Here is a 144,179-nt window from a genome sequence, read left to right on the forward strand (position 1 = left end):
AGTACTTGACTTGGTGCTGCATGTCCTAGTCCCACTGCATGCTGGACTCTTAGTCCAGATGCAATGAATTCCAGATGGGCATCAGAATCATGGCAGTTGCCACAGTGAACCTCAGTGGTTTAGTCATTATTCTTATATAAATCCCTTGTTGGAATTGTGGTGTCTGTCATTGCCTCTGGCTGTCCTGAGGTGAAACCCACTGAAAAAATGGGATGAGCAGAAAGAAAAGAAAGGTTGCAAAAAATTCAATAGGACAGTGTTATTGTCCCTCTATTCTGCCTGCTCTGTCTCCATTTGATATTGGATTCTGTAGGAAACCACCAATAGGACAGACATATGAGAGCTACTGGACCCTTCATTCATGCTGTATCACTTTCCCACATTTATATTTGATCAACAGTGGCATCTCTTTGCTGTGGTTTGCAGGACAATCTCTGTTATTCACCTAGAGGTAAGAGGCCAATTGGGCACTAAGGCTTGACAAGGTACAATCCCAGCTAAGCGCCGCAGAATACAAGACATATTATATAACCTAGTAGTCCCAAATAAAGCCACAGAGAAAGTGAGGGGGAAGTTATCATCAATTCTTAACATTTTATTTCTTTACTGGGTTAAACAAGGAGCAGAGAAAACCTCTGCCCCAAAATACAACAGAACTGAAAGCATTACAGGTACAGAGACTATTGAACACAGAGAGTAGTAGGATAATATTTTTAATACAACTGAATTATAGCATGGTTTTGTTTTTTATTTTTTTTTGTTTGTTTTTTGTCAAACCATCTTGGAAAATAAATGTAATAGGACCTAGTGCAAAAAAGTTCTAAACATGAAGCACAGTGTATAAAATGGCATAAGAAAACTGTCCCCTCAAAGGACACAGTCACTTTCTTACGACAGATGGGAGAAGAGAGAGAAATAGAAAAAGGGGAAAACAGGGTTTAGAGAAAGCAAGGGGAAGGAGAAGGCAGAGAGAAAAGAAAGCTGGAAAGAAAGAGAAACTGGGCAGAGGGGAGTAGAAAGAATATTTTTACTTCAGCAGTATGTTTTTTTTTTTTTCACCTCGCCACCATGTACTGTAAAAGGACCTATTGCAGGTCTGCACTCAGTAACCACCAATATTTCACAAGCACTTGAGAAGGGTTTGGTCACAACCAACCTTTTTCACATACACACAAGTTCATCCCACTGGGGCTTACTCGATTCCCACTGACATTCTCTTGCCCCACTTCATGTGATTCTCCCAGAGCTATGCTCTCCAGTGCTTGGCCCCAGTTGTCAGCAAAGGGTTGGAGAGGACATGTGTGGTGCATGAGCTGTAGCTGCAGAAACAGCATCTCCTGTGCTTGAGATGGAAGAGTCAGGATGATTGTATAAGAAATGTCTTCCTCAGGATCCATATTAGATTTTCACCATCCCACCCCTTAAAAAAATTTATTGAAAAACATGATGCCTGCTCTTCCCACTTCCAAGACACCAGCTTTGTGGTTTATCCACTGGAACAGTGTGTTTAGTTTCTCTCCCCTTTTAAACTCCTCTGAGTGTGTGAGGGAATCTCTGGTTTTTAAAAGGCTGCCCCTCTCTGTAGTATGTGAGTGGATGGAGTTAGAAGGTGTTGGATTGATTTTAATTTGGAAAACAAAATCAGAGATTGTTTAGTAGAGTGGTTGGGGGCAGTCAGCATGATGTCAGGTTTTGGGAGCGTAAGTGATGCCTCCTTGAAGGTGAAAGCATCACAGTTACACACTTCTCAGTCAAGAATGCACAGAAGCAATTCCCCAAGTAGGTTATCTTGGATTAAATGAACATAATCACTGTAAAACAGAAAACTCAGACTCAGTTTTGCTGCTGACCTGCTGTACTTGGAACTTCAAAGAATTGGGATAGATGATGTTTTAATTAAATATTTAATAACTCAGACATACAGAACATGTACTCTAGCAGGAGAAAATCTTATTCAGTCATCCAGTCTGTCTCTAGCCAATGGACTAGGAGCCCAGTGAGTAGTGCCACCATTGCCCTGCATTGAGATTTGGGTGAAGGTCACGAGAACTGATGGCTGCATATTGAATGAAACTCAGAAGTTCTTTACAGGTTGGGTTCCATCAGGTGCTTGAAGAAGATACCTGGTTAGGTGTTTGTGCCCTATGGGAGGGATTTGGAGTCTAGATATTTGGTTCCTTAGGATGGGTTGTGCCACATCAGGTTAGCCGATAAGTCTAGCAAAAAAAGCAGCAACACCTAAAAGTCTCAGAATAGGAGGGAAATGTATCTACAAAGTTCTGGAAAACACCATCGTGTGACAGGTTTCAGAATTTGCCCATAAGCAGTTGCTGCTGCCTTGTTCACTGAGAGATGAGGAGAGTTTCACTTACGCTTGCTGGGAATCAGATCATTAGGCTGTACCCATTGGGTTCCTCTCTGGGAAGCATATGGAATACTTTCTTTATTTTATATGAGGAGAACTTTAAAACATACCAAAGAAATGTATACCAAAATGTGTCAACTTTCTTCTGAGGGAGACTACTGGTGGGTGTCCTTGGTCAGTGAGTTCTGCACGTGGCTTATAAATCATGTCCATGTGCTCGGGGCATGTCTGCTGGGGATAGGTTAGAAATCTAAAACTGAAGAAATTAAAATTCCAGCAACATTTAAAAGGAATCAAAGATATTTTAAAATGTCCCTATTTGAAAATGATTTATACATTGTACATGACCCCAATGTTTACCTCCCTTCATCATAGAAGGGAGACCTGAAAGGCTGGAGGAAGTGCTGTCTCCTTAAGAATTACACCAGGGATAGCTTGACAGTCTAGGGGCAGCACAGAGGATCTGAGTTCAGGTTCCACACTAACCAGGCCAATGGGTTATTATGAGACCCCCTCATTCACTTTTGTCCAGCCTTCCCCAGCTAGAAGGATGGTGTATGGCTGTGATGTGAAACCTACCTAAGGGGGAAACTGGCTAGAGAGCCTGGAGGACTGCTCGCCAAAAGAGGTCCAAGCAGGTGCTGGTAAATACACTTGAGACTCATCTAATTGCAAGTCCTCAGAGTGCAAAGTAAGTCCAGTTTTTATAATGCTTCTCCAGTCAGTCCTCGGAAAGAAGGGTCAGTGGTGGGCTTCCTCAGCTTTACACTGCTACTTCTTGGCTAGGGATGACAGAACTCTTGGGTTGGAGCTATAAGAATGGTGAAAATATTCAAGGATTTCAGGGTTCTTGTAAGAACTCTGGAGACAAACTATATAGCCCATGGACCTTATTCTCTACCTGCTCACACCAGTGTAAATCAGGAGTAGCTCCAGTACTGTCCATGCAGATACACCAGGGTAAAAGCGGTATGAGTGAATGGAGAGTCAGGCCCCAAGTGTACCACAGCATTATCGCTCCTGTCTGACAGCCACACAATTTGTATCAGGTTCTTCCAATGAAAGATTAAATAAAATCAGAAAGATGGTGTCTACAATTATCCATACAACTGAGGAGATACCATTTATCCCACTTCTCCTGTGTCAAGTGACTTCTGTCTTTCTGCTCCAATCCCTCCTTAAAATATACTTTCCACAAAACCTTTCAATTTTAATCCACCAAAATAAAAACTCCTAAATGAACAAACAATTTACATTTTTGAGATGGGCCCTGCTCATACAGAGTTGTGTATCTGAGCTCTCCTGTCTTTTTAATTGAGCCAGTATACAAGGCCTGTACTGTCCTCTACATTCCCCTACCATACTGTAAGTAAATGGCAATAGTCACCCAACCAAAGCACTATCTAAGGAGTAACACAGGTCTGAGAAAAACCTTAATGAGCTGCCAATAAGCTACTGCACCTCTGAAATGTAGAGCAAAGCAACACTGACATGGAAAGGAAGGATCTGCACAATCCTTACACACATATGCCAATATCTGAAGGCTGTAAATAGGGACCATTTGAAAGGAAAAATAGAGATCCTTACCTTCCCATTGCTAGACAACTCTATCATCCCACTGAAATGCATTAGAATTAATTTGTTGGAAAGATCAGCATGAAAAGATTGTAACATTTTGGCTAAATATTGGAGACTGTCCTTCCTAACCCAACTGGAAAATAATTTAATAGAGAATTCTGTCCCTGTTATTAGAATTCTTTAGGATGGTTCCAACAGTCTATAGAAAGGATTCGATCTTCTATTAAATTATATCATTTTTTACAGTGAGTTCCATAAAATCCTACTAAATTTCTGTAGAACTCTACTGCTATCACCCATAATTAAATTTCTTTACGGTAAATATACAGATGTGGTGGCTAGGCATAATATTTTCCTTTGTTACAAGCCACTGTAAGGTGTTCTGGGCAGAGACTATTCTAAAAAGCATAGCAATAAAGTCTGAACACAAACTAGCAACCCTCCCTAACAGAAGTCATCATGGAATGTTCCACAATCATCACCCTTAATTTCAAGTGCCGCACAAGAAAACCATGATGGTGAGAAAAAGTGAGGGAATGTTTAGAAATGGAAGGTGCCACTGTACTGCTAATCAGGTGTCATGTTTGTAAACTAGCAGTAACCGAAGTGGTAGCTACCATGAGTGAAGTTTTGTTTAAGATGGGGCAAAGGGAACTGCCTCCTTCCAAATATTATCTGGGGTGCTGCTGGGCAGTGACTGAGCTGCCCTAACATCTTCCACCAAAGCAGAGCAAAAATATGTTCAATAAACCACTTCAAGGTGTTTTCTGAGTGTTACCAAGTTACTTGATGTGTTCTGCTTTAGTTATCAGACTCTTTCAAAAAGAAAAGGAGTACTTGTGGCACCTTAGAGACTAACCAATTTATTTGAGCATAAGCTTTCGTGAGCTACACCTCACTTCATCAGATGCTCACGAAAGCTTATGCTCAAATAAATTGGTTAGTCTCTAAGGTGCCACAAGTACTCCTTTTCTTTTTGCGAATACAGACTAACACGGCTGTTCCTCTGAACTCTTTCAAAATATTTTCTCTAATCCAGTGCCTGGATGAAGAAGAGACTGCCTGGGAATCCTTCATGTGGGGCTGCAGGGTATCCATATTTTCACAGGAAAGAGGTTCAGCTAATGAGTCATATCTGTCAGAGGAAACAAAGCCTTTTTTCAGATTTTTCTTTGATTATTTTTAAATAATTTTATAGAATTTGCACTTTATTTTAAGTGCAAAGCCCCAAACAAATACCCCAGCTAGATCCAGATAGAAAATGGGCAGCTGTTTCACTAGCTTTCCTTTCACAATTTTACCAGTGCACCTGAGTCCTGATCTGCTGCTCTCCCTAATTCAGGCCGTGGGCTTCTCCTGAGTAGAACTTGTCAATAATGTCAAATGATATGGTGGCAAAGTGTGTGAATAAATATTCACGAGGTTTATGTGTCCTGTGGGAAAGTAAGAGAATCCTGGCTAACTCTGCCCCATCAGATCCACACATTGACTCAGACAGACAGACAGACCCTATAGGGGAAGGGTAACACTTTGCATGCATCACAATGTCTATAAGGAGCTACTGCTGTGGGAACAGGTTCTTTCTCTCAATGGAGCAGAACTCAGTTTGCATTGTGGGGAACATTTGATTTTACGTGTCCACACCAATGCATGGAGTCTCTCTCAGGAACAGTATCCCCGATAATGTCACAGCAAACCTGGTGGCTGAACTTTGTGAGTTTGTCCTCACCCATAACTATTTCACATTTGGGGACAACGTATACCTTCAAATCAGCGGCACTGGTATGGGTACCCACATGGCCCCACAGTATGCCAACATTTTTATGGCTGACTTAGAACAACGCTTCCTCAGCTCTCGTCCCCTAATGCCCCTACTCTACTTGCGCTACACTGATGACATCTTCATCATCTGGACCCATGGAAAAGAAGCCCTTGAGGAATTCCACCATGATTTCAACAATTTCCATCCCACCATCAACCTCAGCCTGGACCAGTGCACACAAGAGAGCCACTTCCTCGACACTACAGTGCTAATAAGTGATGGTCACATAAACACCACCCAAAACCAGAAACCTACTGACTGCTATACTTACCTGCATACCTCCAGCTTTCATCCAGACCACACCACACGATCCATTGTCTACAGCCAAGCTCTACGATACAACCGCATTTGCTCCAACCCCTCAGACAGAGACAAACACCTACAAGATCTCTATCAAGTGTTCTTACAACTACAATACCCACCTGCTGAAGTGAAGAAGCAGATTGACAGAACCAGAAGAGTACCCAGAAGTTACCTACTACAGGACAGGCCCAACAAAGAAAATAACAGAAGGCCACTAGCCATCACCTTCAGCCCCCAACTAAAATCTCTCCAGCGCATCATCAAGGATCTACAACTTATCCTGAAGGACGACCCATCACTCTCACAGATCTTGGGAGACAGTCCAGTCCTTGCCTACAGACAGCCCCCCAACCTGAAGCAAATACTCACCAGCAACCACACACCACACAACAAAAACACTAACCCAGGAACCTATCCTTGCAACAAAGCCCGTTGCCAACCATGTCCACATATCTATTCAGGGGACACCATCACAGGGCCTAATCACATCAGCCACACTATCAGAGGCTCGTTCACCTGCACATCCACCAATGTGATATATGCCATCATGTGCCAGCAATGCCCCTCTGTCATGTACATTGGACAAACTGGACAGTCTCTATGTAAAAGAATAAATGGACACAAATCAGACGTCAAGAACTATAACATTCAAAAACGAGTCGGAGAACACTTCAATCTCTCTGGTCGCTTGATTACAGACCTAAAAGTGGCAATTCTTCAACAAAAAACCCTTCAAAAACAGACTCCAATGAGAGACTGTTGAATTGGAATTAATTTGCAAACTGGACACCATTAACTTCGGCTTGAATAAAGACTGGGAGTGGATGGGTCATTACACAAAGTAAAACTATTTCCCCAAGTTTATTTCCCCCCCCGCCCCCCCCCGCCCCCCACCGTTCCTCACACATTCTTGTCAACTGCTGGAAATGGCCCATCTTGATTATCACTACAAAAGGTTTTTTTTTTTTTCTCTCTCCTGCTGGTAATAGCTCACCTTACCTGATCACTCTCTTTACAGTGTGTATGGTAACACCCCTTGTTTCATGTTCTCTGTGTATATAAAATCTCCCCACTGTATTTTCCACTGCATGAATCCAATGAAGTGAGCTATAGCTCACGAAAGCTTATGCTCAAATAAATTTGTTAGTCTCTAAGGTGCCACAAGTACTCCTTTTCTCTCCAGAGAGGAGAATCCAAGTCACTGAACTGGAAGGGAAAGTAAGTAGCACCTTGATTTTGAATTCATAGTAAGATAAGTTCATTTGGGATCAGTGTTTTCTAAACACACATCTGGCTGTGCTGAAATCTGCTCCAGAGAGGTATCTCAGCCTTGGAGCCCCTATTCAGTTGTGTGTGGCATATATGTTTGTGCATGCATTCTGCAGAGAGGCTCATACTCTCTCCTCTTTCCTTATCTCACATGCTAAATAGTACCAGGACTAGTGAGAAACACTGTTATAATGTAAGCAATGTAAATAGGCTTTATTGAGGCAGGGTTACAGTCTAAGTAAAGGGGAGCATCCCACTGTGTATCAGAGAGAGGGCTAGCATAGACAGAGGTTTATTATGAGTATAATGTCACAGTCAGACCAGAAAGAGGATTTTATCAGACACCCTTATAATGATGAAGCGTAATAAACATGGCTTCCAGCTGCTCAGTCCTGTTCTGAGAACAGCACAGCCTGGATTCATTTCACTAGACTGGCAAAGTGTTGAATACAGCATATGGTGCACTAAAACCACAGAACTTACTGACAACAGCCTGGACTTGTTAGAGAAAATAACTCTTTTCAAAAGCTTGTTTCTGTGAAGATACAGCTCTTTCCCCCCAATCACTCTTGATACCAAGCATGTTCAGGGGCAGAGAGAAAGCACTAGCACAAAACAGCATAATCAGGGGACAGTCCTGAACCTGCCAGGCCAATGGAAACCCAGCACCAGGCTTCCCTGAATTTCCCTCATGCCGGGCAGATGGGATGGCCTTACTGTTGGTGCAACAGCAGACTTTTATTTGTGAATCTTATGGGAGACTGTAACCTGAAACGTCATTTGGATCTCATTTTAATTCCATGGCATAACTATGCTGCGAGGCCTCTTTAATTACTGTGTAACTGCCTAGCATTCACTTGATTGAAATAGTGCAATTACATGGTAGTTACATGCTCCTGTAGGTTTCTTACTAATTACACTTATGGCGAGGTTTGTTGAAAGCCTCAACACCTACAATTGGACCTAGATTTTGAAAATGGCTTAGCACCCTTCCGTTCCCACTGTTCTTAAATCACTTGCTGGGATTTAGTAAGTGACCTGCCCAATCCAGGCAAGCAAACTATCAGCACTTACCAAGTAAATAAGGAGCATTTGGAGCATATTTTGTGTACTAAAGGTGAAAGAATGAGAGGGTTGAACTCTATTTGCTCACATTGCTATGTGGTCACCCCTCTCTCCTTAAGAAGGGGGTATTTTTGCCAAACTCTGCTCTGATTTAGCATTGGTCATCAAGGACCAAACAGGAATGCATCTGCATTCTATGCCAACAAGATGTTATTACAATCAAGGGGCGCAGTGGCATTTCTCACAGTAACTATGTTATCTGGAAACTAGAAAGTGGTCTCAGGCCAATTACAGTGGATGGTGGATAGAAGGCATAAATCAAATGGAGACAGGACAGTGGCTTGATCTAGGTCACAAACCATGACAATCCTGAAACAGGTGCCAAGGTACTTTGTAAAAGAGGTGCAGCTCATCAATTCATATTGTATTGATTAAGGTCAGAAAATGTCTTGAGGCACATAGTATATTCCAACAAAACCCTACTCAACCTTCTCTAGCCCCATTCCATGTCCACAAAACCCTATCTATTCTATTTTAGTTCAGTCAGACAGCATTTCTACATTTGGCCCTGAGCGGTGAACTGGTGGATAAAGGCCTGTCCTGAAAATGTAGGCAACTTCCGTGGCAGATTCTCTCTTTTCTTCAGATTCAGGCTCTGACAGGTTGTGTACCCCCAGATTTGGGGGACTGTAAACAAGTCACATAATACAGACCTACACAAAATGTCCTTATATCAGTATGTGGCTTCCCGTTATCATATGGCACATGTAGGGCCTGATTCTCATTTACCGTAAGGACTCTTTACACTGTCCTGGCAGTATAAAAGGCCCTGGCAAAGTAAAGGGGCCTTAAAGTAGGCATAATTACATTTACACCCATTTTATGGTCCCTTTAGATTGCCTTCATGTAAATGAGATTCAGGCCCACAATCTTTATGGGATTACCTAGCATTCACAGAAAGCAGAAATGACATGAAAAAAAAAATTAGAAACAGGCCACTATGCCCACCTCTGGCTGAGCAGTACTTGGAGTTTTCCGCTTGGTGTCTGACCTAAACAGAATCAGACCAGACATTGAACAAGTCTGGTGACACAGGATCATGTGCTGATGTGCAAACTGGTCTGCTCTTCTCCATCCTATTGTATTGTTTAAAGCAGAGGTAAGCAAACTACAGCCCACAGGCTGCATCCAGCCCACCAGCCGTTTTAATCCACCCTCGAGCTCCCACTGGGGAGCAGGTTCTGGGGCTTGTCCTGCTCTGGTATTCTAGCCAGGGAGCAGGGTCGGGGACCGCTCCACACGGCTCCCAGAAGCAGTGGCATGGCTCCTCTCCGGCTCCTAAGCATAGGGGCAGCCAGGGGGCTCTGCTCTGCATGCTGCCCCCACCCCAAGCACCACCCCCACAGCTCCCATTGTCTGGGAACCACAGCCAATGGGAGCTGCAGGGGCGGTGCCTGTGGACAGGGCAGCATGCAGAGCCACCTGGCTGCGCCTCCACATAGGAGCCAGAGAAGGGACATGCTGCTGCTTCCGGGAGCCGCTTGAGGTAAGCGTCACCTGGAGCCTGCACCCTTGAGCCTCTCCTTGTGCCCCAACCCTCTGCCCCAGCCTTGATCCCCCTCCCGCCCTCCGAACCCCTTGGTCCCAGTCCAGAGCACCCTCCTGCACCCCAAACCCCTCATCCCCAGCCTCACCTCAGAGCCTGCACCCCTAACCAGAGCCCTCACCACCTCCCAATTATGTGAGCTTTCATGGCCCACCATACAATTTCTATTCCCAAATATGGCCCTTGGGCCAATAAGTTTGCCCACCCCTGGTTTAAAGACTGTACTCATCCTATCTCTGAAGTAGACACTTCGAATTAGGTGACCACTCAAACCTTAACAATACTAGTGAAGTTTAGTTTCCTTAAAAAATGAGTCAGAGTCTGTTGTCTTGATACAGAAACATGCTTGTGCATGTTCCTTTGGCCTCGTCATCTGGTCAAGTCATCATAGCTATCACAAAGGCTGGTTTTAAAGGCTGGTTTCAAGGCAAAAAACTCCCAAGATCAAAAAAGTCTGATTCATGTTTGCTAAACTGTTGCACATACCTGTTCTTAGATCAGAGTGAACCAAACTGCAAATACATGGTAGCTGTTGTGAATGTTCACACAAGGTCTGTCCTAGCCACAGTGGGTGCAAACAGCAACAGGATTTGTCTTAAGAAGTGTCCCCAGGATCTGCTCTGGAAACTAGTTGTATTAACATTATTACACAGTGTTAGCCTGATAGCCAATGGGTCGGTTTGGCGCTATGAGAATGGTGTTCACAGGCTTTATGCGTTCGTGACTTTGGTAGTGCATGGGAAATAACAACATGTAAACATCATCCAAAAATTCTGAGGTTCAAGTCAAATAAGAATCCAAACATTCAGCTGCTTTTCCGATCCTCTTTGGTCTGGAAATGGGCTGGAAATGTCCCAGCTTTCCCATGAGATTTCTGGTACTTCCTTCTTCCAGCCAGGCAGGAAGTAGCTTTTCTCATGGTGTTTTGGTTATTTCTGCTTCAATTCAACAGAAGCCAGGAAATACAAAAGTATTATAAATCCTGAACTTAAAGAAATTTCTTTGCCCTTCAGACAGGTCTGGGTTTGGTTTGAGATTTGACAGAATAACCAGTCTAATTCTGATTTCAGTTGGTTTGCCTGACCCCTAGTTACAACCACTCGGCCACTGAACATGCTGTCTCAGGTGGTGGGATCTAAATCTTAATTTTTCCCTAAATGAGCCATTCAAGATGAATAATAAATGCTCCCGGACACTGTGACCTGGAGAGAGGGAGAGCATCTAACTGTACACAACATGCTTTTCTGTCTCCTTGTGCTTCACTTCATACTGATGTTGGGCAACAAGTTCATCTTGCCTTACCCCTCCAAAGTGAAATTTGTCCTCACTAATATTTGATCCTCAACTCTTCTCTCATTCCTGATTCTTTTGTCTTTGTTTCCAGCCAGGCCCCCAAGCATTCCTTCCTAAAATGTCATTTGCTCCTCCTAGTGATCTCATCAGCCCAGTACAGTAACATCACTGTGAGTATGAGAGAAATCACCCTGAATGTGGGCTCTGCAGGAGGAAATATCAGCTATAAAGGGACATGGGGGGGGGGGGGAAGAAAAGAGTGCTACATACCTCAAATTGCAACATTGCCTACGAGTATAAATCTCAGTCCTTGGGATGGAGAATTTGAAATGTCAGAGTTAGAGGTGGGATCCTATGTCTGGATGGGGCTGAATTCCAGTGTATGACTGTGTTTGGACAATCTAAGCGTTGCCAATCAATGTCTTGCCAGGCTAAGTGTGGCTGTTCCAGCAGGACTTCCAGGAGCTGTATGATCAGTAATGGACATAGTGCACATGAAACCTCTCTTCCACACCTGTGCTTTGTTAGCTGGTGGCATTTTATTTGGGAAACTATTTCCCTATGGGCTGGATTTCTCCAGTCCTCTTCCCACATGCTGTAAGAGTTTGTAACGTGGCAACTTTAAAGGGTGCAATTTGGGGCTTTTTATCCATTTGTTACCATCCTTGGCCCCACTGCAAACTAGTGCAGTCAGCTCTGCCCCTGCAGATTCTTGTTGCCCTAAGTGCTGCCCTCTCCAAACTCAAACATGCTGTTGGAGAAAACAAAGTACAGGAGTTTAAGGAAATTCTGAGGACACATTGAAGAGTGAAGTGTTAAGAACTCTGGGAATATAATTTCCTGTTCCATCCTGTACTACAGCCATCTCTCTACTCACTGCCAACACCCACAGGGGATGTTCTTTATGTTCAGTGTATCGAAGGACAAGAGTGGCACAGATAAGGAAGGGCTGACTGAGGTAAGAAACACAACCCCAAATGGCACACACAATGCCAGGTAATACATCTTCCACCCCAACAACTTAGCCTTAGAAATGGATCTTGTCTGTTGGCAAGAGAGTGAGCCTAACACCAGGGCTACCCAGACTGAGGGGTCACCAGGTCACACTAAGGACCCAAGACTGTCCCTCAGCAGGGAGAGGTTTGCTGAGAAGTTAGCTCGGGGTGTTTGAGTTGCTGTATATGCCACCTAGCAGCTTTGGCGATATACATGGGTGAAGTTTAAAGACTGAGGGGAAAAAAGGAATAATGGATAAACCAGTTTCTTGAACCCATTGCACTGAATTATCCAGTTGGTAGAAAAAATAGGGGCACCACATGAGATACCTCATAGGTGGCAGGGAGAGCAGTGGCATTTCCATGGGGAGAACTGTTTCAAAGGGACCCTCTCCCATCCCAGCCCCCCTCCCTTTTTCTATACCTCTTTGCGCTAGCTCCCAGAGCCTCTACCAGGCAGGATGCACACAGCTGAAAGGCTGTTGATAACTGAACCCTTCTCAAAGCTGAGTCCTGCAGCCCTGTGCGCATTAAAGACTCTTCATCACGGGGATGCCCCGTGGCGAGCAGCTCTTGGGGTGTAGGTAGGGGTGTGTGTGTGCGCATCACCCCCAATCCTGTGCCTCCCATTGGAGGAATAGCGTGTGCCCCCCTTGGCAGGAAAAGAGCCGGCATTCTGCTTGGACGTTTCCTTCCCCCTCTGGGTCACTCATCTCTTGTTATGCTCTCATCCATAGCAGGTAGGGCCTCCAAGCTCAGGCCCCTGCTGGCAGTCCCCTCACTGCTGTGCACGCTTGAGAAGGACACCATGGTGTGGAGAAGCATAAGGACCAGGACGCACAGTCTGATTTTGCTGTTGCTGAGGCGAGACCCTGCGGAGACAGGCAGCAAAGATGGTGGGTGGGGTTGGTGGTACTGGTGGTGGTGGTAGAGGTGATAGTGATGCTGCTGGTGGTGATGAAGGTGGGGGTCATGACGGTGGTAATGGAATGACTCCGACTCTGTGGATTTGGGGGACGCATTGTAGTTGCTGTCTGGTGGGTGGTCACAAGAGTCCCATTGCACATCGCAGCACTTTGCTTCCTCATTGGATAATTGGTTCTCTAGCAACCCTGGCAAAACATAACAACAGATGGTGAGAATCAGTGAACGTGCAGGGGAAGTGCAATAGAGAGTAAAGCCATAGGGCCTGCCAGAAAATCCACTTGCAGTAGGAAAAAAGGGTTTCCATTCTGGTTGGCTGCCTGCTCCTGGACAACTTTCAGCCTAAGGACTGGGACCCTGAGCACCTTCATCTGGCAGATTTTCTCTGGGACTAAGACCCTAGGCCACATTCCCCCAGAGAAAAAGCAACCATGATCCAGGTCCACTTTATTGCAAGATCCAAGGACCAAGTGTAATGATAATTTGTGACAAAGCTGTGAACATCTCAGGCTGAGTATTTATCAGATCTTACAAACTATAGGATCAGGCCAGGTTCAGTCATGGATGGGAGAACTGCCAGGAAAATCTAGTGCTATGGTAGGTGGCAGGATGGAAAGTTTGTACCGCCCATACCTATGCTTTACCTGTTGTATGGATGGATAAATAGAGGACTTCAGTCTCTGAGCACCTGCCATGAATACTAAACACACTTTAAAAAAGGAAATCCTCTGACATCTTTTGTATCAGTTAGCGTCAATGAGCTGGTCAAACTTTAACGCAGTCACATATTGCCTCACCAAATAGACCCTTGAAGTTTCAGTTAGCGGTGGGACTGCTTTTCACGTCCTGCCCTAAATTGTCAGGTAGTGTTGCTGTGAGGCTGCTAAACAGCTATATTCCATCTCAGAGATGGAAATATTTCAATAATTGATAATGTACTTCCTATATATATTTATTTTATATATATGACCAAATCCTGAAGTCCTTACACACATGCAAAAAGACTTCAAGATTTGGCCCATGATTTGTACAGTGCTATAGGAGTCTTCAGGGTGAAAGGCTCTAGAGAAATGGAACTTATTACTTGAACATGAGTTGAAAATTCTCCCCATCCACCCCACACATTTGTCTGCCTGTCTTTTTGTATTTCCTCCATTTCCTGAAATGTACAATGGGCAGGAGATAAGAAGTCATTACAGGGACACCTATCCTACTTCCATGACCTTCTTACCCGTACAGATGAAACCAGGTAACCCTCCATAGATCAGCTCGTCATTGTCAGGTAACACAAAGGGGCACCTGGTCTGCACCTCCAGACAGTATTGCTTGCATGGAATCCGGTGTCGGCACTGTTGTTGTGTCACATTGAAATACTCGGAGCACAGCCAGGCCTTGTAGACAGCCTAAGGGAGAAAACAAGACACCGCAAGACACAACGTCACATCAGCAAAAATATGTATATTAAAACCATTTAATAATCTTGTGGCTTAGTGCAAGTTAAAGGCAGATGAATGGTGAGCTTTTACCCCACTGTTTAATCTCAATAAATATTTGTTAATACATCAGGGTTACTTATTGAATTAACTGTTTCCTTTTAAGCAAACTGAAAGATGTGAGACAGTGTGAAATTCAATTCACAACCTAAAACATCTATAAGAGTAAAGCAAATGAACATATAGGCTACTGTCCTCTATTTGTAGGTCCTTAGACATCGTTCATTAGAGGCTTTAGTGACACTGTCAAGGTTGGTAGACTCAAAATTTCACCTGTTTGCAAAATTCATGAAATTATTTGTTTCCTCTTTAAAAATAAGTATGGAAATGCTTTTTCCTCTTATGACCATGAGTCATAAGCAACCCTACAAATAACAAAATAACACTGGTAGCTTGGTTCCTGATAAGTAGTCCTACAATATAACAAACTATATTGTGCAGCCCAACACTAATGAGAAACTCTGCAACAGCAAACCAGCATCGGCAGCCAGTATAACAAACCAGGATATGAAATCTCGCCCTTATGAACAGCCCCACAACAAGTAACAGTTGATAGAGGCATTAAAGATACATGTACACTTATATGAAACAGAATAGCATCTGCAGTGACACTAGGTAAGATAAAATTACCCAGGCTCTTGATCCTTACACTTCAGGATGTAAAGTGCTTACCAGCTGGAGTCCGGAAGGAATTTACCTCTGGGACACTACTGCACAATAATAATCATTATAGGGATTTTACACCTTCCTGTGAAGTGTCCAGCATTGATCACTGCTAGAGACTGGAAACTTGGCTTGATGGACCTTTGGAGTGGTCCAGTCTGAAAATACCCATATGCATATGACTGCTGGAAAATCTACACTAGCTCCAGCCACTGGGGAGATTCCTGGATATTACCAATCCTGCCTCACACTTTATTCTGAATGATGTTAATAAGAGGTAGCTCATTGTTAGTTAGAATTGCCTCTTCCTCTTCTGCTTCACCGTTAAATCTATTTAATCTTCTACATCCATTTACCTGTTGCTTAGGTGGAATCTTTTATTCATGGAAAACATGCCATTTCTCTTGGTTCAGATGGGCATATCTCATGGGCAACATTGCATTTTATAGATGTATTTTAATTGCCAGTATGTACCAAACAATGCTTAATCACGCTAGAAATGTTCCTGTATGCCCCTAAACAAGGATTTTATGTTCATCTTTTAGCTGGTTAGAGCTGAACTTTGCAAAACTCTCAGAATCAAAGGCTAGCTTGTGTGTAGCTTGTAACTTAGGCTCTGCTTGTGCCTGCCTCAACATTCATACTCCACATGTGCCATAAACTCTGGCTTTGAAGTCTATCAGGCTTATCAACAGCAGCAACTCCTCTAGTGCAAACAGCATAGGCAAGGCCTGCCCGCCCCAAAGGAGACAAAACCATGCAGTAGTGGGGGAGAGCAAATACCCCTCAAGAACTGGCTAGTGGAGAGGCCCCTCCCCGCCAGAAACCAAATCATGCAAATCAAAGTAATACTGAGTTAGTGATACATGCACTGTCTGGAATTACCCAGTCCCGGAAGTATCCCACTTACAAGAGCCCATTCCCAAGCTCTTCACTACTCCTTTCCTCTCTTCTGAGTGTCCTAATACCCAGCCAGAGTCTTAAGGAAACAGCTAATGTATTCCAGTACAAAACAGAACAGGTGCCTGCAGATAGCTCCACTGGTAACCCAGCCAGGGTGTATCAGGGTGAAACACCCTGTCTTGCCCTGCAGCATGGGGGGCATCTTCCTTTTCATTGCTCAGCTGCTGTCAGAGCCCAGGAAAGTGAGGCTTTGCAGAATGGAGCGGAGCAGTTAACATCAGGTGGGCATGGTTAGACCTGGCTGGGACCCATAGTGAGAAATCATGGCCCTAACAAGCTAGCTCAGATGGACATTTCCTGCCTTTGCTAGTATGAAGTATTTTAGGGACTGGCTGTTGTGAGCCCCTAGGGTCAGGTTTTGGAGGGTCAGATTTTGGGGAAAGACTGAGAATAAGCTCCTACCAGCCTTCCGAATTAGCACAGACTCCCATAGCACTGAGAGCTCCCACTGTATGATCCAATGGCACAGAAACTCTATTAGCTTGGAGCCCTGTGCTGTGCTGGAGGCTGTATCATCACTTTTGCAGTGAATGACCAAGATGCAGCAAGAGAATATATGACACAGAATTGCGCAAACCTCCCATGTATACCAGGGCGAGGTGAAGACATGGCAGCATTCCCACCTCCTTGGAGCTGCAGAACTTTGCAGCTGAAGTGATTAATTCTGGCCCAAATGCTTCACTTCAGTAGGACATACCTAATTCACCAGGAAAAACATAATCTGTAGTGTTACTTAAAGCAGCACCCAATAGATGTTAGACCCCGGTCTTCAACCCTGTGCTATCAGGTGCAACCTGTAGGTCCACTAGCTGCACATTGCTGGTTCTCTCTCTGCTACCAAACACAGGCAGATATCATTTGGCATTTGTAATTTAATTTTCCTTTGAAAGGGAAAACAGTGCAGGTGAGATTGAGGTGCTGGATCGACAGCTCTAGAGACATGTCTCTGTCTATCCCCACAACAAGCACAACACAGGCTGCAGTAGCGTAAGATTTGACACACACATCTCCCTGACCGTGTCCATTGCTAGGAGGGAACAGGAGGAGGCAGGGCGCTGCGGCTTGAAGCAGGACCATTCAGGGGATGGCTGTGGAGGCAGGCCTGTGACAACGGTAGACTTTAGAAAGGGTGATTAGTTTTCCAAGTTACTCAAAACCCCAGTTAAATAAATGAGGTGTGACAGAGTCACTGCCTACAGAGAGCCCTCCTTATGAGGGGCCTGCACAACCCTGCCTTTGTTTTCCTTTCTCACACCTTCACAATAAACTCCTCACAATCCAAGGTATTCAAAAAAAGTTTCCCCTTATGGCTGGGGTCTAATTTATTTAATCCTACACATGATATCCAGTGGCCCAAACCCTTTCCTCCTAACTAAGGGAATTCCACAACCCTCCTTCTGATGCTTGTGTTGTGTTTCTACCCGGTCCCGTTGACACCACCATCCAGACTGGTTCCACCCAGGCTGGCGATCAAGTCTTTCCAGAACAGAAATCAATAGTGTTCCTCCCCTAGTGGGCCAAAAGAAAAAGTCTTCACTCCAGTCTCCAGCTGGGCCCAATCCTTTCTCCCTGCGGGTAGGGTGACCAGATAGCGAGTGTGAAAAATCGGGACAGGGAGTGGGGCGTAATAGGTCCCTATATAAGAAAAAGCCCTGAATATCGGGACTGTCCCTATAAAATCGGGACATCTGGTCACCCTACCTGTGGGGTCTCTCTTCCTCTCTATATCCAGCTCCCGCTCCTAGTCCTTCTTGCCAAGTCTGGCCTCCCCCTGGTGCCCCAGTGTCCCCTGCATGAGCTTTCTTGCTCTCTGCAGCCTGCAGGAGCCTTTAACTCCTTCCAGCTCTTCCGTAGGCCTCTACTCTTATCTTTTCCCCAGAAGGACTGGTTGGTGATATTATCCACCAATCACAGGACCATTATTTTCAGGAGGTGAGCTAATTGTGTCACAGGTGGGATTGGGCCTATATCCCCTTAAAGGGGCTGGCCATCTGGGACATGAGGCCTTTATCATTGCTATTAGAAATCACTGGGACCAAGACCTTAGCAGGATTCCAGCAAGGTTTCCATGAACAGTGAGAACATAAACCATTATACTAGACAGAATAAAAAAAAAGTGATGAGAGGTAAAACCTCATGGTTCAGGGCCATCAACTAAGTAACAAAGGAAATGAAGAAAATTCCTATAGCAGCAGTTTATCCCATAGTTGTCCACTGTGGAGATATCTGTGTCTATTTCTGAACTATTTGGCACTGGTCACTGCTAGATACAGAATCCCAGATTCGATGCACTGCTGCTCTGGTCCAGTGTGGCAATCTCTATGTGCCCATCAGTGCAATATTATTACTTACACAACACTATAGCTATGCATGGCACTTTAGAGAACAAATGAGTAACAGGTCTCTGCCCCAAGCAGCTTGCTGTCGAAATTACACAGCATGCAATGGTAATAAGTGAAGGAAGGGGGTGTGGGAAGGCAAGGGTTACAGTGGTGGAAGAACAACCATGAGATAAACTGCTAGTGACATGTGCTTGTAGTTAGCTGCTCTCTCTCTCGCTCTCTCTTTAAAATGTAGTGTAATAACATTTGGGAACAGTATCTGGAATGACTTCAGGGTGAGGCCTAGCATTGGGAAATGATAACCAAATGGGGAATACATTTAAGAAGTGGGCATTTTGGCAGGGAATGGGATAGCAACAAACTCTAGAAATGGGTCAGTTGCAAAGTCATCTGACAACGAAGGGTCCTCCCCAAGGAGCTTACTTGAAATAAAATATCTTGCACTATGAGGAATTCAAAATACAATTTCTCTAATCTGATGCCTAGGAAAGGTTTATTCCCATCTTCTCCATTAGAGGGTGCATTCATCCCATTACATCTTGTGTTAGCAGAAATCTGCAGGGCCTTTTAGTTCTATTATCAAAGCAGTGGGATGAGAAAAGTAACATTCATACAAATGAAAGCAGACAGGGAGGATGAAGGGCACAATGTGTTACTACTTTAAAATCTGGGTTCAGAGCCTGACTAGGTCACAGGAGAAATAACTTCACCCTCATAGTAAAAACCTATAAAAGTTAATAGGAAATGATAACTTTTCTAGAGAAATTTTCTGCCATTCTATAGGATTTAATATTTAAGACTGCATCTCTTGAAGTCTTTACATCAAGACTGGATGGTTTTCTAAAAATATGCTCTAATTCAATTACATGTTGTTGGGTTAGGTGCAGGAGTCACTAGGTGAAATTCTATGGCCTATGTTATGCCATAGGAATTGTGACTGGAGTCCCAGGGGAGCCAACTGAGGTCACTTAAATTAGGGTGAACTGCAAAGAATGGGGCAGACAATCCCTAAAGTTGGTGAATATTCCAATACTTAGATTTACCAAACCAGCACAAAACAGCTTCTGTAATACCTCACTGGTTACCCAGAAGCCAACAACACAGTTCCCTTGAAGTAACCCAGCCTTAAGCCTCCACCCAGACACCCAAGTCAACTACGATGAGAATTACTGAAAATCTTATTCATCATATAAAAAAGTTCTACCAATCCCAAAGGATCTGACACATTACCTCCTAGGTTAATGAATATTCCAAATCTTACCCAAATACATGCTTACAGATAAATTTTAGTTTAGTTAATAAGAATTATTAAAAAAGAAAAGAGAGAGAGTATGGTTAAAAGATCAGTATACATACAGACATGAGTACAATTCTTGAGATTCAGATTCATAGCAGAGATAGTGACCTTTGTAGTTGCAAAGAGTTCTTTCAAAAACAGTTCATAGGTTATAGTCCAATGTTTATATTCAGGGTGGTCCAGCCAGGAGTGGGATCTCAGTCCTTATGGCTTAGGCTTCCCCTGCATGAAGCCTCAAGCAGATCTGAGATGACAGGATCTTTTAAACTGGTTTCTAGCAGCCATTTGACCATACAATCCTGGGTGAACAATAGGCTTTTGATGTAACCTTCTGTTTCCTAAACCTCACCGGTAATTAACTACATGGATTAACATAAGATAACTTATCAATCAGGCAGTCTATCACAAACTTTAAAGAGACATATAGACAATGACATTATTGCATTCAAGATTCATCTAAATGTTAATATTCCCTTTAGATCTCTGAATCAATAGCTATAGTGACAGACAGGAACTGTCTGTTTACATGGCTAATTATTAAACAACATATAAGTAAACACGCACAATTAGTATAATTTCTAATTCTCTAACAATACAGGTTTGCACTTCAAAGTTCTAGCCTATCTAGCAGGGAATAGCCCTAATTACCATTCACATACTTTCTAACATGTCTTTAATGGTTGGCTTTGGGTCATTTAGCCTGCAGGATGCTTAACCCTTTCTGGCCATATGTTACACTTTGTATAAGATTCATTGCAATTATATAACAGTGGTAGCAACAATGGTTTGCATGGTTATATTTTAATTAGACAATGTCACAGGAAGTGAGATTAGAAGATCATGATGGTCCCTTCTGGATTTAAAATCTATGAAACAGAATTATCTCCCTGGTATATAGCTCCATAAAATAATTAAAAAATATAAAGAAAGGATTTTATTCTCTGTAGTATTCTTTAAATTTTTACAGTAATTTGTATATGACCTGATTGGCTTTACTCCTATTAAATTCAGTGGGATTTTTTCATAAAGGCAGTGGTTTCATTCTATTCTCTGTTGGCTGATATTAGATAACCACTGGGCAGGTTGACATGAATCACTATTAATGTTCTCCCTTCACTAACCCATTCATTGTGATCAGGAGCTTCCCTAAACCTGCAGAGGAGGTGTGGACAATGGAGAGAGTATGGTCAGCTCCAGACTTGATCTCATAGTTGGAACAGATTCAACTTTCTAGCCTTGAATATGTCTTGAAGCAGCAACTGGAAATAACAGACAGTTTTAGACACTGATGAAAGCCCCAACTGAACTAGTATAATAGCAACTTATTGGGAAGCTCCCATGCTTTTCTCATCCTGCACCCGTGTGTGTTCACAGGAATCCATTGTTTCCCTGTGCACAGAGCAGAATATGGTTAAATAAAATAGGAAGTGATTCCTAAATATTTAGGTGACTGAAAGTGTTGAGTTCAGTTTGCGGTTATTGGGGTCATACTATTTGTTGTTTGTGAGGGCTTAAATAGCCACCAAGTATTCATTAAAATGTTCATGGGGTCTCCAAAGTTTGTGAATTTTAGCCTAAATTACTCTTTGTGCTAGGTAGGAATTATTTACTATTCTCTTTATTGGTCATTCATTTTTCTCCTGTTCAAAAGTCATCCAGTTAGGGAGCAGAAGCAATACCATGTGGCTTAGGGGACTCCTCCCAATCCATGGGTAATTAATAGAGAATGCGTGAACAGTTTGCACATAGCTCATAGGATGAAATTTGTTCATAAAAATTTTGGTGTGAATACTAATCAATAGCGTTCACATTCACAAAAATCAAGATCTGTCCATGAGTGATTCATGAAGAGGAAAAAGGCATCAAATTTCCAGGGAAGATCATTCATTATTTGACCAACTCCAGAACAGGTGTCTCTCATCATAGCATGAACAGCAGCTGGATGGCTAAATGTGACATGCTGAAGGCAAAGAACTCCTTGATGCAATCCCTCACAAGAGGATGCAAAGATGCCACAAATAGCTGATCTGCAAGTCAAGTCTCCATTGTATTCTGTTTACTTTCTGGGCTGCACTATAGCCTTGTGCCAAAGGGAGACAGAATTGCTGCACATGTATAAAAATGAAACTATATCTGTAAAATAAATATTCTGTGAGGATTGAAGCCACCCAAATGGCATTATCTGCAGCACCAAAGGCAACAGCAAGACCTTCCCTAAGGTCTTTAAGAGGGAGATGGACACAATGGTGGCCAAATGACCCAAAGTGGACATACAGCACTTGAAATCTTGAATGCCTATAGCAGCCATACATGGCCTGTGCAAGGTCTGTTCTTTTCTATCATGCCAAGGGTTTCAGTTAGACAGCAGGGATGGGAAGGACCATTTAGGATGTAGTCAGTTCATGGCCAGTGCCAGATTGTTTCCCATAGTCTCCTATCCTCCATGACTTTATCTAGCAATAGAACTTCAATACCTACCCTCAGAAGACTATTTCACAGCTGAGAACAGTATATCCTACCTCGGATTTGGTACATCATGCCAGTATATGGATTTGTTAAGAACAAATCACATCAAAAGAACTAATATCCTTTTTTTTGAAAGGGTAACAGAACTTGTGTTGGGGGAAAGCAGATGATGTGATGTATCTCAACTTTGATAAGGCTTTTGATACTGTCTCACATGACCTTCTCATAAGCAAACCTCAGAAATATAGTCTAGATGAACCTACTCTAAGGTGGGTGCACAACTGGTTGGAAAACCGTATTCATAGAGTAGTTATCAATTGTCAAGCTGGAAGGGCATATTGAGTGATCCTGCAGGGATCTATCCTGGGTCTGGTTCCATTCAATATTCTCATAGATCATTTGGATAATGGCATAGACCCATGGAAAATACACTTATAAAGTTTGCAGATGATATCAATGTGGGAGAGGTTGCAAGTGCTTTGGAGGACAGGATTAGAATTAAAAATGATCTTGACAAACTGGAGAAATGGACTGAAATAAATAGGATGAAATTCAATAAGGACAAATGCAAAGTACTTAGGAAGGAATAATGAATTGCACAAACAGAAAATGGTAAATGACTGCTTAGGAAGGAGTACTGCAGAAAAGGATAAGGGGTTATAGTGGATCACAAATTAAATTTGAGCCAACATTGTAATACCGTTGCAAAAAAGCAAACAACATTCTGGGATGTATTAGCAGGAGTGCTGTGATCAAGACACAAGAAGTCATTTTTTCACTCTACTCAGCATTGATAAGGGCTCAGCTAGAGTATTGTGTCCAGTTCTGGGCATCGCACTTTGGGAAAGACGTGGACAAATAGGAGAAAGTCCAGAGGAGAGCAATAAAAATGATGAAAGGTCTAGAAAACATGACCTACAAGGAAAAACTGAAAAAACTGGATTTGTTTTGCACTATGCCTTTGTTGCCAAGAAGGCTAACGGCATATTGGGCTGCATCAGTAGGAGCATTGCCAGCAGATCGAGGGAAGTGATTATTCCCTTCTATTCGGCACTGGTGAGGCCACATCTGGAGTATTGCATCCAGTTTAGGGCCCCCCACTACAGAAAGGATGTGGACAAATTGGAGAGAGTCCAGCGGAGGACAGTGAAAATGATCAGGGGGCTGGAGCACGTGACTTACAAGGAGAGGCTGAGGGAACTGGGCTTGTTTAGTCTGCAGAAGAGAAGAGTGAGGGGGGATTTGATAGCAGTCTTCAACTACCTGAAGAGGGGTTCCAAAGAGTATGGAACTCGGTTGTTCTCAGTGGTGGTAGATGACAGAACAAGGAGCAATAGTCTCAAGTTGCAGTGGGGGAGGTCTAAGTTGGATATTAGGAAACACTATTTCACTAGGAGGGTGGTGAAGCCCTGGAATGGGTTACCATCCTTTGAGGTTTTTAATGCTTAGTTTGACAAAGCCCTGGATGAGATGATTTAGTTGGTGTTGGTCCTGCTTTGAGCAGGGGGTTAGACTAGATGACCTCCTGAGGTCTCTTCAAGCTGTCAAGCGATTAAAAAAAATTAATCGCGATTAATCGCACGATTAAAAACATTTATCCCGATTAATCGCACAGATAAAGAAGAATAGAATACCATTTATTTAAATATATTTGGAGGTTTTCTACATTTTCCAATATAGTGATTTCAATTATAACACAGAATACAAAGTATACAGTGCTCACTTTATTTTTTATTACAAGTATTTGCACTGTAAAAAAAAATAGTATTTTTTCAATTCACCTAATACAAGTACTGTAGTGCAATCTCTTTACCATGAAAGTTGAACTTGCAAATGTAGAATTATGTACCAAAAAAATACATTCAAAAATAAAACAATGTAAAATTTTGGAGCTGGCAAGTCCTCTCAGTCCTACTTCTTGTTCAACCAATCGCTCAGACAAACAAGTTTGTTTACATTTGCAGGAGATAATGCTGCCCGCTTCTTGTTTACAATGTCACCTGAAAGTGAGAACAGGCATTTGCATGGCACTGTTGTAGCCAGCATCGCAAGATATTTATGTGCCAGATGTGCTAAAGATTCATGTCCCTTCATGCTTCAACCACCATTCCAGGGGACATGTGTCCATGCTGATGACGGGTTCTGCTTGATAACAATCCAAAGCACTGTGGACCGACGCATGTTCATTTTCATTATCTGAGTCAGATGCCACCAGCAGAAAGTTGATTTTCTTTTTTGGTGGTTCAGGTTCTATAGTTTCTGCATCCCAGTGTTGTTCTTTTAAGACTTCTGAAAGCATTCTCCACACCTCGTCCCTCTCAGATTTTGGAATGCACTTCAGATTCTTAAACCTTGGGTCAAGAGCTGTAGCTATCTTTAAAAATCTTACATTGGTATCCAAAGGCGTCAACTTCTCCTGGCGCCGGTGGGTGCTCACGCCCCCCCCACCCCTGGCCCCGACTCCACCCCTGCCCGCCGCCTCCCACCCCTGCTCTGCCCCCATTCCAACCCCTTCCCCAAGGTTCCCGCCGCCCCAACTCCGCCCCCTCACTGTCCCTATTGGACTCCTTCCCCAAATCCCCACCACGGCCCCGCCTTTTCCCCTGAGTGCACTGCATTCCCACTCCCGGAGCTGTTTCGCAGTGGCAAGCACTGGGAAGAGAAGCAGGGATGCAGTGTGCTCAGGGGAGGAAGCGGAGGAGGAGGAGGAGGTGAGTTGGGGTCGGGGGGGCAGGGAGGGGAACTTGGCTGCCAGTGGGTGCAGAGCACCCACCAATTTTCCCCCATGGGCGCTCCAGCCACGGAGCACCCACGGAGTTGGCGCCTATGTTGGTACCTTCTTTGCGTTTTGTCATGTGTTGGGTCATCATCCAAGACTGCTATAACATGAAATATATGGCAGAATGCAGGTAAAACGGAGCAGGAGACATACAATTCTCCCCCAAGGAGTTCAGTCACTAAGTAATTAATGCATTATTTTTTTAACTAGCATCATCATCATGGAAGCATGTCCTCTAGAATAGTGGCTTAAGCATGAAGGGGCATACAAATGTTTAGCATATTTGGCACGTAAATACTGTACCTTGCAATGCTGGTTAAAAAAGTGCCATGGGAATGCCTGTTCTCACTTTCAGGTGACATTTTAATAAGAAGCAGGCAGCATTATCTCCCGTAAACGTAAACAAACTTGTCTGTCTTAGAGATTGGCTGAACAAGAAGTAGGACTGAGTGGACTTGTAGGCTCTGAAGTTTTACATTGTTTTGTTTTTGAGTTCAGTTATGTAACAAAAAAATTCTAAATTTGTAAGTTGCACTTTCACGATAAAGAGATGGCACTACAGTACTTGTATGAGGTAAATTCAAAAATACTATTTCTTTTATCATTTTTACAGTAGAAATATTTGTAATAAAATATAATATACACTTTGATTTCAATTACAACACAGAATACAATATATATGAAAATGTAGAAAAGCATCCAAAATATTTAAATAAATTTCAATTGGTATTCTATTGTTTAACAGTGCTATTAAAACTGCGATTAATCTCAATTAATTTTTTAAAATGGCGATTAATTTTTTTGAGTTAATCGTGTGAATTAACTGTGATTAATCAACAGCCCTACTACAAATACATAAAAGATTGTTATAAGGAGGAGAGTGGTAAATTAATCTCCTTATCCACAGAGGACAGGACAAGAAGTAATGGGCTTAAATTGCAGCAAAGGAGATTTAGGTTAAATATTAGGAAAAACTTCCTAACTGTCAGGGTAGTTAAATACTTGAACAAATTACTTAGGGAGGTTGTGACATCTCCATCTTTGGAGCTTTTTAAGAACAGGGATGGTCTAGGGACTGTCAGGGATGGTCTAGATAATACTTCGTTCTGCCTCAGTGCAAAGAACTGGACTCGATGACCTATCAATGTCCCTACCAATCCTACATTTCTACGATCTCACTGTCTAGAGGGTCTCTCTGATATTTAACCTACATTTTCTCTTCCATAAGGGAAAGGGAAATCGCATCCCCTTGTATTGCTATAAATCATTCCTAACGTCCTTGGTGTTTACACGTTTCTAATATTTGTAGATGTATTGTACTGTCCATTTAAATAATTGCTTAGACAAACTAGGCTGATTTAACTCTTTTCACCTTTCCCTATAGGTCAGTCTCTGGTCTCTTTAATCTTTCTGAACTCCCTTCAGTTTGTCACAATCCTTCTGTTATTAAGGTTCCCAGAACAAATGCAATATCCTATAGGATGTGCTGTCTACTCTAATTGGTCAACATAGGCTGGCAAGGACCGGATTCTGTTAGTTGAAGTTTGCCTCTTCTGCACTATGTGACCACTCCAAGATTCTTTGCCAGACTCCTTGTCACTACAACTGTCTCTTGCACCATGCACTGATTGGAAGTGGATGTGTCCACATACGTAGTTTATGAACAACCAGTTCCTTCCTACTGAGCATGCATTTCCTACCATAAAAGGACATCACCTACTTTTGCCCCCAGGATCAAAGGGGCCTCATCAATATTACTGCCCCATCTGGTATAGGTAGATCATGGGCTATTTCTGTGCCACTAAAATGCATTAATAAAGATTCTCCTGGGTTCACCTGCACTAGAAGACAAAGGAAAAATATTAGTTTAAAACCAAGTTAACATTTATCATATAGATTTTCAACTGGGGTATCCTGGGATGGTGGGGCCAAACTAACCTCCCTTATGGATCTCACAGTCTGTGTTTCTTGTCTAAGCTGCAGCTGAAGCCTGCTTATGACTAACACCTGCTCCTGCGACTCTCAGAAAACACAGCACCTGAAGTGGCACAGCTTGGGGATAATAGTTCATGGGGGGTTTCTATCAGGAACAGGAGTCAATTCCTGGCTGAAGTAGCAGGTGAAGGGCTCGTTGAAACAACCCTTATGTTTAGGGCCCTACCAAATTCGCAGCCACGAAAAATGTGTCACAGACTATGAAATCTGGTCTCCCCATGTGAAATCTAGTCTTTCATATGCTTTTACCCTAAACTATACAGATTTCATAGGGGAGACCAGCGTTTCTCAAATTGGGGGTCCTGACTCAAAAGGGAGTTGCAGGGGGGGGAGTCACAAGGTTATTTTAGGGAGGTCACGGTATTGCCACCCTTACTTCTGTGCTGCCTTCGGAGCTGGGTGGCTGGAGAGGGGTGGCTGTTGGCCGGGCACCCAGCTCTGAAAATTCAGCACCCTGCCAGCAGCAGAGTAGAAGGGTGGCAATACCATACCATGCCACCCTTACTCCTGCACTGTGGCCTTCAGAGCTGGGTTGCCAGAGAATGGCGCATGCTGACTGAGGGCCCAGCTCTGCAGGCAGCAGCGCAGAAGTAAAAGTGGCAATACCATACCATGCCATCCTTACTTCTGTGCTGCTGCTGGCAGCGGCTCTGCCTTCAGAGCTGGGCTCCCAGCCAGCAGCCACCGCTCTCCAGCTGCCCAGCTCTGAAGGCAGCGCCGCCGCCAGCAGCAGCACAGAAGTAAGGGTAGCAGTACCACACCCCCCCGACAATAACTTTGCAAACCTGCCCCCCCCACAACTCCTTTTTGGGTCAGGACCCCTACAATTACTACACCTGAAATTTCAGGTTTCAATGGCTGAAATCATGAAATTTATGATTTTTAAAATCCTATGACTGTGAAATTGACAAAAATGGACCATGAATTTGGTAGGGCCCTACTTATGTTACAGGAAGTAGACCCATATAGGCGAGGGGAGCTGGGGCTCCCTCAGGCATTGGTGGAAGAGACATTATCTTAAACGTACAGGAAAAAACAAAAGAGAGCAGCTCTTTTCATGTCTCCAAAAGGCCTAAATAGCATGTGGAATGCTCCTGTATCACAAACACAAGAAGAGCCACTCACAAATCACAGAGAAAGCATGAACAGAACTTGTTTTGCATGGTCTTTTTTGTTTATTCTTTCTTCCAAGTGCACCTGCTGCTTGAGACACTGCTTTGGGATTGGGGTTCTCCTAGGCTTCTCATTTCTCTCCTATGTCTCACTTCAAAGGCTACACCTCATGTTGCTCCTTCATTGATTTGACCAGAGGGAGGGGCAAAGAAGCCTCCCACAAGACCCAAACACAGCAGTACATTTTGTTGCCTCTGGAACCTTAGGCCTGGCCTTCTGGGGCACTTCATGCTAATGATCCACCTTGGTGACACAGAATCAGGTTTCTCCTTTCTGCCTTGCAGTTTGCTGGTGGCATTGTCTGGTAGATTGGCAGCACTTACTATGTAAATTCTGCTGCCCCATCTCTATTGGGCACCAAGACCCTCTTTGTCTGGAGAATTCATGGGCACTGTTCTCCCATGAGCCCCATGGCACAGTTCCAAGTCTGATACTTTCTCTTTAGCACATGTTGAATAAGGAAAAACCTACTTGTGATTTCTGTGGGTGTTTAGTTAGGAAATCCTTGCGCCATGCACAATAGAAATCTCCTGTTCTTGGTCAAAAAAAAAGATGGCAAAGGGCCACTGGCTAAATACAGCTTGCAGCTGCTCCACACCAAAGCCAACCAGACTATCACAAAGCCAGCTTTCTAGGACTAGAACAAAGTGCTGACTTCAAACAGAAACTGGCATTTTCCTATCAAATACTGAACAGACTGAGAAATATTCCAACAACATTATATCAAAGGTATAAAAATAACAAAGATTACTGAAGCAGGAATTCTTATGGCTTCTCTTGCTGTGGACGTTTCTGAGGTTATTCCATTCTTTTCCTATCAGCAGGAAGTGAGAGATGTTAGGACAGAAAGAAACTTATTCTCCATTAAAATCGAACGGAAAAGCACAGCTATGAACCCTAATTTTACATCATTGTTTTACATTTTGTTCAAAAAAGTGAAGCTTGGTTTTAAACTTTACTGGTGTTTCTTTATTTTATTGTCAGCTTCAAGTGAAGATAAATAGCTGGCACCCCCGAGAAGTGGTGCACCTCTGCACCTCTGATATCTGCTGCATTCCCTGCTTTTTCAACTCACAAGTCTGACCAGAGGACTACTACTTCAAGGAGGAGATGGTACAAAGATGCACCATTCCCTGAGAGGAGGAAGGATGGGTTATATATCTGCACTTGAATTTCCTAAGACACCATCTGGCAATCAAATAAATTAATGTTTAAATAGATTAGATATAAAAATATGATAGCTAGATAAACTAAATGTATCTGCCCTCCTAGTCATTGACACCTAATATCAACATTCAAAGTCCAGGCTTTCCCCCACTGATTTCAGTGCAGAAAGAATTTCATCCTGTTCATATTTCTCTTACTGCCTCTTACTGCCTTCCTGTTAACAGAAAAACAGCAGATTCCATGAGGAAAGTTTTACCCTTTTGTTTACATTGTTTCATATTAATTTATTTTTAAAGCAATTTAACTGCAGTTCTAGTTGATATTGAGTTTTGCAGACATTGGCATTTTCCTATAAACTTCATTAGCCAAATTCAGAGTGCTGCAGGGGTCTGGGTTTCAGGTGGAAATAAATCTTTGGGATTCACCCAACAAGCCCCTCAGCACTTTTCAAAAGGATTCTGTGCCTGGGATAAACCGGGGGCCCAGAGGGAGGATCATCTGTAATTAACTTAACAAGCTGCTGTTTTCCTATTAAAACAGGAAGTAAGGCTTGGGGAAATCTCCCCTGGGAAATCCTGCTTGTGGCTAATCATCAGGGGGGTTGGCCCAGCTGGAACAAAACTCTTCTCTTTAATTAGAGACGGGGGGCTCTGGTAATGGCTGCCATGGCAACTGCATCTGTTTATTGAGGAAACAGGATTTGCAAATTGAATGGAAAGAATACAAGGGCTGTGGGTGTAACAGAGGGAACAACAGGTAGCCAAGGACAAGAGTGAAAGATAATGAGAGGAGAGAAGGAAGCAGGGAAACTTTCAGATATGATTTAATATGATTCAGCTCAGAAAGGTAAGATCTTGTGGCTGCTTCCTCTTCTGCTAAAATTACATCTGGATGAAGAGCAATTATTTCATCCCATCTAACTGTAGAATAGGAGCATCAGGGTGGCAAGAGCATGACCACCAGCAGCAATGCAACAGGACCTTTCTAGCCCTGGGGCTGGAGCCAGGCAGCTGGCTGCACTCCCTTCCTCACTAGAAGCATTTCACACAACAGAGCATCTGGCTTGAGTTCCTTCAGTCAGGGTCTAGACCCATGCAGGAGCACTCCCTATAGATCAGCAGTAGCTCTCGAGTCACCTAACCAGTGGTGCCCACTCTCTGAGGCATTTCAAATCATACACACAAGGTCAGGATCACTCAAGAAACCATCTTCTTCAGGGCTAGTTTTATTTACTCATAACAAATTATCACAGTTCCTTTCTCCCCTTTCACAGGGACAAACTCAGTTCTCTCCTAGCCTCTCTTGCTTGAGGTCTTCATCAAGCCTTTTCACTGCGTATTTAACAAATACAAAGCTCAACTGTCTTGACCCTTAAATCTAATCCCTACAAAGTCCAGCTGTTTTGGCTCATAGTCCCAGGTCAATTTTCATAAAACTTACCAGCCTGCTCCCCTTCTATAGGATTCCTCAAGACTTCTTTCTAGGGCTCCCTACTCAATTACTCCTAGTGGGTCCCTCTCCAGCCTTTCCTGGCTCCCATGCCTCTGTGCCTCAGGATTCTTCCCTAAGTGACCTTGGTTTGCTTCCTATGGGTCCTGTTTTAAGCTGAACAGTCCTATTTAAAGTTTGTATCCTGTCCCATATTGGTACAAAACCAGCCATATCACCCACTATCGGGCATGGCTGGTTTTGTACCAATTTTAAAGAGTGCACTGCTCCACCTCTGGTGGCATGGCCTTGCACACACCATATATGTGAGGTCAGACTGCTCAGGGTGGAGCGTTGTGCTTTTTAAAACAGTGTCCTCTGTGTGGCCTGGCATCACACTAATGAGGGCAGGGTTATACCAATGGGGGCAGGCCCACGCTGTTCCCAGAAGTACCAGAATGTCTAGTGTTGTGAGGATGTGCAAATGACCACCCTCTTTCTACAGGAGAGTCCTTCCTTGCCCACTCTCCCTTACTAGACTCCTGGCTCTTTCTATTCCTTTAGCTCTTTCCTCCCCACACCTGGGACTAATCACCACAATTAAGCTCCCATCCAAGGAAGGTATGCAGATCAGATGCCCTGGCTCTAGGGCCTAATTAATTAAATTTGAGGAGTGTTCTGATTAGGCACAGGTGGACTGGCCTTAGCTTACCCTCAAGAGCCCTTACTCTGTGACAACTTCCTAAGAAAAGCCTTCCAAGGCAACTGAGACCACTGAGGGGCAGCGATAAGTGGTTACACAAGGTAACCACCTAACCCCACTGACTGCTTGGGAATTTGGCTGAACTGTTCCTCAGTATTTGTTCAGCCTTAAATTTTGATTTCGCCTACATGCTTAGAGATTTTGTTTACATTTTGCACACCATGTGGATAAGGGTGCTGATCTGGAAGTTTGCAGGTGCCCAGCTATTGAGAAACAGAGCTCGTAAATCTGTCCTCAAGTACATCCTTTCCAACACAAAAACTTCCTGTCTCTCTCTATCACCTTCTCCCTGGTTCTTTGAAGAAATAGTTGCCAGGTCTTGCATTTCCATCGTGACTTGAGATGAGCATCTGGAGTGGCCGCGCCTCATTAATCTTGGACGCAAGGAAATGAATACTGCTAATGAGATTCTTGGGCATCTCTCCAAGCCCTGGCACATCAGGATAGAGTGCAGGAGGAAGGAGCTCTAACAAGGGGGAGAGAAGAGCCCCCCTTTAACAGTGAATACAAGGGAATAGCTAAACAGTCCACTACTCTCCAGAAGGAATCACAGACTAACAAAAGCACCAAAGCCCAATTAGCATTGTACACAATGACAGCCACCTGGAATTTTGACATTTACAACGCTGAACTTTTTCACAGTTCCCCTCACTTCTCCCCCAGATTGGTCTTGCTGAAAGCTGTTCTAGTGTTACATCTGTAGCAGCTGCATTTTTGGTGACTCTTTTCCTGTTTAGGTCCTGACTTGCATCTTGGCTGTATTATTCCAGTCTTGGCTGAGTGTTTGCACGTTCTGATTCTTTGGCTTGGGAAAAACACTTTGATTTTTTTTTTTTTTTAAATAACATTAAATTTTGTTTTCCAATTCAATGAGTTTAGCCCAGGCAGCAGCAATGTAAATTTTGTCCCACTGCCCATAGAATGGATACTATTCAAGATGGGAAAGGTCCTAATGGCGAACAGCCCCTTAATTTAAGACATTGTGGGGGATTCATTGCTCCTGATTTTCCAGATAGGGACCCAGATTCAGATCTCGGGTGAGGCTGGCATAGTTATCCTAGTGATTTCAGTGGAAGTACTCTGGATTTACCCTGATGTACTAAGATCAGAATCTAGCTCAATAAGAGGCACATGACAGCATCTTTGTCAACTCTTGTAATTTCATTTTGAACCTCATGATATTTAGTGTTTTTTCTAAAATCCTCAGCTCCTGCAGTCAAGTGATTACATGAAAATCTCAACTTTTATAAAAAAATAAAATTTTCTAGCCCTCACAATTGCAGAGAAAAGCTCAAAACCATGACCCAAGAGCACCCTAAAGGTTTAGAAACCAGATGGCAAAGGAAAAGAACCCAGAATAAAAGTGTATTAAATCTTGTAATTTTTGAATGCTTGGGGTTGGCAATCCTGCACAAGGGAGAGGAAGATAGAGACCTCGGGCTCTCATCCATAAATATAGATGTATATGGGGAAACAGATTTGAGACGCATTTAAAGTGGCCACTTTACCTCAGAACAAGTGGGTGTGAAGATAAGAATCTATTGAGCCATAGAGGGTTTGCACCAGCTATGGACGAGGCCCTGATCCAGGGCATCTTAGGCATATTTAGGATCTATGGCTGGCACTAGCTGTGAGAAGGCCTGGAACAGGAAACACTATTTATCAGAATTTACAGCCTATAATAATCAATTTCAGGGGAAAAGCAAAGAACAATTTTAAACCACATCTTCTGTAAACTCATCAGAGGGTCCAATTGCTGAGTTATGGAGCACTCTGTAGGCTGCCAGGCCCAGGGAGTTGGAACTGCACGCACACACTGGGTCAGACTCTGGTGACTGGCTGTGCCGTAACTGGTGCAGCACCAGAGTGTCAGGGCACCTAGCTAGCTGTAAATTTCCTTTGCATTGACCTGATTCTGGAGCTCCTGAGCTCTGCTCCAGTCATTGATGCAAAATAGAACAGTCAAGGATGCTCTCTTTTACTTCCAGCTGCACGTGCCCCCACGGGCTGGTCTAGCAGGCAGGGATTGGCTGGAGTTTGTGACACTCTGGTACCACTCCCCAGGACATGCACCCAACGGATAGGGGGCTGTAACTGCGGGTGGCAGAGAGTTAACTACAGTCACCCTACACCATCCAGGAATTCCTTGTCTGCCAGGGAAATCCCCAGGAACTCAGTTAAGCTGGCTTTGAAGCTACATTATACTGTTGGAGCAGCACAAAGCTGCCTTAGTGGGAGTCCAAATCTTGCTTTCTCATTATAAGGCTATTCAGATGCTTATTAATGGTGAGAATTTTCAGTGGTGAGTTGGTAGTGATGTGCAAGCATCAGGAACCCCTTGGAGCCAATATCCCTTTGCTAACCCATTCAGCATGAGCAGGAGCTAAGCCTTCACTAAGGATGAGGCAATGACAAGACTTGGACATGTAATCAGAGGAAATTCAACTTTATAGCTTTGAATGTGTCTTGAAGTAACAACTGGAAATGAGACATTCTGGATCCTAAATTCAGTGTGTAAGGTGGTATCCCTTTAAAGAGCTTGTGCCCTCACAGTATTTCCAACATCACCAGATCCATGTCAGAGCAGCAACACGTAGGCCTTAGATATTGCATATAGTTAGGTAACATGGTTATTTAAACCACACTCTGTCCACATAGTTCCTTCATATTACATTTGTTGTGTAAAGAGGAAAAGATCCAACACTAATAAAAGCCACAGCTGCCATGGTCAGTAAGTTATTGGGAAACTCCAGTGCTTTCCTTGGCCTGTACCTGTGTGTGGGCATATGCAGGTTCATTGGAACCCCATGTCTCCCTCTGCACAGAGTGTCTCTTCATGCAATCAGCATGCAAAACAAACAGCTGCAAGGCCCAAGTGTGACTTTCAGACCCACACAGCTGGCAAAGAGCCCTCTGATAGTTAGGAGGTGCAGAGGGTGCTGCAGGTGAGGACTGAGGTGCACTGGCATAACTGTGTAAGAGGCTAAGATTGGAATAGCGGGCTGTGCTGCAGGGCCATAGGGAGAGGCATTGGCAGATCATGTGTGGAGTGTGAGCAGCATTCACAGACACACAGGGGTGCACACTGCTCTATAGTAGTGATGGGAGGAGGCCCATAGCTCTAGTGATCCATGAACCTTATTGTATCCGACTATATTCTAGGCCCCAGAGCTTCCTGGGCTCTGAGAGGCCCCTTTAATCTTCCCTCCACCAATGTCACTCACACCATACATAATCTCTGATTTAGTCCAATGCAACATTTGCCATTGCAGCCTGGTTGCCATAGAAACCTGTGAATGTTGGTTTCTAGGGGTGGAGAGAAGGGGCTGGGAGCAGAGAGGAAGGAGGAAGCAACAATTAGACCAGAATCAACAAGGCAAAGCTCTGAATGTTTTATCCAGGCAGACAGTGTGTGCTGTGAGAAGAGGGACATTTAAGAGGCAGCCCAAAGGCCTTTGTGTTACTGCAGCTGCTGAGCTCACTATGCTCCATGGCTTTGCTAAGAGAGTGGCTGCTTGAAAGAACAAACAGCTTCCCCCAAATTCATGACACACACAAAAAGCAAATGAAGACAAAAGCCTCAGTAACCTCGATGAGTTACATGAGCCAGCCAGAGAACAAGATAAAACTCATGTCAGGGAAACTGCTGCAGGGCTTTCCAGGGGAAACAAACAGGGCAGATGGGAAGAAAAACAAAAACTCTCTCAGCCTGGTAGGATGAAGGGCAAGCTGTAGTGTAGGAAGCTATTTCTAGCTAATATCCAGACACTTTCCTAACTCAGCAAAAGAGAGGGGGTTGATATGGGGGCGTGGAATGCATGACTATAGCCAGGCCTGGTGTCAGGGAAGGAGCAAGGATTTGCTAAAGCAAATCCGACTTGGTCCATGAAGTCCCGTCTCCTGTCCATAAGAGTTGTCAGTACCTGATGCTTCAAGGGAAGGCAAACAAATCCCATACCACACTTGACTTACTGATGGTTCAGTGCCACAGATAGCTGAGTGGCAGACTTATTTCCAGATGCCTGAGGTGATCATCTTTCCATTTCTTCTAACATGATTTCACCTGCAGGTCTGAGACAGTAGCATACACTGGATTCGCTACAGAAGTTTCTTGGTAACAAATCTACATTTCAAATGTCGTTTTCCAGGTTGCAGGAAAGAGATTAGTTTAACAATTAAACTTGGTCTTGCAGGCAATCTCCTTGCTCCTGCAACCAGTTGCTTGCTCACTCAAACTTGAAAAGGGTGGTTTCTCTCACTACGGCAAAGGGCTCTCACCTTGAGCAGATTCCATGACCACTGTCTCAACAGGCATAACTACAAATATTATTGTTCATAGAATTACCCAGGCATTCATCAAATCCAGCTCCAGCATTTGTCTTACTGATCACCTACAGGTTTAACAGTAGATGCAGGGGGAAGAAGAAATTCAATATTTTTTTCCCTACAATGAACAGCCATTAATAATTTGCATGATGACTTTTCTTAATTATGTGACAGGTTAACTTTGACGTCTCTGCCCACTGTAATTTCTCAGATGTTGCTGGGCTGATGGAACACAAAGAACCTAATTTTCACATTTGTGCCCTAACTTTGGCACATACATTTTTCAGTAGTATATATGGGATATATATCCCTTATCCCCACGCTGTGTTTAACTGGTTTATTCCGATTGTAAGCTCCTTAGGCTAGGGAGGACTCTGCTTATACAGCTCCTAGCCCAATGTGGCTCCAAGCTTGGTTGGGGCCTCTGGTTGCTACTGTAATACAAGTTAATAATTGTCACCCCCTTCCTGTTATTTGTTGGTTTATAACAGTACTGCCTAAGGACCAACCACGACTGGGGCCTAATTGTGCCAGATGCCATATGAAAACAGAGTAGCAGACAATTCCTGCCCTAAAGAACATTAGACAGTATAGACAAGCGGGACCCAGGAAGGTGTATGAACACACTAGGAGAGGTTTCAGAGTAGTAGCCATGTTAGTCTGTATTCACAAAAAGAAAAGGAGTACTAGTGGCACCTTAGAGACTAAACAATTTATTTGAGCATAAGCTTTCATGAGCTACAGCTCACTTCATCGGATGCATTCAGTGGAAAATACAGTGAGGAGGTTTATATACACACAGAACATGAAAAAATGGGTGTTATCATACACATTGTAAGGAGAGTGATCACTTAGGATGAGCTATTACAGGGGGCGGGGGGAGGAAAACCTTTTGTAGTGGTAATCAAGGTGGGCCATTGCCAGCAGTTAACAGGAACGTCTAGCGACCACTAGGATAGCAGCAACTGTCAAGGTTGCTTTTTATTTTTTGAGTGGGGTTGAGTGAGGAGGGCATTAGCTAAATGAAAGGGAAGGGATGGGGCTGAAGAGGGAAGGGGAAAAAAATATGTGGGGTGAGGCTGAGGTAGAGGGTGAGAGAAGGTTGAAGTGAACAGCCAATCAGCAGAGGGCAGCGAATATCCAGTCAAAATTGTAAAATATACTTTCATGACACTTTTCAGAGTAGCAGCCGTGTTAGTCTGTATTCGCAAAAAGAAAAGGAGTACTAGTGGCACCTTAGAGACTAACCAATTTATCTGAACATAAGCTTTCGTGAGCTACAGCTCACTTCATCTGCTGTGAGCTGTAGCTCACGAAAGCTTATGCTCAAATAAATTGGTTAGTCTCTAAGGTGCCACTAGTACTCCTTTTCTTTTTTCATGACACTGTGTCCCATAGGTGCTGCTTAAATTGTTTCTCCAGCTGTTTTGCTGGCTTCAGTGTGCCTGGCTGCTCTCTGCAGTTTCTTTTCTCAAGGCCACATGGCTGGAGGGTGGGTAGGGCACCATGCCCGATACCTCTTGTGGTACAGAGGACAAATTCTAAAAATGGCAACTGCAGAAGTCTCTGGAAGGACCAGAGATAAGGGAAGCTTGCCCTGCTGGTGCCTGTCCTTCACTTCCGGTGTGGGACGCAGAGGATTCAGCATTGCTAAATGTTAGCAGTCGGATGACTCCACAATAGGGGATCAACTTTGTCCATGAACTCAAACAAATTCTAACATGCGGATCTGCTAATTTATGATGCCCCAAAAATACAGACATTGGATTAAAAAAAGTGTGCATTACTACCTCAGATTCCAGTGTGAAACAATGGGTAAGTTCCTACAGCAAAACTATAGGCATTGCACTGTGATGTGAAATCAGACAATAGAAAACCCACAGAAAATGAAGGCAGTGCCAAATGTGGCAGTTATTTGTGGAGAGGCCCCTTTATTTCATCCCCTGAACCAGGCTTGGGCGCTAGCTAGCTGATAAGATGGTTGCCAAAGTGGTATTGCTGGAATGAGGCTGCTGTGGATCTCACTGCACCAATCCTATTTTGGGGATTGGAAACGGCCACATTCTCCCTCTGGAAAGGAAATCCACTGAAATCCAGCTTGGGCACCACAAAATCTGGGATGGGCACACCTGGTAAGAGCTCTGGGTGCAGCTCCTCATGCCCTCGCCTTGCTGATGCCTTCTCCAGGCCAGATGGTTGTTGGCCACCTTTTATCATCTCAACAACTCTGCAGACCTTGTGGTGGGACAAGTGTGGCAGTTTCCGCTGTGGGACTTGCATTTACACACATTCTCCCACACTATCCATGTGTCTTCCCCCACTCTCTAAGCTCCCTCAGGACCTGAATGCTCTGGCACTGCCCTTAGCACACACTTACCACAGTGAACGAAAGCTTGCATTGTGGTTGTAATGTTCAGTGCAGAGAGAGAGAGAGAGAGAGTTTTGCCTCCTTTGCTCTGGTTAGTGGAGCTTTGACTTTGTTATATCCTTGGGGGCAACAGTTTTAGGAAGAAATCACTGGAGACACAGAGAGCTGTAAACCCTGAAAACAGCCATGACAACCAAATTCACAACAGACTTGCTCTGTGTTTGAGCCCAAGTTGCATCCCATGCTCTGGTACCCCTATTTATAGCTGGAAGCCAACCTCGTGGTCTGTGTGAGGCACTGTGTTAGCCCAGGCTGTTCCCAGCGGCTCTGCCTGCAGTCCAGAGGGGAAACCAGCACTGACTGTTACTTGCCAATTCCCAAAGAAAGGAAGATGTCACTGTTACAAGTATATTCATCTCAATAAGTGTTGTGACCAGTCAGCTGGTATTTTAGGTAACACACAATAAACGTCTGATTGAAATTAATTCACAAAGTGTATGTGGGAGCCTTTGTTTAACATGTTCTGGGATTGTCTGTCACTCACTCCCTTCTGGACTGAATTTCAGCACAGTTCACACTCCTGCTCTTCCCCCAGCACCTGGAGCTGCTGTAATCTATGCATTCATTCCCTTCCTCCCAAGAGGGCCTGCTATTTGGCACTAGGGGACAGGAATCAGGAACAGGGGCAGACCCCTGAGGCATTGCACCTGTTCTTTATTTTCACTCCCCTCACCTACAAGCCTTGTGTCTAGGAGTTGACTTCATTCTGCACAACCACAGTCCTCTCACACTTTGTGCCTGTTCCAATGGACCACGGTCAGATGGGAATGGAGCACAGAAAGCCAACTTGCACAAACCTGTGGCAAAACTATCTATTGTAGTTAGGCTTTTTGATTAAGCCACAGCGGGACTGTAAAGTCACTCGCTGGCCCCAGAGCTGTGCTGCAAAGGGCTGTAGGACTATGCACTGCTAACCATGCTGCAGGTTTTTGCACCTCACTTGCTTCCCATCACACAGCTCTGGATTAATTTGCTTTCACAAATCAAAATTTAACAAACACAGACAGATTGGGGAACAGGGCAACCCCTCACAAACTGGTGATGTTTTTTCTGCTTGTCAAAAAGGATTCATGTACCAGACATTGGTTCTGGGTCTGCAAATAAAAAATAAACCTATTTGAGTATTTACAATAAATTCAATTTTCCCTGATTTTTACAGAAGAATAGTAACTGAGCTTTTGCTTTTAAGGAAGGAAGAGCCCCCAGTTTGCCTCAGAGCCATGATAGTTTTCCTGAATTCTTACCGCTACCCTAAAGCCCTGGATTGTGGCCATTCTCCTTCCAGATGAGAAGGATGGGAGAGTATCTCCTTCACAACAGGGGTGTCAAATGCCTCCTCGGCTGAGGTCCAAAGGAGGATTTCAAGTGTGGTTACAAATTGGGGTAGTAGCAACACTTTAGTTGGCCAAGTTAGCAGTTATCACCACTCACATGGATTTCTGAGCACCCCAGCTTCTGCCAGCTTTTGGAATGCAATGCAAGTAGGATATCTTTGCTGCCTCTACAGCTCTCTCAGCATCTGCTGGCACAGGGGGCCAGTGAGTAGGCAGGGCAGATTAGGTCACTGTGGTATCTTTTAGGTATAGTGCTACCTCTATCTAATGAGATAGCATTCTGAGTGGGGAGCATGACAACAGGGGAATCTGAATGGATACAAATCTGAGGTCATAAGAATGCAAATACTAGCAGGGTTATACCACTAATCTCTGAGCAGGAAAGGGATACTGAATGCCCAATGTTTAGGGATATCAGAGAGGCAATAAAAACGTAATAATGGATGAATGACCTTAGGTAACTGCACATAAACTGGTCAAATGGCTCAGCAGGACATGGTTTAGAGATGAAATTTTCCAATACCTTACACGATTGCCTCTCAGAATAGCCACTGCTAGCCACATGGTTGCTTGCTTTAGCCCTAAGTAATGTGCAGGAGTTGGTTCAAGAGGTAACTAGTTAATTAAACAGCCCTACAAATAAATAAGTTAGCCATCCTTGGGAAAGGGATCACACTAAAAACAAGCATTAGGATGCCAAACTTTAGAGAAGGGGATTTAAAAAATTAATAATAATAAAAAAAATGGAGGGCACTAGGCAGAAAGACTCTGAAGTCAGAGGTAAGGCAATGAAAATATTTGGTCTCAGCATAGAAGCTACAAAAGCAACCATAACAGAATCACAAAAGGCATACAGACCCCTAAACAAAACAAAAAAAAAAAACACAACAAAAAACCAAAGAAACAGAACAGCAAGGGGACAATCACTATGGTTAAACGGAAGTATGGTTATTAGAACCAAACAAGTGTCCAAATGGAAATCTAGCTCCACTTCAACATCTGAAAGGAAGATAAACTATGACAGATAATACGCAAGATGGAGATTACAAAGGATCTGGGGGAATTTGAAGAGCAATTTGCCAACATCATGAAAGTAATATTTTAAGTACATCAGAAGCAAAAAGCCTGTGAAGAGAATCAGTGAGCCTATTTGATACCAGGGGGCGAGAAAGGAGAAGAACGCTCATGAGAAACTAAATTACTTCTTTGCATCAATTTAAACCACAGAGGATGTTGGGAAGTCACCACCTCTCTTCAGCTACTAAAGACACTGTCAGACTGAGGCGACAATGGAATAGTGCAGAACCAGAGGGTGTACATCCAAGAGTTCTGAAGAAACTTAAGAATGCATAGTTTTGTTAGCAGCTCAGCCACTTGAATCTCTCACACTGTATCAGAGGATTGGAGAGTAGCAAATGTGTAACTATCATTCTTGTTTTTTTTTATTGAAACAACCACCTTGTGCCCCACACACTAGGGTGATCCTGGAAACTACCCGTGAGCCTTATTTCAGTACCAGGTAAAACAGCTGAAACAATTAAAGACAGTTACGAAACATCTAGATGAACATGATAGGGTCAAACCAGCAAGACTTCGGTAAGGGAAAAAATCAAGTTTCTCAAATCTATTAGAATTGTTTGAAGAACTCACTTCCATTAGATAAAATTGCAGCCAAAAGCTTAGCAGGATTCAAAAGTGGGTCAAGAATTTATATGGATGAGAATATCCAGTTACATTAGGTAATAAAAACAAATAAAAACAGTCTCTTGTGACACATGGCATAAGTCAGCCACTAGCAAATAGGGTTTAGGACAGGGGTGGACAAACTTTTTGGCCTGAGGGCCGCATCGGGTTTCAGAAATTGTATGGAGACCCAGTTAGGGGAGGTACTGCCTCCCCAAACAGCCAGGCATGGCCCAGCCCCTGACCCCCCACTGCTTCTCACCCCCTGACAGCCCCCCCGGGATGATGACCCCATCCACCCCCCTGTCCCCTGACCGCCCCCAGACCCCCCGCTCCTAACTGCCCCCGCAACCCCATCCAACCCCCCCTCCTTCCTGACTTCCCCAGAACCCCTGTTCCCATTCAACCACTTGTTCCCCAGCCTCTGACTGCCCCGACCCCTAACCACACCCCCAGCCCCTGACCTCTATCCAACCCCCCTCCCTGACCCCTTACTGCGCTGCCTGGAGCACTGGTGGTGCGGCTGAACCAGGACAGGCAGCCGCACCACCTGGCTGGAGCCAGCCACGCACCGTGCAGCACAGAGCACCGGGTCAGGCTGGGCTCTGCAGCTGCGCTGCCCCAGGGGCTTGCAGCCCCGCCGTCCAGAGCATTGTGCTGGCGGTGCAGTGAGCTGAGACTGCGGGGGAGGGGCTGGGGACTAGCCTCCCAGGCCAGGACTCAGGGACCAGGCAGAACAGTCCCACGGGCCGTAGTTTTCCCACCTCTGGTTTAAGAGGACAGTCCTTCTGGACGGGGAAGTCTTCCATCTTTCTCTGAAGCAACTGCTATTGGCCACCTTACACAAAGGACATTTGACAAGACCAACTACTGGCCCAATCCACTACGGCAATTCCTATGTTCTACAGGGTTTACTGCAGAGCAATATGAGGAGCTGCTTTCAGAGTACTCATGGTCCTGGTGATGGGAAGGTAGGGCCTGATTCTCTGAGCTGCCGAAAACACCTAACTGGCACTATAGCTAATATAGTAAGGGTACATTACACCTTGCTCAGTCAGGTCCTTTATGAATATGGAAATAACTTGAAGCTATTTGTCAATTTTTAATCACACTCCACAGCCCCTCGGAGCAGATTCTGAGCTGCCTTTTGTCTCAAGGATGCTGGATTTTAGCTGAATATAGATGAAGGAAGCAGCTTCTGACATTCTTCCAGTTCCTTAATACAGCATATCAGGGAGAGGAGAGCATCCCTTCTTGCTAGTACAGTCCTTGGATACTATGATGATTGGTGCTATATAGACGATAACAAGGCCAAGCCAACCCTGATTACAGAATGAGCCCCACATGAGGGGAATTGGGCAGTTTCTGATAAAGAGCAGAAGGTGGCTGCAGTAAGGGGGAAGTTTGGGAGAGGAACACACACACACACACACACACACACACACACACACACACACACACACACACACACACACACACACACACACACACACACACACACACACACACACACACACACACACACACACACACACACACACACACACACACACACTCTCCCTCTCCCTCTCCCTCTCCCTCTCCCTCTCCCCTGTAGAAGAGATCCTGAGACCAAGAAGGGCTAGGAGTAGCCTGCTTGGCAGGAGGGACTCTGACCAGACTGGGGGAATTTGGGCTGTACCCAGCTGAAGGCAAGACTGGTGTTTAGTTCTGAATTTTTATTTAATAAATCAGACCTTAAGGAGGGCTGTTGTGACTGGACTTGTAAAGCCCTGTGTGGGAGTTTATTTGCGGAGCCAAGAAAGGAAACTGAGATGAGAGGTTGTGTTCAGGGCTGCCCTGAGGCCACGATGGGGGCGCTGTGAGGTGGCCACTCAGATGCCCACCCCCCCAGAAAAAGAAAAAAAATAAAGACAAACTGAAAGATAGACAGATTTCCCTCCTCCCCAGCTATGCGGGTGTGGGGTGGCAGCTGGGTGTTCAGCTGTCTGGAGATACCAGTTGTCATACATGATGTGTGTGGAGGTTGCTCAAACTAACACTGAATGCAGGGGAAGTGGTAATGTGCTAAGCATTTGTGAAACGGGCAGAAGTTGTAGCCCCTGCTGGGAGAAGTAACTAGCTCAGATTTGGCCCCCTGTCAGAACCAGAACTGGTTTGGGAGTCTCATTTTTACCCCTTGTTGAACACAGCTTGGGAACATCCCTTCCACGTGGGCCCTTAAGGGCTGCTGGCTGAGAGAAAATGAAAGGTTAGGAAGAATCCAGGATTGCTCCGTTTCCATGGTGACCAGCAGGAAGTGAGAGACTCCCAGGCCAGCATCTCCCGACCAGAGACTTCAGACAAACATGTAGGAGAGAGAGACTCCTACGCAGACACTAAAGGGGAAGCCTTTTCTGTGCGGGGAGCTCAGGGAAGGGCTGAGGCTGGAGCTGGTGCTCCCTGTCCCCAGGTAGATGGGGAAAGTGGATCAATAAAAGCAGGGAAGAGAACAGAAATGAATCAGATCCCTCTAGCTGCAGAAAATTCTAGCTTCTGGCAGACACCCCCCCAGAAATACCATGGCACAGGGAGGTCTCCCCAGAGAGATCCTCTCCCCTGCGGAGGGGAAGAACATAAGAGCTGCCATACTGTGTCAGACCATGGTCCACCTTGCACAGTTTCCTGTCTCTGACCAGAGCCCTTACTAGAGCTTCAGGGTGAGTGTGCAGAACAGGGAAATTATGCAATGATCTGCCCTCACTTTCTGGTAGTCGGAGGTTTAGGGTTATTCTGAGTATGGAGTTGTGTCCCTGGCCAACTTGGCTAATAGCCATTGATAGACCTATGTTCCATGAACTTACCCACTTCTTTTCTGAACCCAGTTATACTTTTGGCCATTGCAACATCCCATGGCAATGAGTTCCACAGGTTAGGTAGTGCAAAAAAGTACTTCTTGTTTGCATTGAAACTGCTGCCTATTAATTTCATTGGGTGACCCCTGGTTTTTGTACTGTGGGGAAAAAGTAAACACTTCCTTATTCACTTTGTCCACACTGTTCATGATTTAATAGACATATACCATATTCTGTTAGTAATTTTTTTTTCTAATATGAACAGCCCTAATCTTTTTAGCCTACTCATATGGAATAGTTTCAATACCTTCAATCATTTTTGTTGCCCTTTTCTGAACATTTTTCCACTTACACTATATCCTTTTTGAGATGGCATGACCAGGACTGGATACAGTATTCAAAGTGTGGGCACAGCATGGATTTATATAGTGGCATTAGGATATTCCTGTCTATTTTCTAGCCTTTTCTTAATAGTTGTTAGTGTACTGCTAGCCTTTTTGACCACTGCTGCACATTGAAGAATTCAAAGAATTGTCCACGGTGACTCCAAGATTTCTTTCTTGGGTGGTAACAGCTAATTTAGAACCCATCCTTGGGTATGTATAGTTGCAATTTTTTCCTCATGTGCATTACTTTGCAATAATCAGCATTGCATTTTGTCTGCCATTTTGTGAGATCCTCCTGCAAACTTCTCAGTTTGCTTTGGACTTACAAAATTATTCAAGATTATCTACGAACTTTGCTACTTTACTGTTCACCCCCTTTTCCAGATTAATGATTATGTTGAACAGCACAGCTCCCAGTATATATTTCCCTGGGGGACTCCTCAGTTCACCTCTCCATTGTGAAAATGGACCCTTTATTCCTACCGTTTCCTTTCTTTCAACCAGTTACGGATCCATGAGAGGACCTTCCTTCTTATCCCATGACTATTTTACTTTGACAAGGTCACTCACCAAAGGCTTTTAAGCAAAGGCTTTCTGAAAGTCCAAGTATACTATATCCATTGGATCACCCTTATCCACCTGCTTGTTGACTCCCTCAGAGAATTCTAACAGATTTCCCCTTACAAAAGTGGTGTTGACTCTTCTCCAACAAATCACATCGTTCTGTTCTTTACTGTAGTTTTAACCAATTTGGCCAGTACTAGAGTTAGACTCACCAGTCTGTAATTACCAGGATCTCCTCCCTAAAGCCCTTTTTGAAAGTCAGCTGCACATTAGCTACCTTGCAGTCATCTAGTAGTACAGGGGCTGATTTAAACAATAGATTACATACCACAGTTAGTAGTTCTGCAATTTCATATCTGAGTTCCTTCAAAACTCTGGGGTGAATGCCATCTGGTCCTGTTGACTTAATAAACTAAACAGTAATAATTTGTGTAAATAGAAGAGGTTTTAGATCATCAGTTTGGGACAGTACTTAAGATTGGTTACCCAAAAAGAATAGCTCTGATGCTAGTATCTCCCCTACAGTCTCTGTAGTGAAGACATACAAAGAATTCACTTAGCTTCTTTGCAATGGTCTCGTCTTCCTTGAGTGCTCCTTTGTCATCTAGTGGCCCCATCACCTGTTTGTCAGGTTTCATACTTAAACAAGTACTTACATTCTATGGCACAGACAGGGCAGCCCCAGAGGCACAACCTTGGCTCCCAATGGAAACACCCCTAGCTGTGGAATGAACTTAACACAGAAACACCCCAGGCCATGGGACAGCATAGGTCAGGCACCCGCACAGACAAGTTTTCAGAAGCTTTGGGCAGGGCACCCCATAGCCCTCTCCACCAACATCTTTGCTCTTGACATGGCACTCCACAATTCACCCCCGTGAAGATGGCCCATGGGCAGAGTATCATACTGACCTTGCCCCATGACCCAGGGGTGTGACACCTCAGACATTATGGGTCTAAGTGGGATTGCCAACTGGGGCCAAAGCTCACAAGCATTAAGCAGATCCAAGCAGGTAACAGAGGTTTAAAGATCAGGAAAATAACCAGAATCTGCCCTGTTAACCTTGTGATTGGGGATAAATCTCAATCACTGCAAATCCAGTATTAGAGCTGGGAAGATCCTCCAGGAGAGTATGGGAAGAGAGGATTTCATAGTAATTAACCAACAATTGTGGAGTATCCACAACTGGCATAAAAATGGCTAAATGGAGCAGAAAGTGGAGTACCTCACACATTACCTCAGGCACAGACAGTCCTGCGCCAGAGCTCAGCCCAAGGAGAGTAGTTTCAGAACACATTAGGGTAGAATTAGTTTGCTACTACTTCCCGCACTGGTACCAAGGATCGGTGAAACGGAAGGCATTCTGAACATCAACCTTTTACTATTGGACAGTTTAAAGAGGGACTCTCGGGGCAATTTGAATGACAGTTTATATCCTTTGCTCCTCGCAAGATCCAAGGCCTGACTTGCACACTTAGCTGCTTCCGTTGTTATTCTACAATGATATATGTATAGAGTATGAGTATCCAAAGCCTTCCATACCATATGACAAACAGTAGGATACACCTGTGCAAATGGCTGCTCTAATAGAATCTCATAAGGTGTTACACAGACTTGCTTTACATCTGTTGCAAGTCTGCATGCTGATTTAAATGCCGTAACAACCCCAATTTGGGGTAGCCAGGAGAATGCACAAGCAATAGCGTCACTTTTATTCCTTAGAACTACCCCCTCCCCACCACCATCTGAGCAAACCAAGGAATGTAAGAGTTGGTCAATCAGTAACAGGTAGAATGCATATGCATATAAATTAAAATACACAAGCCTTTAGTTTGTCATCTTAGCAGCAAAAATGTTTAAAAAAAGCGGGGGGGGGGGAATTGATTTAGAAGGATGGAATCTTTGAAGGGTCACGGCATATTGTTCTACAGAAGTAACTGGACATGCAGGAATATCACTTCCTTCTGGACCTCACAGCAATGAGGACGCAGCTTTCAGTATCTTTTTCAGGCAGAAGAATTCCTGGGGAGCTCAGAGGGAGAGAATTTAGTGTGGCTAGTTTCCAACAAGAGGAGAGCAGCAGTGGGGAGGAAGGACACAGAGTGGTTACCAAAGAGAGCCCAGGCATTATAATAGGGAACCAGGTCAGATGGGGAGAGAGAACTGGATATAAATTGATTCAAACTGGACAAACACTGAAAACTGGCTAATGGAGCTTAACTACGTAGTAACAGTGCGAACACACTATGATTCTACAACACAGAGGCTGTTGGAGGGCGGGGGGAGGAGAAGGGGTAAAAACCTTGGGACATTTTAAAAAAAACTAGACTAGACAGAACATGAGTAAAACATACATTGGGGAACAATCCTGGTCTGCCTCTGGGAGATGGGCTGGATGAACTCACGGGTCTTTTCGATCTCTCATAATACTAGCATTTATACAGAGGTTTACAGTTCCAAAGCACTGTGCAATCATTAATTATTCTGATTAATGATAAATGGGAATAGATCCCGTTGTGGGAAAGAAATCTGGTGAGATACCAGAGATTGATACCTGGTCTAATTTTAAACACCTTTAATTATTTAAAAGAGGAAGTAAACAGCACGTTAATTACATTTGTTAATGATACCGAACGGTAAGGTGTTGTGAACACCAGCAGGGACAGAGAAATGATAAAGATACACAGGGAGGTTAAGATATACGGGCAGGAAATAAATGAGATTCATTTTGAAAAATGCAGTTAATCAAACTGGTAAAATTCATTTCTAAGAGCCTACCATCACAGAATATAGCCACAGTAAAACCATTTTCAATGAGAGCCAGGACTCTCCAAAGAGAGCCAATTCTTCAGGCTGTTCTTGGGTTAATCATTGGCTTCTGCTTTGGAGTAGACAGATTTTTCTTCTGCTCTGGTTCTTTGGGAATGGCATGGTGAAAGTGGGCGTGGGGCACAACCTCAGGATGTAGAAGGTTGGACATGAAATACAGATATTCAGAAGGAAGGAGGCAGCTGGAAAGCAGTTGTGTCAAAAGGGAATTAAGAGTGATAGTGGATATCAGACTGAATAGGTTTCAGAGTAACAGCCATGTTAGTCTGTATTCGCAAAAAGAAAAGGAGTACTTGTGGCACCTTAGAGACTAACCAATTTATTTCCACAGTTTCCACAGTATGCATCCGATGAAGTGAGCTGTAGCTCACGAAAGCTCATGCTCAAATAAATTGGTTAGTCTCTAAGGTGCCACAAGTACTCCTTTTCTTTTTGCAAACTGAATAGGGAATTCCTAATTGGAAACTACAGTGCTATATGGCAAGGGAACATTAGCCAGTGCTGTGTACATGGAGGCATCAGATCATGGCCTGGGATCCTCCTTCTCTGTACACCACTGGGGAGACAGCACTGTGAATTCTGCATTCATTTCTGGAGTAGGGTTGTCAGGTGTCCAGTTTTTGACCGAAATCCCTGGTCGAAAAGGGACCTTGGCATCTCTGGTCAGCAGTGCTGACTGGGCCATTAAAAGTCTGGTCAGTAGTGTAGTGGGGCTAAGGCAGGCTCCCTGCTTGTCTTGACTCTGCACGGCTCCCAGAACCAGAGGCATATTCCCCCCCGGCTCCTACGTGTAGGGGCAGCCAGGGGACACTGCATGTTGCCTCCGCTCCAAGCGCCAGCTCCGTGGTTCCCATTGGCCAGGAACCATGACCAATGGGAGCTGTGGGGGCAGCACCTGTGGACAGGGCAGCACGCAGAGCTGCCTGGCTTTGCCTCCGCATAGGAGCTGGAGGAGGGACATGCTGCTGCTTCTGGGAGCTGCTTGAGGTAAGTGCCGCACAAAGCCTGTGCCCCTCACCTCTCCCCCACACCCCAACCCCAGTCCTGATTCCCCTCCTGCCCTCCAAACAGCTTGGTCCCAGCCTGGAGCACCCTCCTACACCCCAAACCTCTCATCTCCAGCCCCACCCCAGAGCCTGCAACCCCCAGCTGGAGCCCTCATGTCACCTCCCCCCAACCCCATCCCAGAGCCTCCTCCTGCACTCTGAACCCCTCAGTCCCAGCCTGAAGCCCCCTCCTGTACCCCAAATCCCTCATCCATAGCGCTACCCCAGACCCCACGCCCCCAGCCAGAGCCCCCCCCACACACACCTGCCCGGAGCCCCCTGGCTCAGCCCAGAGTCAGTACCCCCTCCCAGACCCCAACCCCCTGGCTCAGCCCAGAGTCCCCTCCCATACTCCAAACCCCTCAGCTCCAATCCCCAGCCTGTAGCCCCCTCATGCACCCAAACCCCTCATCCCTGGCCCCACCAGAGCCTACATCCCCAGCCAGAGCCCTCACCTCCTCCACACCCCAACCCCCTGAGCGAGCCCAATGAAAATGAGTGAGTGAGTGTGGGTGGGGTGAGCGACAGAGGGAGGAGGAGGATGGAGTGAGCCATCACTGCGGGGGCCTCAGAAGTGGCGGGACCTCAGAGGATGGGTGGGGCAATGGTGTTCAGTTTTGTACTAGCAGAAAGTTGGCAACCCTATTCTGGACCCCGCAGTACCAGAGGTCAACAGATTAGGAAATTGTGAGACAAGCTACAGAAATGATAGAGCCGGAAGTGTTGCTTTCATGATGCGCTGTATACTGAAGACCACTCAGAAATTTCATCTAGTACAGAAGCTAGCTTCCTACTTCCTCTGTGCTTCCTGCAGCAAGGACTTAAACACCCATGTTCCAAAGCCTAACACTGGCTGTCAAGTTGTTTCTGGTGCAATTCAAGACACTAGTTTTGACCTGAGCAGGGCAAACTATTTGTAACAAGTGACAGAGCTAATTTTCTGTTCCCAAACTACATGGGAACTGCTGAGGATTGTCTCTCATCTCTTGGTTTTTTGTAAGCATCTGTGGAATCATTAGTCTGAACTACAGCCTAAAGATTAGCCTCAAATTGAGCACTATGGTTATTTCATATTCCTTTTGTCACCTAAGTCACATGGTTTTGTTTCTATTCCATGGTTTGATGACAAACTTTTAACCAGAGAGTAATGAATGATTGCTAGTAAGTAACAAATTAACAGAATAATGGCCAGGATTTGCATGCAAATACAGGGGTTTGTATATATATATATCTATATATCTATATCTCATCCACAAACGTGTACAGAGACTAGAATTCTGAATATTTGTTGGAAAATTAACAGAAAGAGGCACAAATATGGCCAAATCAGATGGTTGGATTTTGCACATACATTCACATATATTTTCCCCATCACTCAACCAGCTCTCACTGTGACCTGTACAGCTCTAAATATTGTGGATCCTGTTTTTTCCTTCTGTTAGCAGCTGTCGCAATCAGCTGAGGTGCTGGTAGAGGTGCATTCTCAATAAGGAATCCTTGACTCTGCCTCACCACCCCCTATACAAGGCTGGCAGAGCTGGAATTTGTTAATTTTAGGGCTGGCTTGGCTGATCCTAACTGAACTGATATTATGTAAGGATTAAGGCAGTTTTAGATAGTGAAGACTCAAGGGATTTAGGGCTTTGTAGGTCAAACATCTAAAACCTCACCTGGAAATTGATGGCAGCCAATGGAAATCGTGGTGCATTGGGGTCACATGCATCCTGTGGGAGATGCTGCTTAATAAGTGGGTAGATGCATCCTGAAGTAGCAGCAGTTTCCAAATGGTCTTACAGTCCAGCTTCCTACAGAGTGCAGTGATCTAGGCCTGGATAGTGGGGCTGGGGTTCAGACTGGAGGAGGCGGCAATCTTCTTGCCAAGCGCAAACGAGAACAGCATTTTTGTAACTGCTGCTATCTGGAGAACATGAAGGAGTAAAATGTGGCAGGAATAACCATTCAATAAAGGGAGCTAATATCTGCCACTTCTGCTAGTTGCTTCCCCAGTTATTCCAGATGGAATCTCAAATCAATTAGCTCTCTTACAAATCCATTCTCTGCTGAATGCTTGGTAAGACATCTGCACTATCTGGGTTAGAAGGAATGGAAATACAGAGCAAGGTTTCTTTGGCATCCTGAAGACACCACAGACCATGTTTTCTTACTAACCTTCCTTAGATACATGTTGGGCAGGAGCAGTGACAGAGTGGAGCGGCTCAAGACTACCTTCTGTGATTTCTCCAAGGAAAAAAGAGGAGACACACTTAAGAGCAAGTCATCTATTCATGCTAGTGGCTGTAGATAGGTCAGTAACAGCTCATGCTCAATCAAATGTAAAGCAGCTGCTTGATCTAAAATAATTGATATGGACACCTGACCTACATTCTTTGCCCAGGGGAGATCAACCAAAGCCACCCGTACATGCTCTGCACTGTACCTATACCTAAAACTAAGTTGATAGGGATCAAAGATCTGAGGTATTGCTGAGGATGCCTCCCAAAACATCCCCAGTAATATTCCCCTCAAAGGGAAGTCTGAGACGTGGTAATAATTGGAGGGATTGCCAGTGACAAGAGAGTCTTGCTGAAGAAAACTGTCACCTCTTTCAGAGAGGCTGACTTCCTGTCCTCCCTCCTGAAGGCAGGTCTTGCCAATCTTTCTTAATGGCCCCAGCAATTCCATATTCATTTTCACTAGCTCTCTAAAGCTGAGGTCATAGCATACTAATCCTCCAGCAATTCTAGATGCTTGCTGGGATTCATCAGCCAAGACTCAAAACAGGGAAACTGTGTTTGTTCACTTGAAAATTGATTGCTAGCATGGAAGCAAATGGCTCAGCCTAAATCTGAACAGTCTTCTGTGACAAGTAAACTCCTAGAAGTGGGAAATTCTTGGCTGCCACCAGAAGCAAACAAACTGGAAGTGAGCATCCACAATTCCCATTGACTTTACTGGAAGTTGTGTGGCTGTTCCATTCCTCTGAAAATCAGGGCATTGACCTTTATGAAACCTTTCTCTAAAAACATCCTAAAAGGAAAAATCCAAATCTATAGTCTGAATGAACAGGAAAAAAGTATATTTCTGTAGAGCCTAATCATTGTGATCCACTGGAAAAATATCCAAGTCCAATAATAGGCCTTATCTTATCAGTCAAATGACTTTTAAAGCCTTTAAATTCCAAGCATAATACAACCCCAAGTGATGAATATAAAAGTTAGGCACTGCTGTCATATAACAACCAACAATTAGATATCAGTCCAGAAGGGATATTCTCTCACAGTTTCGCTGAGAGAAGCTATTGATCTTGGTTCCTTAACTTGTTCTTCATCCAAATTCCTCATAGTAAATCTACTGCCCATTATTGAACACTTTCCAAAAGTATATGGAATTTTGCTGTTTAGGATGCTGCCACCTGTGCTCTAATTTGAGCAAAATAATCCTTCATAGAAGCAAATCTCTATCATCTGAGATGTACAGAATCAGAAACACCTGGAAGTGCGCATTCAACAAACCTTACCCCCCTCCCTCCCCGCAAAACACAACATTGTCTTTTGGCTTAAAATCGGTTTACATCAACAAAAAAAGGTTATGATTACACAGTGCTTTTCTTTTGGTGTTTTAGGACTAGTGACCTAGCTGGATCCAAACCTTTGGGGAGTGTGCCTGGAAGGGAGAGGCCAAATTTGGTACACTAGAACCTCAGTTATGAACACAAGAGTTACGAACGGAGCAGTCAACCACACACCTCATTTGGAACCAGAAGTACACAATCAGCAGCAGCGCCAAAAAATAAAAATAAAAAAAATGCAAATACTGTACAGCGTTAAACGTAAATTATTCAAAAAAAGGGAAAGGAGCATTTTCCTTCTGCATAGTAAAGTTTCAAAGCTGTATGAAGTAAATAGTCAACTTTTGAAAGAACACTCTTAACATTTTGTTCAGAGTTATGAACAAACTCCATTCCTGAGGTGTTCGTAACTGAGGTTCGACTGTATCTAGAAGCTGGAAAAAAAAATCGAGCAGTGGCAGTAACAGCATGCATGCACAGAGTTTTTAGCTACTAGACCCACCTGCAAGATTTGAAACCAAGGGCCAAATCTCTGCTTGTGTAAATTGGCACAGCCCTGTTAATGTCTATGGAGCTGCACCAGTTTACATCAGTGGAGAATTTGGCCAAAAGGAAGGGGCTTTCCAAGACTTCTCATTTCCTTGACAGCATGACATTTTCCTTAATAACCATGATGGAAACAACTTTAATGGTTGCTCCATCGGTTGCTAACTCATCATGTGCAATACTCACCATTGCCTCTGGATTAAAGTGACAGAACCCTCTAATTTAGTAATTTGTGTGTGTGGGGGGGGATTTGTCTATTTCTGCCTGGGATTGCTGTCAGCTGTCATGGTGGACAATACCATTTAAAAAGTAATTTCTTAGCTTGATTGATCAATAGCAGGTGCTCCCTCAGCAGTAGCTTGTCCCAGATGAAACCAATAGAGCATTAACCACTGCTCCCCCCCATTCCACAAGTGTGAAATCTTAACAGGTACCCTAGAGAACCACCCCTTCCCACTGATTTTTGGCCTTTGCAGAGCTGTGCAAGATAGGATTTGCCCGTAAGAAAAGGAAGCTCCACTTATTCCCTCCATCTTGTTATTTGACAAGAGTGGAAATGGCAGAGTCAATATTTATAACTAGTCATCTCTTCTGCAATGAGCTGCTCTTCTTTGCACTGTCCAGTGCGGAGCAGGCTGCCAGCCATCTCCTCAGCACCTGGATTTAGGACAGACACCATTCTCACCACAGATGGAGCTCTCACCTGCATTTCAAATATGGCAAAGTGATCTTTGATGCATTACATCTGTGTGTAGTTGGGGATGTTTGATAATTAGACATTGCTTCATGTCTAGGCACCTGGTAAAGCCCCCTCCTACTCCACATTTCATGTTTCTTTCACCTCTTTCCCTGTCTACACTACCAATTTATTTCCCTCCCAACCCTATCACTGCTGTTCATGCATGTTTCAGAAAGCATGGAGCAGATCAAGGGAGACAGTGGGTCAGACCTTATGCTAAGCACTCTCCTTGCTGGTAGCAGGCTAAGGTTCAAATGGGCCATGGGGCCTTCTCTCCCCTGCCCCATAGATGGTCCCTCTAGGACAGCGTTGAAATATACAGCCCTTCCACTGTGGAGAGAACTTCTGCTAGAACTACCTTCCTATTCCTCCTTCTTCCTCCCCTTAGCAGCTTTGCTGTTTCCAATGCAGGGGTAAGATGTCAGTTGGTATGCTAAATGCTAGAGTCCTATGCCTCAGGGACAGAGCATAGTAGGGAACATTTTAGTGATTCCTCTTTTCTTTCCCCTATGCAGCATACATGTCTGTTGCAAGGAGTTCAGTATAGCTATTCACACAGAATTTTTAAGACAGAACCTTCTCAGTTAGTGCCATATTGCCAGTGTTCTTTCTAGAGAAAGAATTGTTACCTGAAAATCTTTGAGCCAGGAGACAGTATCTAGCCCATGTAGGGTTTTATAGAACCCTTCATCTCCAGGGCTCCTATAGGGCCATGCCCAGCTGTGTGATGCTGTTACTGCAGGCAGACTAGAAAGGGAAAAGAAAATGCAGAGGAAAGAGAAAAGCAGTGGACAATGGGAATGCAACCAGGTTTTCTTTTCAGAGTAGAATCATTGCTGGTCACTATATCACTGCTGGGCTGAATGAGCATGGCATAGAACAGTTTGCGGTGTCTCACATGTCAAGCTTTTGTCCTTTTTCATTGGCTGAGCTCCACCGCTGCATGCGGCTTGTCTCACCAGTGAGCTGGCAGCTTGAGGGGAGCTAGGGCTACATCTAGTGTAGAAGGATGGAGGTTTCTTACCCAACCAGCCTGTGTTTCATTCACAGATTTGCTGTCCTTGAGTCACTGCCCTTCAAATGACAGCTGAGTTTAGTGCTCTGTGCAACACCAGGTACGAGTTGCATCCTAATGCCTGTGAGTGACAGCCACTTGCAGCCCAGCCTACATCCACATGCACCTGCCTTTCTGGTATTTGGTCCAGAGTCAAGGAGCAGAGTCCAAATGGTGGAGAGGCCTTTTTAGATGGCCAGGTACATGTGGCTAGGCCAACTGTTTCAGAAAAGATAAGCCCCCTAGACCATTTCTAGAGCCAGGCCTGAGGCTCTGGAACATTTAGATAAGGGATTTCACACTTCTGGGTTTAGGAAACAATTGAAAGTGGATGTTCTGAGATGCTGCAGGTTGTTCTCATGGCATCTATCGGAGGCTTGGTCCACACTAAAAAAAATGGACTTAGGTCGACCCATCTAGTTGGGAATGTGTTGATACCTAAATTTAGTTTCCCCACTAATATAAGCACCCCATTACAGTTATGCAATAACACCACATCCCTGAATAAAGCAGAGGCATTTGACCTACTTCCATTGGTGCAGCGAGTATAGACACTGCATTACTGGTCTGCACCCTAACAGTCCTTCAGTAGCTCAATCACAATGCCCTTCTCCACACTAGTGGACACTCTAGTCACAATTTTGACTTCCACTGCCCAAGGGTCAATCACCAGAAGCCAGTCTCTCTTCCCCCCCCCCCGCCCCCGAACCTCCCACTAAGACTTTAGTATGTTCTTGAAATGCCTTTTATTGATTGCCCACCTTGGAGACCACACCTACTTAGCCCCCTGTTGAGAGCATCTGACCATGCTGGCTCCATGCAGAGAGTACTAGACACATTCCTGGCTGGTGCAGGAAAGAAGTCATGGATCTCCTTGGCCTGTGGGGAGAAGAGACTGAAAACCCAGCTAAGGAACAGCTGTGTGTCTACAACAATCTGTATGCCAAATATGGCATGGACTGCATACCACAGGACACTTTGCAGGAGCCGTATGTGAAGACCCCTGCAGTGCACACTAATGAGGGAGAGGGGGGAAGGACCAGAAGAGATGCAAACCATGCAGTGAGTGAGGCACGGTTTGAAACTCCACTGGAGTCAAGCATGTCCCCACCAGGTGAGCTCAGATGAATGTGAAGGGAGCTTGTGTACATATATATTATTGCTCAAGCATTTTTCCACTGGGTAGCCTGAGCCCTTCTCTCCCTAACCCCTGCCCTTCTTTCCCCTTTAAAAAATGGCACCCAGTGCATCCCTGTGTTTAGAGTACAAAGACATGACTTGTGATTCCTCTCTACTAAAAAATGTTGGAAAATAATATTTAAAAAAAATTAGCATGGTACTCTGAATTACATCATCCATGTCCTGTGCTCAGAAGTAGAAAGAAGAGGTAGAAGCTGCATCTGCTTTTTCATTCTTTGGCTTGATGTGCTAGACAGGTGTCCCCACAATTTTCCCCATGCAGAGTACTTGATTTTTCCCGAACAGGGATGTCCCTATTATCCTCTTGAGCAATCTCAGTGAAACTTTCATGGAGATACTCTGCATTCCTCTTTTGAGCATTGCTAGGAATGGCACCCTAGTTTCTTTCCCATGCCACTCTGATGAGCGGCACTCTGCTGGCATTATTGTAGTAAGTGGGCTAGCAGCATACGAGCCAGGGTGGCTTCAGGACACCAATAGCAGTTGGGTTCTCTGTGCCTTTGATATTTCACTCATGAGAGTGACAGCCAGAGTCACCACTCTCTTTAGTGAATATTGCCAATATTTTTACACTTTCCCTATCCTCATACCCAGGGGCATCCAGCATCTAAACATTCCAGGAAACAGACCATGCTCCCACCCCTCCTCCCCCACGAGGCTGTACTCACCATGGCTTGGGCCTCAGAGCAGTGCTGTAACAGTATGCGCCAAAGCTAGAGTGATTAGTATTTCTCATTTTAAAAAAAGAAGTATCAATGGGAATAATGCAAGAGTTCTGAGACTTCATTCCCTTTCTGTTGTGACTAAGTCTAGTGTGGTACCTTTCTATCCTAATAGACCTTGAGATACACCCCCCTCCATACTTCTTTCTTCAGGAAAGAAAGAAGAGGACCATGGAGGAACTGTTCTGCAAAATTCTCCAGTCTTTGCTAATCATGACCACAGGGCTTGGAGGGGCCAAATGATCATTCTCCCTGGTCTTGACTAAGAATGGAGAGAGTAGTTGCTGTAGGAGAGGCAAAGGGACAAAGAGGTGTACTTCCCAGTGCACCAGGACATTGTGTGTTTATTCAGGCAACAAACTCAGATGTTCAGTAGCTTGACAAAGGTCTATGCCCAAAGATCCCAGATGAAGCAGACTTTCCAATCCCTTGAAGACTCCATCGCTGCTGCTCCCTATACCCTGACATAATAGGTGGCAGCATGATTTAAACCCTTACTCCATGCCAGGGGAAAAACAAGGAGAACCATAACTACACCTACACAGACCTGTGAAAAAGCCACAGGATCAGCCACAATGCACAACAGGTTTTGTAACATGACAAGCATGTCACATTTTTAATATATGAATGTTTACTTGGGTTTCTAGAATACGGGTCACCCTCTTACAGTGCTGCTAAAGTGTTTTTACCTTGTGTAAATTCACTTTATTTCTGGGTTCTCTTCACACAAAGAAGTTCTATTTTTGGAAACCTGAGTACATTTAATGGTTTACACCAAGCATAATTGTTACATTACAGAATTCATAATGAGAGAGAGTCAGTAACCCATTGTATTTAAGTTCTGTACACATGAAGGCATAGTACTTCATAGAAATATCACACAACACTACTGTGGATGATTGTTAAAATGTGCTTTTAAGGCCTTCCACAGCCTTACAGGTCATGGGGAGCTCTTCTAATAGCCCTTGGTTCTGGCTGTTCAAATTCAGCAGTCAGCCAAGTCCACCCCAGTCCTGCCCCTTGCTTGTAGCTGTTCCCTCTTTTCCTCACAGGCACACATCATGGAACTCTAACAATGGGATGCTGACCTTGCTGAAATCCATCTAGTCAGTAAAAGGTGCCAGTAACCCTTCAGTCTACCAGAAGACCATTCAGTAGTCATCCTGCACCTGCTGAACCTTTGATGCTCTTAAGGTGCCACTGTACAGCTTCATGGGACAGGGATCCAAGGGGTAGGCCAGGTCCCCCCGAATCACTACTGCCATTGCAACATCACTGATGAGAATGTAGTGGTTGGGGAAGAGTGTCTCTGCTTGCGGCTTTTAAGAACACATGACTTTTCCAAAGAGCATTATGTGCCTTCCTTGACCAGCCCATGTGGATATCAGAAGTGCCCCAGTGATCCCCTAGTTCTTGCCTAACCATAGAAAAGTAGCTCTTTCTGTTGCTGTACTCTGTGGCAAGGTATGGTGGTGCCAAAATAGGGATATGCATCTATTGTCCCACTGCAGTTTTGGAGCCCCATTGCTGCAAATCCATCCACTTTGGCCTGCACAACAGTCACATCAAGAGTCACAGATCAATGTAGCAGGTTACAACTGATGGCCCTACACACTTGCAGGACAGTGGGCCCTCCATATAGATCTTCCAACTCCAAAATGCTCTTGGACAGTGGGAAATCAATCATTCTGGCATTGCAATCTTCCAGCATGGAGTCACCACTTGTTTTTCTAATGTCAATGCAGCTCTTATTCTGCGGTCCCATGCTGGAGGGAGCTTGGCACACAGATCCAGGAATGTGGCCTTTTGCATCCAGAAGTTCTGCAGACACTGCTCATCATCCCAAGCTTACGCTCTGTGATCCCACCAATACGTGCTTGTTTCTTGTGCCCAGAAATGTGATCCACTGTGGGAAGCTGCTCCGTTAATTCCACTGCCATCTGGCACTCTTATTCTGTTAGTCAGCAACAGTTATTGAAATCTCTTCTTCCTCCTCACACAGCCAGTTGTAGTAGTAGTGGTAGTAGTCATCATCATCGTCATTGAAGTCCCACAAATACAGGAGAATTGTGTGTCCTGAATTAACAATGGTCATGAGAATTGTGCTGAGATCTGCAGGGTCCATGCTTCTGCCAGAGATATGGCAGATACTAAAGTGTGGAGTACTGGACTGTGGAAGTGTTATAAATGGTGCAAAATTATAGAATGGGACAAGCATTATGGGATGGGGAAAGTGACACTGAGGGAACCTGACCCCTAGTTTTGAGAAATCCCTGGGCTAATTGCTGATATCCCACAAAGCACTGCAAAAAGTGTCCCACAAGGCATTGTGCCAGATGGTGGCATAGGGCAAACTAGGATATCTGCCCATGGTGAACTGCATTTTCCATCCATGCAACCACTAGTGGTGAGGACACAGTGCCAACACAAGCAGCAAGTGATATACAAAGTTGGTGGCTGCATGCCCACATAACTTATATCAACCAAACTTTATACCGTATACAGGGCCTCAGAGCAGGAGGGGATCTGGGGGAAGACTCAAGAGAAGCCTCTTCTTTGTGGTCTTTAGTCCAGATATGCAGGCCCAAGAGATTTGGAGAGCGCAGTTAAGCTTGGGTAAAGCTAACCTGAACTAAACCTTTTGAGGCTCAACCATCACTAATGACGAACCCCCTAGAGTCCCATAAAGGTATGGACCCAACCACAAGGACAGTCAGGAGACCCCAGTTTATAAATGAGGTTAGGGTGCAGTGGCAGTTTTAGAGATGGATATATGGGAGCTTTCTTGGGCTAACAACAAGTGGATCATGACGACTGCTAGTTTGGGAAACACTGGTCCAGATTCTGGCCCATGCTACTTGCCTTTGCACTGCTCTGATAGCGAAGGATTCTTCTGTATTGAGGGATGCCAGGTGCATGTTATGGAAGAGTGCATGGCCATTACAAGCTGCTCTAAGCTACACTGGGAGCTGAAGCAGCCCACAGCTACCACGGGGATCAGAGCAGGCACAATTGCCCCCTGCAGCCTCAGTGGCACTGAGTGGAACTCTGGCACAGCTGATGATCTACCCTGTCTCACCAAATAACTATCTTGCTGTGGACAGATTACTGACAACCCACATAGGCACATGTGGCACCTGCAAAGACCCAGATGTGCTCAACTTCCTAAAAAGTGGGCAAGACAATCCTTCTGCAGTCTGTGGGCAGTGTGACACCTCCTGCACAGCCTATAGTTGGTGGGCAAGACTGCCTCCTCCTGGCAGCTACAGGCCTCATCTTCCTAGCTATGGGCCATGTGAGACCACCCCGCACCCACCTATGTGCTGTGCAAGACCACCCCCCTATACCTAGAAGCCAAAACAACCCCACTGCCCATAGCTATGAGCATTTCTCTATTCCCAGAGGCATTGCGCCCTCCCCCTGCTATGGGCTATTCACTCCAAATTACTTACTATAAAAGAATCATCATCATCACCATTTGCTCCTATGAACATCATGAACTGCTATGCACTGCTACTATGCCGAGCCCTTCCTGTTCTGCCACCCCAGGCCACCATTACACACAACCCCTGTACAGCAGTGCACCGCACCATTCATCCTACAGCTCTTCTGTGCACGCAAGTCTGCTCCCTGGGGCGTGTAGCCTCCTGCCCATACTGTTGCACTTGCCCAGGGCCTGTTGTACTCAGACTCTCCATCTGTTCCCACTCATGACCTCCTCCTTCATACCTGCACCCTGCCACTCCATTATTGGCTAATTACTGGCTCAGCAACTCATCTGCCAGGCAGTTCCTATTGCCACATGCCTCCTAGTTCTATCTTTGAAGGAACAGATATGGCTATTGAGCAGGGCCTAGTGGCTGTGGTGGGATTGGAGAGGTTACTCTTCCCAGGATCACTTACCCTCTTCAGCCTGGCCATCTCCATCTCTGCATCCCTTGTGGGGTTCAGTGCAGACACCAGAAGTGGGAGGGACAGCGCCCTTGCCCTGCTGTCCTCTCCCCCTTCCACACAAAATGGTCTTAAAAAGTGGGAGAGAAAAATCAACAGCCTGGATCCCTGTTGAGTCTGCAGGGTGGAGTGCGAAGCCAGACTGCCTCCCTGATACTGGACTTGGCTGCCAAACTCAAATCCAGCCCTTACCAAGTAGAGAAGAAACAGAGACCCGAGGTGGCATAGATAGTCTAGTGATGGGCACATAAACACAGCAACTGTCCCATCTCTTCCCTCCATCTGATACACACTCTGAATCCTTCCATTTTGGGACTTTTCGGAGATTAAAATATGTAAACATCTAAATAATGAAGTTTATACAGCATCTGTGCAGGTCTCAGACTGCAGCCACTTTATGCTGGTTCAGTGAGACAGACAACTGAGGGCATTGCACATCGGTGAGGGAGAATGAGGGATGTGGGACAGCAAGGTGCAGAGGAAAGAGAGGGTAGGTGGGCACAGCAGGACACATATGATGAGCTGAAAGTAAATGTCTGTGGCTGCAGGATAAATGTAGTTTGCGGAGACTGACACTTTAGGCTGAGTTTATTGGCTCCTACAAACTGCCTGTAACCTGACAGAACCATTGCACATTGGATGCTTTCCAAAAGAAATCATTAGCCACTGAAATATTGCACCATGACTCTCATGCTAGAGCTCTGGTTGCTGCTCCATAGATTCTGTTCCACCCCTCACGGTAAATCCAGCTCTGTAACAATCCCAGTCATATGTTTAAACATTGCTCTAGGTTGTAAATAATTTTGCAGTACATAAAAGATTCCATTCCCCAAGGATTGACAGTTCCAGATTTGAGGCCCCATTAAATCCTCATCTGGAGACATTTCGGAGGCACAACAGTGTTAACCGAGGGTTACAAATATAACTCCTGCAAATCTGTCTACCGTAAGCATAGGCAATGCACCCAGATAACATGGTGACAGACATGTGAGAGATAGACACCTAACGCTATCACCTCTGGGAATACACTGAGTTCCCTCCAGGGAATCCTCTCCGCAGCTGCAGTTTGAGAGATTTGGGTCCAGAGAATTCAGGCAGACTGGCAGCATAGTATTTGGTGAACATAAGAGCATTATTTTAAATGTAATTTTACATATGTATTTTAGTTTACAGTAGGGACACCTAACGTGTGGCCTACGGGGCTCTGCAATGCAACATCTACCACCTTCATCTTTAGTATGGAAGGGGGAACCGTGCACCAAGCATGCTGGGCCCACTCACTCACCAGCTGCCATAATGAAGCAATAATTTGTTTTATACCAATTTGAGGTTGGCTCTGGAACTCCTGACTAGTTTCTAATGAGGTTCCCTTAGCTGGGCAAAGACTGAGCTCCCCGGTTCAAATAAAGGGTGAAGAAAATCAAAATCTATCCTACCAGTACCTGAGCGTGCAGATCAGGTTAAGACCCTGTTTTACGAGCAGGATAAAGGAACAGTTGTTAAACCTAAATGTTGGGCTTGTTCAACAACCACCACCACCACCACCACCACCAGTCTTCAGTGACCACCCCATGCACGAAATGAAGTTATCACCCTAGCAGAGTTATCCCATTAACTAGGAGGTCACACAAAACTTTGCTGAGCCCTTAGAGACTAAGGCAGGGGGCAGGCAGCTTCTTAGTGCCACTGTCACACAGCAGCAGCAGATGACTGCAGGTGAACCAAGGTGCAGTGAGTCACTGCCCCAGCTGGGTGAGAGGCAATAACCAAATGCATGGGATCAAATTTTCAGCTGTTGTAAACTGGCCTAGCTTCACAGAAGTCAATGGAGCTATGCCAATTTAAACCAGGCGAAGATCTGCCCCATGGCATCAATGGGCTGACTGGCTCCCGCTGATGACTGTTCAGCTCTCCTGTTAGTCTATGTACAAAGCCCAGGTGCCTTTATGCAGATGGAGTCTTTTCATGAGGTGAATAATAAGGGGGGAAACTGTTACAGTTTTCAGCATTCACAATCAAAGGGATGGGTAACAAAAAGAAAGGAGTTACACAAGATTTTTATCTCGGCTGCATCCCTCTCATTAACTGTAGATTGTACCAGTGGGCAGACAGCAGCACTGCATTTCATGGGACTGAGCCATTTTAACAAATCTGGTGAGCATGACTGCCAAGCACTCACCATAGTCCCAAGCTCTTAATGGTTATGTGTCCAACACAGAACGGTGGGCAGAGTAGAGGTAAGTACCCCCCAGGGTTCTGCCTTGAGACACCACCACATTACAGCTGGGATGGACACACACAAACATGCCACCGACCTGTAGAACCTCTGCAGCAGCTGGAAGAGTTATGCTTAGGGTGCTGCCTATCATCCAGGCTGAGCTGATGTTGATGCTCTGTCTCAGGGGGGCGGGAGTGGGGGGGGGAGGGAGGTTTCCCAAAGGCATTGCCCGCTAGTGATCCTACTCTGGGCTGGACAACTCACCTGCATCAGAGCAGAGATCCACTATACAACTGGCAAGTAGGATCAGAACCTCAAAGCACGGCTTGTATTGTGGTTTTCTAAACCACCAGACAGTCTGTGTTCATTGGAGAAAAGTGGCCTAGTTAAGAGGGTTGCGAATTTTGGTGGGATGATTTCCTGGAGGTTTCATCACATGACATTATCTTTAAGTCCTGGAGACTCCCGGACAATTCTGGAGGGTTGGTAACCCTATGTTTGAATTATGTGAATGGCCACGATTATCTACAAATCCAGGCACAAGGTACATATGGGCAAACAGACCCAGCCTTTTTTTAGGGTCCTGTTCAGCTCCCAATGAACTCAGTGGAAAAGTTTCCATTGGATCGAAAGCAAATTGAAGTCAGTCTCCAAGGATTGGATCCCCCCTAAGTTTTTTCTGACAGAAGCTGGAAACTTTGCAGATGGTAGCAACATCTCCAGCCCCTCAGCCAGTGAGAGAGAAAGAAGGCAGCAACCTCTCCAGCAACTCTCCCTGACTGATAAGCAGAGCAGCACTGTAGATCTGGAGGAAACAGGGGTACAAGTGATAGCAAGCACCACTAAGATATAGGCAGACATGTCTACAAATACTTGCCCTGCACTGTCTAACAAACTACCATGCTGAAGGAAGTTCAAACCTGGCTTTGCTATATATTCATGCAGCAGAAACAGCTGGAATCCTCAGTGGAAGCCACTAAAAACTCTGGGAGTAGAAGGATGGCTTAGTGTTCAGAATAGCCTCCCCAAACAGCCAGGGATGGCCCAGCCCCTGCCCCCAATCTGACCACCCCTGCTTCTTGCCCCCTGACGGCGCCCCAGGACTCCTGCCCCATCCAACCCCTCCTCTCCTTCCTGACTGCCTCCCTGGGACCCTTGCCCCCATTCAAAACCCTGTTCCCCACCCTCTGACTGCCCCCTATCCACACCCCAGCCCCTGACTCCCATCCCAAACCCCCTCCAGCCCCCACTGTGTTGGCTGGAGCACCTGTGGCAGGCAGCGCTATAGCCGTGCTGCCCAGAGCACCTGGACAGGCAGCCACGCCGCCCGGCTGGAGCCAGCTACGCCACCGCGCAGCACAGAGCACCAGGTCAGGCCGCGGCTGTGCAGCTGCGCTGCCTGGCAAGAGCTTGCAGCCTCGCCGCCCAGAGCATTGTGCCGGCTGCGCAGTGAGCTGAGGCTGCGGGGAGGGGGAAGAGCAGAGGAGGGGCCGGGGGCCAGCCTCCCAGGCCAGGAGTCAGGCAGGATGGTCCTGTGGGCCAGATGTGGCCCACGGGCTGTAGTCTGCCCACCTCTGCATTAGAGAGTGGGCTAGAGCCACGCTATGGCAGCATGGGTTATAGAAGTATGCCATTTCAGCCACACCTTCAAAAAGAGTGTGGGGCAAAGTGGTTGATCTGTGCATGGGTGGTAGGTATAAGAAGCCAGGGGAGGCCAAGCCTCTCCTAAGCCAAGTCCTGGTCCTGCCCATGCAAAACCCTCTCCTCCAAGCTGGCGGCAGGTCAGCTCTGGCCAGAGACCAGCAGGTGGCTGGGGGTGACCGGGGTGGCTGGTGGGGGCTGTTTGGCCCAGCCTCCTCCAGCTGTGTGAGGCGGGGGCCCTTGGGTGGAAGGGGCAGGGCCACATGGCTAGCCTCCCCAAAGGCGGGGGGAGTTCACATGCCACCCATGGATCTGTGGCTTTATTAAGGTAGAGATGGGGCTAAACCCCCAGTCACTATCTGAAGTGACCCTGTGCGGGCTCTCAATTATCTGATCTCTGAAATGGTGATTTTAGGGGACATAATCAAAGCCTCATATAGCTACCTTGATGGTTAACTGTATGCATGGGGAAGGGCACATAAATATTAGTAGTCTGCTGAACAGCTAGGATTAGACTACCTGCAAAGCTATAGGGCATTGTGTATGGGTCTGGTCTTCCTCTTATTGTGGGTCCCTAAAATCATGTCAAGACAGGAGCTTACTGCGTTTTCACGACCGCTCCCATAGCAAGGGCAAAAAGTCAGGGCTCATGATAGGTTCACTGGAGTTGGCAACACTCTTTCAGGAGCGCTGTGTCCATGGGGTGGTAAAGCACCTTCAGGCTGAGAAGCATGAGCAAATGCTGTAGTGGTAGAGCAATCGGTATCCACTTCTAACATTGCTTGCAACCCGTCCAATTCACAGAACTGGAACTTTAAATATGAAAAAAATCTAAGTATATTTTGCATCAATCCTTTTACTACAAAACCAACTCTTTTGATCTGTTCATTGATACCAAGTGTTCTGGAGGTGGGGATTAAATGTAACAAGAGTGAAGTGATCTTGGTAAAGGCTAGCAAGTTAAATGCTGTCTTGGTCCCTTATTTACTCATTCTTTTTTGCCCCATGAAATGTGAGTAAAAATTCATATTGTCACCAATAAAAAGTGACACTGCTGCTTTCTTTTCTTTTTAAAAAAGAGTCAGTCTGGCAGGAGTGTTCTTGGGGCTGCTTTTTATGAAGGCTTTGTAACCTTGTTGATTTATTACCGGATGTGATGTAAAAGCGTGAAGTAACTTTAGACAATGCCTGATCAATAACACACTCCCCCTCAGTGAGTAGATGACAGACTGACAAAATCCATGAAAAGCAAAGGCACTTTTGATTTTTTGATCGCTGGTGCCACAAAGGACTAACTTTGCAACATCACTATTGATGCAGATGATAGGCTTCCAGAAATAAAAGAGTAACAAAAACTAAAAGTATAACAGGACTTAAGCAAGCAACATGGTCTAGCAGGATGAATTGAAGTCAGTTCTTAGGCCTAACCTTTGAGTTTCCTTGCTTGTATTTGACTCACAACTTTGGCATTGAGCACAGCAGTAGTATTTAAAAATATATTATATATTTTAGATAGCACGTTTAGATAGCACAAGAAACAGCTCCTCCATAGCAGGGAGAGCTGGCAGGATAGACTGACACAGGAGTGTAATGCTCAAATGTAGGCAAGGCTCTTCCTAAATATCTACTCCCAGTGTGCATAGTCACTGTTCTCATGAAAAGCAGTTACGGCACATGCTGTTTTTCCAAAGCTAAATGTCTCGGCCATTTTACAACATATTTTGTTCGCATTATCAGAAGCAACTGGGTCACACACTAGCTGCTCACCACATTCTACTGAATCAAACTTTGTTTAGAGTGTTAAAGCCCAAGTTCTGAGTCCTTAAATGAGAAGAGGTCCCACTGACTTCCAAGGCCAAGTAAGGACTACAGGACAGGGCCCTATTGTTGGGGGGCGGGCAGCCAGTTTTAAAAATCCCCCTGAATGTTAAATGTGCTTTAGCTGAGAAATTTCCTCCAAGCCGAATGCTGACACCAGGCTCAAGACATGACCGCTTGGCTTCACATAGCAGCTCTCTGGCTTGTGCAGTAGCCAAGAAGGCACCCTTGACTGGAGCCCAGAGCACATGCAGTGAAATGGAAAACAGCTGCCATATGGAGAGTGCATGAGATATGTACACGCTGTCTCCACCTGCAACCAGGCCAGGAACCAAAAGGAGGAGGAGCAGCTGAAGCCCAGCCAGTACAGATGAGAGGTTTATAAATGAAATCTCATTGCTACTTTCATTGGGGGCACTTGATACATTCATTTGAGCAAACTTTCAGTTCTTACAGTCTTTATCAGGATGCAGCATGGGCTACTCCCCACACCCCTACCTCAGCGTAAAGGGGAAGTCAAAACAGAGGCAGTGTTCTTCAGTGGACAGAGCACTGGAGGAGGACTCAGGAGAGGTGTTCTCTTCCCAGCTCTGCCACCAACCTGCTAAGTGACCGGGGGGGGGGGGATCACTTCCCCTCTGTGCCTCAGTTTCCCTTTTGTGAAATGAGAATAGTGTTACTTATAGATCTCAGAGCATCTCCTTAGTTGAGAAGGGCTAAAAGCTATCATTATTAACAATATCTGCAGCAGACTTAGGAGTCTGTGAACTTGCAAAGCTGTGGCAGGATTTCATTGCTTCTCTATGAAGCCAGGGAGAAGGGTTGTTGCTCATAGCATGTTAGTGACAATGGCTTCCATGTCATAGTCACTGTACTGGTTGGGTCCTGCTGCTCCAGTCGAAGTATATCTGAGGCCAAACATTAACTTAACAGGAACAAATCTTACACTGAAGTCTTTCCTGATTCCAAGAGAGCTGCAAACAGAATAGAAATCACAGATGGAAGAGACCCATCCGACCATATCTTGTTTCCATCTCACTGGTGAAATCCTGACCCCACCACAGTCAACAGGAGTTTTGCTATTAACTTCCATGGAGCTAGGATCTCCTTTAGGAGAGAAGCAGGAATGTTTTCTCTAGTATATTCTGCAGTCCATTTCAAGTTACATGAATAAATGGTTGTCTAACCCTTCCCTTGAAGGCTCATTCCTGTCTGGAAGATTTTCCTAGTAGTCAGCCTAAATCTCCCTTTGTTTAACTCTATCCAGTTCCTCCTAGTTCTATCCCTTGTCCCCTCCCCCCGACCTCCTCCCAACAGTCCCTTTCCCTTCTTGGTGTTTGATGCTTCCAGACAAGCATCAGGTTTCCCCTCTTCATCATCACTGCCCAGGAAGCAAGAGTTCTTTCCAGTTTTCCTCTTAATCTCACTGGAGAATCCTGCTGAAATCAGAGCCGAGACACACAAACATGACTATGCCAGAGATCGCAGGCCAACCTTAAATAAGCAAGGAGTCAGTTCCTTGGGGCAGGGAAGGTCTCCTCCAGTGTTTGTACAGCACCCAGTGCAACAGGATCCCTGATCTTGATCCAGGACTTCCAGGCACCACATAACAGCTATTAATAAATAACAGCATTCGAAGTGTCCACTGATAGGTGTGGACCCCACAGTACATCTCAGTGTTCTACTCTCAAAGGGGAAAACATTAGCTAATAACTTAGACTGGAAGAGAATTGACACAGGGACCATCTCATCTTCAACCAATCAGTGAAGGCTTTTCTCCTGGGATAGTTCCAGGGAAATCCCAGCCTGAGACACCCAGCACAGATCAGGTCAGTGAATGCTGTAGCTTGGGACATTTCCCGGGGAGCCCCTGCTGGGGAGAACCCTTTCCTTTGGGCCCTGGTGCTGTCTACATTTGTAGGAACATAGTGTCATACTAGCCATGGACCAATGATCTGGTGTCTCATCTGGCAGTGGACTGTGATATTTTAGAAGACGTTGAAGACCACCCTTAAAGTGTTTGTCCAATTGCTGTACATGGCATGGGGGGGAAAAAATTCTCATCTCCTGCATGGATCAGCTGAAGCGTGAAGCTTGCTTACTCCTCCCTTAGCAAACCTGGTTGTTACTCGTCAGAAAAAAAAATCAAAAAGCTCCTTTTATATCTCCAAAATGATAGGATTTGACACTCCAGCCTCCAGGAGTTCCTCAGACTGTGGGTGGAATATTTCCTTAGTTTAAACTAGGGCTGTCAGGCAATTAAAAAAATTAATCGTGTGATTAATCACACTGTTAACCAATAATAGAATACCATTTATTTAAATATTTTTGGATGTTTTCTACATTTTCAAATATAGTGATTTCAATTATAACAGAATACAAAGTGTACAATGCTCATTTTATATTTTTGATTACAAGTATTTACACTATAAAAAAGAAATAGTATTTTTCATTTCACCTGATACAAGTACTGTAGTGCAATGTCTATCATGAAAGTTGAACTTACTATGTATAATTATGTACAAAAAACTGCATTCAAAAACAAAGTAAAAACTTTAGAGCCAACACATCCACTCAGTCCTACTTCTTGTTCAGCCAATCACTCAGACAAACAAGTTTGTTTACATTTGCAGGAGATAATGCTGCCCGCTTCTTGTTCACAAGGTCACCTGAAAGCAAGAACAGGTGTTCTCATGCCACTGTTGTAGCTGGCATAGCAAGATATTTACATGCCAGATGTGCTAAAAATTCATGTCTCTTCATACTTCAACCACCATTCCAGGGGACATGCGTCCATGCAGATGATGGGTTCTACTCGATAACAGTCCAAAGCAGTGCAGACCAAAGCATGTTCATTTTCCTCATCCGAGTCAGGTGCCACCAGCAGAAGGTTGATTTTCTTTTTTGGTGGTTCAGGTCCTGTAGTTTCCTCATGGAAGGGTTGCTCTTTTAAGACTTCTGACTTTATGATCCACACCCCATCCCACTCAGATTTTGGAAGCCACTTCAGATTCTTAAATCTTGGGTCAAGTGCTGTAGCGATCTTTAGAAATCTCACACTGGTACCTTCTTTGCATTTTGTCAAATCTGCAGCGAAAGTGTTCTTAAAATGAAGATGTGCAGGGTCATCAGCTGAGACTACTATGAAATATATGGCCGAATGTAGGTGAAGCAGAACAGGAGACATACAATTCTCCCCCAAGGAGTTCAGTCACAAATTTAATCAATGCATTTTTGGGAGGGGGGTTGTGTGGGGTTTTTTAAAAACAAGCATCATCAGCATGGAAGCACATCCTCTGGAGGTGGCTGAAGCATGAAGGGGCATGCGAATGCTTAGCATATCTGGCACGTAAATACCTTACAATGCTGGCTAGAAAAGGCCCATGCGAACACCTGTTCTCACTTTCAGGTGACACTGGAAATAAGAGGTGGGCAGCATTACATCCTGTAAATGTAAACAAACTTGTTTGTCTGAGTGATTGACTGAACAAGAAGTAGGACTGAGTGGACTTGTAGGCTCTCAAGTTTTAAATTGTTTTGTTTGAGTTCATTTATGTAACCAAAAAACCCAAAACAAAACTACATTTGTAAGTTGCACTTTCACAATAAAGAGATTGCACTACAGTACTTGTATGAGGTGAACTGAAAAATACTGTCTTTTGTTTCTCATTTTTACAGTGCAAATATTTGTGATCAACATAATATAAACTTAGCAGTGTACTCTTTTTATTCTGTGTTGTAATTTAAATCAATCTATTTGAAAATTTAGAAAACATCCAAAAATCTTTAACAAATTTCAATTGGTATTCTATTGTTTAATGCAATTAAAAAACTGTGATCAATTTTTTTTGAGTTAATCGCATGAACTGCGATTAAATCAACAGCCCTAGTTTGAATTTATCAGCCACTAACTTCATTTCAGTAATAGCAGTTCTCTTATCACAGAGTTATAGGATTAGAAGAGATTGCAAGGGTCATTTAGTCCAGTGGTTTTCAAAGTTTGGTTTGCAATCCAGTACTGAGTCACAGAATGCAAGGTACTGGATTGCCGTGCTCAGCACGCAGGGACCCTGGCAGATGGCCAGTAAAAACTAGTCCCTACCTGTTCTGAAACCACACTGTGCCCCGGAAATGGCCAGCAGCAGGTCCAGCTTGTAGGCGGGAGGTCATGGGGCTCCATGCGCTGCTCCCACCCTGAGCACTGGCTCCGCACTCCCATTGGCTGGTTCCACCTCCGCCTAGAAGCCAGACCTGCTGGCTGCCTCTGGGGCACAGTGCAGTCTGCTGTGCCAGGACAGGCGTAAAGCCAGAGCCCCTTCCTGCACCCCAAACCTCTCATCCCCAGCCCCACCCTAGAGCCCGCACCCCCAGCCCAGAGCCCTGACCCCCTCCCACACCCCAACCATCTGCCCCAGCCCTAAGTCCCTTCCCACCCCCCAAACTCCTCATCCCCAGCTCAGTTGGGTCATGGGAATTGACTATTTTCTTCAACTGAGTCGCCAGAAAAAAAGTTTGAAAACCACTGATCTAGTCTAGCCAAGATGTAGGATATGTTGAGTCTACACCATCCAAGACAGGTGGCTATCCAGACTCCTTTCAAAAAACATCCAGTTTAGGAGCTTCCATGACCTCCCTAGGCAGTCTGTTCCATTGTCTTACTGTTAGGAAGTTTTTCTGAGATTTAATTTAAATCTGCTATGCTGTAGTTTGAACCCACTGCCTCTTGTCCTGTGTCCATGGCAAGAGAGAACTTTTCTCCATCTTTTATTGCGTCAGTCTTTCAAGTATTTGAAGACCGATATGTCTCCCCTTAATCACCTCTTTTCCAAGTTAAACATGCCAGTTCCTTCAGCCTTTGCTCTTATGATTTGTATTCCATCTCTGATCATCTTTGTCACACCCCTGGATCCTTTCTAAACATCGGTGACCAAAATTGGTCATGTTACTCCAGCTGAGGCCTAACCAGCACCCAATATAGTGGTACTATCACCTTGCGTGACTTGCATGCTATGCCTCTGTTAATGGAAACTAAAATTGCATTTGCTTTTTTTTTTCCCCCCGCAACAGTATTGCACTGTTGATTCATGCTGAGGTTAGAAGTTGCGGTGGATCACAGATTGTTGGGAGCAGTGCTGCTGCCAAGCCAGCTATCCCCCTTCTGTATTTGTGCATTTGGTTTTTCTTCTTTAAGTATAGTGCCTTACGTTTGTCTTTGTTGAATTTCATTGTCATCTATATTCCAGTTCTCCAATTTAAGATCCCTTGGAGGAATGGGATAAAATTCAAAAATGTTGGCTACTCCCCCCGCTTTGTCTCATCTGCAAATTTGGTCACTGTGCTCTCTATTCCTATATGCAGGTAATTAATAAATGTTAAACCCTGGACCCAGAACAGATCCCTGTGGAACCCCATGCAAGACCTCCTTCTAATCGGACATCATTCCATTAAGAGTTACTCACTATTTGCAGTTTAACCAATTATGTATCCACTTAATGGTAATGCCACCAAGCCCACATTTCTCCAGCTTACTTATCAGAATGTCGTGTGGGATGGTGTCAAAAGCCTCGCTAAAGTCCAGGTATATTATGTCCACCATATTTCCCCTACCCACCAAACCCGTTACTCTATCAAAGAAGGAAATCAAACTGGTTTGACATGATTTATTCTTAGTAATTCCACGCTGGCTGCTAACAATGACCCGTTCATCCTCCAGATATTTGCAAGTTGAAGGTTTCATACATTGCTTGAGTAGCTTCCCAGGTATCAAGGTCAGGCTAACTGGTCTATAGTTTCCCAGTTCCTCCTTTTTAAGGGATGGGCACTATGTTAACCCTTCTCCAGTCTTCCAAGACCTCTCTTGTCATCTGTGAATTTGCAAATATTATTGCAAGTGGCTCCAACATTTCTTCAGCTAATTTATTCAGCACCCTGGGGTGAAAGACGTCAGGCCCCACTGACTTGATACATCAGATAGCATATGAACAGAGAGACTGATGCATTTGCACTAGACTAACTCTTCTCTAACAATCTCTACCTACTCTGCAAAGGAACCCTATATGCTGCTACTGATATCTTTCCTGCCCTTTTTGGACCTTTTTCATCTTGGCTTAACATTTAAGACAAGGAGCCCAACAATGGGCAAAGCTATGATGTCTCACTCTCTTATGATATAACATATTATACCATGGCCAGTGTTAAAAAAGCAAGTAGAATGTTGGGACAGAATTAGCTGCAGATGATTCCATGGCGCTCTCACATCAGGTCTCAATTTTTCACAGATTTCTCTTAGAGTTCATATCCCACAGCTGGCCTTTACATTTTGGGGTTGGCTTAGCTCACCACCAGCTTCTTTGCTGTGGAAACTCAGCTGCTTGTGGATGGGGCTCTCCTATAGCTATCAATATTGAAAAGAAAATTCAAGGGACAATTTTCTATAAAAGCATGTAGTTTGGGAGACACTAGGCTGAAATGCAAGGGTGCCAAGTGGTGAGTGTTAGAGAAAATAACCCAAGTAGGATCCAGAGTAACCCATTACATAAGTGTACTCTGTCTGCTCAGAGCCCTGGCCTCCAGACTTAGAGATGCTGGACAGCACCATAAATTCAATACAATTCACTAACCTAACAGGTGTGCGTCTGTTCCAGCTTATTCCTTCCTCCATCTCTGTATTCCCATCTTTTCCTTCCATTCTGTACGTTTTCCTTCTTGTGTCTTGCTTCCATACCTACTTGGGTCTAGTTCACCCCCCAGCCCATCTGAAAAGCAGTACCTCCTCTCCTGTCCTCCCACTGTTGCCCCATTCTCTGTTGAGCCCCCTGGTTGTCTTCCAGGTTATGTTGTCTCTCCCCTACTGCTGTTCTCTTTGCTCACCATTGTCTCAGTGGGGTCACCCTGGCTCCCCTCTGCATTCCATTGTCTTCTCAACATCAACATTGAGTTCTACTGTCCTGGATGCAGTGCTTTACAAACATTAACTCATTATTAATGGGCTCAGTGCTGACCATGTCCTTGGTACTGTACACAACACAAAGGTAAATATAGTCGCTGCCCTGCTGAGCTTGCAGTCTGACCGACAGATGTACGTGGGAGAACGGTCCTGCTATTATGGGGAACTTTCCTAGCTTCTGCACAACCCTGGTGAAGTGGGCTAGCGAAAGGATCTGAGTCCTCACTCCCACTTCCTTTACCCAGAGGCATCCCTGCCCTTGAAGGCTCCCCTTCCACTCTCCTGTCTGGCAGAGTCCTCGTAACCCCAACAAGGCTGGGCCCAGGATTCCTGGGGGGCTTGACCACCTACCCTGCTGTGGTCACCTGGCACAGGGGCTAGGGTGTCCCAGCTCTGGGGTACTCTCTCTGCACTGGGCACTTCCCTGACCCACTGATCATTTCATACAATTTAAGGCAAATACAAGTTTTTTATCAATTAAAAAAAAAGAATAAGGAAAAATGGGAAAGGTTAAAGGAAAACACATCACCCTGCTCTGTGACAGGAAACATTACAAACAGTGTCTGTGGACCGTGAGGGCACTTCACAGTCTGTTTCTTATGGGTCCCAGGGCTCCTTCTCAGGTCTTGGCTGTGCTGCAGGGATGCTGCGGGTTGGACACTTGCAATGGTGGTGGCTACTCACCTCCAGACTTTGGGTGGTGGGACCCTTCTTCCCAGCGTCAGCCCCCCATCGGGTTAAGATCTCTCTCCCAGTCTGGCCTGCAAGAACCCTTGGCTGGGGGGGGTCTTTCTGAGCTGGGCCCTTTGCCCAAGGTCCCCCCTTGGCTGGCCCCAGTTGCTCACCACACTTGGCTCTGTGGCTGCAGCCCTGTTCCCAGCACAGGATCTGCTCGCCCTGGGCTGTGTCTCTGGCTCTGTGGCTGCAGCTCTCAACCTTGACCTGCTTCCTGGGCTGCTTTTCTGGCCCCTCTGGCTGGCCCAGCTCTGCTCCCCAGCTCCGCTTGGGCCCCTGCTTTCTCCTTAGCTCAGCCCCTCTCTGTCTGACCCCGGCAATCCCAGCTCACACGGAGGACGGGACCCCTCCTGTTCTCCTGACTCCCTGATTAGCCTGCCCGCCCTGTCATTCAGGCTGACCTGTAGCATTGGCCTCTCCCCATTGTTCCTGGGGACTGTCAGTCTCAGGGTCCTGATTCCCCATCGACCCTTCCCCTTTTAGTACAGGGAGCTAGCCAACCAAAACACCCCCACTGAATGTTAGTAAGGGGGCAACAGTTCCCCTACACAGAACAGACTGTTTTTTTGCAAATTCTAATGAGATAAGTAACAGCTAGCCCCCATCCAGGTCTGTATATCACGCTGTCCCACCAATAGGCCATCCAGGATAGCTTACCACCAGCTCAAGATCATGGACCAAGCTCAGCACTTGGATTCTCCCCCTCCCCTCTCCTTTCCCCCATTGTTGTTGATTGTACCAGCTTTCTCGCCATTGCTCAGGCTTGCAATCTCAGGGACATCTTGGACTCTATTCTCTTCTCCCCACCCAACCAGGAAGTAAGTGCATTTCTGAATCACTCCACTAGCTCCCTCTTGCTCATCATATTGAATTTAAACTTCTCTCCACCTTCAGAGCCCGCAGAATTCAGCCCCAACCTCTATCTCAGCTCCCACCTCTAATCTTGGTAACCCTAACCCTCTTTGCTCCACCAGCAATATCAATCTGTAGACCTCAGTTTCCTTCACCCATTGCCACCTTCATGCCTGCTCCCATCCTTCCCCTCCCTATCTTCATCTACTACCCCCCACCCTCACCTTGTACAATCTCTCCAAAAGACTCACTTCTTCTGTAATGCTCAAAGAAAAGAATTAAAGGTTTAAAAAATTATCTAAGGGAAATTGTCCTTTTCATGACCCTCCCAGCACATCTTATCAGTCTGTCTCCTGTCTCAAGGATAGGAACTGTCTTGTATGGTGGTGAGCATGTTGTTGGAGCTTAAATATAATAAGTGTTTTACATAAATACAGATTTGACAGTTTCAGATCCAGGGAAACATTTGTCAATGTGAACTTCTGTTTTGACTCACTGAGAGCATGTGCCGGTTATGTGGGTTCCCCAGGGGGATCCTACAGCCCTGCTACACCATGCCCATTGGTGCCCTTAGGATGTGGGCCTCCTACACCAGACAAAGTGGTGGGTGAGTGGGGCATGGGTTAAATACAAAAAGGGATTTCAGAGTCCAAGCTGGGGGGCTCCCTGACCTGAGGCACTGAGATGCAGCTGTGCTTGGACTAGCATTGGGAAGAAGAGTGTGATCTGAGCAGAAGCCAGGACAGAATACTTAGGGCAGCTGTTATGTCCCCAATGTGCGTTTTGTTCAATTTCCTTTGTTGGTTTGGAATTTACAGCCTGATAAGCTGCAGGAAAGAAAGGCAGCCAGAGACTTTCATGGTGTGTGTTGTTTCTGATTGAACAGGAATAAGAGGGGAACCCCAGAGCAGGTTTTTATTGTTTAACCTGGGCCACCTGTGAAGTCTCTTTCCAGCTGCTCCAGCTCTGGCCCTGCCACACTCATTGAGCTGTGTAACTTGTATCATAGTATGTCTGTTAGTGACATGCAGCTTGGATCTAGCTGAAATTTGGACAAGTGACATCTGGACAACAGAAAAATTGATTGAATCAACATGATCATTGTGCAAAAACCGCACTCTGGAATTAAACTCTGACCACCTTCCACTCCATCACCTCTAATAAGTAGAGTTTATAGATGAGGAAACTTGGCCAAGTCACTTAACCTCCGCAGCCTTGAGCTAGAGAGGTGGTCAGTGGCAGCACTGAGACAAGACCACAGAAATCCCTAGCTCAGTCCAGATGAGCATGATGTTGCCACATGTTACTGAGCTGCCTCTGAGGCCACAGGCCACATTAGCTACTCAGCAAAGAACATCTCAGCTGCCAGGAGGAAAACTGGAGTTAGCTCCAGCATCAGCAGTAGTTCCTGCTCCTCATAGGTGTGAAGTCATGATCTAGGTTTCTGGATGATTCACAAATGACAGACCCGCTACAACAGGAATGGGTTAATATCACTGGGTTTTCATGGCTCTCTCAGCTAGGAAAAATCAGGAGACTTCTCCCCTGCAAACCCGAGATTGATCTTGCCAGCTACAGAATCCTAGTGTCAGGCGGCAGGCCATGCCAGTGTGTCTCCTCTACCAGGCTACAGGAGAGAGGTTGGTACCCCTCCTTACCATACGCTTATCCAATGTGTATTTCAGCAGCCATCTGGCTGTTCAGCCCAACAAGGACTTCAAGTCTGTATGAAGTTCCACACTAGTCTTGGTTTTTCATTAAAAATTAGCATGTCTAAACAAGACCACTTTATTCAACTCCCCCCTCCTACCTTTTGGTGGGTCAGAAAAAAAAATTGAAACTAGACATGCATCACTGCTGGCTTTGCAAACATATTTCAGCCTCCTCAGCCCATTTCTAGTTTTCAATTGTGAAACTATGTTTAGTATCATCAGCAAATGCCACCAACTTTAGAGGAACTCAATACATCAGTGATCTAGAGGAGGAACTAACTAATATACAGAGCCTGGGGTTTCCGCTATTAACTTCTCTATGCTCTAAGTAGTAACTAGCCACAACATTTCTTTATTTCCTACCACAAAATCAGTTCTTAGTCCACAACAATACTTTGTCCCAGGGTTATTTATTTTCCTCAATAACCTTTTAAGGGACTTTGTGTTCTGAGTTAGTACTTAAAGCTTTTGGGAATAACTATTTGTAGAGGAAAATATAAATACAGGGCTTGGCACATTTAAGAAAACAAATATTTAATTGTGTAGTAAACAGATCTAGAGAGCATTGATTTGTTTGTCTGCCCTGAATGGGGGCACCTCCAGAACTGCCACCTATAAATATCATGAAGAATATTGACTTAGTATTGGCTTAAGTGGGCAAGTACCACCCCCTGTGACTAATCCATCTTTATATTAGGTCTTCAGCCTCACAGCACTGAGCCTTCACCTTCTGAATTACAGCTGGTCAAATAAGGAAAATCCAAATTTACCAAATACAGTTATGAATGCAACTTCACTCTGCTGCTATTCACAATGGAGCCCTGATCTCGACTGGGACATTTAGACACATCCATCATACAAAGAGTTAATAGCTAATTGGTCAGTAATCAGGTGACCATAGGGTATTTGTGAAAGCATTCCTAGAAGTTTCACACATTTTAGCACCAGAGGTGATTTTTCTTGTCATTTGTGCCAGGAAGTGCTTAACTCATTATTCAGGATTTGTTGTTTATTGAAAAAAAAAATTTCATTCATCCAAAGAGTAGCAGTATTGCCATGTGACATAAGTGAGCCTTCAGCCACCAGATAAGTAGCACCAAATAAACAGAGTAAAGAGTTTATTTAAACAAACAAACAAAAACACCCCCCCCCCCAAAACCCATGAACTGAAAAGGGCAAACCACCCATGACACAGAAACTGCACCTGACTTTGCATCCCCTCTGCCACATTTTGTGGGTTTACAATTGCAGTTTCTTTCTTTTTATCCTTTCCCTTGTTGCTGTGAAATAGACCCACACAACCAACTAGGGAAAACCAATTAACTGAGCATATAGGGGGGACAGTGAAACCGACACTACACAATGTGCTGTCAAATGTACTGAACCAATAAAATAGAGAAAAGTATTTTCCTCATCTAACCTGTTAGCCATAGTGCTCTTAGTTGGAACAGTAATAAGTAAAACATTTTCAGACAGAATGTGGTTTTAAAGTTGATGGTGTCCCTCTAGAATACCAAAGTTGTTTGCAGAAATCAGGATAAATTTATGAATGACTCCCAAACACAAAAAAGGTCTAAATTTGCTCTAAATATTTTTGTAATGAGTAATCTAAACAGCTCTATTCCTTATATAGAGACCCCACCACATTAAGTAATGTCCATCTTCTGGGTCTGCAAGTGTGATTTTTGTCTAATCTTTGCTTGTCTTTTACACTGCAAGCTCCTTGGGGCAGGATCTGTATCTTGTAAGGTGTTGAACACACTGATACTTAGCAAATACTTAATATTGAATGATCTATATCACTTCCTGCAACACCTGCCTTTTTCTTAGCCAAGTACTGACCAGGCCTACCTCCACTCAGCTTTTGCTGCCTGAGGAGGGATGGTTGCAGCTGATTTATTAAGAAACAGTGACTTCTAAGTACCTACTTCTATTCAAACAAACCAGCAAGTGGTCAAGCACTCACCACCAGAGCGCTGGACTTTTAAACCATTCCATCTCTTCCTGTGCCCAGGAGGGCTGGAAAGGCTGGAAGGAAAAACAGGAGAGACAGATCTTGGAGCTGGAATTTACCTGTGAACCTACTGCAAAAGAAGAGTGTTTGCTACAGAGTCTATACTAGCTAGAGCAGTGGTTCTTCAATTGTGGTCCACCGCTTTTGTTCAGGGAAAGCACCTGGCACATTGGGCTGGTTTGTTTACCTGCCACGTCCACAGGTTCAGCCAATCGTGGCTCCCACTGGCCGCAGTTCGCTGCTCCAGGCCAATGGGGGCCGCAGAAAGCGGCGCGGGCTGAGGGACGTGCTGGCCGCCCTTCCCGCAGCCCTCATTGGTCTGGAGCGATGAACCGCGGCCAGTGGGAGCTGCGATCAGCTAAACTTGTGGACACGGCAGGTAAACAAACCAGCCCAGTGCACCAGGGACTTTTCCTGAATAAGCAGTGGACCACAGTTGAGAACCACTGAGCTAGAGGCTCCTACATCTCATTGTTCTGTTGAGAACATTTGCTAGCATGCACCTTTCTCCTTTGCGAGTTACACTGGAATCCTATTCTACAGTTCAGGGCTCTGTTTTTCCGAGAACGTGCCTCTTGGGCTAAACAATTGGATCGGGTCCCTGAACCTGACATAGGGCTTGTCAACACAGGTGTGTGTGTGTGCTGAACTGGATTGATTTGATGTATGTTATTTAACTTACTGAACGTAAGCCATGATAATAGCATGCACACACGTGGGACACTTGTTCCTTCTTTCAGTTCACATCATTGTGTACAGATGGCAGTGCCTTGCTAAGCCATGATAATAGCATGCACACACGTGGACTAAGCATGTGGCATTTCTCAGAGGGTATCCCTTGGTCCTTTGCCGCTCAGCAGTGGGCATTCAAGGATTTTCTGCATTGGAGGAACCCAGATAGGTTCAAAACTTTTTAAAAATCCCATGATGCCACTGTCTTTGCCCATGCCGAACACTTAATTTTCTCAATTTGTGACTGGCTCTGGGGATCAGGTGGGAGATGGGCATCCAGATGCCTAAAGTGAGGCTACAGAGTGCATGCCCAGAGGCAAAAACTTCGGGGCTCTGTGAATTCAGGCACCTACTGGGTTAGGTGACAGCTGAGTGGGAGTTTGTGAATCACCGTGGTGCCTAACTATGGGATTTAGGAGCCTAAGTACCTTCATGGTTCATTTCCGAGGTACCTATGGCTGACAGCAGTTCAAAATTGGTCAGGGCTCTCTGGGAGTTAGTTCCTCCCACCAGCTGTTAGTTAAGGTGCTTGCCTCTGTTGCTTTTGTGATCAGACAAGAAGAAAATGAAACAAACAAAAATAGAAGGAATAAAGTGAAACTCCTAACACTGCTTTTCTCTGCTGCTGCTGCCCCCTTCATCCACCAGACTTCTAACCCCCAGTACCTCTCCCAGACAATTGACCTTTACCCTCTGAATGTAGTGAAATGGACCGTTTTCACAGAATTCATCAGATTTTGTTCCCTTTCATGGAATATCAGTTTGCACTTTTCACTGGAAATTTTATAGGTTTTGCTAAGGGCCAAATCTGCTGCAGCAAAAATGGAGTGGCTATTTCGGAGTGATAAACCAGCCAATAAAACCCCCAAAGTCAATAAAATCATTGGGGTCCCCTAGTAGTTGCATTTGTGATATTTATTGAGTTGTATAGTCCCTCTTGGAGGAAATTCCTGGTGGGAGATGTGCCTCCACAGAGGGAAGAGTCTCTGAGGAATTTTGTGCCAGTAGAGCTGGAATCGTATTGTTTTCTGGCATTACGTTTTTCGTGGCTTATCATGAAAGACAGAAAGATATTAATTAGAAAAAGGGCCAAAAGATTTACTTCTGGAAGACTGGTTGGGCCAGGGATAGTGAATGAGACTTAGAGTCTTTCACCAGTTCCAGTGCAACCCCTGAATCATTAGTCTCTGATGTCTGTTTAATGGCCATTTTGTGAAATGGGTTTGGTGGGTCTCAGGCCAGTTCCTCATGGGCAGGTATCCAGGTCACAAAAGCCACCATCACCACAACTGGCATGAATTGGCCTGCTTTCTGGCATTCTCTACAGTGATGTCAAGGGTTGAGTGGGCCATGGAGCCCAAGTTACTCTCACACCCCTAGAGGGGGTCCTCTCGTCCAGGTCAGGCTGAAGGATGTTGACAGGAGCCACCATGTGGAGGAAGTTTGTCCCCCCCTGCCTCTGCTATATGTATTGGGTGCATACAGAGACATTCCATCCTCCACAGCTGTCAGTGCAGCACCTTTCGCCTGTGTTCAAGTCAACACAAGAAAAAGTAAAGCAACAACCAACCCTGAGTTGTGTCCTTTTAGGGGAGGCCCTCTGGGGTTCCCTGCTTCTGCCTTCCCTACTTTGGGTCTATATCATTCTCTCTGGAGTCCCTCAACCCAGGGAGGGACGGGGAAAAATACGTCTCAAAAACTCCTCTTACCCCGCCTCACAAAAATGTTGTCTGCAGAATCCTGCTCTCATCCCCTGCTGATCTGGAGGAAAACAAGGGAAGTCACAATCATTTGCAGGAAGCATTTTCCTCTGGTGACAAAAGCCATTTTCAGAAAGGATTAATGTTCCTTCTTGTTGCATATTTCCTCAGTTCAGGAAAACTTGTACAACTGAAGAACCCACCAAATGAGGTATGTGGTACTTGAACCTCCAAAATCTTTATGGCCAGGGTCATTTTATGCAGGATTTTTGCTGAAGCCACAGATTTTCCAATCGGATTTTGCTTCATTTTCCTTTAATTCTCCTATTTTCACTCTTTTTATCATTAAAAAAACCAAACATAAAACAAGACAAAACTTTCACTGAAAAGCACTCTGCAATGTTGCCTGAATGCGAATAGTCTCTGAGCAGCACGTAGCCCAGAGTTATATTTTCAAATACAGTGTGGTATTCATTGCAGCATTTGAACAGCCCTTTCCAAAATTAACTCGCTTTATGCACAGAAATAGCTTGAATTTTCAGACCTGTCGAATAACCACAACCTCGGCTGAAGGCAATGAGATCTGCACGTGCTCAGAACCTTTGCAAATGAGGTCATAACTCCCTAATCACCACAACAACTGATGAGTTAGGTAGCACCTTCTTTTTGCAAATGGCCAACTCTAATGCTACTTTTCAAATATATCTTGTCAAACTTGTAAAACTGATGTTATCTGGTGATATAAATAATCATAGTAAATATTTGACAATCTAGCAAATTACCTGATACATTTCTTATTATCACTACCTTGGCCCCTACATATTATTCTTTCCAAGTTCCCAGGCCAAGCCAATCACCATGGTATCTGAGTACCCGTTTTCGTACGGACCTATTTCTAAGTGTTTGGACTTTAGTGCTGTCAGTTTTTCATCTAAGCCCCCAACCCACTAATTTATTTAGTATTTTAATCTGTTTATCTATTAAAGCTCTTATTCCACAAAGCACATGTTAAACTCAACAGAGGTGGACGTTAAACAAGTGCTTAAGTGCATTGCTGAACTGATGCCTAAACCATATACTGAAAATGCCCAGGTAGATGGCCACTGGGGATTAATAAGACAGGGGCTTTTCAGTTTGGAAAAGAGACGATTAAGAGGGGGATATGATACAGGTCTATAAAATTATGACAAGTGTGGAGAAAGTAAATAAGGAAGTGTTATTTGCTCCTTCTCATAACACAAGAACTAGGGGTCACCAAATGAAATTAATAGGCAGCAGGTTTAAAACAAACAAAAGGAAGTATTTCTTCACACAGCACATAGTCAACCTGTGGAACTCTTTGCCAGAGGATGTTGTGAAGGCCAAGACTATAACAGGGTTCAAAAAAGAACTAGATAAATTCATGGAGGATAGGTCCATCGATGGCTATTAGCCAGGATGTGCCGGTATGGTGTCTCTAGTGCCTCTGTAATTGCCAGAAGCTGGGAATTGGTGACAGGGGATGGATCACTTGATGGTTACCTGTTCTGTTCATTCCCTCTGAAGCACGTGGCATTGGTCACTGTCAGAAGACAGGATACTGGGCTAGATGGACCTTTGGTCTGACCCAGTATGGCCTTTCTTATATTCTTATATACAAAGTTCCCTCTTTATATTGCTCCCCTAATATACGTCTCCTGTGTTTTGGTTACTCACACCTCTGAATTCCTCTAAGATAGTTACACACAGATAGTGTCTGACTTTCCTATAGGCCTTTTATCCTAAAGGATGCCAACATGTTTTTAAAATTATGCACACAGGAAATATACATATCTCTGCCATTCCCTACCTGTGGCTTATTGAGTCACCTCACCAACAATGCCTGCCCGTTTGTCCTCTTCCCCCACAAATGTCTTTGTGCTTTCTTCCACTCTGCTCCTTACATATAAAACACAATCCCCACACTGATCCATAAAGCCACTACCTTTTCCCTCCTTAAGATCCATTTTGTCTGTGACACCTATGGAAAACTGCCATCTGAAAATGCCCAGGTGGATGGCCAGTGGGGATTGCTGATATCTGTTTTATGTGTTTGTTTTAAAGTCAAGTTGAGACTGTAGCTAGTCTATGCAGCCACGTATCCCTATCACTATTACCCTTCTCCTTCCTCCCCTATTCCCCCCTTTTGTTTTTTTTACACTTCTTCCATGACCGTGTCTTAGATTCTGGGCTTTCTGGGGGCAGAGATCATCTTTCTACAGGTTTGCAGAGCTCCTGTTCCTGACTAGGGACTTGGAAGCTACTGCAATACAAATAATAAATGGCAATAATGCAGTCATTTTCCAGTGGAATATGACAACAATTTAACAGAGAAGAGCAGCAATACAAAACAATTCAGTGTAAGCAGAACACCATATACCTTTGAAACTGCAGGAGGAATTTAGGTAGGCAGAATGTAATTCCCCAAATTGGAATTTTCCCAGGACACCAAAACTAACATCTTCCCAAAAAGGTTCATTACAAAAACTGTCCAGAAGTGATCAGAATCTCAATTTTACATCATCTGACAGATGGTACCTCCAGCACCATACTAAGGTGTCAGTTCAGTGCTTCCTTGGGGGGATGAGCACCACTTAATGCATCGCGAGAACCTTTACTGCAGCTCTGAGTTTTTCTTCGAGGTCTCCCATAAAAGCGTTGACCAAGAACTTACCCTGGTCAGTTTGTGAGTGCTGACACAATCGCTTTGTGAGGTGATCTAGAAGCAAAGCCTCTGCTATAACACACAGACACTATCTGACCCACAAGAAATTGTTCTGAGAAAAGGTTTCAGGGATAATTAACAAGACAGTTACATTTCCTGGACATAGCAGCCAAAGGGAGATTGCACAGATGAAGTCAGGAAATCTCATCAGAGTCACTCAAGGGCTGTTGAACATGCTGAAGTTCAAAGAGCCATGTCATGGGGATTAAGCCTTTATGTCATTTCCATGAGAAATGATTGAAGAGTTTAATGTAATTTACAAGGAATCTGGATGGACATTGGAATACATTAAAAAACGTAGTTGACTACAGTGGGCTGGGAGGTTTGTTCCAACTGCTGCTGGGGAAGGCAACTCTTATGCTTCTTGAACATGAAGTGATCACCTGCCACCTTGGGAATAAATTCTTCGCCACAAGAGCTACAGCATGGCACATTTAGCTAAGTGCATTGTGGGTATTTTTGCCTTCCTTTGAAATACTGGGCATATGTGTCACTGCCAAGGGCAGGAAAAGGGCCTACATGGATTAATGTGCCCAGGTACAAAAATGTATTTGGTTATGGTTATTTCTCTGTATTATAGCAGCACTCACACTGCGCAAGGCACTGTCCACACACACACACACTGGTAGGCCCAGCCCCTAGAGCTCTCAGTCTTTTGTCTGCACAAGTCAAGTAGAATTCCCCCAGTGCCTGTCTATTTACTGCCCTGGCACCCCACTCCAGCCCTGCATCCAGCCTCAGAGTCCAGGGGGAAGTACATTCACTTTTCTTACCCTGCCCGGATCATCACCCAGTATGGGCCTCAGAAGTAGCCCCACTGCTGTCTTTCTTCTCCCACCATCACCACCTGATAGAGCTAGCTCACCATGAGTCAGTGAGGAGAACTGACAGAACTAAGATGCCCCCAGCCCAACCCAGAGGGGTAGGTGTGTGCTGATGGGTAACAGCGACCCAGGGGTCTGCTAGGAATGTAATCTGAGGCAACTAGAGCTGCCTTTGAGTGACTTGTCTGGGGTGGGTAGGGATTGTGAGGTGGATGTAAATTCAGATAGAAAATGCACGCTGCTAATAACACTGACTCTGCACTGCGCTGCAGGAGGATGGAGGGCTTAGCACGAGCAGCTCCAGGGGCCTCTTCTAGCAAGGGGAAGGGAATCATTCCTTTCCCTCCAACTTTTGGGGAAATGGGGAAAGTGATTTGCAGAAATAGATGGTTAAGAGTAAACAGTTCAGAGAGGTTCAAGGGCCTCGCCTCTGCTAACTCCTAACTCCCTGATCTACCAGCCACTTTCCTCGGGACACAAGTATGCAGGGACCAGGGTTGGCAAACGTCTGATTCTTCCCTTTCTCTGGCTAGCTCTCTGGAGATCTGCCTCCCTGGCAAAGGACAATCCGAGAGAGCTGGGGGAAGGAAGAGCCATTGTTCTCTTGGGTCACATCAGGTCGCCACTTCATTTCAAACATCTTTGCCTAATTATCCGCCGAGAGTGCACCCCTCCCCCGCACACTGCGCAGGAGCGACACTGATTTACACCAGGCCGGAGGAAGCAACAGCCAATGGGCTCCCACACCTGTTCCGTGCGCGAGTTCTAGTCACTCGCCCAAAGTCTGGGCTGCGTGCATGGGGGGAACGCATTTCCATAGGCTTTGCGCCACTGATTTCCCATCCAAAACGGGCATTGCTCTGGGACTGAACTTGTGCAGCACCCGGATTCCCTTGAGCAGAGGAATCTTCTTTGTGGTGGCACCCCCCAGGCTATCTGCCCCTTCCAGCCTCCTTTGTGGGATTAGGTTTGGAAAGCCCAGGTAGCCCAGGGGAATGCCACTGGCTTTCAGACCAGGAAGAAAGGAATCTGAGGACCCAAGGAAATGCCTTCTGCCAGGTTGTGCTGGGTGAGAGAAAAGAGAGCATGGGGGACCCACCAACGCTCGAGTCATAACCTCAGCGGGCTTTTTTTTTTTTTTTACCAGACTGAACGGTTTCATTCCCTTTTCCTCCTCCTCCTCCTCCTCTTCCTCCTGCTGCTGTGACTTTTGCCTGTATATTATCACACTGCAGGGCTGCACGGCTCCAGCACATCCAAAGAGGCCATATCAGCATTAACCAATTCTTGTGAAAGCAAAAAAGTCCAACCAGCCAACAGACAGAACAAAGGAGCAACAAGGGAGATGGGGGAGGGGAGACTGGGACCCAGGAAAATGGTGTGATTTGCCTTAAGCTACTTTTCTTCTAGTGTGGTTTGGCAGGGGCTCGGAGGCCCCCCTGTGCTTCCCCCTCCTACCTTGCAGTCTCTTATGCAGGATCTAACTGAATACTCTTCTGATTGCAAGTATTTCTCCAGCAAGAGGTCAAACTCCTCATATTTTTCCTGAGCGTGTTGGTCCAGCCTCTGATAAGCCTGGACGCAGCTGCTACACGCCTTTCCGTCCAGAGCACCGGCTGCAGCAGCCACGAAATCCACCATCAGGTTGTCCAAACTGCAATCCAAGCTGTCTGGGTCGGCCATGCCCAGCAGCAGGTCCCAGATCGTGTAAGTATCACAAAAAGAGAGGTTGAAGTTCCTAAAATAAGCCTTTAAGAAGTTTATTTTGGAGGAGGAAGAGGAAAAAAAAGAGGCTGATGAAGAAGAGGAGGAGGAGGAGGAGGGGGGTGGCCTTAAGGGTACAGAAGGGAAAGAGCCCAAGAGTCGCTGCAAGGAATACAATTTGGTGCAAGCTGAGTCCAGATCGAAATGACCCCGGGCACCAGTGCAATATGGGATCGGAGCAGCAAATTTGGTCAAATTGCTTAAAAAAATCTCACACCTCCCCTCCTGTGACTGTTGATCCCCTGTCAGTAGGAAATGTGGCTGGAAGGCGCGCTGGCTTGCGTCCCCCCAAGGCGTCTGCATGGCTAAGCTCCTATCCTTGGATCTGAGCTTGGCTCCAGCACAGAGCCACAGATGATCAGAGAGGAGGACAGTGAAAAATAGAAGGGATGCCAGAGACATTCGCCATTTCTGTGCCCTCTCGGAATCAGCGCAGGGTTTGTCGTTTTGTCTTGGTGCACAACAAATTTTTAACACAGCGTCATCTTCTCTTGGATACATCCAAGCCCCCCTGATCATATTTTAGGGGCTGAGTGGGGGGGCTACTGCGGTCTCCGGTGTGGTTCTCTTTGCTCCTCTCCTCTTATAGACTCCCCCCAACAATGTCACCTACCTCCTCTGAAGCATGGTGTGATGATGGGCATCATTCTCATGGCTAGAAACAAGGAAGTGCCTTCCCCTCCTCCACCACCTCCTCCTGGGCGGCTAAATGCTACCCCCAGCCATTGCATGTTGCTGCGGGAGGAAAAATCAGCGCCACGGTCCTCAACACGTCCAGGCTGCTGTTCGCCGACGCCGGTCCCTACAGCGAGCCGCTCAGCCCCGAGCGGAGCCAGGCAGAAGCATACTCCGCCTCCCCACAGTCAGCGCCTGGCCCTCCTCATCCTCACCCCGCCGGGGCGCCTCGCCTCCTCTCCGCTCTCCTGCCCGCCTCTGCTCCCCGCTGCACGCACAGTCACTCCGCTTTCCTCTTTCTTTTTTGGTGGGCAACGTTTTTCCCGTTCCTGATCATCCTGGATCGGTGTCTCCTGTTTTCCATCCCCCCTCAATCTGTCGCCATCTTCAGCTGTACAGAGAACACCTTGAGAAATTGATCCGGGGGGGGGGGGGGGGGGACGCGGGGGGGGGGGGGAGGGGGAAGCGGAGGGAAGGCGCGTGCGCGCTCCTCGTCCCCGCTTCATCTCCCCTGCCATTTGTTTTGTGCCTCCCCTCCCCCCAAAGCCAGCCTCTCCATTCACTCCAGGGAGCCGTTCATTCATCCGAGCCGCTCTTCCCAGCCTTCATTCAGGCGCCGCCCCCCCGCCCCCCCCGGCAGCCCGCGCACACAGCGCGCTGGGGCACGGGGCACGCGCGGCACCTTGGCCCGGGGGCTGGTCCCTGCTGCAGGTGGCGTGTGCTCCGCGCTCCCCCGCCGCCGCACGGTGTCTGGCCGCCCCCGGAGTTCATCCTGGGGGGCTAATGTCTCTGTGCCTGTGCCACCGCGGCAGATCCTCCCCAGGCTCTCGGATCCAAGGGGCTGCGAGCGTCTCCTCTCCTCCTGGCCGCCTCCTGCCCCCCCCCCCCCCCCCCCCAGCCTTGCATCTCCTCACTGAGCTGGAAGAATAAGTTGCCTGGATTCAGGAAGCAGGTCCCGGACCAAGCGGACATTGCTTCTGCGCGGGGCTCGCTCTGCCCCAGGCGGGCTGCGGGGCTGAGCTCCTGGGGGAAGACGCGGGGCGCTGGGGGCGGGCGCCGCGGTCCACCCAGGGGCTAGCAGGTGCCGCGGTGCTGAAGGACAGCTCCTGCCACAGCTCAGCCAGACCCAGAGGGAGACGGAGGGCCCCACAGCGCCTTCCCTGGCTGCAGCCTTCCTGTCTGTAGCATCCCCCCGCCTGCGCTGGCTGCCAGGGTGCTAACGATTTGTTTGTGCACAAGTTTGGAAGCGCAGTGACATTGATCGGCTCTGGCCGAGCCCGGTTCCGTGTGTTTTCCCAGGAAACAGCTGTTTAGAGAGGAAGGGAAATCCTGGGAGCCATGCTCGGAAAGGAATTTACAGGAGCTGACAAAGCAGGATGGGAGCTGAGCTGGAAGATCCGAGCTTCGTTACGTTTCTAAGGCTGGAGCCAGTTACGGAGAGCGGGGCATCTGCTTAATCCAGAGACAGCAGCGCGGGGGTCAGAGCTGCGCAGGGATCCGGGCTCTCTCTGCAGCGAGGTTCCTAGTGGAGATGGGTTACGTCTCTTTAGCCGTCTCCTCCTTTCTGCCGGGACCTCCCTCGATGCTGCCCTTCTACTAACCCCGGGGAGACCGCGGAGAAGCCCCAGCCCAGACCCGGGCTCTTTCCGAGCCTGGCAAAGCGCCCCGGGTAATTCCTGTCCGGGAAGCAGCTGTTCTGCACAGACAGAGGCTTCGCGCTAACCGGGTCCGTCTGCACCCCCAGGTCAATCCCACTGGGCCTCGCTGGGTGGCTTGGCACGACAGCCACCGTCAGAGACGGCGAGCGGCAGCACGAGCCAGGTGTGGCTCCGTTTATTACTGGCACACTCAGGAGGGACTCATCCCATTGTCTATTCCCATGTAACCAACCCTGGGACTCCGCCAGGGAGAAGATACCAGCGCGACCGGGCTAGTACCCCAGCGAGCAGAGCTGTCTGGCAATGTGCGGCTCTTCGCCTTAGAATTACCAGGGCTGGAAGGGACCTCAGGGGTCATCTAGTCCAACCCCCTGCTCAAAGCAGGACCAATCCCCAATTTTTGCCCCAGATCCCTAAATGGCCCCCTCAAGGAATGAACTCAGAGCCCTAGGTTTAGCAGGCCAATGCCCAAACCACTGAGCTATCCCTCCCCCCAAAACACATGCCTCCATTGGCCGGGAATCAAGCCCCGGTCAACTGCTTGGAAGGAAACTATGCTCACCATGAGGGGTAGCCAAGGCCCAGTACTTTGCCTCCTGGCAGCAATGTAAGGGCTTCTGCGTTGTGGGGCACAAAGCTGGCCTGCGTCTGTGGTGACAGCAGCCACCGGGCTTGGTGCCTCGGGACAACCTCAGTCCCAGTTTTCCGACGGGGAGGTGAATGGCCTCTGTCAGGCAGGGGTTTGTTCCCATCCCTGACCCCGCTGAACATCTGGGGAGCCAGAGCAGTGCTGAGGCACCTGAGCCCCATGGTTTGGTCTTCCGAGCAGAGGCCACTGCAGTGGCCCATTAATCCCAGAAGGAGAGATGCCCTCAGCCCTGAGAAGTGTCGGGAAATGAGCCCTCCCAAGAGGCAGCCCTGGTGTTCTGTCTCTGGGGCACTGACAGTGAACTTGGAATTGCCACTGAAGAATGAAGAAACCAACTTTCAGGGAACATCACTTGCCTGTGCCCCAAGCCTTGTTAACATCCCGCTAGGGATTTCATGAGCAAGAGAAATGAACAATAGATAGAGCTCTGCAATGTGAAACCCTGCTGTTAATAGAGATGCAGACAGTGCATGCTCTGAGCCTGCCTTTCCAAACACAGATCCATTCTCACTCGCAGGCATTAACCTGGCTTGTGGGAACTGGTCCAAGTGTTCCTATTTCTGGGGCTTTCATCTAGCTGTATCCTGAAGTGAGTTACACTGAGCTGAGCATGTCATTGCTTCCAGCTCTAGTAACATCTCTCCGGTTATACAATCATTTGCACTGGAGCTGCTCCTCTGGACCACCCCCTGCATTGCAGCCTGTCTGATTCCCTATAAGGCTAGCATGAAGGAGAGAGATATAGGGCATCACAAAGAAATGGCACTAGCTGGCTACATGACAGGTGCTCACAGCATGCAGAATAAATCCCTATTGCTCAGTCTTCTGTGCCCCGGAGATTCCAGACAGAGCTGTGTTCATGATACTCACATACCCGGGGCATGGATTAGGGAGTCCCACAGGGCATTTTGCCCTACAGTGTTTTTTATGGTAAGGACATTGCAACAATGATGGTGTTGGAAGAAATATGGATAACTTCACACAAAGGACAGAGATCTCCTTGGGAATAGGGGATGCAGGGTAGTTCAGAGGATAGGGCACCTGACTGGGAGCCAGGAAACCTACAGGGTAACCTTGGCAAGTCCCTCCAGGTCTCTGTTTCCTCTCCCACCCATTGTCTGTCTTGTCTAGTTAGATTGTAAGCGCTCCATTGAAGAGACTCTTTCTTATTGGGTGTTTGTACAGTGCCTAGTACAATGGGGTCTTGGTATTGGTTGTGGTCTCTAGGTGCTACTGTAATAGAAAACAGCAATAATAACATGAACTACATCCACACATTGTTATCACTATCTCTGTTTAACTGCCCTGTCCCAGCTATGTGACTGTGGGCTTTGCCTTCACCCCTCCCAGACTTAACCCCAGACAGCCTTCTCTGATTTTAAACTTGCCCAGCCTCTGAAGTCAGGACCTAGGCAGCACCTGTGAGAAGACTTTCATTGATCCCTTCACTGTAACAGAGCAAGGTGTAACAGCTGCTGCCCTCACTGATGTTTTAATGCCATTCCACAGCCAGTCTCTAGAGAGGGTTAGGAATACTGCAACCTCCTTTCTCCCTCTGACTACTAGGCCAGTCAGTCTTTGGATAGCCCAGTCTATAATGGCATTAAGTAGGAATTCTGAGGTCACGCCTTATTCATATCCTCCCACCTGTGATTGTGCTGCTGAGTCAGCAGCTTTGTTCAGTTGGTTTCATTTATTGAGAGGGCAGCAGGAGTAAATTGTGTTTTGTACAATGCTTTCTCTTTCCCAGGCTCCTCTTGCCCCTCCTCACTCTACTTCCTCCAGAGTCCAGTCATGTCACAACATGACTCTCTTGACTCCCAGTCCAATGCATTAGACTCAGTACCATCCTTTCCCCTCTTACAATTTTACACTGGGAAAGTTTGTCAGGGTGAGGCTAGGATTCCTTCATCCATGGACAAGTGATGCTGTGTAATAAATACAGGTCTGTGATATATACTTCTGACTGTCATAGGGTGGAGCCATATCAACAGGCATCAGGGCATGAGGGCAATGTAACAGGCTCACAGAAGACACAGGTGGAGGCTGCTGCCCCTGAGCCCTGCTTTGGAGGCAGTTGTGAAAAAGCTGATGGTTTCTACCTTTCCGCCCCTCTCCAAAGAAACCAGAATTGTGATGGGGAGTAGCTGCTGGTGGCTCATTTTCTATCAGTGCTCCTGTCTTTCCATGAGACATCTGCCTCTTTCATGTGTGCTCCCGTCCCGCCCATGGATGCAGCCCTCTCTTCCTAGCTGCACTTTTGTCTCTCTCAGACGCTTAGGGTGGCCTCTCACACCTGATTCCACCATCAAAGGAGGGAATAGGGTGACCTTCCACAACCCTATTCCCTCACATCCAAAGGGAAGAATGGGGATTGTTTTTCCTCTTCCCTCTGCCACAAGAGACAACCTGTCTTCACTAGCGGCTTGTGAGCTTTGAACTGAGCTGAAATAAACTAAAATAATCCTAACTGCTAGGAATAAGGACAAGATCAGTGTAAAGAATGAAACACCCTGGTTTGATGGAGATTTTTAGAGGGACTAATCTTTTGAGTAGGCAGATGGACACCACTGTACGCAGGAGAGCTTGGTGTTTCAGGTATATACATTGCTCTAGCTGAGCTCATACCAATAGCCCTGCCTCTGCTATTATACAATTGAGCCAAAAATAAAGGTTTATTAATTATGAAGGCCTGTGTGGCTTTGCTGCCAGGACATTGCATAGTTTAGTTTAGCTCAAGCCCAGGGAGTTATTTGGAGAAATATTTGATGATTATCCAGCCATGATTCTATAGCTGAAGTGACAAGATGTTGAACCACACAGAATGTGGGATAAGCAAAAGTTCACTTCCTAGGAGGAGCCTTAACTGCCTCAAACAGCAGAGCAAAAGGCCATGAATTCTGCAGAGCACTGAGCACCCCGGAAAGGTTTATAGCTCTGACTTACTCAGGGAACATGCTTCAATTCACCCCTCAACCCCCTACCCCACCCTACCCCAGAGGCCCATGCTGTCTATTCTTCCCGTCCCAAGTGTTTTATGTAAACATTTTATCCACATCTTTCCCCTTCAGCATTGTAAAGGCTCATTCATGATTGGGGGCTTCTTTTGGAACAACCTTTGCCACGTGAATACACACCATCACTGGGATGGTACCCCCATGGGCATTTTCTTTCTCAGGTATATGTTGTGCACACCATATGCATGATAATACCAAATTTAAGTAATCTGAAGGGGAAGTTAGAGGGTTAAGCAGTATCCAATGAAGAGGAGGTGGGGTTAAAGACTAAAAATGCACTTGGCACAGTTACTTCGGAAACAAATGTACTATTTAGTTCCCTCTGTCTTGCTCTTTTGTTATTTAACCCCTATCACCTGCAAGGCTAGCAAAGGCACCCAGTTAGTTATGCTTTTTACCTGGGAAGGTGAGAAGCTAATTGGCTCCTGGCCAGAGAGGACGGTGCTAAGGCATAATAAGTCGACTGAAGGAGCACACTGGGGGGAGACAATTCTCTTTCTGGCAAAAAAAATGACAAGAAAGAACAAAAGTAAAGTCTCCAGGAGTGATCACAGTGTGTTTGTGTCTTCTCTGTAACAGGCCTGGGGGGGGGGGGGAGAGGCCCGCGGGAAAGGCTGCTGTCTTTGCACACAACTGCTTAGAAATGTAAAGGTGTGGTACTTGGAAAACAAAGGCACCACAACTGGAAACCAGTGAATGCTGCAGCATGCCATACCTATCTTGTTTCCTCAGTCACTGGGTTTCTATAGTGTAGAGACTGGTCCAAACAACAAAGTTCAGCTCAGGGTCCAAACTTTCCCAAATGCCCACAAGTGTTGTGAATGAGCACTCATTGCTACTGTCAATCCCCTTTCTGTTTCCCCCTGGCACCAAGCTGAATGTCAGCAAATGAAGATAAAGCCTATGCAAATATTGGATGGCTCACCTTGTTTGAGGAATGGGTTCGTTTCCAAGGTACAAAGCTATGTTTTACCTGGGAGTTTCTCCTTATCAAAAGAACATTGACAGTTCCTCCCACTCTTGGTCCTTTCATTAAAAACCTGCTGGTTCACACATGTCCCTAATTAGACAATTGATTAGTTTGCTCAGCCTTCCTTGGATTTCTCTTCTTACTACCGCTGCTGTGGTTATTCAGGAAGCAATCTCATTTATTAACATTTTTATTATTCCAAGCAGAGAAATGTGGGCTGGCTAACAATGCCATGGCAGTTCAGTTTGGAAGCCTGGGCTCCAGTCCAGCCTTTGTCCTAAGGTTCAGTATTTGGTTGACAAGTGGGACACTTGCATCTACTCAGAGTCAGGAATCACAGCCTCTTTGTCATTACCAGGCACTAATAATTGCTGGTGGGGATTCCATGGAGGAAAGGAGGCACTGTATGCAAACTAGGAAGCCCCTGTCAGTGTAATGACAGCTTTTCCTCCCAAGATTCTGCATCCATCTGACAATAGGAGGCCTGGTTCCTTCTCCTGAAGGCCTGTTGATGATGGGCTTTTATGGTGCCCTAGATATTGTACTGATGGGTGCCTTAGAAATGCATATAATGAAATACACTGAGGGGCTCCAGAACCTAGTAATGGAATACAGTGGAGGTTACCAGTTCAGTTCCAGTCAATGTCAGTACCCAGTAACTTACTACCATGAAGATGGCTATCCAGGGACCTGTATAAGATGGGGACTTCCAGTTCCTAGAGGTTGGATATTCACATCAGAAATATCACCAACTGAAATGGTCCCCATCTTCTCCCCAGAGGGGTCCCTTCAGGTCAGGGGTGAGGCACATTGTTAGGATGAACAATGTGTTTGGGAACTAGCTCTGCTGCCACCTGTGCTTTACCTGCCCCACCTCCCTGCTCAGGACCACCCCATCACCTTGTCGTGTTCCGCCCTATCTTCTGTCCAGAACACACCCACAATTATTTAGGGATTTCAGTAGGGAGCTTCTGCCACATGCTCTGGTGCCACCAGTGTGCTGACAACAACCAGCTGCACATCACTTTCAACAGCTGCAGCCACTGTCACCCAATCACTGTGCCAGAGAGATTAGCACATGGGTGACAAGCTCAGGAGTTACCCACATGATTTCTCTCAGAAACAGAATGTTGATTAAAAAATATTACAGCTAAGCAGGTCCCTGAATCAAGGATGTGTGGAGGGATGGATCAATGCTGTGCAACCCTTCTGTATTTGGCACCCAACTATCATGGGGGTGGGATGTTTTAGACATGTCACAGACAGGCTGGCTAGTACATAGTTCCAGAATCAAAAATGTCTTTGTTATCAGAGAGGGTTCCTGGGTTTGCCAGTCTTTATTCTCTCAGAGATGCTCAAATCAGTGTCTGCCCCATTTCACATTGATCACCAAGTCACTCCTTATGCTTTGTTTTCTTGGCAAAGTTGGATTTGGGTTATGTGGAACATGAACGATGTATTGTTGGCATTTCATTGTGGGCATTTCATCCCTGTTAATGCATGTGAGACCCAGGGTTAGAGGCTATAAACCCAGATCCTGACTATCAAATCTCCTTTTCAAAAAGTCCCCTAACAGCCCTGTCTGTGTTTGGGTTTTGCATGCGGAAGCAGAGCTGCCATATTGTAAGCTTTGTTCTCAGGGATGAAACTGTCACATCACGATGCTGTGTTTCTTGCTTTGCAATATCACAAATCCCTGCTGTAACTGAGTCACCTCCATATCTTAATGCATTGTCACCCACGAGAGCCTGGACAGGTAAGGAACCTACATGGAAATACCCCTGCCCTATAGAGTGCTAAACTCTGGACCCGCTGCTGTGCAGGGGGCACTTCTGCAACCCTCTGCTAGGCTATGTGGACTCAGAAAGGTGGAGATGAGGGATCACGGTGGGAGAAGTTCTCCCTCTGTAGGGTGCTGGGGTGCAGCTCACATCTCACTCAGCCAGCGTATAAGCACTTTGCTGTGCCCAGGGTCTTTGTTTCCTCTCAGTGGTCTCCAGTGACGGCAGGCTGGGGTACAGAGCAGACAGCAAGTGCCTCATGCTGCTGGGGTGACAAACATTTGGCAGCAGCCTGTGAGTTAGCGCTGGCAAATCTAAGCACTTGAAAGCAGCAGTAAGGCTGAATGCTGATTTATTGCCCTGAATCTGTGCGACAGGAGCACTAAGCACATTAAAGGCCTTGACTGTAATGCAGGGAATCTCTTAATTTATATTATTAAAATAGGCTGGATAAGAGGTGGAGTCTGACTGGCCAGTTTGGCTCAGAACCGCGTGGGTATCAAGTGAAACAGAGCAGGGCCCAGCAGCTGCCACAGTTGCCTCACTTTTCTTCTGTTCTGTGAATGTGTTTAGTGCTCCGTTGTGATAATGAAGGATGGAGCCAGGTGTAGTGTGGGCAGGTAGTCTACAAACAACCCCCACAGCAGGGGCCTGCCAACGCAGTCAGGGCTGACACACAGCGCCTTCTTATTCCAGTCCCGAGTCCCCATGCTGCCAAGGCTGCTCTCACCCTCTGCCTGCAGGACCCCTGCTGTTCAGCCCTGCGGTACAGACCGGGCTGCTGTTCCACACTGTCAGTCCAGGGGAGGTCGCTTAGTTCTCTTGACTTTATACCACGATTAAGTGAACGTGCTCAGCCTTGCTCTGGGCTCTCTGGGCAAACGGTGGGCTTCAAAAGGCCTCCTCAGAGAACAGTTCTGCTCTGAGAAGTGGCCCCTTCTTTCCCATCAGATTGTCAGACTCACTGCTGCTGACTTCAGTAACAATAAGTGTATGGGGTATGTCTGCGCAGCACCCGGGAGCTTGCTTCCCAGCACAGACAGACACAGGCTAGCTCTGCTCCAGCTAGCATGCTAACAAGAGCAGAGGGGCGGCAGCAGCTCAGGCTAGCTGCTTGAGTATAAACCCGCCCAATCCCCTGGGTATGGACTTGGACAGCTAGCATGAGCTGCTGCAGCCACACTGCTATTTTTGGCAAGCTGGCTTGGGCAGAGCTAGCCTGTGTCTTTCTCCCCATATTGGGAAGTGTGCTTCCAGCTGCACTGTATCCTTACTATTTTTACTCCGAGTAGCCCTGTAGGGCTATCCCAGCAAAAGGGGGGTTGGCAGGGAAGTGAGATTGCTTTATGATCTGCACAACATCAACAGAATTGTTAACTAGGTTCTAATTGCAGGTCCACTTGTGTAATCTATTGGGCCATATCCTACGCTGGAAATCCACCAAGCTCTGCTGAAGTACATGGAGCTACACTGATTTACACCAGCTGAGGATCTGGCCCTCAGTTACAGTTGTAGAGCCAGAGGGCTGTAGAATTGTACAGGTGCAGCCAAGGGCAGCCTTTGGCTGGAAGATTCAGTATTTCTGGTGATGATGCATGAGCTAGAAAGGCCAGTTTGACTTTCAGATCACAGGGGGAAATTGCAGGGCTGGCAGCAGGAAGCTTCCTCCCCCGTCTTTGGCTTGTAAAATGAACAATTTGATTAGGAATCCACTGTTAGACAATAAACAGGGCCATGATGCCATTTTACAAAGCTACTTTTCAGAGCAGAACTGTACTTTAAAGACAAAATCCAGCTAACTCTGGCCAAGGGAGAAAGCGGTTCAGAGGGTGAAAACACACACCTAAAAGTCTAAAACATAATCTAACAAGATCCAGGCTTTGTTCAAGATGATCTCGCACCAGCAACTCTTCCCAGTCATGGCTGATTTTCCTTCAGTCAGGACCTTCCACAGAAGTACAAGGAGCTGGCTTCCCTTGTCTTCATAGGCAACTTTGCCTAAGTAGGTTTGTCACCTATATTCATTTCTAGAGAAGTCACACTCCCCTTGGGTGAAGGACTGATCTTTCTCAGCTTGCAATAGCTCTGGCCTCTTGTATCTGTCTGTGATGGATGCCAAAGATGGCTTCTGTCAATGCTTGTATCTTCCAAAGTTCAATTACTTTGTTTGAAGAGGCAGGATGACCTCAGGCTGTTCTTCCCTTCCTGTGGGCTTCAAGTCCTTTGATCCCACCATACTTAATTTACACAGAAGACAGGTAAGTAGCTGCCTTCTCCCTGCCCCTAAGGAACTGGTTTCTCCCTGTTTGGCCACAGACTTTAAAATATCATGTAATTAAATATCCATATTTCCTCATATTGTGTTAACACATGATATCATTGTGAAATGTAATCAACAGTGTGCCATTTGCTTTCAAAAACATCTCACTCCATAAACTTTTACAGTACAGTAATATTATATACGATCCGTTGATTCAATTGCTTATCACTTGAGATTAAGCCCCTCCCCTCTTTATAGACCAGTAAACTTTTGAAAGGGATTCTTCTGAGGGTTACCCCTCAAGGTAAAGTTTATTCAAGCTGTCTGGAAGGTGACATGGAGTCTGGTGGTAAAGGAAGCTCCAGGCTCCTTCTTCCCACACCTGTGTTTGTTAAAATGCAAATTGTTCTGTTTCCTGCCATCTCCTACCTATGTTGTCTTGATGGCCCTGTTTACTGCTCATATGTAAACTGAAGTAAACACACATTCCTTTGTTTAGGATAGACCTGTTTACCAATTCCCCTCCCACCCTATGCCTGGTTTACATACACACACTTTAGTCGCAATTCTGGCATATATTTGTAACTCTTAACACACGTTGCGCACACATACATCACACAGGAATATTAATGCTCACTGAGTTATTGGTTTTCAAATGATACCTCACAAGGCATATCTTCTACAAAGATTATTACAATAGCGTGCGAATACAGGGGTACTTCGCGTCACACCCACACACAAACAAAAACCAGACAAGCTAACAACAGAACTAAAGGCCCAAGGGGGAAGACGTGTGAGAGGCAATTACCAGGGGTTATTCAAACTTTCCAAAATGGCCCCTCTCAGCCAAAGTGACTGTGGCTGGAATTTCCCTGACAAGCATCTCTGCAGTGGGCATCAGTTTGGCCCGACTACCTTCCCTCGGACCCTGCAACTCTGTCACTAAGATATGGGGGGCTCACTTTGAACATCCACCAGCATCACATGTGCCTTGTGTGGTCGTGGCGCAGCACTCTAAAAACAGGGCACTGTTTACACTGGCACTTTACAGCGCTTCAACTTGCTGCGCTCAGGGGGGTATTTTTTCACCCCCCTGAGCAAGAAAGTTGCAGCGCTGTTAATTGCCAGTGTAGAAAAGCCCTAAGCGTGTGCCTGTTCACTGTCCATGTCCTTTTGTGCAGCTGCTCAGGAGCCCCCTCTTATTGTTTTTTAGTCTTGTTGCAGACACCCTTGTCAAATGGAAATCTCTTTTGTCATTAAGGCTGTTGATCAGCTGTCTGGATAGAGCAGCAGAGGGGATGGGCCTTCATCTGGCCCAGAGCAAGAGAATGGAAAAAAAGCAGAAAAGTAGACTGCAACAGAATGATAACACTGGCATATGAACCTAATGAGATTGGGGTGGGGGATTTGCATCTACAGGTAACAATGAATAAACACACATTCCCATTTCCACATACATTCACCCACACAGAGGGTGCCCCAGTCTCTCTACAGTCTATCTACTTTTACATGCTGGGGGGCTGATTTTCAAATATCAGCACCATAATAAATCATCCAAATCCACCTTCTGATCACTCACAACAGCATGTAGGTGTGTAAGTGAGAGTGCCGAATGTGGATATTGGGCTGGTATCTTTCATCATTATCACAAAACCTGCTCTGTTAAAACCCATAATACTAAAGGACAGACCTCTGAGGCAGTGGTTCTCAACCTTTCCAGGCTACTGTACCCCTTTCAGGAGTCTGGTTTGTCCTGAGTACCACAAGTTTCACCTCATTTAGAAATTACTTGCTTACAAAATCAGACGTAAAAATACAAACATGCCAACACACTTACTGAAAAATAGCTTACTTTCTCAACTTTATCAAATAATCATAAAATAAATAATCTGAAATATAAATATTGTACTTACATGACAGTGTATAATATATACAGCAATATCAACAGGTCATTGTCTGTATGAAATTTTAGTTTGTATTGACTTCGCTAGTGCTTTTTATGTGTCCTGTTGTAAAACTAGGCAGATATCTAGAGGAGTTGACATACCCCCAGGAAGACCACTGCGTATCCCTGGTTGAGAACCACTGCACTAGAGTTCCTGGCTGTAATCCCACTGAAGTCAGTGAGCCAGTGAGGGACGTATCACACTGGGCACCCCTTGAAATCCGGGAAATTTATCCCCACTGTGCTGGGCCTGCATCCTGCAGTTACTGTCTGTTATATAAGTGCATCTGGATTATGACTTGGTGACAAACTGGAATATAAAGCCCCACTACTTTCCAGCTTCTGGCAGGGAAAGAACCAATTCCGTCAGTGGCGCCTGGAAGAAACTAGTGTTTGGGGTTGGGTATAGCTGGGACTCATGAGTAACCCCCTCCTTAAGGGGGCAAGTCAAGTGTAAAAGTAGTATTAGGCAGGCCAAAAAAGAATTTGAAGAGCAACTAGCAAAAGACACAAAAACTAACAGCATTTTTTTTTTAAAGTACATCAAAAGCAGGAAACCTACCAAACAATCAGTGGGGCCACTGGACAATTGAGGTGCTAAAAGAACGCACAAGGAAGGCAAGGCCATTGCAGAGAAAGTAAATGAATTCTTTGCATCAGTCTTCACTGCAGAGGACGTGAGGGAGCTTCCACAATGGAGCCATTTTATTTAGATGACAAATCTGAGGAACCGTACCAGAGTGAGGTGTCAATAGAGGAGGTTTTGGAACAAACTGATAAATTAAACAGTAAAAGTCACCAGGACCAGATGGTGTTCACCCAGAGTTCTGAAGCAACTCAAATATGAAAATGCAGAAATACTAACTGCAATATAATGTATCACTTAAATTAGCTTCTGTACCAGATGACGGGAGGATAGCTAACGTGACACCAATTTTTTTAAAAGGCTCCAGAGGCAATCCTGGCAACTACAGGTCAGTAAGCCTAATTTCAATATCAGGCAATTGGCTGAAGCTATAGTAAAGAATAGAATGATCAGACACATAGATTAACATGATATGTTGGGGAAGACTCAACATAGGTTTTGTGAAGGGAAATCATGCCTCACCAATCTATTAGAATTCTTTGAGGGGGTCAACAAACATGTGGACAAGGTTGATCCAATGGATATAGTGTATTTGGACTTTCAGAAAGCCTTTGATAAGGTCCCTCACCAAAGGCTCTTAAGCAAAATAAACAATCATTGGGTAAGAGGGAGGTTCCTATCAAGGATCAGTAATGGGTTAAAAGACAAGAAACAAAGGGTAGGAATAAATGGTCAGTTTTCAGAATGGAGAGAGATAAATAGCAGTGTTTCCCAGGGATCTGTACTGGGACCAGTGCTGTTCAACATATTCATAAATGACCTGGAAAAAGGTGTAAACAGTGAGGTGGGAAAGTTTTCAGATGATAAGAAATTATTTAAGATAGTTAAGTCCAAAACTGACCGCGAAGACTTACAAAGGGTGGGATCTCACAAAACTGGGTGAAGGGGCAACAAAATGGCAGATTAAATTCAAAGAGCAAAGATAAGTACAAAATAATGTGTATTGGAAAATATATCTCCATCTATACATATAAAATGTTAGGGTCTAAATTATCTGTGACCACTCAAGAAAGAGATCCTGGAGTCATTGTGGATAGTTCTCCGAAAACATTCACTCAACAATGTGCAGCGTCAGCCAAAAAAGCTAACGGGATGTTAGGAACCATTAGAAAAGGGATAGATGATAAGATAGTAAATCTCATAATGCCTCTCTATATATCCATGGTACCACCACACCTTGAATATTGCGTGCAGTTCTTGTCGCCTTATCTCAAAGAAGAGGGAGCGTGTTTGATTGTTTGGTGAATAAAGCACTTGAAGAGCTTCAGCTGGAAGGCTCTCTAGAATAGCAAAGCAGTAACACTAATCTTGAGGGGCTGGGAGCATACAGGCTGTACAGAGACCTCATAAACTCATCTCACCCAAGATGGGAGCTGTGCTGGATTTGGGAGCAGGGTGTGGTTAAGTTTTGTGCTGTCTTGTTCATTCCTGGTTATCTGGCTAGTTCCCTGTTATCTCTCCCTCTCCCTTTATTGTATTATTGATGAGGGAGACTTTCAATTTCAACTTCTGTTTTATATTTGCATGAGAAAAGTTGGTTTTCCTCCTCCCCCAACTCCTTTCTCTGCTGTGCAGATAACTTCATCTCTTTGATGGGAGTCAAATGCCTGATTCCTGGCAGGGTACTTCAAGGATTTCTTCCTAACCATTGAGACTAACAAATTTATTTGAGCATAAGCTTTTGTGAGCTACAGCGTAGCTCGCGTAGCTACGCTGTAGCTCACAAAAGCTTATGCTCAGATAAATTTGTTAGTCTCTAAGGTGCCACAAGTACTCCTTTTCTTTTTGTGAATACTTCCTAACCATTGTTGATTAAGGAGAAGATTTTCTCCTCCCCAGCCTGCAAGAACCTTTCTGCTTTGATCCCAGGTTGAACAAACTTGCCTTGGCTCCTCTCCAGTCTGTGGGAGTTGATACTAGACTGTTCCAGGCTCTCACTCCTGCTTTTGGGGTGCTCTCTTGGGGGCAGGAAGGAAAGAAGACCCCAAACAAAAAAGTCATTGTCGAGGCAGAGGGGAGAGGAAGGATCCCAGTTACATCTACCCACCATACCTTCTGGATACTGGAGCAATCCGTGTGTATTGGGGGAGGAGCTGCTATTGGGAGGCCTTTGTCCTCTAAAACACATAAGTAGTGAAGCTGGATGGAGACTGGCTTCCAGCCCCTGACGCTGGGGGTTGAGGCCAGGGTCTGCAGCCAAGCAAAATGGCAGCCCCAGCACAAGGCTCTGAAAGTCCATTTTCATGACATGTCTCAGGCTCTGTAGAGAGTGAGAAGAGCTTTTTCCAGCCAGGAACTCCTCTGCCTGAGGGCAAGAGGAGAGGGAATGGCAGCATCCTCACATCCACCCCTACCCTGGAATGCTGGCAGTACCTGTGTGGCAATCCACATCCTTGCCAGGTCCCAGCCTGCTGGGGGGAGATTCTGCTCTTCACTGACCAGCTGCCAGGACTGGTTCTACCCCCAGCATTGCAAGGAAGCATTGCCCAAGGATTAGCACAAAGGCCTGGGAGACCTGGGTTCTAGTCCCAGCTCTGTCACTGACTGGTTGAGTGACCTTGAGCTAGTCATTCCCCACCTCTATGCCTCAGCTACCAACTGGGGATAGTAAAAATTGCCCATCTTGCAGGGGAGTGGGGATTGTGTGGCTTATTGACTAGGTGTTTGTACTGGGATCAGGGCTTGAGCTTTTCCCTGGCTGTGTAATGACCAGTCAGATTGGACCTGATCTGTATGTTCTCCCTGGCCCCCATGTTGCTTTCAAAATTACTTTGGCTTCCTCTGGGGTTTCCACTCTTCCTTCTTTCAGGCCTTGCATCTGAGTCTGGCTGAAGAAGGCTGAATGCAGTTCCCTTCAGAACCACCAGTGACCCTCTTTGAATCAGCCTGATTTGGGGGCAGGGGAGCCTGTCTCTGCAGAGCAACATGAGGGATCCCATCCCTGAGTCCCGCCTTTCCCAGCCCAGTTATGGGGACAGGGCTCAGAACCCAATGCAAATCCCTGGGGTGGCAGCACACTGAGATGCTCACTAGACCTCTGGATCAGCTCGTATTATTATCACATAGTACCCTGATCCCCCGCCCACTTCTCAGCATTTTAAATCATCCTTCATCTGGAGGGGCCTTAAAGGGTTTACAGCCCTGAGCTAGCCGAGCTTGCAGAATTCTTTCAAATGAAGTGTACACGGCTGCATGGTAGCCTGCTCCTCCTCCAGGCAGCATCTCCTGGATACTCCCAGCTCTTTCCTACTGTCCTTCAGCAGGGGGATTTGCTGGGAGCTAAAGGAAGTCCCTGGATATTGCTGGCTGCAGCTCCATGCTGCTTCCAGCTGTGACTGCTCAGAGGGGAGGAAGAGGGTTTCACATCCCACAGAAGCAGATGTTGCTAATTGAGCCTTTGAGTTTCGTGCCAAGCGTGGCACAGAAACTGCCTGGGTTTCAGAATGGCTGCCAGGTCTTTGACTTTGAAGATGGGGGAAGGGGGCTGCGGAGAGGGGGAGGCCATGCGTGCATATCAAATTCAGCGTGTGGGACCGCAGCCAAACTGATAGAATCAGTGTCATCTCTGCATGCACAGCAGAGGGATAAGAGGCTATGAAAGTTCATCCCTCTGTAATAAGGGAGTGCTGGAAAGAGATGGCTGTTTATGTCCTGGCCTCAGTCACCAGACATGGGTCATGGTTACAAAGGGTTAATACCCATTGTGGACAGAGGTCAGTATCTATCTGCTCAAGTAGCTACTGATACATCTTCCTTTTTGTTTTCTTTGAAAATAAAATGCCAATAAATCCTAATACCAACCACAAATCACCACCACAGATCAGTACAACTAGTTATTGGGGATGCATAGGCTGGGAGTCAGGGGAAACAACCTGAAACCTCTGACTGAGCAGAGGATTATTCTACCTTTTATTGGACATCTGCCAACAGCTGTTCTCTCTGACCCTCACTGGTTTTCTGATCACACGGCCAAGTCTCATTCCCAAAAATGTTCCTTCAGCAACGGTATGTTTGGCCCTTGAGGGAGTCTACTACATGGAGCCTGTGTTTGCTGCTCCGTGTCTTTCATTGTCAGTGACTAGGTGGGGTGTATTACTTCTGTCAGTAGTACTCTGAGTATCCCCAGGAAACAGAAAGTTGTTGTTTTTCTTGGCTTTGGTTGGATGTGTTCTGTTCCCCCTCTAGAGCTGGCCGTAAGGGATGGTTATGCTGTATGACCTCGGAGCAGATGGAAGATCTGTTACTGCAGGTTGACAGACACAGTCTGTCTGGAATCAAACATTCTCTTCCACTTGCACTGGGGTAAGCATTCGAAATTTTTGTCCTAGTGTTGCTTTTGTTCTGGGCAGGAGCTTCTTCAGGGTCAATTGTTTTTGGCTCAAGAAGCTTGTTAGAGGTTGGCACTAAGATTTTTCCCTTTTGCCCATCAGTTTCTGAACTGGCGATCCCAAAAGTGAAATATGTCATGATACTCTAGCAATGCTAATGTGCCAGGGCTATTTCAATGGATTTTTCTGTAAACCCATTTGTCTTCATAATTGGCCTGATGTGCTTGAATTGCTATTGTAAAGAGAATTGCCAGAATGAGCTACTTGTGAATGGTGGGCAATTGTCTGTTATTAATTCATCTGGTATCCCATGGTGAGAAAACACTTCAATGGCTATTGTTACATCCTCTAGGAGCCAGGGGATAGGCAAGATCCCAGGGAAGGTTAGCGAGGCCATGAGTGTGTGACACTGTACAGTAGCTGGTGTTCCCAGGGAGTAACTGAAATATGAGCTATTCAGTGAATGACATGGAAATGCTTTGATGAAGAGTTCACCCAGAAGGGAAAGTTATCAGGGAACGATCCTGCAGCAGGAGGGGCTGCTTACATACAATCACCACTATTAGAGATAAATGGAGGTGTCTTGGGTTGCTTATCTGACTGACCTTCCTGGTGGGACCAGTTAATCAAATGAGGGCAGGTATGGCCTACGGTCTCTCTCCACATGTTTCCCATAGCCAATCAAAATCATGTCCATCATATTCAGACCAAGCATCAGCCTCTCACCCAGACCCATGTCTTAGCCAGAGACTGAGAAAGCCTAGAGATCACACTATCTGGGTCTGCTGGAGTGCAGTGTCAGAGGTGTAGTGAGGGCAGGACAGTCTATCCTGCCTCATTGCCCTCCTCATGTAGGACTGGATGGCAGACAATGAGCACTGGCTCACCCCCCCCGAGAGAGCCCCAAGGACAGGTAAGCAGCTGCTGGATACTCCCCTCTGAGGTCTCGGAAAGGAAGAAGGGAGCTCATCTATCTCAGTTCCCCCTGCACTGGCAAGGTCCTCAGCCATGTCAGCAACAAAACTCAGAGATCATAAAGGCTCAGCCAGACACCTGACCTTTATCCACCGCCAGAAGGAGACCAGCACTATTTCTGTAGCATATCTAGGGCTTAAAACCCAAACTGACAGGGGTCGAGGAATTCTGAGGACTCTTTACAGTGATCTTCCTCCCAAGGGAGGGTTAGAGACAGAGCAATAGCTAGCAAGGCTGTCATTGTGAAGAGAACATGTCTTGAGTAGTTGCTTGTTCCCAGCGTGCAGGTGTCTTGCCCTCCCCTCAGGGAGCTGTTGTCAAGTTCCATGAATAGCAAAGCCAGTATCCACCTTCCAGCTTTTCTCATCCATGTGGAGCATGGGTCCAAAGGGCAGGCTGCAGCCTGCAGCTCCCTCAGTGCCTCCAGACCCTCAGTGAGCATGACAGGATGAAATACAAGCAGAGGAGATGCTGTGTTTGCCCATTTTCAGTGCTGATCTTCTACAGTATCACAGAGGCAGCCAATCTGACCCAAACCCTGTATGTCTTAGCCGGGAATTAGAGAGAAAATCCTGCCCAGTGATGAACACTCAAGCTTCTTTCCAGGTGAAGACAGCCCAGCTTCACTGCAGCTTGGGGCTCTAAAAACACAATCAGCCAGGAAAGAATCCCAGGTTCCCGTGATGGGATGATTTCCCTGGCGCTACCTGGAATCCCCCCACCCTGTGCCTCTATGGGGTCTTGCCTCCCTGCACAAAACAAAGACATTTCATTTAGGTTTTAAAGTTGAATTTGCATCATTGTTGCTAAATTAAAAAAGAATAAAACTCAACAGAGAAGCAAATGCAGAAGAGAGAGGAAAAGGTGGAACACGAGAGGGGAAACACTCTTATCAGTCATAGAGCAGCGATAGTGACAGGTAGAAGAGCAATAACTGCCCCAGAGCAGTGCTGAAGTCTTCGCAGTGACAAAACCCTCTAGAGCCATTGCATAATTTTACTATTTATTCCACTTTCTGCAGGAAATGAAATGGGCTATTTCTTACACTCTGCTTCCCTCTTGTGGGCTGCCCGGACCCGTGCAATCCCAGTACCCACAGTCATTGCTTCATACTTTATTGTATATCACTTTCCTCACACAATCTGGAGCCCAAAGCAAACACTTGAGGGTCTGATCGTCCCTCCCCTGGATATGCCTGCCTGCATGTGTCAGTATCAGTGTATAGAGAGACATCTTCTTTTGATCCTTACAGTGGTCCATTCCATCCCCATTGCATTGAGAATCTCAGGCCTCTGTTGAGGAGATGGCACATCTGTAAAAAAACAGGGGAATGACACTCCTAGGAGCACAGTGGTCTCTGTCCTGATTGCTTATTTGTTATGCACCTAATTCCTTAAAGATCCATTTCTCCTGTTGCCTTGAGCCGCCTTCCTTTTTACCACCATCACACCGGCACAAGATTGCACACACATAGTGCACATGCACACACATATGCAGCCCCTGCAGTGCACAAATACAGCGCACACACACGCGCCTATAGGCATACAATGCTCACACTGAGTGCAGGCATGTACACCCAGCACACATGCATCCACAAAGAATTCACATATTCACAGTGTGCATGAATACATGTATGTGCACACATACTCGTTAGTACGTTCACCACATTGTGGCTTCCCTCTGCATCTTTCTCTGCCTTGGATGCTGCTGCCTGCCTCCCACACACCTTCTCTTGACTCCCACTTAAATCACGTTCTGTGCTCCCCATTCACCCAGCTTGGCCTTTTTCTTGTGCTCCTGTCCTTTCCCTGCTCCATGACGTGGATCCCTGGGACTGTGCAGGAATTTCTCATCAAGACTTCATCACATGGTTCCCCTGGGACTTCCCATCAGAGCCGGGATGTGCTCTTGCTTGCGTCCTTGCTGTTCTCACCTATAGAGTCTCATTTTAGATCTAATTATTAAAAGATTGGTGAAATTAGGATAAATGGTCACTGGAAGAAGAACTGCCGAGACGCTCCTGTAACTGCAGAGCGGGGTTCAGCCTGGGGAGGGGAGGAGGGGGGGAGAACAGGACTCTGTCTGGTAATGCTGCAGTGGAAGGCCAGGCCAGAGAGCAGAGCACAGGGCAGGGAGAGCTGGGAAAGCAGTGAGGAACTGTAATGCTGCAGGGCAGATCGAGAAAAGTCCTATTAACATTGCAGAGTGGGTACAAACTGGGGAGAATGAGATGGGAGCGCCTTGTGCAGTCCTTGCTTCCTTTGGAGCCCAGCCACTGCTGCCTCTCTGGGTGACAAACCCCTGATCCCCTTGCTCTCAGATGGCCTCTTTCTCCTGCACTAAATCAGGGCTCAAAGGGTTAATTTCCATTGCAGTCATGTGTAACAAATTGGCCTGTTTTATGTTTCTCAATCAGCCTTTTTGTGGCCAGTAGAGCTGCTGGGTGCAGCCTCCAGCCAAAGCCCCATGTAAACAGCACCTGGCGCTTCCCCTGTTAGGGCTTCTGCTAAAATAAACAGTCGCTTTGAAAAGCCAACATGAATCACCATCAGCAGCAGAAAGTTTGTGAGAGGCCAGCCCTGGACTCGCACCCTCCCAGGCAGACTGGATTGGGGTGATGGGGAGAAACAGGTGCAGCTCATATCAGGAGAGCCAGACTCCTCCGGGGCAAGGAGGCAGGCCAGACTGGATGCTCCTTGGAACCTAGCTGCTGTGGCCTGGGGTGTGAGTGTCAGGAGCAGATTCTGAAACAGCTTTACTGCCCTTAACTCCAGCAAGAAGCATACAGGACACACCAAGGAGCTGGGAAGTCAGATGCCAGGACCCCACCACTCTCCAGTTCCCTCTGCACTCCCTCTTCCCTCTCCGCATCTTGGTCTGGGGCACTCATCCCAAGAAGTGGACAGGGAAGTGGGTAGGTACATTGTGGCCTTTGGCTCAAAATGACGCCTGACAGGAGTTGACATATGGGTGGGAAGCCTACAGGCCATACCCACAGCCCTGCTGCAGTGTGGGGGTTAAATGGCTTGGACTATTCTGAAATAGTCCTGTAGGCGGGGGTGTTTGTTACCATGGCATCTGAGATCAGATGCCCCATTCCTGTTGGCAGCAGGTGTTAGTTCTGCCTTTCCTTCCTCAGGCCCACACAGTGACTACAGAGCCCCGCGTCACTCTGTCACCTCTCCCTGTTTGCAGGGCCAGGATCGCCTGATATTTACTCAGTGATAGCAACATGAACAAAAATTCCATTGTTCCCAAAGCCACTGCAGAGTGGCCAGGGCCTGCTGGAACCTCCAGGCCCTTTATCACATCTTGATTTTCAGTCCAAGGAGATTAGCAGGCTGATAAAACCCGACCAGCAATATTTCACTGCTAAGCCTGGCCTGACAGCTCTCTCCAAACTCCCCTGGAGATCTTCCCACCCCTTCTTTTAAAAACCACAAGGAAACAAGTGCCTGCTCCTGGGGCCCGGAGCAAAGCTGCCTGCCCAAGTGGGTTGGAAGTTGTGCAGCTCTCACATAGGAGAAAGGGTCACTATGAGGACAAGGGGGTTGCTGGCCTGGTAGTCATCACAGGTGGCTGACAGCCAGTAAAACCTAGACATAGGGTGTGTTGAGGAGAAAAGTAGACCCTGCTTTTTCAGTCTCCTGAAACACACCTGACTTGGGGACAGAGCCTGGGGAAATGGCCAATGTCCTGCTAAAAACAGGGATGGTCCCTCCACGTAGGGACACTTCCAATTAATGTTTCTGGAAGCACCAGCTCTGGAACAAAAACTGTGCCGGGAGCTGGAGAGCAGGCTGATGCTGGGATTTTGTCCCCTTAGGACCAGGAGAGCTGGCTGGCCACGAGTGGGAATAGGAGAAGATGCGGCAAGCATAGGGGTGGGCTCTCTCAGTGGATGGTGGGGAAGTTCTGCAGAAGCCCAACACACATCGAGCTCCCCGAGTCTTGTTTCCCATTCCTGCAGAGGCTCAGTTCTCCAGAGCAGTGGGACATTCGGAGTCTCAGCTAGGAAGCAAAGGTCAGAAAGGGGGGCAGTAGAGAGGGCCAAGCAGCAGGGCCCATGCAGTGAAAAGCCCCGCCCGAGCAGACCCTTCACACTGTGTGCCAGAGCACAAGTTCTTCCCTAAGAACAGCTGGAACCCAAATACCTTGGTGGCTTCCCAGCCATATCTGACCCATCCTTGTGACTCATGAGGAATCTGGGAGTTTCAGCCTTTAATGCTGTCACCTAGAGGAAGTTCCAATTGAAAGTGGTGCCAACCCTTTTAATCAATCTGATTTAACATGGTGCTACCTAGCAGTGCAGAGAGCAGTTCAAGTAGAGGAACTTGTCTGAGTGGATGCAGCCCATCTCTGAAGGGCCCCAGCAGTCCATTGCACAGGTAGGGTTGTCAATTTTGGTTGGACATATTCCTGGAGGTTTCATCACATGACATAATTTTTCATCCCATGATTAATCTTTAATTCCTGGAGACTCCAGGAAAATCCTGGAGACTTGGCAACCATATGCTCAGGGCCAAATCTCCAGCAGTTTGACACTGCCTCATTTACCCACAGAGGCCAAATACAAACAGGCAGTGCACCCTGCACAAAGTGCCTGGCAAACAGCAATAAGCTGACAGCTGCTTAGTGGCACTGACCTGAACTTTCTGCCCAGCAATATAGAGGTTTTATTTCACAGCCATATAGCAAGCAGCTGGGGTCAGAGGCTAATCCTGGCCCAGGGAGAGGGAGACAGAAAGGGGAGTCTAAGCCCGGGAAGCAGGAGAGGTAGCTGACTGTCTGTTCTGAACAGAAGAGCATCAAATAGTCCCTGAGTGACTCACTAATGGTGGCCAGCAGTCCTGTGTTCATACCACATGCACTGGCCTGTATGTCCAAGTAGGGGTTGATATATCTGTGTGAGTGTATGTACGTTAGCAATGCCCGTCAGGACATGCGTCTATGTAGATTTGTGTATGACAAGCTAGCACTGATGGATGAATTACCTGAGCCCCAAGTGTCTTGTTACAGAGCTGTGCTTCCTCCCGGCTTTTCTATCTCTCCCCATTTCCATCTCTACCGTTTGATTCCCTCCTTCTTCCCAGCTCCCCTCCTCATCTTTGATCCCCTTGGACAAATCCTCTCCCTATTCTGTTTGCTTCCTTTGGCTCCACCAGTGCTTTGAATAATGATTGTGTCTCTGTCCACTCACACACTCAGATCAGACATACGGACATGCACATGGGCATATACCTACACATTCATACTGATGCACTCAAACACACAATTCCATGCTACATATGCACATGTACCCACAGATACACATGTGCACATACAAACATGAGCATTCACACATACTCAGACCCAGAGACACACATCCCTGCCTCGTGATGCACAGGAAATGGGTGTATACCAGTGCTGGATGGCATGTTCTTTATCTTACATGTGTGTCTTGGCCACAAATCCCTGTGAAATAAACCCTCCAGTGGCCTGACAATGTTCTGAGCTTGCAGATCTCGGCACTAATGAGATGGAATGGTTCTGCTCTAGGAATGGATGAACGTTGAATCACAAGGCATTGGCTAATGAGGAAATGGTGTGTGGGAGATGGGTGAAGGGAACACTAAAAGATCCTCTCAGCAAGACTTTCTAGCTGAGTAATATAAACCCAGAGCTCTGGGCACCTGGAGTAGCCAGTCACATGAGCAGGCATCAAACAGGAGATGGCAGAGTGAAGCTAACTGACAACAGCCATCAGTGCAACCAGGGAACACAGAGCCACCTCTGCCTCCACCTGGTGCCCAGATGCCATAGAAATGGGTGCAGTATCCATGGCTACATAGATTAGGTATTGCAAGAGCCCCATCCTGTGCATCAGACTCACTGGCAACTGCACATCTGCCTGACCTGCAGCAGGATGTGCACCCACTACCATGAGCTTTAGTCTGTGGTTACCCAGAGATGGGCATCCTATGGGGGTGGGGTTGTAGAGGTCTCTATGTAAGTGAGCATAAGAACAGCCATACTGGGTCAGACCAAAAGCCCATCTATCCCGGTATCCTGTCTTCCAACAGTGGCCAATGCCAGGTGCCCCAGAGGGAATGAACAGAACAGGTAATCATCAAGTGATCCATTCCCTGTTGCTCATTCTGAGCTTCTGGCAAACAGAGACTAGGGACACCATCCCTGCCCATCCTGGCTAATAGCCATTGATGGACCTATCCTCCATGACCTATCCCGAGGCAATTTATTTCAGTGCTTAACCACCCTGACAGTTAGGAATTTTTCTTAATGTCCAACCTAAACTTCCCTTGCTGCAATTTAAGCCCATTGCTTCTATCCTCAGAGGTTAAGAAAAACAATTTTTCTCCCTCCTTGTAACAACCTTTTACATTCTTGAAAACGGTTATTATGTCCCCCCTCAGTCTTCTCTTTTCCAGACTAAACAAACCCATTTTTTTCTATCTTCCCTCATAGGTCATGTTTTCTAGAGCTTTAATCATTTTTTTGCTCTTCTCTGGACTCTCTCCAATTTGTCCATATGCTTCCTGAAATGTGGTGCCCAGAACTGGACACAATACTCCAGCTGAGGCCTAATTAGCATGGAGTAGAGCGGAAGAATTACTTCTCGCGTCTTGCTTACAACACTCCTGCTGATACATCCCAGAAGGATGTTCGCTTTTTTTGCAACAGCATTACTCTGTTGACTCATCTTTAGCTTGTGGTCCACTATGACTCCCAGATCCCTTTCCGCAGTACTCCTTCCTAGGCAGTCATTTCCCATTTTGTATGTGTGCAACAAGGGCCGTCCCTAGCCATTTTGGTGCTCTATGCAGCCCCCCCCCCCGCAGGGGGGCTGTGTGGGGCCCCAGGCCTCTGCGGGGGGGGGGAGTGGGCTGTGGGCAGGGTGGAAACTGCCCCCCAGCATGAGCCGGCAGAGCAGAGTGGGTTGGGGCTGGGTTGCTCTACTTACCGCTGTTGGTGAGTGCAGGCCCACCCCCTGCTGCAGTCCTCAGAGGAGTGGGGGCGGGGCTGGGGTGAAGCAGGAGTGGGAGGAGGTGCGGTGGGGGCAGAGCAGGGGCGGGGGCCATGGGGAAGAGGTGGAGCAGGGGCTGGAGCAGCAAACAGCTGGGTAGGGCACCAGGAAATTTGGTGCCCCAAATTTCCTGGTGCCCTAAGCAGCTGTGTACTTTGCGTATGGGTAGGGACTGCCCTGTGTGCAACTGATTGTTCCTTCCTAAGTGGAGTACTTTGCATTTGTTCTTATTGAATTTCATCCTATTTACTTCAGATCATTTCTCCAGTTTGTCCAGGTCATTTTGAATTTTAATCCTATCCTCCAAAGCACTTGCAACCCCTCCCAGCTTGGTATCGTCCGCAAACTTTATAAGTGTACTCTCTATGCCAATATCTAAATCATTGATGAAGAGATCAAATAGAGTCAGACCCAGAACTGATCCCTGTGGGACCCCACTCGTTATGCCCTTCCAATAGGACTGTGAACCACTGAAAACTACTCTCTGCGAACAGTTTTCCAACCAGTTTTGCACCCACCTTATGGTAGCTCCATCTAGGTTGCATTTCCCTAGTTTGTTTATGAGAAGGTCATGTGAAACAGTATCAAAAGCTTTACTAAAATCAAGTCTACCACTTCCCCCCCATCCAAGGCTCGTTACCCTGTCAAAGAAGCTATCAAGTTGGTTTGACACAATTTGTTCTTGACAAATCCATGCTGACTGTTACTTATCACCTTATTATCTTCTAGATGTTTGCAAATTGATTGCTTGATTGATTTGCTTCATTATCTTTCCAGGTACAGAAGTTAATCTGACTGGTCTGTAATTCCCTAGGTTGTCCTTTTTTCACTTTTTATAGATTGGCACTGTATTTTCCCTTTTCCAGTCTTCTGGAATCTCTCCCGTTTTCCATGACTTTTCAAAGTCACTCGCTAATGGTTCATATCTTCTCAGTCCACTCCCTGAGTATTCTAGGATGCATTTCATCAGGCCCTGGTGACTTGAAGACATCTAATTTGTCTAAGTAATTTTTAGACTTGTTCTTTCCCTATTTGAGCCTCTTCTGATCCTACCTCATTTTCACTGGTATTCATTGTTAGACATCCAATCACCACCAACCTTCTTGGTGAAAACCAAAGCAAAGAAGTCATTAAGCACTTCTGCCATTATTTCCCCTCCACCTTCATTGAGTAATGGGCCTACCCTGTCCTTAGTTCTCATCTTGCTTCTAATCTATTTGTAGAAGGTTTTCTTTATGTACCCCTTATGTGTCTCGCTAGTTTGATTTCGTTTTGTGCCTTGGCCTTTCTAATTTTGTCCCTACCTACTTATGTAGTTTATATTAATCTTTTGTAATTTGACCTAGTTTCCACTTTTTGTTGGACTCTTTTTTGATTTTTATATCATTGAAGATCTCCTGGTTAAGATAGTGTGGTCTCTTGCCATACTTCCTATCTGTCTTATGCAGTGAGATAGTTTGCTCTTGTGCCCTTAATAATGTTTCTTTGAAAAATGGCCAACTGTCTTCAGTTGTTTTTCCCCTTAGACTGGTTTCCCATGGGATCTTACCTACCAACTCCCTGAGTTTGCCTTCTTGAAATCCATCGTCTATTTTGCGGTTCTGCCTCCTTCCATTCCTGAGAATCATTAATGCTATCATTTCATGATCACTTTACCCAAGCTGCCATCCACTTGGAAATTCTCAACCAATTCCTCCCTATTTATCAAAATCAAATCTAGAACAGCTTCTCCCCAAGTAGCTTTCTCCACCTTCTGAAATAAAAAAAAAAAGTCTGCACTACAGTCCAAGGAGTTATTGGATAATCTGTGCCCTGCTGTGTTATTTTCCCAACAGATGTCTGAGTAGTTGAAGTTCCCCATCACCACCAAGTCCTGTGCTTTGGATGATTTTGTTAGTGGTTTAAAAAAAGCCTCATCCGCCTCTTCTTCCTGGTTCAGTGGTCTGCAGTAGACCCCTACCATGACATCACCCTTGTGTTTTACTCCTTTTATCCTTACCCAGAGACTTTCAACAGGTCTGTCTCCTATTTCCATCTCAACTTCAGTCCAAGAGTATACATTATTAATATATAAGGCAACACCTCCTCCCTTTTCCCCCTGCCTGTCCTTCCTGAACAAGCTGTACCCTTCCAGTGTGTATTCCAGTCATGCATCTTTTCCCACCAGGTCTCTGTAATGCCAAGTTTGTCATAGTTGTGTTCATTTACCAGCATTTTGAGTTCTTCCTGCTTATTCCCCATACTTCTTGCATTAGTATACAGACAAAAGATATTGATTTGATTCTTCCCCCTGGTTCTGTCTTGTCTCTCCTTTATCTCTGCTATAACAGCCCATGCTCCCCACAAATTCCAAAACTTCTCCCAGGTCTCCATGTTCTTGACTTACCTGTGGGCTTTGATCATCAACTCCCTTCGAACCTAGTTTAAAGCCCTCCACACTAGGTTAGCCAGTCTGTATCCAAATATGCTCTTCCTCGATAGGTGGACCCCATCTTTGCTTAGCAGTCCTTCTTCCTGGAACAATGACTCCAAGATCTCTCTTGAGTGGCAACAGCTAATTTAGACACCATCTTTTTATATGTATAGTTGGAATTATGTTTTCCAATGTGCATTTCTTTGCATTTATCAACTTTGATTTTCATCTGCCATTTTGTTGCTCAGTCACTCAGTTTTGTGAGATCTCTTTGTAGCTCTTCACAGTCTGCTTTGGACTTACCTATCTTGACTAGTTTTGTATCATCTGCAAATTTTGCCACCTCACTGTTTACCCCTTTTTCCAGATCATTTATGAATATGTTAAACAGCATTGGTCCAAGTACATACCCCAGGGGGACACCACTATTTGCCTCTCTCCATTATGAAAAATGGACCATCTATTCCTACCCTTTGTTTCCTATATTTTAACCAGTTACCAGTCCATGAGAGGACCTTCCCTCTTATCCCATGATAGCTTACTTTGCTTACGAGCCTTTGGTGAGAGACCTTGTGAAAGGCTTTCTGAAAATCTAAGTACACTATATCCACTGGATCCCCCTTATCCACATGCTTGTTGATCCCTCAAATAATTCTAATAGGTTGGTGAGGCATAATTTTCCTTTACAAAAACCATGTTGACTCTTCCCCAACAAATTAGCTATCCTTCAGTCATTTGGTACAAAAGCTGATTTAAATGATAGATTACAAGCCACAGTTAGTAGTTCTGCAATTTCACATTTGAGTTCCTTCAGAACTCTTGGGTGAATACCATCTGGTCCTGGTGACTTATTACTCTTTAATTTACCAAGTTGTTCCAAAACCTCCTCTAATGACACCTCAATCTGGGACAGCTCCTGAGATTTGTTACCTAAAAAGACTAGCTCAGGTTTGGGAATCTCCCTCACGTCCTCAGTCATGAAGACTGATGTAAAGAATTCATTTAGTTTCCACGCAATGACCTTATTGTCCTTGAGTGCTCCGTTAGCATCTTATCATCCAGTGGCCCCACTGGTTATTTAGCAGGCTTCCTGCTTCTGATGTACTTTAAAAATTTTTTGCTATTTTGTCTTTGGCTAGCTGTTCTTCAAATTCATTTTTGGCCTGCCTAATTATATATTTACACTTCACTTGCCAGAGTTTATGCTCCTTTCTATTTTCTGCACTAGGATTTAACTTCCACTTTTTAAAGGATAACTTTTTTGCATCTGTAAGGGGACTCAGCCGGGGGTCATCCCTCTGTGGGGTGGTGGGGCACCACACCACCTCGCTACACACTCTCTGCTGGGTTGGGGAATACCCAGTCTATGGCCCAGACCTTCAGGCAGAGCCCCGCAAGCAGTACAATATAAGCCCAGCCCTGAATCAGGGCTGGCAGCAAACAAATAGTCAAGGCTCAGGCCCTCAGACAGGGACTGAGCAAGTAGTTCAATACAAGCCGAGGCCCTGGGTCAGGGCAGGGCAGCAAACAAACCATCAGAAGCTCAGGCCCTCAGGCAGGGCCTGAGCAAATAGTTAAACAGCAGATCCCAGGCTCCTGGCTTTGAGTGACCAGGGAGAGGGGGAGACTGCCACCCGTGAGGTGGGTGCCAGGGGGGACACAGGCCCACCCACTCCACTGCGTGCCAGCCCAGGGCCCTAGCAGTGGCAGAAGACCCGCTGCTGTGTCATTGGGGATCCTGGCCACAGCACACTGACATTGGCTCTGGCAGCGCTGCAGCCAGACTAGGGGCGGCTGCCCCCTGGCTACTTCTGGACTCCCCCTCGTAGGGTACCGGGGTCAGGGTGGTGTCCTCGGAGGGTTCCAGCACCATGGGTTCCTCGGGGTAGCCGGATAGGCTTGGCAGCTTCTCTGGGTAGCCGGCGACGGGTAGGCTTGGCAGCTCCTCTGTGCACTGGTCAGCATTAGGCATTGGCTGGTCCAGCCAGTCCTCGGGTCAGCTGCGAATTGCCAGGGGCTCCCAAGCCAGAGCTTGGCATCTCCAGCAGCTGCCACCCAAGTGAGCTCTGGGGTTGGGCTTTTATACTTCCAGTCCTGCGCCTGGACCTCTGGGGGGCGGGCGCAGGATCCACTGGCTACGCCCACTTTGGTGTCTGGGGAGATTCTTCCCTCTGTGGGTTGGTGGGGCACCACACCGCCTTGCTACAGCATCTCACTGCTTTTTTTACTTTGTTGCTTAGCCACGGTGGCACTTTTCTGGTTTTCTTTTTTTTTTTAATTTGGGGTGTACATTTAAGTTAAACCTCTATTATGGTGTCTTTTAAAAGTTTCCATGCAGCTTGCAGGGATTTCACTTTTGGCGCTGTACCTTTTAATTTCTGTTTCACTAACTCCCTTATTTTTGTGGATTCTAATATTTGTGACTCTATTTGTCCCCAAGGGTCTTATCCTCAAACATCTGAAACAAGCCTTGAACCCGATAATGTCCCTTAGATGGGACTGAAGGAGCACGACAATCCCCAGGGCAAGTAGGTGAGGTGCCAGATAAAGGACGCGGTTGCTTGGCCAGGTGCATTAGCAGAGAGGAGGAGAGAATCTGGAGTGGGTAGGCAGGTCCTGGGGGCACACACACTGCCTTTTCTTCATTCTCCTTTCCAAATAAGCTGTCAGCTCCCAGGGATTAGTGACCATGAAAGCTGGTGCTAAGAGCCCCACCCTGAGCCAGGAACACGCCACCTTTCTTGCCCGCTGCACTCTAGAGCTGGCCAGCCTGGGCTATTTTTAAACAGGGAGGAGACAGATTGTCAAACAAACCATCACTCAAACTCTGGCACAGGTGACGGGAGCAAAGGGAACAAGAAACAAAGGGGTCAGATGGGATGGGGGGAGGTGATGGTGGAAGGAGGAACAGGGGAGGGAGACAAGGTGGGGGAGGCAAGCAGAGAAGAGAGGGAGATGGGAGGACAGCGTTGTGGAAGCAGACGGCTCAGGCCTCAGTTTATTTAGCCTTCAGTTCAAGTGTGCCATCCTACTCTTGGTAGTTCTGCCTGCCACTACAGCTCTGCCCTGATTCCCTCAGAACTCCATTCTGCTGTGCCCTGGCCTCTCTCCCCCTTTCCCACTCCCAACTTGCTTCCTCCCCATGTTCAGAAATGCCTCACTATTAATGCCATCAAAGCACCCTTCTTCACCAGCTCCAGCCCAGCACTTGTCAGCCAGGCTCATGTGCTGATACTCCCAGACAGCATATCCTAGGAACCTCCTTGTGCCTCCAGACCATCAGCTCTTCAGGGGAAGGATCTTATCACTGGGTGTTGGTTTGTGTGTGTTTATCCCTGTAAGCACCATGCACCCAGCTCCTGAAGGAGAGGCAGCACCATCTAGTAGCTGGAGCACAGGGCTGGAAGCCAGGAATTTCTGGATTCAACAACTCCCGCAGTGACTAGGACAAGTCACTTCCCCTTTGTGCCCCTCGGATTCCTCATGTGTAGAGTGGAGACAGTGCTTTCCTTCCTCTCTGAGGACTTGGGGGAATGGCGACATGCCCCTCCTGTGGAGATGGAAATGCTGCTAGGCTCAAATGGCTAAGAAATTAGTTCAGAGCTGGGCAAATAGCACCAACCATTTCCCATTCGTGTTGGCTAGTGCATCTCAGTGAATTCACTTTAGCCAGGCTCACTTTCCACAAGCGCTTTTAGTGAATGTCCATGAAAAGGGAATGTCTGAATTCGTGTGAATTCTCTGCTGAAAATGCTTGCCTGCACACCCAATCAGGGAACCGAATCAACACCATATGACTCTTCTGACCAATCACCACTAAACAGGACAGCACAAATAGTGAATACTCAGAGACCTGTTCCAACTCAACCCACTGATTGAAAAAAATCACAAAAAATCTGTAGAATCCTGAAAAACAAGTAACCTGAGGGAAGAGGGCTCTGCTCCCAGTCGCAGGGGAAAAGGAGCCACTCGTAGGATACACTCACTACTGGAAATTGTTTGTACAACTCTAATTATTAGTACTGTTATTAGACTAGAGAAGTCATACAGGTACCAGCCATTGGGAATAGCCCTGCCCTAGTCTCTGGGGTGATAGACACATGGGACCAAGCAGGACTTCTTCAACTCTAACAGATCTTGGGTGCTGCACCCAGAGTCCATTCCAGGGGGTAGAGAAATGCTGTCCTCTCTCTGTCTGACAGCAAGTGCAGACTCCTCTAAAGAGCTTTCTTCCCAGGGTGCCAACTTAAAACAATGACTGGCTCTTAGCCCCCAGCTAACGGTTTGTGGAGGATGGTCAGTCTGAGACACTCCCCTTTGCATTCCCAGCATCAGAGAGACGCAGTGTGATGCTCATGTTGTAGCTAGTGTTTCTCCACCAATGGACTTGAGGAGCTGATCATAATCTGATCATTGATGGGGGTGGGAAGTTGTATTTCTGGGTTATGTTTCTATAGGAGCCAAGCAGAGAGAGGAATTGGAGTGAGGATGGGAGCACTGTGTGAGCATGCATACATGTGGGAGCCCGTCTGTGTGGTGTGGATGGATTTGGACCCTTCCAACAGGCTGGGTAGGAAGGCATGAACAATGATTGGCTGCCCCAAAAGCAGCTGGTGTGTTCTTGGGTACATGCTGTTTGGGAAACACTATTACACTGCAGTAAAACTGGGGGAGCAGGTTAGTGCTCTCTGGCTGCCTTGCTCTCAGGGACTGAAGGCAGGGCCAGCTCTACGTTTTTTGCCGCCCCAAGCAGCCAAAAAAAAAAAACAAACCCTGCCAAATACGCCACCGCCGGAGAGAACAGGAACATTGGAGGGAGCTGGCGCCGAATTGCCACTGCGGGAAGCAATGGAGAGGTATTGCCACCGGGGCTTCTGCCGGAGTGCCACCCCAAGAACAGCCGGAGTGCCGCCCCTTCAGCAGCACCACCCCAGGCACCAGCTTGCTTAGCTGGTGCCTAGAGCTGGCCCTGACTGAAGGTGCCTGTAAGACAACCCTGACTTGGAAAACAGCTCAATTCCTTCAGCAGCGTGGGTCTGGGTTAATATTTCACCTCATGTACACTTACCTGGGGCAAGTATGGCTCTTTCCTGCAACTATGTACCCAATTAGTTACTCTTATCAAACCCAAATCTAGACTCCCGCCCTCCTACTCCCTTCTTGGCCTTACCTTGTTTGTTTCCATTAACTGATAACCAGCAGGATCAGGATCTCAGCCTGTCCCCAAGTGTAGTGTGCGTGCTGGACTGGAAGGTTGGGATGACATTACCCTGGACACCGTGCAAAAGGCAATTGCCTCTGTCCGTGACCTCCTGCGCAAGGCAGTACAATGCCCCGGTTATCGAACTGAGAAGGGCCGGCTAGAGTTGTAGTGGGGAAGAGGGCAGTTGAGGCCTGGGAGATGCCCTGCAATGCTGGGCTGTGCACACTGGGTTATTGTTGCAGGGTTGCTTCTGTAGACACTGCTTTGTCACTGTAGGATCGTTCACACCGGGTTATTATTGCAGGGTTGGTTACAGGCACTGGGCTAAACCTGCTAGTTTTGAACTGGGGGGTGGCAAAAAGTTGAAGGCTAGAAGGGACCCCCACATCATCTAATCTGACCTCATGTATAGCGTAGGACACCAACAGCACCCAGCAACCACACACAAAGCCCAACAGTCAGAATCAGACCAAAGTGGTACAGCCCATAGGAGACTAGACTATTATGTGCCACAGGCAGAGAATAGGAGGGACTGAGGTGCACCCATGCCAGAGGCTCCCACAGAGGCAGGGAGATGTTTAAGTGAGATATACCCAGATAATCCTGACAAATGATCCGCACAGCCCTGCATGAGTACTGGGGCTGTGCACAAGGTGATTACTGGAGAGCTCTTTGTGAGTGCTGCTTTGGAGTGTAGGGTTGCGGGCTGGGTAACACACACTTCCAGGTGTGGAGTTCTTTAGGAGGGCTGCTTTGTTACTGGCACTGCTGGGAGTTGCCTAACTCAAAGCAATGCACTTCCACTCGAAAAATATCCCACTCTGCCCTTGCCTCACCCTGGGACTTGCACAGGCCCGCATCTCTCATTCCAGCTCCCCCTTCCCCACCCGCACTGGAGCATAGAAGGGGCCCACAGAAATCACCTGAGGATTTCCTGCCCAAAAAACCACCATCTGAAACTTCCATTTCCAACCAACTGCTGTGGGGACAGTGCAAGCCTCTGCAGTCTGGGGAATTGCTGCTATTTCTTATAAGAAGGGGCTGGGCTATGATACCATGTACCAGAAGGGGATGTAAGGTGTTGCCCACACCTGACTCTGTCTAGCAGTCTAAGCAGGAAACTGCAGCTAGGACATGACACTCAGCCAGGGAGGGAAGGAAATTCTATCGCAAATTACAAGTTCCAAAGTGTGAACACTTACAGATCCTTGATCACTTTCTCACAGAGACACACACAATAGACATGAGTGCATTTGCATTGTGCACCTGAGTGACATGATGACACTTTGGTCAAGCTGGGGGGAGGGGTACCATGTCAACTGTGACATCATCTCTCCTGCAAGAGGGATGGGAAGGACTCACCAAGAAACGTGATAGAAAGGGCACTCCAGCATGCTCTCCTGCTCTATGCCCCCTTCTCAAGATCCGATGAAGTGAGCTGTAGCTCACGAAAGCTTATGCTCAAATAAATTGGTTAGTCTCTAAGGTGCCAAAAGTACTCCTTTTCTTTTTGTGAATACAGACTAACATGGCTGTTACTCTGAAACCTGTCATAGAGGGAATCAGCCGTTTCCATCATCAATTGCTTTAGTGACTTGGTCACCCATGGACCCCTGTCTTCCAACAGCTCACACTGGTGGAGAGCCCAATCTGTGGGACCATGAACTATTGCAAAATCTTTCTGGGAGTTGGTGAGAGGAATTTGCTTGTGCTGTTACTTTCCTGCAGCATGTCCCTTCAGTTTGCATTGCAGAGATGTCATGAAGCACACTGGCCATTAGAGGACACTAGAATTCCGCTCAGCCAGACTTCATTGGCTCTAGTGCTGTGCTATGTTTGATACTTGCAACAAAAACTTCACACCTTTAAATGGACAACTCGCCTCCTTTGGAGTTCCACAGCAAACTTAGAGCTCAGCCCCAGTCTGTGGGAGGGTCACTGAGGCTTCTGGACCAGGAGCCTGGGTGGTCTTGGATGGTTTCTGAAATCATACAAAAGTCATGACTTTTAACATGAAATTGGGTGAAATTCAGCTGTTTGGTTTAGTGATGTAAGGTTTATTTGAACCTAAAAGCCCAAAGCATAATTTTGGGGTGTAACCTAAAGTGCTTGGAATATTCCATGAGCTGCTGTGCCATGAAACTGGTGAAATTATATGTTAAATGAGAGTAAGGTTTAATTTCCCTTCAGCCTTGAGTCAGGCTGGGTGTGAGTCACACAGACAGCACATCCCGGTCTGTGGAGGTGCAGCAGGAAGTCACCAACCCCTGGTTCCAGGGGCTCATCAGGTTAAAATATGGCAAGGAGCAAAGGGCACTGGGAAAATCCCAGAGGCTGCAGGATGCTTGGAGCTTCCTTCCCATTGCTGAAACTCCAGCTTCATGGCCTGTGTCCACCAAACACATGTGCACACCCAGCCCCATGGCTGGCTCCCACACGTCACTGTGAGAAGTACAGAACCCTCCAGGGTTAGGACTTCATACGCATCCCTCTACCAATCACACAGGCTGAGAAGATTGTGCTAGAGGAACCCACTCCTGTTCTCTCCTCAGGTGCTCAGTGAACCAGCTCCATGCCAGAGAGGAAGGGAGAAGAAAAAGGGATGAAGGGAAGAAGACAGTGAAAGATGCCCCAAAAATGCAATGCCACTTAAAAATACTATCACTAGATGTTCCCAGTACCTTTCTTATACTGGAAAAGCTATTCTTCCAAAACCAGGGCTGCAGGCCTGACAAACTGCTGACAAAATGACCTGACAGTGGCAACACCAGGCTGCTAAATTTCTCTCAGAGCCCTGGTCTACACTAGGACTTTAGGTCGAATTTAGCAGCGTTAAATCGATTTAAACCTGCACCCGTCCACACAATGAAGCCCTTTATTTCGACTTAAAGGGCTCTTAAAATCGATTTCCTTACTCCACCCCTGACAAGTGGATTAGCGCTTAAATCGACGTTGCCGGCTCGAATTTGGGGTACTGTGGACACAATTCGATGGTATTGGCCTCCGGGAGCTATCCCAGAGTGCTCCATTCTGACCGCTCTGGACAGCGCTCTCAACTCAGATGCACTGGCCAGGTAGACAGGAAAAGAACCGCGAACTTTTGAATCTCATTTCCTGTTTGGCCAGCGTGGCAAGCTGCAGGTGACCATGCAGAGCTCATCAGCACAGGTGACCATGATGGAGTCCCAGAATCGCAAAAGAGCTCCAGCATGGACTGAACGGGAGGTACGGGATCTGATCGCTGTTTGGGGAGAGGAATCCGTGCTATCAGAACTCCGTTCCAGTTTTCGAAATGCCAAAACCTTTCTGAAAATCTCCCAGGGCATGAAGGACAGAGGCCATAACAGGGACCCGAAGCAGTGCCGCGTGAAACTGAAGGAGCTGAGGCAAGCCTACCAGAAAACCAGAGAGGCGAACAGCCGCTCCGGGTCAGAGCCCCAAACATGCCGCTTCTATGATGAGCTGCATGCCATTTTAGGGGGTTCAGCCACCACTACCCCAGCCGTGTTGTTTGACTCCTTCAATGGAGATGGAGGCAATACAGAAGTAGGTTTTGGGGACGAAGAAGATGATGATGAGGAGGTTGTAGATAGCTCACAGCAAGCAAGCGGAGAAACCGGTTTTCCCGACAGCCAGGAACTGTTTCTCACCCTAGACCTGGAGCCAGTACCCCCTGAACCCACCCAAGGCTGCCTCCTGGACTCAGCAGGCGGAGAAGGGACCTCTGGTGAGTGTACCTTTTAAAATGCTATACATGGTTTAAAAGCAAGCATGTGAAAGGATTACTTTGCCCTGGCATTTGCGGTTCTGCCTTTGCAAAAGGTTTCTGGGGAGGGCAGCCTTATTTCGTCCTTCATGGTAGGACACTTTACCACTCCAGGCCAGCAACACGTACTGGGGAATCACTGTAGAACAAAGCATTGCAGTGTATGTTTGCTGGCATTCAACCAAAATCCGTTCACGCGGTGGGAGGAGGCAAAATGCGACCTTGTAACGAAAGCACATGTGCTATGTATGTAATGTTAACAGCAAGGTTTACCCTGAAAGAGTGTAGCCACTGTTTTATAAAATGTGTCTTTTTAAATACCGCTGTCCCTTTTTTTTTCTCCACCAGCTGCATGTGTTTCAATGATCACAGGATCTTCTCCTTCCCAGAGGCTAGTGAAGCTTAGAAAGAAAAAAAAACGCACTCGCGATGAAATGTTCTCCGAGCTCATGCTGTCCTCCCACACTGACAGAGCACAGACGAATGCGTGGAGGCAAATAATGTCAGAGTGCAGGAAAGCACAAAATGACCGGGAGGAGAGGTGGAGGGCTGAAGAGAGTAAGTGGCGGGCTGAAGAGAGTAAGTGGCGGGCTGAAGACAGGGCTGAAGCTCAAAGGTGGCGGCAGCGTGATGAGAGGAGGCAGGATTCAATGCTGAGGCTGCTGCAGGACCAAACCAGTATGCTCCAGTGTATGGTTGAGCTGCAGCAAAGGCAGCTGGAGCACAGACTGCCACTGAAGCCCCTCTGTAACCAACCGCCCTCCTCCCCAAGTTCCATAGCCTCCACACCCAGACGCCCAAGAACGCGGTGGGGGGGCCTCCGGCCAACCAGCCACTCCACCACAGAGGATTGCCCAAAAAAAAGAAGGCTGTCATTCAATAAATTTTAAAGTTGTAAACTTTTAAAGTGCTGTGCTTAAAGTGCTGTGTGGCATTTTCCTTCCCTCCTCCACCACCCCTCCTGGGATACCTTGGTAGTCATCCCCCTATTTGTGTGATGAATGAATAACGAATGCATGACTGTGAAGCAGCAATGACTTTATTGGCTCTGCAAGCAATGATTAAAGGGAGGAGGGGAGGGTGGTTAGCTTACAGGGAAGTAGAGTGAACCAAGGGGTGGGGGGGTTCATCAAGGAGAAACAAACAGAACTTTCACACCGTAGCCTGGCCAGTCATGAAACTGTTTTTCAAAGCTTCTCTGATGCGTACCGCGCCCTCCTGTGCTCTTCTAACCGCCCTGGTGTCTGGCTGCGCGTAACCAGCAGCCAGGCGATTTGCCTCAACCTCCCACCCCGCCATAAACGTCTCCCCCTTACTCTCACAGATATTGTGGAGCACACAGCAAGCAGTAATAACAGTGGGAATATTGGTTTCACTGAGGTCTAAGCGAGTCAGTAAACTGCGCCAGCGCGCCTTTAAACGTCCAAATGCACATTCTACCACCATTCTGCACTTGCTCAGCCTGTAGTTGAACAGCTCCTGACCACTGTCCAGGCTGCCTGTGTATGGCTTCATGAGCCATGGCATTAAGGGGTAGGCTGGGTCCCCAAGGATACATATAGGCATTTCAACATCCCCAACAGTTATTTTCTGGTCTGGGAATAAAGTCCCTTCCTGCAGCTTTTGAAACAGACCAGAGTTCCTGAAGATGCGAGCATCATGCACCTTTCCCGGCCATCCCACGTTGATGTTGGTGAAACGTCCCTTGTGATCCACCAGAGCTTGCAGCACTATCGAAAAGTACCCCTTGCGGTTTATGTACTCGGCGGCTTGGTGCTCCGGTGCCAAGATAGGGATATGGGTTCCATCTATAGCCCCACCACAGTTAGGGAATCCCATTGCAGCAAAGCCATCCACTATGACCTGCACATTTCCCAGGGTCACTACCCTTGATAGCAGCAGATCTTTGATTGCGTGGGCTACTTGCATCACAGCAGCCCCCACAGTAGATTTGCCCACTCCAAATTGATTCCCAACTGACCGGTAGCTGTCTGGCGTTGCAAGCTTCCACAGGGCTATCGCCACTCGCTTCTCAACTGTGAGGGCTGCTCTCATCTTGGTATTCATGCGCCTCAGGGCAGGGGAAAGCAAGTCACAAAGTTCCATGAAAGTGCCCTTACGCATGCAAAAGTTTCGTAGCCACTGGGAATCGTCCCAGACCTGCAACACTATGCGGTCCCACCAGTCTGTGCTTGTTTCCCGAGCCCAGAATCGGCGTTCCACAGCATGCACCTGCCCCATTAGCACCATGATGCATGCATTGTCAGGGCCCATGCTTTCAGAGAAATCTGTGTCCATGTCCTGATCACTCACGGGACCGCGCTGACGTCGCCTCCTCGCCCGGTATCGCGTTGCCATGTTCTGGTGCTGCATATACTGCTGAATAATGCGTGTGGTGGTTAATGTGCTCCTAATTGCCAAAGTGAGCTGAGCGGGCTCCATGCTTGCCTTGGTATGGCGTCCGCACAGAAAAAAGGTGCGGAACGATTGTCTGCCGTTGCTCTGACGGAGGGAGGGGCGACTGACGACACAGCTTACAGGGTTGGCTTCAGGGAGCTAAAATCAACAAAGGGGGTGCCTGTACATCAAGGAGTATTTCAGGCAGGACTGCACGGAGGGTTCCAATAAGAAATGGTGCACCTAAGTTATCGTTGTTATTGGAACAAGGAGGTTAGCCTGGCCTCTGATTGATACATGGCTAGATTTACCTCGCTGCACCTTCTCTGTGAGTGACTGCAGTGTGACCTAGAGGAATGAGTCCCCTAGACAGGGGAGGAGGCAAATGAGTACAAAACAAATCTGGTCTATTTCTTGTTTTGACCCACTCCATCTATCTTTTACATCTTTGGCTGGCAGCAGACGGTGCAGAAGGACTGCATGCCATCCACATCTCATGGCTGCTCGGCAGAAGATGGTACAGTACGACTGCTAGCCATCCCCATCTCTTGCCTGCCTGGCAGAAGATGGTGCAATACGACTGCTAGCAATCCTCATCTCTTGCCTGACTGGCAGAAGATGGTACAGTACGACTGCTAGCAGTCCATATCGCCTGCCCGCTCACCATAAGACGGTTCAATAGGACTGACTGCAGGACTAAAGAGAATGACCTGGTCAAGTCACTCCAAATTTAGTCCCTGCGCCCATGTCTGCCCAGGCGCTCCCAGCCGACGCGGCCAGGAGCACCTCGGACACGATGAGGACGACTACCAGTCGTATTGCACCGTCTGCTGCCAGAAGGCAAGGGGTTGCTGCTACTGTGCAGCAAAGCCGTACCGCGTCTGCCAGCACCCAGGAGACATAGGGTGACGGTTACCTGAGCGGGCTCCATGCTTGCTGTGGTATGGCGTCTGCACAGGTAACTCAGGAAAAAAGGCGCGAAATGATTGTCTGCCCTTGCTTTCACGGAGGGAGGGAGGGAACGGGGGCCTGACAACACGTACCCAGAACCACCCGCGACAATGTTTTAGCCCCATCAGAGTGCTCCATTGTGACTGCTCTGGACAGCACTCTCAGATGCCCGATTGTTTGCCATTGCTCTGACTCTGGGAGGGGCGCTTACAGGGTTGGCTTCAGGGAGCTAAAATCAACAAAGGGGGTGGCTTTACATCAAGGAGTATTTCAGGCAGGACTTCACGGAGGGTTCCAATAAGAAATGGTGCACCTAAGTTATTGTCCTTATTGGAGGAAGAAGGTTAGCCTGGCCTCTGATTGATACATGGCTAGATTTACCTCGCTGCACCTTCTCTGTAAGTGACTGCAGTGTGATCTAGAAGAATGAGTCCCCTAGACAGGGGAGGGGGGGAAGCAAATGAGTAGAAAACAAATCTGGTCTATTTCTTGTTTTGACCCACTCCATCTATCTTTTACATCTTTGGCTGGCAGCAGACGGTGCAGAAGGACTGCATGCCATCCACATCTCATGGCTGCTCGGCAGAAGATGGTACAGTACGACTGCTAGCAGTCCGTATCGCCTGCCCGCTCACCATAAGACGGTTCAATAGGACTGACTGCAGGACTAAAGAGAATGACCTGGTCAAGTCACTCCAAATTTAGTCCCTGTGCCCATGTCTGCCCAGGCGCTCCTGATCGACCTCACAGAGGCGACCAGGAGCACCTCAGACATGACGATGACGGCTACCAGTCGTACTATACCGTCTGCTGCCACAAGGCAAGGGGTTGCTGCTACTGTGTAGCAATGCCGTACCGCGTCTGCCAGCACCCAGGAGACATAGGGTGACGGTTACCTGAGCGGGCTCCATGCTTGCCATGGTATGGCGTCTGCACAGGTAACTCAGGAAAAAAGGCGCGAAATGATTGTCTGCCCTTGCTTTCACGGGGGGAGGGAGGGAACGGGGGGCTGACGATATGTACCCAGAACCACCCACGACAATGTTTTAGCCCCATCAGGCATTGGGATCTCAACCCAGAATTCCAATGGGCAGCGGAGACTGCGGGAACTGTGGGATAGCTACCCACAGTGCAACGCTCCGGAAGTCGACGCTTGCCTCGGTACTGTGGAAGCGCTCCGCCGAGTTAATGCACTTAATGCACTTAGAGCATTTTCTGTGGGGACACACACACTCGAATTTATAAAACCGATTTCTAAAAAACCGACTTCTATAAATTCGACCTTATTCCGTAGTGTAGACATACCCAGAGAAACATTTGAACTGGACATACTGCTAGTGGGCCATCAGGTCTGTCCCTCCTTCTTCTGGGCAGGATTGATTTCATTATCCACAAACTACCCTGTGAACTGGATGCCTCTCTCAGTATGAAACATCTCTAGGAACAGTGATTCCACAGCCTCTATGAGGAGCTTATTTTGTCATCCAAACTCTTGGTAGAGTTTGAAAGCTAACATCAACTCTTCCTGCTGCAGGTGTAGCCCACTGCTCCTGCCACAGCCTTGGGGACTAGTGAGAAGCCCTGCTTCCTGTCCTCTTTGGAATATCCTTCCCATGTTTGTAGACATTAATCATGTCTTCTGTCACCTGTTCTCTGGGTTGTGATGTGGTTGGCATGATGTGGGCATCGGACGTGCCTATCGCTGTCTTCCCATACTCTGCTGCTCCACTCTGTTCTCTGAGCAGACCAGAGACTGAAATCTCCAAGAATCTATCTCTTAGGAGCATTCAGAGAGCACTTCTTTTAGGCAGAGAAATAATACATAACAGTGTAGGCCAGAAATATATGAGCAACTGTCTCTGCCCCATATCTTGCCAAAATTGCTGAGGTCGGCTGGGTTTTCCTTGCTCTCTTTTCCAAGGCTGTGTCTGAAGCAGACCTTCTCAAACCCAGGACCCAATCTATGGGTCTCCCTTCCTTAGCATACCCACCAGCACCTCTCTGGGGTAGGTTTCAAGGCTATGTACATGGCCTTTTCATTCAGGCTCAGCCACCATTACCACCTTGGTCTTCCCTGTTAGCTCTTTCTGAATTTCATTTTTCTTCTGCCTATATTCTCCAGTTTGGTTCCGTGGCTGCTTCTCCCTGAACTACTGAGCCCAGCCCTGTTTTGATCATTGCTGTTTTACACAATGTGTAGTGATGTGTGCTAGATATATAAGAAGGTACCAGGGACTCAGATGAGTGGGCAGGGCCAAGCTGGAGAGCAAGGGTTTGGAGACTCTCACAGTAGCATTGGGTCTGAACATCTCCTTCAGAGCAGCCACTAACCTTAGTGCTATGCACAGATGTCCAAAGATGCCACACTTTTCTGGAAGGCTCTTTCATACCTTGCCATTGAAGCCTGAGGGGACCCACCACTGTGGCTACACAGGGGAGTGGGTGGCTGGTAAGAAGGGGGGCTGGGCTATGCTAAAGGAGCAGCTGTGTTTACTTTTCATCTGCTAGACGGAACAACAGGAGATTTTTTTTTCTGTGTCTCTGTGTGTCCTTAACCAGCCAGAAACATTCTTGTAAACATCCTGCTGCTCTGGCACGGAGAGGAGAGCTCTGTGGTGGAGAAGGCGTCCTCCTGCTGCTCCCCTCTGTACAAGGCTGCTTGCTGTTAGAACAGCAAACACTTACCTTCTTATGGCCCAGTGACATGAGGGTATATGGGCTTCCCAACCAGAGAGCCCTGATCCCCTTACCCCTGTGGAATCCTCCTATTCCCCAAGCCTGACTTCAGTGATGATGGGGTCGGGTGCAACTGAGCAGGAGACAGAGGCTGGGAATTATGGGAGCTTCTGAGGCTAGTGGGCCTACTTTAGTTGGTTAATGCAATCCCATCATAATGGGCTTGGTGGTGTTGTGCATCACTGTGCATTTCCCCTGGGGAACACAGAGACTCAATCAAACGGGGAGCTACCCACTTAACTTTTTATCTACTGTGCATAAGGCAGGCTCGACTGAATCAAGACAGATGCTGTTAACTGCTGCTATTTATAGTGGGTGCCTCAGGGGAAAAGATGCCCACACCCAGCAATGTGGGTCATTAGAACTGGGAAGGAAAAGGCCCTGGCTAGGTAGACAGCAGTAAAAGTTGTCATAGAGATTGCAAAGCAAAGCTTCCTACTCCCCCAGTCATTGCACAACAGGCAGGCATGTGCCTCTCCATTCAAAGACTCCATGGCCTGATGGATTGAACTGCTCCCAACATGCGGGGTGCGTAACATGCTAACAGTGGGGCAGGTATAAAAGGGCACCCACTGCTGGGAACCCCTTTGTAAAAACAGTCCTGTAGCACTCTGCCAACACCTGCTTAGGACAAAGGACACAGACTTCTCATCACATGTGGGGAGCTGGCTGGCAACTCAGCAGCTTCTGGCTGACCCTGCCAGTGATACTCAGTACCCTCTGGCTGTGCCCCCGATTATACGCAGTACCTGCTGGCTGTGCCCCCAATTATAGTCAGTACCTGCTGGCTGGACCCCCGGTTATACTCAGTTCCCACTGGCTGTACCCCTGGTTATACTCAGTACCTGCTGGCTGTGTCCCCGGTTACACTGAGTATCTGCTGGCTGTGCCCCCAATTATACTCATTACCTGCTGGCTGTACCCTGGTTTTACTCAGTACCTGCTGGCTGACCCTGCAAGAGATACTCAGCCCTTACTGAGACATGCTGATTGCACTGGGGGATTGTGTCATCTGGCAGATTCCTGGCTGATGAGGGTAGGGAGCTAGGGATATCAATAGCAATGCCTGCAGGGTTAGTTGGGGTGTACAGAGGAAAATATATGCTGAGGCCAAAAGCTACATAATTCTCAATCTCCTCCTTGGGGCAGGAAGGAAGAGCAAGAAAGTGCTATTAATGGAGATACAAATCTCTGTAGAACCTGGGGTTCCTTTTTGTTTCTCCAGTGAAAAAAGGGGTGGGGAGGGATTTTTATCATCCAGACACTATTTAACATTAAAGGAAAGGGAGGGGAAGGGAAGCAGTGGGACAGGAGTCCCCATACAGCAGAGAGAAACAAGTCTGCTGCCAGAACTGCGTTGGAGGCTTTTTTAAATGACTTGATAAATCCTGTTCTCTCTTCCTCTACCTCATTGTTGAGGGTGATTTATGGGGAGTTCTTGCCAATCCCCCATGACTGTGACAGTGGCTTTCTGCTGGGAAGGCTAGAGGGTCAGGGCAAGACTGCAGGGGACAGTTCTCTATACCAGTGCTGGGCTATTGTGCTATCAGCCAGGATTCTAATAGCCATCTAATCACACATACAGAACAGCCAAATAGATCACTCCCTTGCTGGTTTAGAAGGATTTCTATTACAATCTGTTGTCCCCTATTATTGATAGAGTGGCTGCTACATGCCCCCTTTCATAGCTGTGTCCCCACAGTTTACCTTGGTGTGGGCATGACCTGCACCAGTTGAAACGAGAGAAGATGGCTGGAATGCTGGTGGTGTGGCTGGATGAATGCAGTCCCTCGCTCCACAAGGATTGTTGAGCTCTGATGCTGTGGCTGTGCGGGATACAAAGGAGAGGTCCTTAGCACACACCACAGACTCTGCCAAGTCTTAGTCAGCAAATTGTTCTGAGTTGTGGTCAGCCTGATTAATCCAGGCTGTCTCTGGTGGGATGTTGATTTCAGTGCCTTCTGCTGTGAGGAAATTTCTAGCTATTACGTAGAGGAAATTATTCAGATTCAGGTTGAAATATCTGTGTCCAGGGTAGCAGGGTAATATTGCGATGGGATGAACATGAAAGCTTTTCTGCTTGAATGTCAGCCTGTGTCACTTCTGGAAGTGTTGAGTGAACTTTGGACCCAAAGCTATAATTCAGAGCCATGTCCCTCCTGGCTGGTGTAGGGCCAGTCAGGAAGCACTGGGCCTATGGTTAGTTGACACTGTCATTGACTCTTTTGAGGACAGGATGCCTCTGACTGTGAAGGAAGTTTTCCTTAGCTTTTTGAGCTTGAGACTCTGGTCAACTATTGAGTCACTTTAAATCTTCCTTTCTGGGTAAGGTGACTTGGAAGGTCTCATAGCATTGAGATGCCTCATCTCCTTGAACTTTCTCAGCTTGGAAACAGATGTCAGTATTGCACAGAACCCAAACTTGTTGCCTCAGTCAACAACCTCCTTCTGGAAATGGATGAAGAGCAGGTGCCAGGCTGATCTTAAGCCTATCAGCTGCCTTTGATACCATTGATCAAAAGATGCTGATGTATCCCTTGTAGTTCTGTGCAAGAGTGGAGTGGATTTCTTTAGGGGGCTCAATGACTGAATGGTACTTTGGTGTGGGGTGCTGCAGATTTCTGCCTTGTTATCCCCTTTGTTCAATGACTACATGGGGGGCTAGCAAGGAAGCATTATCTATGTGGCTTAAAATGTGCTGACGATACCCTGTGGTAATGCTGCTGCTGCTGCAGTGAATGGAGGTGCTGGAGCTTCCTTGGTTTAAATGGGAGGTAACGGCAGACACACCATTCTCTGGGCGGGTGCCTATCTATGGCACCCATTCCTTTTTGTCTGAAATAGCTCAAATCTGCTATGACCTTCAGGGCAGGCTGCAAGGCCCATCTACTTTGCCATACAAATAGCCGGGGGGAGTGTATGTGGAGGGCCTCAGTGGGGCTTGTGGCGGAATGAGGCATTGCTTTGTTTGTTCTGTTCTGATGACTATGACTGGCGTTTGATGAGGAGTCAGGCTGATGGGGTGTTTTTCCTGTGTTTTACAATTTCCTGTGTGGTATTTTAGTGGACACGAGGGTCCCTTGCACTACAGAAAGGCACTTTTTGGTTTTAGAAATGGCAGTACGTAAATAATTAATTAATTGTATGTTGACATAATCCAACCCCTCCTCCCAGCTGCTTTACTAATTCTCTCTCAGTAATCCCCAGTCCTTGCCTTCCCAGCTCAAGGCAACCTAGTTTAAGCCAAGCATGATATATTTTTAACAGGGGCTGTTAATTAGTGAGACCCCAGCCTGCTGTGCTCTGCTTCCATGCAGACCGGGCCCAGACTTTAAGAAGCAGCATGTCACGGAGGTGGTAGTTCATTTTCTTAGTCAGAACAGAGACTCCTAGGTCCCTAGGAGCCCTGCCGCTTTAAACTCTTCATTAAAAGATGGCTTCTTTTAGAGAGAGGCATTTTACTTGGTTCAGTGGAAAAAGACCTGAGGAGAGAATCTTCAGGAGACTAGAGAAATGAAAGAGAAGTAGAGAAAGCTTGTTACAGGCAGAGAGAAAAGTAACCATGACCAGGTCTTCTCTTTTAAAGAAGGTGAATTTGCTAGCGGTTAGCGCAAAGGATTAGATGAGAGTCAAGACCCTTGGGTCCTATTCCAGTTCTGCCACTGACTCGCTGTGTGACCTTGAGCAAGTCTCTTCACTTCTCTGTGCCTGTTTCCCCAGCTGTAAAATAGGGATAATAATAACAGCACTCAACAGCACTTTTCCACAGTAGGGTTCAAAGCACTTTACAAAGAAATAGTATTATCCCTATTTTATAGAGGGGGAAACGGAGGCATAGAACAGTGAAGTGAATTGTCCACTGTCAACCAGCAGAGCTGGGAATAGAACCAAGGTCTCCTAAATCCCAGTCCCATACGCTCGTCTGCAAGGTATATTACCCACCTCACAGTGGAGGAAGGGGGCTGTGAGGTTTAGTTCATTGTTTGCAAAGGACTCTGAGCCCTTCACATGGAAGGCACGGTGGGCTTGCAGAGTGTTATTATTACTCCTGTCCTGGCTGTTTCAAACTATTGCCCTAAATTGCCAAGCTCTAGTTTGCTCAAACCTCAGGGACCTGAAAGGCACCCTATTGTCCAGGGTCTGAAGGAGGAGTTAGCTAAGGCTCAGCACCTGACAGGTGCTCATATTCCAGCCCACAAACTGAGTGAATATGCCAATGCCCTCCTGGGTATTGCTTATCAGTAGGTATCTGGTGGGAGCTTTTATCCCCTCAGTATCCTGAGCTTCTTCACTGGCTCTCTGTAAAGGCCCAGAGTGCACCTGAATCCCGGCCTTGTGTAATGCAGAGGGCAGTGCTGCCACCTGGTATCTGCCAAAAGGTTCCAGGTCCAGCGGCAGTGCTAAGGTTCTTGTCGTCCTGGACTTGACCTGGATCAGCTGGTTGGTTCAGGATTATACTCTGACATTACACTATGGCAACCACACCCAGCATCATGACCACACAAAGGTCAGGAGAGAGGCTGAGGTCTGAATATAGGGGTGGGTAATGTCTGGAATGGCAAACAGCCCCCCATCTCTCAAAGCAGAAAGATGTAGGGATCACTGAGAGGCCAAGCCTCCTGTGGAGAGAACTTCCAGCCCAAAGCCCAGCAGGTTGGTTTTCAAGGCAATTAGGATGAACCTATTAACTCCCGTTAGTCACAACTGAGGGTGTTGACCATTTGAAAATCTGGCCCTGGCACCACGCCAGGCATTGTGACTCCTGTGGAGTTCAAAGTTTGTGCAGGTGTCAGTGACCTGCAGCCTTCCCCCTGCTCTCGAAAGCCTTTGGGGAGTGATTTCAGAGTAGCAGCTGTGTTAATCTGTATTCGCAAAAAGAAAAGGAGTACTTCTGGCACCTTAGAGACTAACAAATTTATTTGAGCATAAGCTTTCATGAGCTACAGCATCCAATGAAGTGAAGCTCACGAAAGCTTATGCTCAAATAAATTTGTTAGTCTCTAAGGTGCCACAAGTCCTCCTTTTCTTTTTGGGGAGTGAGTGTGCTCAATGTTATTGCTCATGAAAGGACCCAAGAGTGGAACCTAAGGCTTGAGAGACAATATGTAGCAGGCTATGGGTGAACTCCCTCCCACAGAAACCAACTAGTGCATCTCAGACTGAACATGTGGCTATTTCCCCCTCCCCATGATCTGCCAATGTATCTTTAATCTGGATTTATAGAACATTGCATATTCCAGGCCTGTCTTTATTCTCCCCTAGCTCTGTTGATGCACCTCCCCCCCCCCCCACTATTCTACCCCTGAGAGAGAGAATGGTGCAGTATTTTTTTGCCACTTTGTCTTGGAACGAAGACATTGTGAGGTTTATAATTCCAACAATGTGGCTCTGAGCTAGGGAGATCTGACAGGTCTCTGATTAATGGACTTGCCAAGCTTAACAAAAACTATCACCTTCCCTCCCTGCTCCATTCCTTCCCCTGTTAGTGCAGAAAAGCTCAGTTGCTCTAATCATGCTGGTATAAATTACAGTGATGAATGGGGGCTTGGCCCCAGGCACCTTTTGAGGGAGTAGAGTGAAATGAATCACAGGGAATGGTTCATACACTCTGTTTACACGGGGTGCTGATGGGCCATGTGTTATACTGACTGGTGTCAGGGCTTATTTATGAGGCTTCTTCATCTTCAGAATTCGAGGTGGTGGCTCTGGCAGAAGATTTCCAAAGGGTGCAAGAGCTAAGAAGATGGAATGGCTTGCAGGCCTGAAGAGAACATCTCTCTATCTCACTGTCTCTCTTGCCAGCCAGGGGTCACCTATCAAACTTTGATCTATGTGTAATATAGAGTCAATTTACTGATCTATATTTCCTGCTTATCTCTGTCTGCATGGTCAAGCACTGCTCTTAAATAGCATGGAGGGTCAGAAAAGTGGTGGAGAAGACCAGGAAGGTCCCACTGATAGGTGGGACAAAATACCCTTCAATATGTAGGCATGAAGAGAGCAGTTAGGGCTCAGGTGGGACCTCCAGATGAAGCCTGACCCTAGGAGAGGCACTCTCAAATGAGGCTGTTTGTGCCTATGGGTATTCGAGGGTAGACCGATGGTTTGTTTGCCTCTTATTTAGTAAATCAATACATTAAGAGCATTTGTTTAGCACCTGGACCCTCATGTTTCTATTATTTAGCTGATATGTTCATTTCCTTGGGCTTTTCTTAATCACAAAAAGAAACATTTCATGAAGGGATTCATATTTGCATATTCATTGTGCTGCATTGTGGTCAGATTGTCTCATTTGGACCTGAATCAGTCCCAATGGCCATCTATGAGAAACTCTGGCACATGAGGCTCTTCCTCTGAAATCAGGTACTTGCTTACGAGACAATCCAGTGGAAAGGGAAACCTGGGGATACTTTGGTTTGCTACCATTCAAATGGGGCCAATCCAGTGTCAATCCAAATCTGTGGGAAACCTCAGATTTGATACAGTTCCCTGCTGAAGCCTTCCTTGGGTTGAATGATTCCAGCTGCTTTTGGAGGAGTCCTATCTTAACGGTTCAGAAGAAAACAACGTATCTCCAAAATACTGAAAGGCCCAAGTTTATCCACAGGACTCTACAGCTGACCACTGAAGAAGGAGGTCTCTCGCTGCTGAGAAAGAGCAGGAAACATCAGAAGGCTATGACAATGCCTTTATTTCCCAGGTGTGAGCATCTGGCACAGGGTACTGCCTAAGAGACAGGACACATTTGCTAAATTCCAAACCATTAACAGACATGTACTGGGGACATAGCAACAAAGGCAAAACTGTGGGGTGGGGGTGATGGGTCTATCATAGGTCTGCTTCCAGGTGATGCCCTTTGGCACTACTATTGCCAGAGCTGCTCCTGGGAATGTGTGAGACACGCAGTCGCACATGGTATTACTGGGACTTCTCCTTCCGGAATCCAGACTAAGATCACCATACTCATTTCACAGAAAGCATGTGGTAGGAACTTCTTGTCATTACTGAGCTGAGCTAGCTTTGAACCAACAACCTTGACATAAAAGGCTGTATTATCACTTTCCTAGTGCTCTGAGAAACCCATTCCCGCTGCTGAAGAGTTCAGAAGCAGTCTACAAGATTATTAAATGCACATCCCCAAGCATAGACATGTCAGTGCCTCACGTTTTCCTGTGCATGGTGATAGTCACCCCATGATGCCAAGCCATGACCTCCATTAGTTTGGAAACAAGACCCACGATTACCTTCTTTGGTTTCAGACCCCAGATCTAACATCTCACACATGGGCTAGAACATTTACAGCACCTGGTGGCTAGCAACATATTCCAGGTTGCTTCCCCTCAGAGCTGCTCCGCTTCTGCTGCTCATTGCTTAGGTTTCAGGCCTGGCTTCTCTGCAGTTGCCTCCTACCTCTGCTGGAGGAAACTTGACTCACCTTTCATTGTGCTGAGACCTCCAAACACAGACTCCACCTGGACTGTAGTTAACGGTCTGTCCCTGCTCAGTGCTGTTGAGCGACTGGCAATGACATTGGGTGACTTTCCAGCACTGGAAGCCAGCACCCTTCAGCGCCTCTGTCCTCCCTCTTCAGCCTCTTCTCGCTAGGAACCCGCCCCCAGTGCAAGTTACTGGAGTCCATCACTGCCCCTTTGGGTTCTAGCCACATGTTGCAGGGCCCCTGCATTCCTTTTGGAGCTATGCATCTTGTAGCTGTCACTGGCATTTAGGCTGTGAGATGGGGACACCAATGCCTCTGACAGCTGCTGGCTGGTGAATGAGCTGACTCCAGCACAATGGAGACCTTAGTGACATGTTCTGCACACATTAATGTCCCACTCTGGCGGCGGGGGTGGACTGTAGTCTTGGGAGAGACACCAGATCATACATTTGTTTTTAAACAAACAGTGGGACTGGCTATTTCGATAAGGAGTTGGTGGGTGCTTTTTTCTGGGCCTTTCCCCCTTCGTACCAGGCCTCCAGGGCAAACATTCCAGGCATATTTGTCATGGTCGGCTCAATACTGCATCCTTAAAAAAATGCCAATAAAAAGAAAATCCGGTTCTTCCACTGTTCCCTTTATCTTCTCTTTTACTGTTAAGCTTTTAATTCCGGCTCTGAGCCACATTAACTCTTCAGAGGGAGGCATGAAAATAAGCAACAGAAGCCAACCTGAGACCCTGGGGAAAGGTGTGTGAGTGCATAGAGCTGTCCCAGGGCATTGTGTGGTGGTGGGGAGGGACAGATTGCACTGTTGCATATACACAGTGTATATCCCTGGACACATCTCACTGGGGTAGCTTCGGCCTTAATGGGACACAAAATGCCCCTGGCAATCACAAGCATGAGCTCTCTTAGGTTGGGAAGTTGATGTGCTTAAGCAGGTGTGCAATTTATTCTGGGACCTAGTGCCTCCAATGGTGTTGCAGGCTTCTTGGGAACCCAAAGCCAGGGGGAGGAGGAGGATTTGGAAATATCACAAGCGAGAGACAGCAGCAGAAGGGGGAGGAAGCCTGACCCAGAGTTCTGCCTTGCTCACTAATAGTCCTTTCCTTTCACTAAGGAAAATTACGTAAGGAAAATCTGGTTGCATGGAGGATTTATCTTACCTGGAGATCCAAGGCACAGATTCAGAGAGACAGCCTAGTTTAGTAGCGAGGGCTTTAAAATGTGAGTTGGTAGAGCTAGACTGTCCCAGTGCTGTCACTGATCTCCTGTGTGGCCTTGGGCAAGTCACAGACCACCATCTCTGTGCCTCAGTTTCCTCCCCAATGCCATGGGCAGACAAATAAGGGCTATAAGGATGAATCAATGAGTTGTATGTGAATCTCAGATATTGCAGTGGGGAGCGGCACTGATAAGCCAATTTATAGAAAAAGGTGTGACTTGAGCATAGCTCCAGTCTTGCCCTTCCAAGAGGCAAATGCAATCCACAGAGTGACAATGAGGGCCCTGGCTCCAGACCTGCATGCTTTTTTCTCCAATATCCCAGGCAGTGTAAAGTTTTGTGTGGTCTCCAGTTAAACGTTTTACATTTCTGATGTCAATAATTTACAAGGATAAATAGTGAGCTAAAGGCAGGTAGGTGGGGCAGAGAGCAGTCAAGCTCCCAGATACGCAGCTTGCCTGGTAATGGTGGGATGGGGGAGGGAGAGAATCTGGTGAACTCCTGACAGTGCCTGGGGGTGAGAAGGAGCCCCAGGAGTGATGCTGCTTATGGAATAAACTAAAAAACTGTCTTGCCTTGCCAGTTCCTTTGAACAAGAAAAGAGTGCTGCAGAGATGGAAGGGCTGGTCTACGTCCAGGGGGTGAGGACAGGGGAGGGAGGAAGGAGGGGAGACAACTCTGTTGCCTTGTTTGGCAACGCCCTCCTCTGCTTCCCCCCCCACCCTTCCCTCCCCGCTATGGCCCACATCTGCTAACCAGCCTTGCAAGGTACAGCCCAGGTTTTCTCCCCACTTTGAGTACATTGCAGTGCTCAGCATTTTTAAGAATGTTTGAGGAGGGAGGGGAATTTGGTGCTGGTGAAAGTTGTGGGGATGACAGTCCTCACCCAATGGTGGTATAGTGTGTGTACAAACTGTGACAGCTGTCACCTGCCCTACACAACTCTGCCACCCCTATCCTGACCTGTAGCTACTCTGGCTATCCCACTTGTGCTTCACCCTGTCTCAGGTCTACCAGGGACCCTTCATCCTGCCCTGCAGCACTTCTGTTATTCTAATCCTGTTCCCCCGCTCTGCCAATGTCCCTCAGACTTGACATGCTGTACCCCAGTTGTCACAACCCTTGACCTCACCCCAGCACAGCTAGTTAATCCTGCCAGGCTGTGCAGTGGTTTTGTGTTGTGAGTAACTGATTTTCAGGGACTAGACTGTGGTCACCAAACGCTTTCATCTGTAGCACGATCCAGATGTGAACCCAGGTACCCTCAGGTGAAAAGCCACTAGGTTCAAAAAAGGGCTACAAGGATATCAGGTCTGGCTTGGGAAGTGAAGCAGCAGTGGGGTGTGCTGTGGTCTGATCTGGGGAGCAGGACTCTGATAGTAATGGGGTTTTACATTTGCATTTTTATTTGGGGTGAAACAAGGAACTTCCTGAGTCCCAATCACCAATCTGAGGATCCCTGAATTGTTCCTCACTTTACACCTTCATCCATGTGATCCCCACTTTATTGCTGTCATTGCTTTGGGCTAAAATGCACTGGATGGGACTTACTGTGAAGGCTACCAGTGCTATCCATCAGTCATCCACAGGCGGCACTGCTGGGTTACACAAGATATTGCCTCCCTGTTGCTGCCTCCGCACTAGGGGTATTGACCTAGCTCCTCTTTCTTCCATCTCGAGTCCTTTCATTTCTCAGTTCCATTCCCCCCCAACCCCATCCCCATTTGTTTTCTTTCTTCCAGCAAAGTAGTAAAAATCTCATTATAGCTATACTGTATATTCATATTTAAGGCCAGGACAGAGCAGAGAGTTTCCATTATTCAGGGCCGTTTGACAGCGGCATTTTGAAACTGTCTCATAAATAACCCTTTGATGATGGCCTGTGTCCCTGCCAACCCGTGTTATATCCATGTCGATGTGCAATCCAGAGCTCTCCTCTGGCAGGACATCTTAATTGTATGTTATTGGCCTAGATTCTAGGCCTGGGCTGGGGAATTGGAGAGAGCCCTTCCTGCCCTCGCTTCATTGCGCTTGGAGCTGATGTTGCCTGCTCAGTTTAAAAGGGAACCTGGGCACTGGGCAATTAATATGGAGTTTCAGAGAGCTCTCTGAGCTTGAGAACAAGCCCCTGAGGCTCTTGAGTTGATCCAGCCATTCACACTTCTGAGGCTTATAGGAGCCCCTGTACCAGATTAGACCATTACTCTAGTATCCTGCCTCCACCAGTGCTAGCTCCCTCCCTTGAAACAGACACACTGGGCACCTCAGTAGGTGGGTGGAGGGGCGATAAGAGAGGGAGTGCTGGGTTTGTACAGGTTCTGATGGAAGCATCATCTGGCGGGGTTCAGAGACTGGTACAATGTGCCTCATTCTCTGGGAGACAGCGTGAGCTAATATAGTTATGTCTCTTTACTCAGTGGAACTAGATGTGATAGGATAAGGAAGCAGGAGGAGAGAGGCCTGACACTCACAGGCCAGAACAGGGATCCTCAGGGCCAGAAGCAAATGAGCTCCAGCTTCCCAGGTATGCGCTGTGGCTGGCTGCATTTATCCTCAGGATATGTCCCTGGGGAAAGAGGATGTGTGTGCGGAGGAGGGCTTCCTTCTGCAGCTGGTGGTATTCTGTTGCAAGCTCTGGGATGCTCATATCCCGCCTCCCACTCCCTTGAAGGAAAGTGATGTTTTTGGAGGAGAACAAAAGGAAAGACAGCTAATGCTTACTGTGCTAATTCTGTCAGCAAGCCAAAAAAATATGAAGCTTCCCTTTGTTTTTTGAAGCAATTATCCTCTGCGATTTGGCTTTCTGTGTGTTTGTGTGTATGTGTGTGTCAAACTAGTCATTATATCCTCCCTTATCTCCAGGGAGTGCGCCTGCCTCCCTACCACTTTCTCCCCCCACCCTCTCCATCATCCCCAGTCAACACAGGCTGCTTCACGCTTGTCATCTCATTGTGTGGGGTTACGAATTGGGCCAATTCAAACCCAGCTTCCCCTGATGCTTGTAAATAACAAGTCCTCAGAATCAGGGTGGCATACAGTAGATGTATACTACTCCTCTGGTTCTTCTGGCTCAGTCTGTCCATCAAGTTCACAGCGTGCCCCATCCCCATTGTTCCTTTGGATCAGGCCCACCATGGGTGTCCTTCTCCATCTGGTCCTTGCTGCCTTCTATTCCTATCTCCACATCTTGGTAAAGCTCTCACACCACCATTCAAATGACCCCATGAGGAACTGAGCTAGCTGCTGTCTGGTATGCAGTGGTTCCGTCACCTTCCACATGTATCACAGGCCACTGGGAATGGGGTCCCTGGGGCTGCTGCATACAGTGTAGTTAAGAATTCCCAGTTTCTCACCTCCCTGGTAGGAAGCCCTGTGAGATTGCTAGCACTTTCTGGTTTCATCTAGGATAGGAACTGGGGCTGTCAATTAATCACAGTTCACTCACGTGATTAACTCAAAAAATTAATTGCGATTAAAAAAATTAATCACACGGTTAAAAAATAGAATACCAATGGAAATTTATTAAATATTTTTAGATATTTTTCTACATTTTTAAATCTGTTGATTTTAATTGCAACACAGAATACAAAGTGTACAGTACTCACTTTATATTATTTTTATTGCAAATATTTGCACTGTAAAAATGATAAACAAAATAAATTGTATTTTTCAATTAATCTCATACAAGTACTGTAGTGCAATCTCTTTATCCGGAAAGTGTAACTTACAAATGAAGATTTTTTTGTTACATAACTGATCTCAAAAACAAAACAATGTAAAACTTTACAGCCTACAAGTCCACTCAGTCCTACTTCTTGTTCAGCCAATCGCTAAGACAAACAAGTTTGTTTACATTTACAGGAGATGCAGCTGCCTGCTTCTTATTTACAATATTACCTGAAAGTGAGAACAGGCATTCGCATGGCACTTTTGTAGCTGGCGTTGCAAGGTATTTACATGACAGATATGCTAAACATTTGTATGCCCCTTCATGCTTTGGCCACCATTCCAGAGGATATACTTCTATGCTGATGATGCTCATTAAAAAATAATGTGTTAATTAAATTTGTGACTGAACTCCTTGGGGAGAACTGTATATCTTCGACTCTGTTTTACCCGCATTCTGCCATATATTTCATGTTATAGCAGTCTTGGATGATGACCCAGCACATGATTGTTTTAAGAACACTTTCACAGCAGATTTGACAAAACGCAAAGAAGGTACCAATGTGAGATTTCTAAAAATAGCTACAGCACTCAACCCAAGGTTTAAGACTCTGAAGTGCCTTCCAAAATCTGAGAGGGACGAGGTGCGGAGCATGCTTTCAGAAGTCTTAAAAGTGTAACACCCTGATGTGGAAACTACAGAACCCAAACCACCAAAAAAGAAAATCAACCTGCTGCTGGTGGCATCTGACTCAGATGATGAAATGAACATGCATCTGTCTGCTCTGCTTTGGATCATTATCGAGCAGAACCCATCATCAGCATGGACGCATGTCCTATGGAATGGTGGTTGAAGCATGAAGGGACATATGAATCTTCAGCACATCTGGCACGTAAATATCTCGCAACGCTGGCTACAACAGTGCCATACGAACACCTGTTCTCACTTTCAGATGACATTGTAAACAAGAAGGGGCAGCATTATCTCCTGCAAATTATAACCAAATTTGGTTGTCTGAGCGATTGGCTGAAGTAGGACTGATGGACTTGTAGGCGTTAAAGTTTTACATTGTTTTATTTTTCAATGCAGTTATTTTTTGTACATAATTCTACATTTGTAAGTCAACTTTTATATTAAAGAGATGGTGCTACGGTACTTGTATGAGGTGAATTGAAAAATTCTATTTCTTTTGTTTTTTTACAGGGGAAATATTTGTAACAAAAAATAAATATAAAGTGAGACTATACAGTTTGTATTCTGTGTTGTAACTGAAATCAATATATTTGAAAATGTAGAAAACATCCAAAAATATTTAAATAAATGGTATTCCATTATTGTTTAACAACATGATTAATCGCGAGTAATTTTTTTAATCGCTTGACAGCCCTAGGAGGAACACCATGAGATTCACTTCCCTAGTGGCGTTTGGCTCTTTTGCTTCCTGTCTGAAGCAAGACAGGCCAATCAGTGAGAAAACAAAACAAAAACAGTTTAACAAAACTTGTCTGAACTGGATACACCAGCCCTGGTGACACAGGGAGACCTTGTGCCTGGTGCTATAGTGCATGATAACTCTCCCCCTCCTCCATGGGACAACTATGCAACACATATGAAACAATAATTGTACAGAGAAATAGAGCAACAGTAAGTACAATCCTGAGCACTTGTGGGCACTAAAGTCTTGGGAATTTTCTCGAGAGTAAGGTTTCTATCTCCAGCATTGTGGCCAAATTCCAGCTTGGTCATTCTAGTCTGTCTCCCTGAACTTCCCCAGCAGTTTTGCATGTAGTTAGG

At 46.4% G+C, this 144,179-nt stretch overlaps 1 protein-coding gene across 2 annotated transcripts; it reads right to left on the reverse strand.

Annotated features, from left to right (window-relative positions):
- Positions 1 to 574: 574 nt before the first annotated feature.
- Positions 575 to 87,745, reverse strand: NALF2 (NALCN channel auxiliary factor 2). 2 transcript variants are annotated; one of them, XM_048864611.2, is made up of 3 exons: positions 86,354 to 87,745; positions 14,452 to 14,623; positions 575 to 13,408 (listed from the first exon to the last, which is right to left on the reverse strand). In XM_048864611.2, exons 1-3 carry the CDS (start codon positions 87,176 to 87,178, stop codon positions 13,002 to 13,004), a joined length of 1,404 nt encoding a protein of 467 aa, XP_048720568.2. In that variant the 5' UTR covers positions 87,179 to 87,745; the 3' UTR covers positions 575 to 13,001. The 2 variants fall into 2 exon arrangements, with proteins under 2 accessions (XP_048720568.2, XP_074988563.1); XM_075132462.1 differs by lacking the exon at positions 86,354 to 87,745 and adding an exon at positions 86,040 to 86,344.
- Between the last annotated feature and the right edge of the window lie 56,434 nt (positions 87,746 to 144,179).

The sequence above is a fragment of the Caretta caretta genome, chromosome 9 (genome assembly GCF_965140235.1).
Source record: "Caretta caretta isolate rCarCar2 chromosome 9, rCarCar1.hap1, whole genome shotgun sequence".
Classification (NCBI taxonomy): Eukaryota; Metazoa; Chordata; order Testudines; family Cheloniidae; genus Caretta; species Caretta caretta.

Bases quoted from the DNA above. Each gene is read 5' to 3' on its own strand.
- NALF2 (XM_048864611.2), bottom strand. From the start codon at position 87,178: ATGATCAGGGGGGCTTGGATGTATCCAAGAGAAGATGACGCTGTGTTA. The intron at 14,624-86,353 runs GTAGGAGGGGGA...TTTCTCCCTTAG, and splicing joins CCTGCATAAGAGACTGCAAG to GCTGTCTACAAGGCCTGGCT. The intron at 13,409-14,451 runs GTAAGAAGGTCA...ATGTTTTGCCAG, and splicing joins ACCTGGTTTCATCTGTACGG to GGTTGCTAGAGAACCAATTA.